General features: G+C 35.0%; 8 protein-coding genes across 11 annotated transcripts; 3 read left to right on the forward strand and 5 right to left on the reverse strand.

Annotated features, from left to right (window-relative positions):
- Positions 1–7,487: 7,487 nt before the first annotated feature.
- On the forward strand, positions 7,488–78,456 carry LOC101894228 (axin). 3 transcript variants are annotated; one of them, XM_005188286.4, is made up of 12 exons: positions 7,489–9,137; positions 16,755–17,008; positions 70,515–71,181; positions 71,266–71,498; positions 71,563–72,243; positions 74,164–74,298; positions 74,426–74,522; positions 74,593–74,727; positions 74,798–75,053; positions 77,465–77,609; positions 77,682–78,014; positions 78,088–78,456. In XM_005188286.4, the coding sequence occupies exons 3-12, from the start codon at positions 71,089–71,091 to the stop codon at positions 78,212–78,214; spliced, it is 2,235 nt and encodes a 744-aa protein (XP_005188343.1). In that variant the 5' UTR covers positions 7,489–9,137; positions 16,755–17,008; positions 70,515–71,088; the 3' UTR covers positions 78,215–78,456. The 3 variants fall into 3 exon arrangements, with proteins under 3 accessions (XP_058978645.1, XP_005188343.1, XP_005188344.1); XM_059122662.1 differs by lacking the exon at positions 74,164–74,298 and having other exon boundaries at positions 7,488–9,137; XM_005188287.4 differs by lacking the exon at positions 16,755–17,008.
- Positions 21,403–23,727, reverse strand: LOC131800444 (uncharacterized). The gene is made up of 3 exons (XM_059122663.1): positions 23,460–23,727; positions 23,322–23,397; positions 21,403–23,265 (listed from the first exon to the last, which is right to left on the reverse strand). The coding sequence occupies exons 1-3, from the start codon at positions 23,651–23,653 to the stop codon at positions 21,727–21,729; spliced, it is 1,809 nt and encodes a 602-aa protein (XP_058978646.1). The 5' UTR covers positions 23,654–23,727; the 3' UTR covers positions 21,403–21,726.
- An 8,213-nt stretch (positions 78,457–86,669) lies between the features above and the next one.
- On the reverse strand, positions 86,670–87,596 carry LOC101894827 (large ribosomal subunit protein eL32). The gene is made up of 3 exons (XM_020038490.2): positions 87,484–87,596; positions 87,125–87,224; positions 86,670–87,054 (listed from the first exon to the last, which is right to left on the reverse strand). Exons 2-3 carry the CDS (start codon positions 87,215–87,217, stop codon positions 86,743–86,745), a joined length of 405 nt encoding a protein of 134 aa, XP_019894049.1. The 5' UTR covers positions 87,218–87,224; positions 87,484–87,596; the 3' UTR covers positions 86,670–86,742.
- Positions 87,597–95,885: 8,289 nt separating this feature from the next.
- LOC101894993 (serendipity locus protein delta) lies at positions 95,886–97,318 on the reverse strand. Its single transcript, XM_005188292.4, has one exon. The coding sequence runs from the start codon at positions 97,200–97,202 to the stop codon at positions 95,970–95,972; it is 1,233 nt and encodes a 410-aa protein (XP_005188349.2). The 5' UTR covers positions 97,203–97,318; the 3' UTR covers positions 95,886–95,969.
- A 3,847-nt stretch (positions 97,319–101,165) lies between these two features.
- Positions 101,166–102,567, forward strand: LOC101898896 (serendipity locus protein beta). The gene has a single exon (XM_005188316.4). The coding sequence runs from the start codon at positions 101,317–101,319 to the stop codon at positions 102,472–102,474; it is 1,158 nt and encodes a 385-aa protein (XP_005188373.1). The 5' UTR covers positions 101,166–101,316; the 3' UTR covers positions 102,475–102,567.
- Positions 102,568–103,251: 684 nt separating this feature from the next.
- On the reverse strand, positions 103,252–104,088 carry LOC101895156 (sex-regulated protein janus-A). Its single transcript, XM_005188293.3, has 4 exons — positions 103,934–104,088; positions 103,706–103,876; positions 103,528–103,652; positions 103,252–103,470 (listed from the first exon to the last, which is right to left on the reverse strand). The coding sequence occupies exons 1-4, from the start codon at positions 104,001–104,003 to the stop codon at positions 103,378–103,380; spliced, it is 459 nt and encodes a 152-aa protein (XP_005188350.1). The 5' UTR covers positions 104,004–104,088; the 3' UTR covers positions 103,252–103,377.
- Positions 104,089–108,258: 4,170 nt separating this feature from the next.
- LOC101895326 (serendipity locus protein delta) lies at positions 108,259–109,814 on the forward strand. Its single transcript, XM_005188294.4, has one exon. It carries the CDS (start codon positions 108,326–108,328, stop codon positions 109,757–109,759), a length of 1,434 nt encoding a protein of 477 aa, XP_005188351.2. The 5' UTR covers positions 108,259–108,325; the 3' UTR covers positions 109,760–109,814.
- Positions 109,815–111,816: 2,002 nt separating this feature from the next.
- On the reverse strand, positions 111,817–116,073 carry LOC101895499 (mitochondrial nicotinamide adenine dinucleotide transporter SLC25A51). Of its 2 annotated transcripts, none has more exons than XM_005188296.4 (4): positions 115,854–116,073; positions 115,063–115,753; positions 114,870–114,999; positions 111,817–112,869 (listed from the first exon to the last, which is right to left on the reverse strand). In XM_005188296.4, the coding sequence occupies exons 2-4, from the start codon at positions 115,566–115,568 to the stop codon at positions 112,552–112,554; spliced, it is 954 nt and encodes a 317-aa protein (XP_005188353.1). In that variant the 5' UTR covers positions 115,569–115,753; positions 115,854–116,073; the 3' UTR covers positions 111,817–112,551. The 2 variants fall into 2 exon arrangements, with proteins under 2 accessions (XP_005188353.1, XP_005188352.1); XM_005188295.4 differs by having other exon boundaries at positions 115,815–116,073.
- Positions 116,074–134,572: the final 18,499 nt, after the last annotated feature.

Here is a 134,572-nt window from a genome sequence, read left to right on the forward strand (position 1 = left end):
CATATGATTTCAATTTTTTTATTTTCTTGGCTTAGGTTAGGTTAGGTTAAAGGACGCGCGATTGCCTTATGGCAACCGCTCCACTCGGAGACCTATAGGTCCATTGTGTTCATCCTAGAAAAGAGTTTGAGAGATAGAGGAAAAAGTGATTGATAGAGAAAGTGAAGATAAGGGATAGTGTAGTAGAGTGAGAATCTACGGCTGAAGAGTTTGCCGTGTCGTCTTAAGCCATTTGAATCTTCTGGCTAGTTGAAGTATTACTACTGGGTCAGTGTTAGAAAAAGATGACAAGTCATGTGACACTAATTCTCCCATTAGCCTATGCCTCACATTAATAAGTGCTGGGCAGTGGCAGAGTAAGTGTTCGATTGTCTCGATTTCTTCTTCATCTTGACAGATCCTACAGTAGTCAATGCCGTCGCTATCCCATTTCGATGTCATAGCTCTCACCTTACAGTGACCTGTGATGATGCCCACCACGAGTTTTAAGTCAGGTTTTGACAATGACATCAGCGACCTTGTTCTCTTCTCCGAGAGCGTGGGCCAGATTCGTTTGGGGATGTTACGACCAATTTCATCCAGCCATTTTTGTTGGATCTTCTCAGAGTAGTGTTTGTGAATAACCTGCAGGAAATGGCACAGTGGTGGTTTAACCGAGTTGTCTACTTGAATTGTAATTGATTCGGATCCTAATCTGGCCAGTTCGTCTGCAGTCTCGTTACCTGGGATGTTAAAGTGTCCAGGAACCCAACAGAGGTTGATCGATAACCCAATGTTTTCCAAGGCTTCCCTGCAGTTCAAAACAGCCCTAGACTTGATTGTAAAGGAACTCAAGGCCTTCAGTGCCGCTTGACTATCGACATATACAGTCACCGGACTGTTGACTTCAATGTTCCTCGTGACCAGCAGGTCAATGGCCTTTTTGACTGCAATGATTTCCGCCTGAAAAACGCTACAGTTGTTTCCAAGCTTGTAGGATTCACGAACGTTAAGAGTATCACAGAAGACACCAGCTCCCGTTCCACACTCCATCTTTGAACCGTCAATATAGACAGCTATGCCGCGGAAAGGTGGGTTGTTTTGAGCCCAGGTGTCCCTGTCAGGTATGTGTATGTCAGGTGGGTGGAAGCTTAGTCGTGGTGAAATATAGTCACTTGCAAAGTCTGTCTCTCCCACATTCCTTACACGCCTTAGAACATAGATGCCCAATGTAATAGTGTTGGTGAGAGCGACAAAATAACACTGGAAGAAAAGATTTTTCTATTCATTTTATTTAGTCGTCAACGAGATAGCGACGAAAGCATATGTGTGGCGGGTGTCGTCATTTTTTTTCTTTTTCTATGAAATGTAAAATTAATGAATATACATGTTTTAGTAATACTCTTGATAAATGCATTTATTTAAGTAGTTTCAAAATGTTTTTTTAAATTATATTTCTTATTTTTTTTAATATCTTATAACATATAAAACATTGCATATCATCAAAAGCATTTTGTATCATAAAATACTTTTCAAATGACATCATTGACATATCGCAATAATTTTCAGTTTATGTGTTCACTAACAGCATTCTCGATTACGATTAAATGTTAATATTACACAGAATTTCTGCCTGTGTAGCTTGTCTCTCCCACTCATATTTCTGCTTTCCTATTGGTTGATTGGCGATCAAACAAAAGAGCGTAAGAATACGTGTGAGTTGAAATTGCTGAAATCAGCCACTACTGGGCATCTATGCCTTAGAATCGCAGAATGTCCAAAGGGTTGGCTGCGCCATTCACCTAGTTCTTTGAGTCGAAGAGCACTCCTGGATGCCTGTTCCTCCACAAATAAATTCAGTGGGCCTAGACCCAGTAGAGTATCCAGTGCTGATTGAGGCGTGCTCCTGAAGGCACCCGTTATTAATAAGGATGCGGCTCGTTGAACTTTGTTAATATGTCGTAGATAAGTTAACTTCTTCAGAGAATGCCACCATACTAGAGCTCCATAGGTTAGAATGGGGCGAACGATTGACTCATACATCCATTTGATGATGTGTGGTTTGAGGCCCCAGCTTTTGCCTATAGAATTCTTGCAGGAATAGAGTGCAATTAAGCCTCTCTTAGCTCGTTCCTCGGTGTTCCTCTTCCAACTTAGTCGGTGGTCAAGGATAGTGCCAAGGTATTTGGCTTCTAGCGAAAGGTTTAATCTGACTCCATCTAGTTTCGGTGGTGTAAATGTAGGGTATTTACGTCTCTTAGTGAAAAGGACGAGCTCTGTCTTTGATGGGTTCACGCCTAGTCCATTGCGACGCGCCCACCGTGATAGGGTGACTAGAGCTCCTTGCATTAGATCCGAGATTGTTTGCACGAATTTATTTCTTGGCTTAATATGTCATCTTTATTTCTTTATGTTTATGTATGTGTTTTCCTTTCAATAACCAAAAAAATTGTTCAGAAAATATTCAAATTCGGGTGTTTTCAAAATGTTTATTTCAACGTGTGCATCGACAAAATCTAGAGTTTTTGTAGCGAAATAATCCTTTAGAGATATATAGTACATGATTTTGAAAAGAAGTGTTGATCTTTCATTCAGTTATCGCTTTTTCAATTATGTATTCAAAATAAATGCAACAAGTTAGATTTTTTTATCGTTTTGATACTAATTCTGACATTACAAGCCAAACAGGTTGACCTCTATACTTGCAATTTTTTCAAAGTTGACCTACCTTCTCTTCATTGTACCATGCATAGTCGTATATTTCATGTTTCCTAAAATTGCAAAATGTAGAATACTTTATGTATGTATGGAGTTTGGTTTAAATTTGAAAGTAATGTTGCTTTTCCCACGATTTTGTAGTGATTGCTTGTAGTGCTGAGAGATTAGGATCTACAGCTAAAAACCATGGTACAATGAAGAGAAGGTAGGTCAACTTTGAAAAAATAACATAGACAACATAGAAAAAATAATAGTATAGAGGTCTACCTGTTTGGCTTGTAATGTCAGAATTGCTATCAAAACAATAAAAAAGCAAACAACTTGTTGCATTGATTTTGAATAAATAATTTAAAACCGCGAAAACTGAATGATAGTTTAAAATTTATTTTCAAAATCATATTCTATATATCTCTTATGGTTTATTTCGCGACAAAAACTGTGGATTTTGTCGATGCATATGTTGTAATAAGCATTTTGAAAACACCCGAATTTGAATATTTTCTGAAAAATTTTTTATTATTGAAAAGAATACGCACACATAAACAAATGAAGTTGACATATTAAGCCAGAAAAATAAAAAAATTGAAATCATATGGTAGTTCTGCCCTACCTTGAATTCATTGTACCATGCTAAAAACTATACATTTCATATAACGATATGAAAGCATTCAAATTAAATAATTGAGGAACAATGCTTCTGCATTTTAAATTTAATAATCCAAATTCCAAAAATGTATATGTTTGAATTTAAAATAATTTATAGAAAATATATATATATATATATATATATATATATATATATATATATATATATATATATATATATATATATATATATATATATATATACATGGTACAATGATATCAAGGTAGGGCTATGATACCATATGATTTCAATTTTTTTTTATTTTTTTGGCTTAATATGTCATCTTTATTTGTTTATGTATGTGTTTTCTTTTCAATAACAAAAAAATTGTTCAGAAAACATTCAACTTCGGATGTTTTCAAAATGTTTATTTCATCGTATGCATCGACAAAATCTAGAGTTTTTGTAGCGAAATAATCCTTTAGAGATATATAGAACCTGGTTTTGAAAAGAAGTGTTGACCTTTCCTTCAGTTTTCGCGGTTTTCAATTATTTATTCAAAATAAATGCAACAAGTTGTTTGATTTTGTTATTGTTTTGATACTATTTCTGACATTACAAGCCAAACAGGTAGACCCCTATAGATGCAATTTTTCCAAAGTTGACCTACCTTCTCTTCATTGTACCATGTATATATATATATATATATATATATATATATATATATATATATATATATATATATATATATATATATACAATAATGACTACATTATAATGACTCCAATTTTGATTATAAGTAATGACTCCATGACTAAATATAAATTAATATTCATAGCAAAAATTATAATTACCGTCGGTTTTGAAAATTTTGAATAGCCTGATCTTATTTTTCAGCTATAGGCTTTAATTTGAATGTTAACTACCTATATGATAAAGAACATCTATAATAGCCTCATGTGAAAAACCAACGTTTAAAATCTCGTACTGCGTGGTATTTAGTTTTGTCCACCTCATACTTGAATGCAGAATGTTGTCAGAATAGCCAAAAAAATTACTCTTTTGCTCCGATTACCATAAGATGGGCATTAATTGTTTGTCATTTAAATTGTGCGGCGGAGAACCAATAAAGTTACTTTATAATTTCGTATTTGTTTCATGTTTCTGCCACAATTTCCGACTGAATTAGTCCCAGATTGATATTTCGGAGTTTATTTCATATAGACGTACATCCCAAATCTACGTTCACAACCAATATTCTCTTGGGGGTTACAAATTCAATAGAATACTAAATTTTCTTTTCTGATAACACATTGGTTGGGAAAGTGGACTTGGGGGTATACTAATGTGGTGACTATACTTAAATAAATGCCTATGTGGATAATTATCTGTAAGATGATTTTCTACACCAGGTAGCCTCAAGACTAAGATGCGCCCTTTTCAGAAAAATAAAAAATTTTATAAGAAGAGGTTTTCTTCCCCCTTAGAAACAAAGATGTCAAATAAGGGCAAAAAAATTAAAAAAAGTGACCAAGACCCCGAAAATAGCTTAAATCATATGATGGTGATACCAAAACGTAATCATTTTTTGCAAAGATGGTTTCTTCTTAAATTATCAAGATAGCTAAAATTAGAACGAAAAATATGGTTAGAATGTAGAATATACTTGAAATCGGGTTGTTCCGTTATCGGGGGTTATGACCCATATCATGACCTGCCAAAGCGATTAAAGGTATCTTGAATGTTTAGGAAGAATTTCAATTTTGCGTCCTTTATAGTCGGTATTTGACTGATTGCAGTCCCAATGTATTTTGCATTTTGTGTTCTCATTTGACAATTCATTGTCATATGAAAGAAGCAGGTCCACCTTTTTAAATGAACCCCCTAACGCTTTTTGGGTCATTTTTGTTTGTTTAAATGTATTCTCATCTTCCAGCTGAAGCACGATGTAGGGCCTGGAGTAGAAAGCATTTAACATCGTATTGCGCCCTCATTTCATTTTTATTGTTATTCATTCAGAATTCAAAACAATAAAAAATGTACACTTCAATATAGAAAAAAAGAAAAAGAATCTTCAACTGGTTCGCTGATTTTTTTGCGGCGAATTTTTAAAGGTCCTTACGAAGTTTGTCGGTAGAATGTACTATTATTTTGAAATTCGATTCCGTTGAAAATTGTCGTTTTTTCCCGATTTTAGAATTTTCATATAAAGCGACAACGGATAAAACTGTTATTTATAGATTTATCCATTGTGGCTTTATACTATCCAAAAAAAAACCTACACATCATATTAGAATTCCAAAAAAAAAACTCTACAAATATACATTCGAAAATAGTAAGTGAAAATGGAAAAGCAATATGTAATATAAAACATTACTATTGTACATTTTACAAAATCAAAATGTTCAAATTTCACATTTTTACGCATTTTTTTTTTTGGATTTTATTCTTTTCTGCCAAGAGGCAATTCCAAATTTGTCTGAATCGTTAAAATCAGACCGGCGGTCTTTATGTTATAAGAGTAGTGACTAACGCAACTTTCTTTTACATATAGAGAGATAGATTTAAAAGTAGGCGCGTTCCTCAGCCCCTACATAAGTACTTAGGGTTGGATGGAAAGCCAACAGCATCTCGTGTAATAATTCTCAAACCGATATCTTCATTATTTTGGCAAATATAAGGATTTTAGATAAATCAAAATAGTGGGCGTAAAAGTAGTCGTGGTCATACATACGGGGTATGGCGAACTGATTCCATTACCAACGAACAACAATTGATTTATATATATATATATATATATATATATATATATATATATATATATATATATATATATATATATATATATATATATATATATATATATTGAATTTGTGAATGAAATTTTTGACAATGAGATGTCAAACGAAATGAGCCATGAGTTTTACCTTCTTGACAAGCCATATTTAATTTAATTCTTATAATTTTTTTATTTTACATAATCAAAAACAAGTTAAAGGCAGTATGTTCGGGCGGGCCGAACTTTGAATACCCTTCACCATTTGGAAGGAGTTAGGAAATTTTCAAAAAAAATAAAATCCTTTAAAAAAATATTCTGTTAAAATTTTTAAAATACCAAATATAGCCATTATATAGGGTCTATACGATGTGAACCTACATATGCATTGTTTGTCATAAGCCATTACCATATTCAAATTCGAATCTTGAAATAAACGGTGAATAATGTTGCTAAAATCATCAAAATACCGTATATAGGGAGGTACCGTTATATCGGAGCTGTGCGAAGACCTGGACCAGCATAGACGATTTTTTGTCACAAGCTGTAGCATCCATTACGAACTTCAAATACCACATCTCAAACAATTTTGGTGGGTATTGTACCTAAAATCGTCAAAATACCGAATATAGGGAGGTACTGATATATGGGGCCTATACGAAGACCTGGACCTGCATAGACAATTTTCTGTCACAGACTGTAGTTCCCATAACGTAATTTGAAACAATTCTGGTGAATAATGACGCTAAAATCATTAAAATACCGAATATTGGGAGGTGCCGTGGGGGCTATCAAAGACGTGGACCTGAACAAACAGTTTTCTGTCTTAAGGTGCAGTATCCATTTCGAACTTCAAATACTAAATTTGAAACAATTCCTGTGAATAATGTCGCTAAAGTCATAAAAATACCGAACATCGGGAGGTACCGTTATATGGGGGCTACATGAAATCGTGGACTTACGTGGCCCATTTACGAACTTAACCTGTCTACTGGAAAAATAAACATGTGTGCAAAATTTTAGCCTTATATCTCAATTCATTCGAAAGATAGCGTGATTACAAAAGACAGACAGGCGGACATAACTTATATAACTTCATAATCGACTTAAAATTTTACGCTGATCAAGAATATACATACTTTGTTGGGTCCGACATGGGTATTTCGAGGAGTTACATACGGAATGACAAAGTTAATATACACTCCATAGTAGGGTGGAGGGTATAAAAACCAAGCCTTCTGAATGGTACACATTCAGCGAACAACGGTGTTCAAATCCTAATGAGAACATGACATTACGCTCACTTGATGGAAGGAAAAACGATTTATCTGTCCGATATATTTCTACCATCATCTGGAAAGTGTACGATATTCGATTGTTAAAACGACACACCAATCGATATTGAGGCAGGAAGGAAAGAATCGATACTATCGATAAACATAAATTCGTTTCTGTGCGTGTTGCGTGTTTTTTGATGAGAAATAAATCAAATTTAATTAAAATTGTTTTGTTAAAGTATCTTTAAGAACCTACCATCGTCGTTAAACAGTGATTCCGTTCATTTAAATTAAGTTCTTTCCGTAATTTGCAAAAATCCATATCAATTTCGAACGTCCAATTTAATTTAGCATTAGCAGCACACAACAACAACAAAAACCCAAAATACCTGCAAACTCGGAAAAATACAGTGAAAGAATAAGAAGAAGCAGCAGCAGAAACAGAAAAGAAACGAAATCGAAATGAAAAAACCAGAAGTCACAGTAAAAAGAAGAATGCCATAACAAAAGAGAGTACAAACAATTTCGTGGAAAACTCGAAAATAAAATGGACAGAACAGAAGAAAATCAAACGACGGAACCTTGTTAATTACCAATTAAACAAAACTATTAAATAGACTGACTGTGTGAATGAAACTGATCCGAAAATCAAAAAAGCAAAGTGTTAACCAAACCGAAATAACGCCCTCCCTCCGACTAATGGTGCTATGCTACAACGGCAACAACACAACCAAACCTAGACCGACCTGCTGAAGAAGACAAGACTACCTACCTGTCCGACTCCTACCCCCCTTCTCTGCGCCGAATGACGTTGCATTAGGTTTGGCTCAACAATTCGTGACCAAGGGAAGCAATAACTTAATTCAGCGCCAGTCGTGGGTGTCTTTTGGCAATTGTCAGGAAAATAACCATATTCGTTTGTGGTCACCTCCAAGGCTGAAGGATTGGGACGAGATCAATTGCCACAAACAGTTGCAAAAGGAGCCAGACGGACGTACGACGACACACAACCATCTTCACCATTGTCATCATTGTCCTTTTCCCCACAAATCCCCCACACTTGCTAGAGCAACACACTGCCCACTCTTCTTGGCTCCTTCTTGCCCTGCACCGCACACATTTGTACGACTGATATGATATTTGATGTGCGTGTGTGTAAGTGAAAGAATCCCAAAATTGTCATTTATTTTGGATGTGTTTCCTTTTGCCGTTTGTCACCAGTTATTTTATTGTTGTCTTTTTAATTTGTTGAAAAATCTATAAAGGAGAGCAGGCAGCAGCAGTACTTATTGTTGGCAGTGTAGGTGGCGTGGTATTCTTTCTATCTGCTACTGCTGCCACTTTATGACAGAGCCGAGCTGGTGCCTGCCTGTCCCACTGCACACTCATTGTGATGAAAATCTGATGAGCATCGAATCAAAATGAGAAACAAATTTCCTTGTGTTCCATCGGTGGTATCGTTACAGCAATTATCCGTTTCCTCTCTAGTAACAACAAATGAAAAGTTGTTTAACTGTATCAGAGCATTAAAAGCAATTTTCAACCCGTCCACACCCACTCAAAGTCAACAACAACAACAGCAGCAACAAGGAAAACGTCAACATCATCATCGTCAACAACTACAACAATCCTCTTATTGTTATTACTCCTGTATCCTAGCAAGCATTGTGAAAACAATTGTGTATTTACTTGGTTTTCCTGATTTATGTTGCCATCATCATTATCATCATCGCCAACAACAGCAGCAGCAGCAGAATCAGCACACCTACATTTAATTGTCCCCATCGCAGTGATTTTAAAGGTGAGTACAATTTCAAATGTCTGATTTCATTTGTTCGACTTAATACATACATACCAAAAATTAACACTTTCAAGGTATCATCATTGTCCATATATCGATCTATGCGTGCGTCTGTGTGTGTCGGCGTATATCCATTCAAAGGTTTATTGGTCGATGGATTGTTTATGTTGCTAATAATTGATTGTTGCATGGTTGGATACGAATTTTTTTCATTGAATATATTAGTGCACTATGAATAGCTTTAATGGACCGTTGCGAGAACAGTGAATCAGTGCATATGCAATCAGGATTAAAGCAATAAACGAGATATTCGATTATCTTATAATTTGTACTCGTCGGTAGGCATATTTAGGATAGGTTAGGTTTAGCGTATGCGATCCCCATAATTTTGTAAACACTTCACCCGTAGACCCTGAGGTTCATTATGTTTGTCTTTTTGTAGAAGATGGTAGCGGTGCAATATTGATGGATAAGTATGTTACGTTTGCTTTCCAAGTCATCGAAAATGTCTAGCAAATTTTTAGAAAAAAAAGGGCCTACCTTAATAATTTATGTAGAGTGAGGAATTTATTCTATTGTATGGCATCCTTTCCGAGATAGGGCACCTGAATTTTGCATATGTTATAACTTAACGGTAGATTGACAGATTTACCGACTGTTACTTTTTGGGTGAATTGATAGGTTTAAATGTAGCTATGACCATGTACACGATATATCTTCATGTACCCGGGAATATCAAATATGCCCTCAAGGATAACTTTAGAGTTGAGTGATTAAATTACCACCAATCTATCGGATCTTTAGCGCTTGGTACACTTATAAGCTACAATTGTCATGTTTAGCGAAAATATATGCTTTAAATGGTTTGATTTTTAAAAAAAAAACTCCGTATGTGTGCGAACTACATCTACATACACTAACAGGCCGTTAAGAGGTTAATTAAGGAGAGTGCGATGTAGTCATTTACAAAACCAGATTCTACCATCATGGTTACCCATCCCATTTGTGAACAATGTCATGCGCTTGATTCCTTAAAGCTCAATGTAATGTTTGTCACTTAAACCTCACCAGAAGATTCAGTGGTTATATATTAAAGATTAGGTGTATGTCTCACACTCTAAGTGTTCTTAGGCTAAATAACCGCAGACCGTCTGCACACTATCTAACTTATCACCATACCTGACATTATATGTTAAGTTAAGACGATATTATTGAATAATCAGTCCTTTCTTACGGTCCAAGTCTCTAGATTTTACCTATGTCATTCGGAAGAAGTGTGGAGCTAAATGCCTTTTATTTTCCTTCTTCGATGTTCCTCTTCTAGCTAAGTCGTTGATTAAGAGTTTTACAAAAATGTTTTAAAATAACTCCATCCAGTGTGTGTTGTCAGAAAATGTCAGGCCATTATCCTTACAATAGTTTTAATGCTCTATCTAACTTACGTTATTAAAAAGGCCACCAATGTAAAGCCGAACATGTCTATGTTTATCTTAACGCAGTCAATCATCCTTAAGTAAACCTTGTTGAAGTTTACTGATTTTGTCTGCATTCAGGGGTTGTCAAAATCTCGTAACTTTTCCATTGCTTTCAATAGAAAGAGAGACAAATTGTTCTGTATTCTTAGGATAACGCTTGATTCGCCCTTACCACTTCAGACTTGAAGACCATTTTTACTTCTGTCCACAGAGTAGATACCGTAGAAAACCATAAACAATACCATATGATTATCTGCGGCATTTTGCATAATGGTCGATGATATACAGAGAGGAGATCTAAATGCAATGATCCTTAGACTGACGAGGCGATGTTTTGAATCTAAAATAACCAAACCTCTGTGCTGATCCCCACATATGTTATCCATGCGTCTGATATCTCCTCTATCCTGAAATAATGGATTGGTAGAATGCAAAAAAGCAGGACAATCGATTCAAGCTAAGCAGAGAGTCCTTACCAAAACTATCAGCAGAAGTAAATCGCAGGGAGGAGTTCCCTCACCCTGCTTTGGTTAAAGGTTTCGATCAATTTCGAATAAAGGCAGTCTCATATGTATACAACGTATTGGGGCCTTCCAACTATTTCAGAACTAATGCAAAGTGCAATTTGTACCATTTACAAAAAAAAAAAAAACATAAAATTGAATTGGATGGACTTACACTGAATAATTCTTTGAGCGCTAAGTACCTCCAGTACGATACTGGATCAACGTTTAAGGTGGAGTAGGGACATCGAGCAGGATTTTATGCATTAAATGTAATGCTAAAATTTCTAGCCACTGGAAATTCAAACATCAAGAAGTGCGGTGAGACTGCGGGAAAATTTAGGTAGGTCGGTGTATCCTACTCGTGTACCTTGACGTAACGATACCTGATAGGGACGCCTGGTAATTTACACATACAGTTTCAAGATGGACGAAGGTAACTGTGCTGGCATATTCTGCCCTAACAAAATTTTTAAACTCTCATATGAGCTAAATGACAATTTTAAAAATTTTCAGGCGTAGATTCGGCAATCGGCAATCGGGAAGGCAGTCGATAGGTCTTTAAAACTAGCAAGCAAATAACTATTCTTGACTGCAAGAAATCTATCCTTGAGATACTTGAATTCATTACACTTTGTTGGGTTCCAGGTCATAGTAAAATAGTGTAGAATGAAGTAACTGATAAATTAGATCGAGTTAGTTCTTAGTCGATTGAAAAGACTGTTAAAAAACCGCGAAGCTTTTATGTCAGCTGCTTCAAAAAGTCTCTCGTCGAAGAAGCTGGTAGAAAATGACACTTGCAAACTGGTGTTTTAAAAAACTTATCTACCCTAATCCGAAGTTTAATTTTATCTCATTTACTGGTTTTCACCCGGGTTGTGTAACGGTGAGCCTTTAGATAGAGCTTTCGTAATCGGTTGTTGTTCTTTGCACTTCCATTACATTTAACGAAAAGGGTTCAAGTTAGGTCGACTGTCTGTGAATCAACGCATTAGTCGATGCCTTATCGGAAATTACACCCATGCGTCCACTTATATTGCCATGTTCACCATTTGCCACTATCTATAGTTGGAGATTCAAAGATGAAAAGTAAGTTAACATAGATAACCATCCTATAACGTCCAAACCAAACGCTACTCAGTCTAGAGCCTAGAAAATCAAGAAATATTGCCTCTTTTTATATTTGGAGATTCAAAGATGAAAAGTAAATTAACATGGTTAGCCATGCCCTACAACTTCTGGAGCAAGCCAATTAAACGCTACAGCCACATATAAATATCATTTAATACGGCCAAAACATGCCTAATCGAAATAATCAAGTCCGTGGACCAAATCCGTTGTAGGACATTTTGAGTAAACTAAGGGTGTCCATCCGTCTTTCTGTCTGGCTGGATGATGGGCACAATAATCTGATTAGATCCAAATTTAATACATCGTAATATTATTATCAAACTTAGATCGAACTCGAGGCCAATATAGGTCCACTACTTCTAGTACCTCCCCCATGAAGTGTCAACATATTAAACAAACATGAAGCTCATAAAAGATAAGAAAGAAAAGATAATAGATACCGGCCCGTCCCTTCTGGTATCTCTTCCACAAAAGGTCACACTTTTCAATATTTGTATCTCTCGTAACTTGCAAAACTAGTCGGCGATTCTTTTCAAACTTGATATATCTAACCATTTCTCCACCATTTCTGGTACTTCCGTCACAAAAGTTAAATTATTATTTTAATGCTATATATTCGATTTTCGTTAAGTTTTGCACATCCCAGTATAACGTAAAGTCGATATAGTCCAAATCTGGCATGTTGTAATATTTATATCAGACTTATCAAGGGTATGAAGTACAAATATTTTTTTCCTATAAGAACATATACTTATAGGATAGATATATATTTTTTGTATTATATACAACACATTACCAACTAAACTTATTTGAAACTTATACAACAAGCTTCAAGTCCAACTTCGTCATGGATATGAGTGACCTTGATCTCCTTTCGGAGTTCACCGGCCTAATCTTTTTGCAAACATTACATCCGCTTCCAGTTAGCCAGTTCTGTAGATAATATAAGATAATATTTATGAAGTAATTGGAAGAAGAAGTAACTGAGCTCTCAATCTCTAGATCTACTAACTCAGATCCGCATCTGGCCAATTCATCGGCCGATTCATTGCCAGATATGTTGCAGGGTCCAGGGACCCAACAGAGTTTGGCAAACAATTTAACCTTTTCCAGAGCATTCCTGCATTCCAGAACTGCCATAGATTTGATTGTAAATAAATTTAGAGGCTTCAGGGTCGCTTGGCTATCGACATATATAGTCACCAATCCGTCCAGTTCATTGATTCTATTTGCCAGCAGCTCTATGACCTTCCTGACAGCAAAGAGTTCTTCCTGAAAAACGCTACAGTCGTTGTTTAGATTGAAGGATCGTTGGATACATAGACTTTCACAGTAGACCCCGCTACCGTTCCACTTACCATCTTTGACCCATCAGTGTAGACAGCTATACCGTTAAAAGGTGGAGTGTCGCTGGTCCAGATGCCCCTGTTAGGTATAAGGATAACAAGTAGTTCAAAGCTGTGCCTAGGTGATATATAGTCGCTAGATATAGCCTGATTTCCAATCGTTTCCACATACTTGAGAATGACGGAGTGTCCAAAGGGCTGACTCCGCCATTGTCCCAGTTCATTAAGTCGCTGGACACACCTAGCACCTTGTTACTCTACAAATAAACCTAACGGTTTAAAATTGAGTAGCGTGTCTAGTGCGGATTGGGGTGTGCTCCTAAACGCGTCTGTAATTAGTAACGAAGCAACTCTTTGGACTTTATCAATGCTTTTACTGAAGGTGGTTTTCCCTAAGGAGTGCCACCAAACAAGCCCCCCATAGGTTAGAATTGGGCGGACGACTGACTCATGTAACCATTTCAAGATGTGAGGCTTGATTCCCCAGCTTTTTCCTATGGAATTTTTGCAGGAATAACGTGCAATTAAGCAATTTCTGGTCTAGGATGGTAACGAGATATTTGGCTTCCGAAGAAAGGCATAGCATACCCCATCAAGTATTGGTAGCGAAAAGTCTGAGATTTTCCAGGTTCCAGGTTTTTCAGTTGTTTAGGTTCCTCTCTACACAACCAACGACGTCGTGTTGTGCTGATTCACCAGATTTGCCTTTCATATTGGCATGTTGAGCTGGGCTCAACAAGGTCAGGGGTATCATAGATCTAATCCATTCTATTTTTGGCAAGAAAATCATAAAACTGATCAGCGCTTATCGATTATTTTACGTTTAGGATTTGTTGACCCTAGCTTAAAATTGACCAATGATAGAGTGTTTTTGAATAGCTCCAAAAGTTCTTCCGGGAGCGAAATCTTAAATTATCCCTTACATATAGAATGAGTTCTTCGATACCATTTTGAAAGGTGGGTGTTCATTCTCAGAATAATTATTTTGAAGACACGAGAGATATCTCGCCAGCAGGAATTGTCCATTCAGCAAAACGATTTGTTGTCTGACTATCAGCATCATGGTGTCCCAAAGTAGGTGGTTATTTGGATTAACCTTCAAACTTCTTTGGGTTAACGGAATAACAAATGGCCTTAGGTGTCACTTGACTACCAACGCTTGTTTTCTATCTACTCCACCATACAATGGAGGATATATTAACTTGTAGCTCTTCGCAATAATCACGTTAAACCCAACAACTTTACTTGATGAGATAAAAAACTGCAACATAGTCAAACGCCATAATTTTTACTTTTTTGTTTAAATTTTATTGAATGAAAGCAAAAAATGTCGGAAATAGCATTAACTTTTAGAATAAGTTTAGATTTATTCGAATTGGTCACCCTTGGCACGAATTATAGCCTTCAAACGGCCACGGTCGCACGCTCCCCGAATGTTGCTCTGCGGTATTTTGGTCCATACCCGGCGAAGCGCTTGCTTGAGCTGATCGACAATTTGGTATTTTTTAGTGTCAACCTTGCTTTCCAACGTATTGGTACCTGGATATTTTTTTGGTAGCCATTGTGTGCTGGAAGTGAAGCGAGGAACCTCATTTCGTAACCATTTTGGGGGGGGGGGGGGGCGCGTTGTGAGTGCGATGGTGCTGAGTCCTGTGTCCTGTTTGAATGTCCAAGGTCTGCGGATAAATGTTTGCGTGCTTAAGGCTTAAATGCACCCTCCAGAATATTTTTGCGATAACATTCGGCATTTATTCTGATGCCACGGTCGAATAATACGAGCGGAGAGCGACCATCGGCTGTTATGACGGCCCACACCATCACCATGGCTAGCGCTTGAGTTCTGGTGGCCAACCGAATGTGCACATTTTCAGCTGACCTCTTTGGCAAGTAAATACGATCATTTTGTTTGTTTGCAAACTGCTGGACAACGAATGTTTACTCATCGGAGAAAACCAAATTCGGAAGTTCACCACTTTCGGCTAAACCAATCAACTCTTTAGCTCTTTTAAGTATATTTTCTTTCTGTTGCGGTGTAAGTTCTTGCACTTTTTGGAATTTCAATGGCTTAACCCCGAGCTCATTTTTTAATATTTGCCGAATGGAATATTGCGATATGTTCAGCTCACGAGTCATTTTTCGGCCACTGCGACGCGGATTTCGATCAAGTCGCTTCTTTACTTTTCAAACCATTTCTGCTAAGTTGCTGTTTACTTCCGTTCACTTCCTTGACGTGGGGCTACGCTACCAGTATCACATTAACGAGCGATGGTACGAGACACAAAAGATTTTTTCACATTTAAATGCTAGAGTGCTCTAACGATAGTCACTTGTGATTTTCCAGCCAAATATAAAAAATCACACTATCAAGCAATGAAAAATTTTTTTTGTAGAAAATTCTCAAAAAGGCTTTTGTAGGTTTGTAAACAATATAATGAGCTGTCACTGGAATAATTTTAACAGCTGTCGGACGAGTGGCTTTGAAATTACAGCAGTCTGAAATTGGTTGCAGTTTTTTCATTTCACCCTGTATATATTCTTAATCAACGAAAGTTTGTTAAACGATATCACCGAGCAAATTGATATAGAAGGCATTCTCCAAAACAATGTCGATGTAGCTTAAAATGTAACTCGTTTGTTTAATAAATTCCGACATTTTTATTTTTAAAAGTTTTAGTTATCTTACAGTTACCTTACCTTACTACTAAGTGCCTTTTTTTGAATGTTTAATTTTTAACACTACTTTTGTCTTGGTATATCACTGGAAACTATGAACACAATGAACTTGAAGGACTCCGATCTACGCGGCTACTAACTTTGGTGGCCCCTCGACTAAGAACCTTATGTAAACATTTTTTATTTCTGTATACAGAAAAGAAATTTAAATTATATAAATAATTAGATCATTGTTCAAGTTGACATATTTTTCGCGTATGTATTAGTAAAAATATAATTGTGTCCATAATTTGAAACTCCACTTAGTTAAAAAGTCGTATTATTAGGAAATCATGATAATCATTGAGTTTTAGTTCAATGTGGGTAGTTATTATTGAAATCTAATTTAGATTCTGATTATACAATTAAAGACATATCTATGAAGAGCAAAACATTTTTATATTGCAAACACTTTTGTATTGTATACATTTCCTCCTATTTTCATTGCAGCTTTTTACGTATGGCTATGTAATCGAACCCGTAACCAGTGACTGAAAATTTAGCAAACGTTGGGTTTACATATAAATGCGGCGGTGTGCAATATTGAAGAATTTATGAAAAATACCACGACTCACACTGCTAATCTTGAACGAACATCGTGATAGATAGACAACAGAAGAAATTGAATTATTAACACCTCAAGAATTTTACAGAGATTTGTTTCTAAATTGTGTTTTCGGCATTTCCCCGTTTACTTTTTTATGGTAAGTGTTACAAGTTGAACAATTCTATTATATTGATAACAGTGTTTAATGAAATTGAACAAATATGCCATCTTAGTAGTTGTTGGTAATCTTTTCATTATAAGAGATTAATATTACAGTTAAATTATTTAATTTGCTAGTTATTAAAAATGTTACGGAAAAGGAGGAGCATAACTATTGTCGCTTAAAAATCGAGACTGGCACTTTTTTACAGTTTAGATTTTGAACGAAATGATATTAGTGCAATAATGATCAAAACCAAACCCTTTGAATAGACTAACGAGATTCTTAAATCAAATATAAGTAAAGCAAATTGAGGAAGAGACTTTGCAAATCCAATCATCTTAATTTATATGAGTGTCTTTTCGATTTCGAGCATAAATTACATACCCCATAATGTCGTCAAATGTAAACCAAATTAAACCAATTATATAAAACTACAACAGAGGGTGTATGTAGGAGTTTTCATTTACAGTTCCTTTTAAAAAATAATAAATTTGTATGTTCAAGTACATGAACGATTTGTGGCCCATTGATTAAAATTGCTGATAGTTGTATCCAGAGTCGATGCGGTCACTATTCTTTTATAAAAAAATATTTGAACTATCGTATATTTGGTATCTGCAAACACTATAATATTCCAAAAATCGCGAAAAAAAATAAAAATAAATGTTAAAGATTGAAGTTTGTAGAAATAATTCAAAATAAAAGCAAGTATTGGATTCCAAAGAAGATGACAAGAGAAGATGTTCAAAGTGAAAAACGAGTTTTTTTTGTTGAATTCTATTTAAAATAAACTTTTAGAATTGATTGATAAATTTTTAGGATTGGAATTAATTATTTTTTTCGAATGTATTCCGCGAGTAATTGGTTCAGGGCCTAGTTTTCTATTGTGAAAGGTTATTAGCACACTATAATGAGCGACAGAGTTCAGAAATAGTAAATGATTTTGAACATTGAAATGTAAAAAGCATTTGATCGTTGTATTAGAGTCAGAATCTTCAATATGCCCAATTTTAAACCAAATGCTAAAATTTTGTTGTAATGGCCTAGATATCGCACTAAGTTATTCTTTAAAATTAGGTTACTTTCCCTCACCTTAGAACAAAATCTTTTGGAATTCCATTGCATAAATCAGATAGGTTATCTGATGTATTCAATTATAGATGTATTGCAATTCCAAAGCTATTTGAAAAATAGTAATTTTATGTCCTTGCCAACATGGTTTTCTAACGGCGGTATCGACTATCATAAATCTTATCCAATTCACATCCGTTGTTGTGAAGGACTTCATCAAGTGTAAGCAAATTGATGTAATTTAAACAGATTTCAGTAAAGCGTTTGATCGTGTCAATCACCAAATTTAAAAGATGGGACTTTTTTAGTATTATTAAAGGTTGTCATTCTACCAATCATGTTGGACCGGTCCAGTTTGTGAACGATTTATCAACTTCAATAAAATATTCTATGTTATACAGGGTGAGGTAAAAAAACTGCAAATAAGTCAAACCACCATCATTTTTACATTTTGTTGTTTAGGATTCATAAAACGATAAGCTAAAGAATTCTCTGATCCGAATCAAACAATTATTTGTATCGCTTATATGGTCTAATCTAGAATGCGGTTCAGTGATTCTGAGAGAATTGAATCAGTGCAAAAACAATTTCTGCTTTATGTGCTGAAAGATTTTCAATGGAATAGTGACTTTGTTTTTCCACCCTGGGCCAGCAGTCTAAAATAATTCCCATGCCTATATTAAAAATAGGCGTACTATGTTCAATACCATAATGACATTTAAAATATTAAATGGTGATGTGCCTTTTTTAAGAATTAATATCCCATTTAGATTAAACAGGCATTTGTCAATTTCAATACTTACTAATTTTCAACCATGGTACGGATCATAGACCACTATCAATTCAAAAGATATAAAGAACGCGCACTTCATACAACGTTAAGTTTTGCAGTCCATCATTCATCGTATTAATCACATTCGTTATTAAATCACTAGAAAATAAAAAAGTATGTATTTTTAACTTTAAACTTGTATTTTATGCCTCTCATAATCATATTTTGTGCGTGCTTTGCGCAACACTTTTCGACAATATGAATGACATTTTGTGAAATTTGCCCAATATCAACACATGACCATGAAATCACTGAAGGTACCCAACATACCACAACACAATACAGCTAGAGAATAATATTATAAAAATAGTTTGTCATAGCAATTTTTAACAATGCTTGAGAAAAACTTATGTTGCACAAACTTTTCTCAAATCTGCTCATTGTCGACAAATTAGCTTTGATTTTTTTTTTTGCTAAAGCTAAAAAAAGCTAAATCACGCGAATTCAGGACCCATTTCTGGACGAAACTCTTAAGGTAATGGGGAATAATAAATCGGAATCTGTGGTATATATTATTTCAATCTCATTTCAGAATGAATGCGTCAGAGACAGAAATGAATGAAACGTGTAAAATAATTAAAAAATGAAAAATAAATATTTTATACTATTACAAATACAAGCTTTATATAATATCACTTTCGTAAGCTTATTCTACAATTACAAGTAAAAGCTCATTTTGGAATGTTGGGTACTTACAACGCTGTAGGTTCTTCCGCTTTTTAACCAACTAAATAATAATCATAACAAACAAAATAATTTACATAAATTGAAGACTTTTAAAAATGTTCTAACAGTTTTAGATCTAAATGATTAAAAACTGAATCACAAAATATAAATAATAAATCGGGTCTTGGCAGACTCATTTTTTAGAAAAATTGTTTGTATCCAACAAGGGTTAAACAGACATTTCTTTAATTTTTAGTATACTCCTAAAAATATGCTACAAATAAGGAGAGTTGTGTTACTGCACTCACCACAATTACTGTTGGATTTATATTTCGTCTGATAAGAATTTGTATGCAAAGAAGTAGAAATTTTCCAACAGATAAATATTTTTTGTAGGGATTACATTTGCTAGACGTATATCTCTATGGCATATAGTGGATAGCTTTAGCTCGTAATTATCTTAGAGTTTTCGTTATTTTTTTGCATTAGTCTATGCTTTTAACAGATAAGAAAGAAATATTCAGCAGATTAAATTAAAACTTGCGGCTTGGGTTTGATGAAACATTTTCCATATTTTTTATTCAAACGTTCCCTTTCCTCACTTTTCCACCCCTCCCGATCAAGTAGTGACCTTCCTTTTCGTAGGGACTGCGTACACATCATAATAGGAATTGGGTAGGGAATCGAACATCAGTTATGGAATCTACTATATCAAACAACAAGGAATGTAACGCAAAAATAATCTCACCCTACAAAATGGCAAACTAAAATCGTTGCTTTAGAAATTCCTTCACGTCTACAGTTTTGCACAACGCTGTAACACTGACGCAAACACTACCAATATCCTTTTTTCTGCTATTTGCCAATTCAATAAAGTATTTCCTTTGTGTATTCAAGTGTCAAAATATGCGTGCACACCGCAAACGAAAATATGAATCAATACAAAAATAAGTATGCTTGGAGAATGGAGAAATGGAGAATGCAGACTAACGTCGTCGGCAGTATGTAGTAAGAAAATTCGATTACCTTCACAGGCTTTAACCAAAGATCTTCTCACTCACCTGAGTGGGGGAGTCTTATTCACCATATGATGGCGTGGATGAATCCCACGAAAAAACCCAATGCCGTTATGCTAACGTACGGGAAAAACCTTCGCCTCCTCATGTAGATGGAGGCACCCTGTCGCAGCACTCAGTATTCTGCCAGGTCTTGATACTCTTCCACTGGCACTTGTATTCGCACACCACACTGGGGCCGCATAACTGACCATAGAGGTCAGCAAGGTCTTCTTGTTCGCGACACAAGTACTGCAATTTGTCGCAAATAGATTTGGCTTGCGGAAGAAGACTTTAACATGCGATTAAATGTGACCCCTAAGATCTTGGGTAGTTCGTGGTCGGAATTATGTGTCCCTAATCCTACACACAGGAATGCCAGCTGTTCCGACGTAAATATCACTAAAGATACGTTTTTTAAAAACCACCATAGATCGCTACTGACTAAGACTGAATAACACTATAAAAACCCACCACAAATCTAAACTGACTTAGACCAACACTATGAAAATTTGTAAAAACGGCAGAAATAATCTTTCGTTACACCGAAAGAAGGGAAAAAATTATACATATTTTCAGTTAATTTTAAATAATTCTTTCGAACGTTCCCACGCCTCACATTCCCACCCCTGCCGACCGAGAGGGGGCGACCTCCCTTTACGGAGGGATCGCGTACACATCATGATCCGCATCATAATGGGAATTCAGTAGGAAATTGAAAACCAGCTACCATAGATGGCCCGTCGGAAATTATGACGTATCTGACATACATTTCCGACGTATATTACATACGTCGGAAAAGTCGTAAACCTACCCGATAAAACAAGGTTTTTGACAAAAATAGGAACGAAATAAAAAACACATTTGTCTCTTAAAATCCAATTCAGTTTTTCTTTAAAATATTTGTTTTGTTAAACAGGAAATACAAAAACATAACAAACTTAAATAATTCATTTAAATTACATTTAAAATCAAAGGCCTCTAAGCAGGTACATACTGTTATTACAAATTATTTTGTAATTTGTTTCGTTTAATTTTCGTTTTCGCTGGAATCAGTATCCTCTATATACTGCGAGACGTCTTTTGTTTCATTTATTCTTAAAGAAAAATAAACTTCTAACAATTTCTGAGTCTAATCTGTTCCTCAAATCGGTATGAACATGTGTCCAATTTGAAAAAATACCCTCCAGCTGAGCTGTTGAAGCTGGTATCATGAGCAATTTTTGTGCAAATGTCGCTAATGATTTGTGTCTATTTGCAGCCAATTCCCAGAATAGCCCAGGTTTGGATGTTTTTTCCAAAAGTAAGGCAAAAAATCCTGCCGCATTTTTGTATTCTGAAAATGATTGTAATCCATGTTCATCAAGATTTTCCAGTAAAAAGTCTTCAACTTTTTGCATTTGCTCTGGGTTCAGCCTTCCACCCTTATATAGCGGATGCAAAACATTTGCTGCGAGGTTATATTTATTAAAGACTTTACTGATTCTACATCTTTCTGCCGCCACTTCATATAATTCTGGTTTTGCCGTAGTAAGCAATTTTATCCATTCTTCTGTTGCATCAGCTATAGAGTACTCAGACTTTTGACAGTTTTTTATAAGTAAAGCTACAGGATTCAAAAGATCAAATAGTTCCTTAACGGATTGAATAAAGTCCTCCTTATAGAGCAGCTCACTTATATAGGATTTGACCAAGGGTTTTCCATCAGTGTTAGTTTCTGCAGATATTTGCTTCATTTTGGAAATGTTGTTTATCAACCAAAAAAGTCCATCACGCTCACTGCACCATCTTGTTGCACATGGTAACTTCGCTTTGGTTCCTCCAAGCATTGACAACTTTCTTTCAATATGTACTTTTTTAAATTCATTAAGAATTTTATGTACTTTTCCAAGTATTGAAGAGTTTTCAGTAACTTCGTCCTCCAACATACCGAATACATCATCGTTTTGTTGAGACTGTAGCCGCGTAGATCGCCTCTGGCTATTCCCAGTCGCACAAAGATAATTTAACTCGAAACGAATACCAAAATTCTTGATGATATCTTTGGATAGCAAATTGCCGATGTGGGCATTACACGTTGTATGAATCAGCCCAACATTCCGGCCCATTGATACCATATTGGCAGCATTATCTGTGACTACAGCGAAAACTTCAACTTTGTATCGATCTTTGGCTAAACTGGCAGCTTTCTTCACCATTTCAGTGAGATTTTCTGAAGTTTCTCTCATGTATGAAAAGTCGTAAGATTCCAAAAAAATTCTGTGATCACAGTTGTGCAGTAATGCTGCGACATTTTTTGTGCTTGATGCTGAATTTTTCCATCCGTCAATAAGAAGTACGGAATATGTACCTTCTTTTAAAAATTTCGCATTCAAATCGATTTGCTCCTTATGCACTGCATCCAATAGTGGTCCAGCTATCCTTTTTCTGCTTGGTGGTTTGTACGATGGTTGCATTCCTTTGCAAAAATCTTTGAAGAATTGATTACCTGCTGCAACAAAAGGAATGTTACAAGCGAAAAAAAATCTGGCAGTACGAATGTCGAGTTGAGCTTTGTCTTTCTTGTTGATTTTACGAAAAAAATCCTTAATAGTAGTTTGAGTATTTGATGTCTGTGTACATGACAACTGAAAGTAATAGTGATATTTTAATACATGTAAATTGAAAACGAATTCATGCTTACATTTTTTTGGGATATACCCGCTTCAAGTAAATCACTTCCGTTGTCCTCGTCAATCTGTTCAACATTGCATTTTTTCCTAAAAATCCAAAAACGCATTTATAAATAATCGTTGTGTTAATATTAATATTGAGTACTTACCGATGTGACTGCATTCTGTTAATAGCCGTGTTGCGGATTAATTGTTTGCACCTATTGCACTGGGCAATAGCTTTTCCTCGTTCACTTATTTTTGTATATCCGTACCAATATGGATGAAGGGGCCTACCACCGGTTGCTCCAGAACTTTGTCCAAACCCCTCTGGTTGTTGTTCATCACTCGGACTTTTTAACATTTTAAAATATATAAAATTTTTGTAATTGTTGAAAAGTAGTTTTATCTCCCGCTCAAACTAATTTGTTTTTGGCGTTTTTTGGTTGACGTATGTCAGTTCAATTTGTCAACATGCACAAATGCAATGAAAAACACATCAAGCAGTATACGTGACATTTTGTAGATGGCGTGCTATGTATTTTGTATATTTTATGATTCATTTAATTAAATTTAAATGTTTTATTTAAAAAACATCAAGATCACAAAAAGTAGATTTTATAAAAGTCTAAATTTTGAGAATCTTACATGTGTTCATATTATATAAGTTGTGATTATATAGTATCGTGGGTACTATCAGCAATATACATTTGAAATTTGTTTCATACAAATTCAAAGTTTTCCAATTATTTAAAATAAATTATTTTTAACAAAGTAAATTATGTATAAAAACTTACTGAATCTTTTTAGTAACAAGAGCTTGAGAAATTGACCATAATAATGATTATAACACAGCATTTTTCAGGTTTATGCCGTTAAATACATTTCATACTTTTTATACAGCTTTATGACGTTTTCGACGTTTACAACTTTGTTACAGTCGAAAACCTAAAATTTTCCCATTCGGACCATCTCTGCCAGCTACAGAATCTAATTCATCAGCTAGTTTGTCAAATAATAAAGCATGTATGTTAATTGTTTAAAAATAAAATTATTCTAGATTTAATAACTTCTAAACTCATACAAAAATCTACATTACAATACACAGAATTAAAGTCAACACACATTTTATTAAGAGGTTCGCCCATTGAATAATTCGTGCGGTGAAAATCAGTATATAATAATTGGTAGTATCTACTAGATCTAAAAGGAACATTAATTCTAATAGATGAGATTAGGAAATCTGAAGGTATAAAACCATTTAATATTTTTAGTACAAACATGGAGTTCAACATAATACGTCTCCTTTTAAGTGTAGGCAATCTAATTAATTTTAGCCTGCTAGCATAAGAAGGCAAAACAAAATCACTATTCCAATGTAAACCTCGTAAGGCAAATAGCAGAAATTGTTTTTGCACGGATTCTATTTTATCTGAATATATTGCATATTGAGGATCCCATACAACAGAACCATATTCCAATATAGGTCTAACAAGAGACGTAAATAACTGTTTTGTTATATATGGATCAGAAAATTCTTTGGCCCACCGTTTAACAAAACCTAAAACACCATTGTTATTACATGGCTATTAAAATTTAATTTTGGATCAATCAAGAGGCCTAGATCGACAAATGAATCTACAGTGGATAATGAATGACCGTCAATATTATATTGTAATATCAGAGAAGAAGATCTGGAGAAGCACATATGCTTACATTTGCTTAAATTTAACTCCATACAATTTAACTTGCACCATTTAAAAAGGCTATCTAAATCGTTTTGAAGTAAACTGGCTCGTTTATCACAATTATGGGAAATGAATAATTTAACATCATCTTCGTACATTAACAATTTCGAGAAATTTATGGAATTAGGTAAATCGTTGATAAATAAAAGAAAGAGGACCGGTCCAAGGTGACTTCCTTGCGGAACACCCGATGGAACGTTAATCGTTTTGGATAGATACCCTTCAAACAAAACTAGTTGTGATCTATCTTTTAAGTACGATGATATCCATTTGACTAAGTTTGTGTTGAAACCCATATAATTTAATTTATATATTAGGAGTTCATGGTTGACCCTATCAAAAGCTTTACTAAAATCAGTATAAATTGTATCAGTTTGTTTACGCTGAACAAATCCTTTTGTTACTGTTGACGTAAATTGTATAAGATTTGTTGTAGTTGAAAGACCATTACGAAAACCATGCTGATATGGACTCAATATAGATTGAATTTTCAGTGAAATTACTGCAGTAATTAATTTTTCAAACAATTTTGGTATGGCACTTAATTTTGCAATTCCTCTATAATTTGACACATTAGTAAGACTACCAGACTTATGTAAAGGTATAATATAAGATTTTTTCCAGAAAGTAGGAAAGTGACCAAATTTCAGTGAATAATTAAACAATATAGTTAACGGAAGTGCTAATGTTTCTGAACAATATTTAAGAATTATATTAGGTATGCCATCTGGTCCTGGACATTTATTCGATTTTAAACTACGCCGACTATTGTACACATCCTGACGTTGTAGAAAAGGCATACAAATTTGATCAGCCTGTGATAACTTATAAGTATACGAATCTTTAATTTGGCAAGATGTACTGGAATAGGTTGTGGCAAAAAAATCTGCGAAACATTCAGCAATATCTGTGCCTGTGACAAATTCTTTATTGTTATATTTCAATACTGAGGGCTTTGAGGAAACTTTTCGTTTTAGATTAACAAAGTCATAAAAAGATTTAGGATTGGATTTAAAATTATTTTTAATCTTGTCTAGGTAAAGATTATACAATCTACGAGACTCTAAAGTATATTTAGATCTAGCAACAGAGTAATTAGGGTAGTCTATTGTTAAGCCTTAATTTTTATATTTACGAAAAAGCTTATTTTTAGAGTTTTTTAAACTTGATAAATCAGAGGTTATATCAATTAATTTATTTAAAAATAAATACATGTTTTTTTTTTTTTAATCTGACTTGAACATAAATCAAAACAAAAACTTAACTCTTAAACAGTGGTTTTATGCATCAAAAATCACCAGAAGTAGCGGGAAAACCATCAAATTGGCATCTCTGCCTACACATTCAGCTCTGTTCTCGTTTCCCCAGACCATGTAGTAAAGAGTGTAGTCGTTGATGTAGTGGCTGATATTTTATTACTCCGCGGGGTAGGTGTTTAACCTTACACATAGTCATTAACAACAGGGCCCGACGCCATGAAAGTTAAACAGTTCCGGAGAACTGGGAAGACTCCTTTCACTTCTTTTTCCGGAATTCCACGTACCCCAACTACCGTAGGGTATTTCTTATGTGGTTGACTGTATCAAACACTGCCAGATACGACAAATTTTACTTTTTGACGTAACCATCGAGGTGGAAATAGACCTAATCAGTCAAGATGATTTTTGCGAACTGTGTCCGCAAAATTTTAGACACTTTTGTAGCGACTTGTAATCATTTCACCACGGGCATCGTTCCAGATACGACAAATTTTATTTTTTGACGTAACCATCGAGGTGGAAATGGACCCAATCAGTCAAGATGATTTTTGGGAACTGTGTCTGCAAAATTTTAGCCACTTTTGTAGCGATTTGTAATAATTTTACCACGGGCATCGTTCCATTTTTAATATTACCCTTCAAAAGTGAGGAACTAAAAACAGCATCTTTTGCTGGAAACTCCATTCAGAGTACGTAATGCTGCGTTGTTTCATTTTTCATTATATAGTACACTTGATTTCGATATATATGCATAGTTTTTCTAGGTTATGTTAAAGGACTCGCGGTTACCATATGGCAACCGCTCCACTCGGAGACCTATAGGTCCATTGTGTTCATCCTAGAAGAATGTTAAGAAAAGTGGAAAATTGGTTGGTAGAAGAGGTCAAGATAAGAGATAGAGTTGTAGAGTATGATCTACGGCTGAGGAGTTTGCCGTGTCATCTTTAGCCACTTGAATCTTCTGGCTAATTGAAGGATTACTATAGGGTCAGTGTTAGAAAAAAAGACAGACCATGTGACACTAGTTCTCCCACTAGTCTGTGTCTCACATTAATGAGTGCTGGGCAGTGGCAGAGCAAGTGTTCGACTGTCTCGATTTCTTCTTCATATTGACAGATCCTACAGTAGTCAATGTCGTCGCTGTCCCATTTCGAGGTCATAGCCCTCACCTTACAATGACCTGTGATGATACCCACCACAAGTTTTAAACCAGGTTTGACAATGACATCAGCGACCTTGTTCTCTTGTTTGAGAGGGTGGGTCAGATTCTTTTGGAGATGGTGCATCCCATTTCGTCCAGCCATTTTTGTTGGATTCTCTCAGAGTAATGTCTGTGAATGACCTGTAGGGAATGGCACAGTGGTGGTTTAACCGAGTTGTCTACTTCAATTGTAGTTGATTCGGATCCTAGCCTGGCCAATTCGTCTGCAGTCTCGTTACCTGGGATGTTATAATGGCCAGGAACCCAACAGAGCTTGATGGACAACCCAGTATTTTCCAAGGCTTCCCTGCAGTTCAAAACAGCCCTAGACTTGATAGTAAAGGAATTTAAGGCCTTCAGTGCCTCTTGACTATCGACATATATAGTCACCGGACCGCTGACCTCAGTGCTCCTCGTGACCAGCAGGTCTGTTGCCTTTTTGACCGCAAAGATCTCCGCCTGAAATACGCTACAGTTGTTTCCAAGCTTGTAGGATTCACGAACATTAAGGGTATCACAGAAGACACCAGCTCCCGTACCACACTCAATCTTTGAACCGTCGGTATAAACGGCTATGCCGTGGAAAGGTGGGTTGTTATGGGCCCAGGCGTCTCTGTCAAGTGGGTAGAAGCTTAATCGTGGTGAAATATAGTCACTTGCATAGGCTATCTCTCCCACATTCCTTACACGTCTTAGGATCGCAGAATGTCCAAAGGGTTGACTGCGCCATTCGCTTAGGTCTCTGAGTCGAAGAGCACTCCTCGATGCCTGTTCCTCCACAAGTATGCTAAGCGGACTTAAGCCCAGTAGAGTATCCAGTGCTGCTTGAGGCGTGCTCCTGAAGGCACCCGATATTAGTAGGGATGCGGCTCTTTGAACTTTGTTAATGTGTCGTGTGTAGGTTGACTTCTTCAAAGAATGCCACCATACTAGAGAACCATAGGTTAGAACGGGGCGAACGATTGACTCATAGTTTTTCTCACATAGTTTTTCCTAGACCTAGTCTTGTTTTGTATAATATTTTAAAATGTTTTTGAAATCAATGCAACGTTTATGGGGAATACATTTTAGAGTTTTGGGAGGAAAAAACATTTTAATCATATAGGGAGATTGTGAGGGTAAAATAAATAGAAGTTGTTGCGTTAGTTATTAGATATTTTGAAGTAACAAAACTCTAGCTTTAGAGTTTTGTTTTTATACCCACTACCATACTATGGAGGGTATATAAAGTTTGATTTTGTAACTCATTTAGAATCCTTTGGTTAAGGATCCAATACTGTCCGTCAAATCATCTCTCCGCCTGTGGGATTGACCGTATAGCTCCCATAGAATGGTACCTATTGACAATCGGTATATTTATGATTTTAGCCACACTTTCTGAAAAAATTATTTCAAATTTGGTGCTTGAAACACGCAATGGATAATAACCCATGTATTTGTAGTTTATAATAGCTCTCGTAATAAATCCCAATACCTTTATTTTCAAAGTTTTTTTTTTTTACCTTACAGAAAGGGGTTTAAAAGTTGTTTTTTTTTTTTGTTTAAAATTTGGCCACTCCGCCTGACCATGTATATTGCTCTTGGTTACTACTCAACATGTGGAATGTGTTTTATGCGTACACGGTCCATATAACTGGTATTGACATTTTCGATTCTAGAATTACGGATAGGTAGTTGGCGATACTGTTTGGCCACAAAGATGTGGCAGATTCAATAGTCATATTGATAAGCAACAATAAAATTATCGAGAAATGAGAAAAACTTTAAAAAACAAATTTTAATGATTCGATAAAAGTTCAATTTTAAAACGTGATAATTCATATCTTGAATTGAGTCTAAATTGCCCAACGTGCAAGTCCAACGCATGATTGGAAATGTAATCCGCTCTAAACATCTTATCGTTATCTTTGTTCATGGCCGGATCTACAAGGGACTACGTAATGATTGAAATTTGAACCAGTATTGCAAAATGTCTCGTATATATTTCCATGCAAACCGGTTCTGAACCATAACAGGTTTTGAACCGAAATGGTTTGGAATCGAAACGGCTTGTTTGTTTGTCTAAAAAAAATTTGAACCAAACCAAAACCGTATTTCAATTAAAAAATGTTTCGTGTCGTAATGTAAAAAATGCTTTATTACACTGTGCAACACAAAAAAAAAATAATTACGGGGGAATTCCAGCAGATTATGAAAGTATAGCTAAAAAGGAAGGCACGCGTATTAAGGGGTGCAAGTTCCATCCTGTTCCACATTTTTGGAAATTTTAAGATAAGGTCTCTAGTCCATTTGGGGATTATAGTGGCAATATTGTAGATAAGCATATTTTTGTATCCATTTAAACGGAAACGTAGCGAATCAAAATATTCTATAAAAATATTTGTATAGGTCTTACCTAAAAATTGTAGTTTTAAAACCGAATTTGTGTCAGTTTGAGAAAAAAATCTTCAAAAATATTCTTCATCAAATGTTAATATAAGTCACTAATAAAATAATAATGCTAATAAATTAATAAATCCCTATTTCCTTTGTTTATCAAAAAATATTTGTATCAATGTTTCCAAAATACTGAAAATATATATATATATATATATATATATAGATATATATATATATATATATATATATATATATATATATATATATATATATATATATATATATATATTTTTTTTTTTTTTTTTTTTTTTTTTTTTTTTTCTTAATGTATATATAAATATTTTTGGACGTCTGAAAGTAACATAAAATAAATTGTATGTTACTTTCAGGCGTCAATTCAAAAAAAGTCCGAGGAAAAATGTATCAAGAAATTTATTGAAGCAAATGCTTTTGATATACAGTGGACGATTTTTATCTTTGGTGACTTATAGTAAAATTTGATTAATAATATTTTTGTCTTTGATGTTATTCTTCTGAAATGATGCTTTGTTGGAGATTTTTGCATAAACTTAAACTAACTAAAATGTGTTTTGGATATAAAGGGCGTTCCAACTAAAACGCAATTTTTAAAATTTAAAGAAAACACAGATACTTGAAAAATTGTCCAGATTTGGAGCAGATGTCCGCCGCGGTTTTGCTGGCCACACTCAATCTTTTAATGAAATGTTCAATATTCGCCGAAATGGAATGGATTTCGGCACATCCTATCGAATTTAGCCCAGAAGCAAGTATTTTAGTGAAAATCGGTTCAGATATAGCCATAGCTCCTATATATATGTTTCATCCGATTTTGGGTTTGAGTCCCCGAATTCTTAATATGTATTTCAAAACAGTTATATTTGGTGACAGATGTCAGATGCAGCTCAGTAATATCTCTGCCAAATTTTACCGAGATTGGTTCAGATTTGGATATAGCTATATACCTTTATCAGATTTGATGTTTATTTATTTATTTATTTTCCACTAAAAATAGAATGGTCAGCCAAGAAGAAAGTGTATCAAATTTGATAAAAATCGGTTCAGATATAGCTATAGGTCCCATATATATGTTTGATCCGATTTTAAGTGTGTTAAATTTCGGTTCAGATGTGGCTATAGCGCCCATACATATGTTTTGTCCGATTTTTTATATCTGTATCTCCCAAATCTGTATAATACACAAGGATTTCCGAAACAAGATATTTGGCACATCCTGAAAATAAAATTTCCAAGTTTTGTCGAGATCGGTTAAGATTTGGATATGTCTCCCATAAATATTTCCATCTAATTTGATCTACATATAAATAATACATCAAGGAAGCCGCTTTTGATTAAATAAAGTAGCTTTTTAGCCATTCTGAAAGTCATAACATGCGCGTTCATTTGAACAATATTTAGTTTGTGAGGTTACATACAACATAAATTTACCTCAGACAAATTTAGTGGAAATTGGTTAAGATATGGAATTGATTGAGCTTTTTTAATTTACCTATTTCAAGTTTTAACAGCTCTAAAGCCTTAATACGCAATTAACATCTAAATTCCTAATATGAACGTCTATTTGCTACACGCGACTCTACTAAATAGACATAGTGTTGTTGGGTATCATAAAGTCGGCACCGCCCGACTTTTGTCTTTCCTTACTTTCCTTTTCGTACCTTTATAGTACGAATATCTCAAAAATTCTACTAAATATCACACCTTTACACTTTTCAATACCCATAATTATAGATAACTACTTACGTTTTAAATAATTGTATGTAAACTCGTAAAAAACACTACTAAAGAACGGTCTTTATAAGCCATCATTTTTACCATTTGCCTGATGAACCGCGGTGAAACGCGTCGCGTATTGGTGAGTTTGCCAAAATGTTTCTCTGGTTTTTCTTTTCCTTAAAAATTTCAGAACATAAACTCGTCTCGGAAGATAAGTTGGGTGTGTTTCAAAAAGATTCAAATATAATATTTCCAAAATCAAGCTAAATAACGATTGTAGCGTCTTGACTTTTTCTATCAACATAATGTAAATCTTAATATAAAGGTGTTGAAAACAATGACATTACCTTGATATACAGATAGATTTATTTAAAAATTGTTCTTTTAAACCGAAATCTTATCACAAATGTTTGCACAATTTCATTATACTTTCTTTCGATTCAAGGATTGCCGAAAAAAGAAAGTTCCTTCCTTAAGGCTGATACATTCAAACTACTTCTAAAACCAGGAAGTGCCCTTAGGATCCGTATCGTATATTTTTGTAAGCCAAAAACATACCTAATGGAAACCCTCAGTATCAAGTACAATACCTAAATGTGAGTTACCCGATACTGTCCAAACTTGGCACGACATAATAATTTTATCACACATAAGTCATGTGAGAAAACCAAACCAAAAAAAGTTTTGCAAAAATTTAAATTAGTTTTCGATTTTCTATCAAAGTTATATGATAACGGGATGTATAGATTTACTACAACAAAAATACTGAATCTCACATAAAGCGAAAGAAGCCTCCATGTCATTGAAATCTCGAATATAATATTTAAAAAAAATTAAAGTTGTAGCAAGTGCCCGATTTGTTTTTTTTTTTTTTTGTTTTTTGCGGAACTTAGCAAAAAAGAAACAGAGATTAAAAACTTTTATGTTAATCAAAAAAATTCATTTACAAACTCTACTTTAACCATGGTGGATTTAGAACTATTTGGATATTTTGTACTTATAAGAATATTAATTAATCGCAATTATCAAAATATAAATTTGGATGAAGTAACAAAGGGCATTTAAGATTTCTAACAATAATAAATAGTATTTACAAAAAGTTAAAATTTATTTCTACCCACTTTCAGAAAGGCTGATCAATGTTATACCCATTAGTAATTCTCGTATCCTTAAAATATGATATCCGAAAAATCTAATTCTCTTGTCGATCGATCAATAATAATGTGTTACTACTATTTGCCATTCAGCATTTTTTTTACTCTTATAGTTGAAGCTTAGGAAAAACTCGCCTTTTTCTGCTTCCATACATACATTGCGACCCTCAGTTAGCGTTCTGTCAAAAAAAGTTTTACCATCTCAAAACATATTAACGCCAAAAGTACATATATTCTGTGAAAGTTATATTCTAACAGAACAATATTTAGCGCCTTTCAGTACTAAGTTCCAAAATCCTTTTCCCATGTTTTGCACCAATAGTGCAAAATATGAAGATTCTTATACTAATAGCATAGCATTCTGAAATTTCAGAATTCAATCTCTAAGAGTGCAATATGTATTAGTTTCCGTATAAATTGTTTTCATTCCATTTCATTTTTATAGCAAACAAAATGTGCAACAAATTTTGGCACATAGAGCCGAATTCAGCCTGGAAGCAAGTTTGGGAAGTTTTGTGAAGATCGTTCCAGACTCCAGTAACTTCCATACACATGTTTCATTCGTTTTGCTATTAAAGTCAGTAATATGCCCTCCATAACAGTGATATTTGTTATAAAATATCGGATGCAGCCTAGAAATCGTCTTGCGAAATGTCGAAAGCGATTGAGGTTTAGATATAGCTGTCATAATATTTTTCTCTAACTTGATGTAATTGATTCGTCAATAGTTCTACGGTTGCCTAATTACGTTGAATTTTAAATCGTACAATCAAATTTCGACTAGAACAAATTATGTCAAGTTTGGACCATATAGATTCGGATATTGTTTCAGGAATGACATTTTTACAAGAGGTCAGATACAGCAGCATAAGAATACCTTCGTCAAATTTAGTGGAAATTGACTCCAATTAAGATATAACTTTCATTTATTAGTTCTTCCATTCAATTTCAAGGTTCAATATCGCTCTTAATACGCAATACGGGTTCAATAACGTTCATGGTTGGTAAGATATACACCAAAGAAATTCCCAATATAAACGAACATTTGTCACAGGTACAACTGACCGACAAAAGTCGGGCAAACTTTTGTCCTTTCCTTACTAGTGTTTTTGGCTTAAATTTGAGAATTTAAAAGCACTCTCACCTTTTTTTAAATTCCAAACCATTTGCTATAATTTATGACGTTGGTTGTTGCTGTAAACCAGAAACAAATAAAATCAACAAATGGAAATTGCACAACGAGCAAAGGAATAAAACAAAAAACCTACCTACGTACAAATAATAATGAACTGCAGAAAAAAACATAAAACAATGGCAGCCAGTAATGAAGGTCAAAAGAACCTTTTCAGTTTTCTGTATTTGTCTAGACTGCGGATAGACACACTGAACTTTTCCGCATGTACTTGATTTAATTCAAAATCCACAAGAGTATCATTGCAACGCTTTTGCTTTGCTTTGCTTGCTGTCTTTTAACCTCATTACACGTATAAGCAAATATGCAGGGTGTAGGTGGCGACTGGTTGGTTGGTTTTACGACGGTAGATGTTGATCGGTAATTAGGAGACCTCCCATAAACTACACACACACACACACGGGCATGAATCATCCCATAAAGCAAAGCCAAGTCCTGGAAAGTCAGACTCTCACCTCACCATTCTCACCAGAGCGCTGGCGTTACGTCCGACGACAAAGGCAATAATTGCATCTTTGGCAAAACAGCCAGCCGCAACGGCGGCGGCGTCGTCTACCGCCTCAACAAAAGCAACAATCCCGGCATTTTTCGCAATGGAGAAGAAACAACAAAAGCACACAGAAAAACGAGTGGCACAAAAGCACAAGAGTAAAGTAATGCAACAACAATTGACTCAATGTCGGGAATACCCATTCAAGTTACAAGTACGAGTGAGTAGTACGAGGACGAACGAACGAGCCCCAACTTATGTACTTTCATACCAGGCCAGTTTACATCCTGACATCCATACATACACACATATTTACGTACATATTTACATATTTCAAGAGATGTATCTTGCAGAGTACAAACGCTTTTGACAATGTTGCCAAGATAACAAAATGTTTTTCCTCGAAGCTAGTTTTAGATTGCCATCACATGTTGTGTGTTCACCATACAACTGTTTGGAATTTCATCATAAAACATATTTTAATTTTTGTGCCACTGAACTCATATTGTGCGTATATTTCAATACAGATATTTTCTAAACTTTATACGCTCAGCCCAATGCGCTGGGTAGTGCCACATCGAAATAACCGTGACCAAAAGTCTCTTTGGACGAAATCCGTTACAGAGTATTTTAACCATTGCCAGCTCGTCCCTCTGTCTACACTTAAATCTCGAAGGGTGTATCCGATTTGGTCTAAATTTGTCACTTCGCAAATTTTTACTAAACTTAGATTGCTTAGGACTTAGGACAAGGTGCGAAATTCGCCAATATCGGCTTACTCTTTCTATTAAATTCTTCAGAAAGGGTCAATACTTCAAAAAATCGCAATCATTAATTGTTAAATTATTTCCTGATTATCGGCCCAAATCTTCTTCAAACGCAGCAATTTAAAAAAATCAAATATCTCATAGAAACCGAAGTAAGTATCCGATTTGGTTAACACATAACATTTATTTCTGGATTAGGTCAGTTGCGAAAAATCTGTACGACATATATCGGCACACTTCTTCCGGCCTGTCTTTCTTCAAAGTTAAAATTTTGAACTAAAACATTTCCCAAAAAAGCCTATCTCAACATTTCTCCCAAAAGTTCAATTAATGAGAGTACTTAGTGCGCGGGAGCCGAAAAAACTAGGGGTTTACATGTCACGAGATAATAGTGTTGTCTGTGTGAACTTTGAAGATAATCGGATGTTTATTTTTATTTTATAATCTTTTGATTATTTCAAATTGTTACCCGTTCTGGGGAAGGTACTAGAAAGTGGTCCGTTCTATTGGTTCGGTCAGGCAGACAGATCGACGGACGGACACCCCTAGATCGACTCCAAATATCCTGTCAACTTATTTATTATTAAAACGGTTTGGATTTTTTATTTAATTACCGTGCTTTCCAAAATACTCCAGACACAATAGTCCAACGGATTGGTATCCAGAGATTTTGTAACCATTCAAGGATGGGGCTTGTTGAGTGCGATGGTGAGGAGTCCTGTTGGAATGTCCAAGGTCTGCGGCCAAAATGTTTACGTGCCCAAGGCTTTAATAGACCTTCCAGGATATTTTCGCGATAATATTCAGAATTTCTTTTGATGCCACGGTCGATTAACACGTGCGAAGAGCGATCATCGGCTGTTATGACGGCCCAAACCATAACCATGGCCGGCGCTTGAGTTCTGGTGGCCAACTGAAGGTGCAAATTTTCAGCTGACTTCTATGGCAAGTAAACACGATTTACAAACTGTTGGACAACGAATATTTTCTCATCGGAGAAAACCAATTGCTTTAGCTCATTTGAGTCTATTTTCTTTCTGTTGCGGTGTAAGTTCTTGCACTTTTTTACGAGCTCATTTTTAAATATTTGCCGAATGGAATATTGCGATATGTTCAGCTCACGAGGCATTTTTCGGCCACTGCGACGCGGGTTTCGATCAAGTCGCTTTATACCCTACACCACAAAGTGGTCAGGGTATTATGTTTTTGTGCATTTGTTTGTAACAGGCAAAAGGAAACGAGATAGACACATAGTTCCTTTTGATGATCTGCATAGAATCACATTCTGAGTCGATTTATGCATGTCCGTCCGTCCGTTCGTCTGTCCATGTATTTTGGTGAACAAAGTACAGTTCGCATTTATTACGCGATCCAGATGAAATTTGGCACAAATCATTTGTTTGGCCCAAGGACGAACCCTATTGAAATTGGAGATAATCGGTAAAAAAATTAGATATAGCTCCCAAATATATCTTCGTACGATTAGCCTTTTATTGTACACCAAACGTGTAATATCAGTTCGAATAGTATGGCATTTTGCACATACAACCAAATTAGGCCTGAAAATAAGTATGCCATATTTGATCGAAATCGGTTCAGATATAGCTATAGCTCCAATATATTGTTCATCCGATTTGTTAATTTAGTCCTCCGCAGCAGTAATATGCACTCTGTAACAACAATATTTGGGGAAATATATCAAATACAGCTCAGAAATACCTTTGTTAAATTTTATCGAGATCGGTTCGGATTTTGATATATCTCCATATATAACTTCGTCCGATTTAACTTTATTGTGCACCAAACGTCTAATATTTGTCCAAATGGGATGAAATTTGGCACTTACGACCGAATTGAGTCTAGAAGGTAGTATGTCAAATTTGGTGAAGATCGGTTCAGATATAGCTATAGCTTCAATATATATTTGTTATTTTAGTCCTCCGCAGCCGTAATATGCACTCTGTAGCAACAATATTTGGGGAGATATATCAAATACAGCTCAGAAATATCTTTGTTAAATTTTATTGATATCGGTTCAGATTTGGATATATCTCCCATATATAACTTCGTTCGATTTACCTTTATAGTGCACCAAACGTCTAATATTTGTCCAAATGGGATGAAATTTGGCACCGAATTGAGTCTAGAAGGTAGTATGTCAAATTTGGCGAAGATCGGTTCAGATATAGCTATAGCTCCCATATATATTGTTCATACGATTTGTTATATTTGTTACCCAAAGCCGTAATATGCACTCCGTAACAACGATATTCAGGGAAATATATGAAATACAGCTCAGAAATATCTTTGCCCAATTTTATCAAGATCGGTTCAGATTTGGATATAACTCCCATATATATCAAATGGGCAATACAAGTCCGAATTTAAAAGATAAAAATGTTTCGACATATTTAATCTTTTGAACTTTAAATTATAATTATAATCATAGCGTGTATGATTGAATTCTCTCATAAAAACTTTTAATTTTTATGTGGAACTCTACTAAATTAGCAAAGTGGTGTAGGGTATAATAAAGTCGACCCCGCCCGATTTTAAGACTTTCTTTACTGGTTTATTTTTCGAACCATTTCTGCTGGTGTTGCTGTTTTCTTCCGTCCACTTCCTTGACGTCGGGCTACGTTACCAGTATCACGGCAACGAGCGATGGTACGAGACATAAAAGATTTTTTCACATTTAAATGCTAGAGTGCTCTAACAATAACCACTTGTTGTTTTCCAGCCAAGTATAAAGAAATCACACTATCACGCTAGAATTCCATCATGAATAACTTTTTTTCTGGAAAATTCTCACCAAAATGCTTTTGTACGCTTGTAAACAATATAATGAGCTGTCCTGGAATAATTTTAACAGCTGTCGGACGAGTGGCTTAGAAATGACAGCAGTCTGAAGTTGGTTGCAGTTTTTTCATATCACCCTGTCGATCTCGATTTAGCCATGTACGTCCGTCTAACTTCCGAACAAAATGAAGTAGTTTGCTAAAATTTTGTTGAAATGCATTTTAGGCATATACGGGCATATACGTCCACATGGTATTGAAAATGGGGCATATAAGTCTACATTTTGAACTCATCATATTTTACTATTGTTTCTTCGTTTGCCGACACTGAGTCTAAAAATCACGACCATCCTCCGTCGATGTTTATTATTTTTTAAGGAATAACCGATTTTGTAAAGGTATTTTGTTTTTATGATATTGAAATGGGTTATCCTTATGTGGCTCTCATATTAGTGCCCGGAACTTTACGGCTTCGGGTATTTAGAGAATTTCTACACTAATTTGCCTTTAGTTTAGACGCCTTAGTGTGTAAAAAGTTTTGAATTATTACAAAGCAGAGACTAAAAGATGTTGAATCCCAAACATTGAATTGTTAAATGGCAACTCTGTTCTTGTGGCAGTCAGTCAGTGAGTCAGACAAGTTAACCAGGCGGCTTTTGTACATATGTATGTATGTACGTCACCAACAACAGCTTCACATACGGAACTTGAACATTTGACCGATTGTTGTAGTTTGTCGCAAATGGGTAGGAAACAAACAAACCAACTCACATATGGACGGATGATGGCTGCCTGCCCGTTTGTCCCCTGCCTGCCTGTGTGTTCGAGTTTATTGCTTTTTCGGTACATAAGCTTTGAGCTTGCGCGTACATAGAAGACACACAAACAACTCTGCCACACATAATGGAGGGTTGTTTATAATGGCGTTTTTGCTTTGAAAATCATTTATTTATTTCCGTCTCTTTTGCGCTTGAAAGGAATTCCTAACAAAAGAGCATCCTTATGGATAGCTGCTGAATGAATGGATGGAGAATAGATGTTCCTCGAAACTATGTATGTATTGTGCTTGGTTGAGGAGGATGATGCACTCACTCGCTCAGTGTTCACTGTTCGCATTGTTTGCATTTGTGTTTTGTGTCAGCTGAAGCAGTAGCAGTAGCAGCGACAACAAAAATGGAAAGTAGGAAACAAAATGAAGCAAAACAACAACAGGGTGCTCCCTAGCATGTGGGAGCTCCGTAATTGAACTAATGAAACAAATTTACCTTTACACGAGAAATACCCCTCCTCGCGCCTCCCCTATCCACACGAATGGAAGTTTTGTTTTTGTTTTGCCGCTTCGACCTTGCCCAAAAATAACATAATAGAGACGCCATTTTGTAAGGACTACCCGTTAAATGGTTGTATTCCTTTTCCAAGTTTGGTCGGTCCCACCACTACCCTAGCCCAAACAAGTATGTGTCTATGTATGTTTGTGCGGACATCTTTGTTGTTGTGTGTAGCAAAGCTTTTTCATCGTTTTCATTATGAATTCCTTGTCGAAAAAATGTGCAGTAATAACTTCCTGCAGTACCCAAAGCTGCATGCAAATGGTGTGGGGGCGCAGGCTGGCTGGCTGGTGGTGGATGGCGGCGGCGGCTTTCATGCGAGGACTCTTTCATCGCAGTAATAGCATCCAAGTAAAAGTCGTTGCTTTGATGCTTTGTTGTTGTTGTTGTTGCCTTTGTTTTCTAGTGCAACCCCGGCCATTTGATCGCATCCTTGTTCACAGTTTCAGTTTAACTTTTCAGCTTTGTACTGCTTGTTGCTCATTCATTGGCAGCGTGTTACGTGCGGGAACGCCATACACATACCTTTCCGAGTCCCAATTGTTCAGCATTTAAATTAATTCGGAGCCGTGTTGTGCCGGGTCGTGTCACAGTGAAATACCTTCCGTAATCCAATTAAATATATCTCAAAAATCCATACCTGCCCGCCAATAGCTCAAGAATTGTCACCAGGTAAATAGTGTATGTAGCTGTGTGTGCGTGGACTTTATTCTGTCAACTGTTTAGTGTCATCATCTTTGTGATTATTGTCACATCATTTGTGGCGTTTTGTGCGTGGCATTTCCGCACCACTACTCAAGAGTATCCTTTTTGTTTGGCTGGCTATGCTGCCAAAACAATTGTCATCTGAAAAGTGTGTTCACAATAGAACATCCCCCCGGAAAGAAGGACCTAAGCCAATAGTTTTGTCTCTGAACTGTGAAAAGTTATTTGTGTTGACAAACAAAATCATTTGTTTGGTGTTGCTGTTGTTTGGTGACAAATCTCAACCAATTATCCCTCGAAGGGATGCCAAAAGTGCAGAGTGAGACAGACATAAAGAGAGGGGAAGAGAAAGAAGACCAAAACGCACACACCTAATTGTAATAATTTAATTGACAAAGTTTATCCGTTTATTGTGTGCGGATTATTTGATGGGTAGGTACATCATAATTATCATTAATAATGTTGTTGTTATTGTCTTATGTGAAAAAGGAATTCTATTTAATATTGTGTATTCATGTATTCTTTAAAGTGGGCGGACATTATTTGCAGAATATCCTGATTAGCATGGGCTTTCTTATGGGTATGCTTCAATTAGATGCAAATTAGTAAATATTTTGGGAACATTTGTCATCACAAGGTTTGTTATTTACTCACAATATTTCTACGGAACAGAAAGGAAAGGCCAAAATAAACAGAAAGGAAAGGGCAAAATAAGTCGAAATTCCTTTCCTGTATCTAATATTTTATACTCAACCATATCACATATGGTGTAAATCAGTACCGATTATTGTCCCTTTATGTGTTAAAAATAAACCAGTAAAGAAAGCCTTAAAATCGGGTGGGGCTGACTTTATGATACCCTACAACACTTTGCATATTTAGTAGATCTTCATATAAAAAATACAAGCTTTCATAACGATTTTGTGAGAATTAAAATATACCAACTATGATTGTAGCTATAATTTAAAGCCCAAAGGAACTAACATATGAAAGGGATATCCTTCTCTGAATCGTTTCGAAGCATTTGTTTTTTTTAATTTGGGCTTGACCAATTTCGTCCACAATAAACTTAAAATCGGATAAAGAGCTATATCCAAATCTGAACCGATCTCGACAACATTTGGCAAAGGAATTTCTGAGTTTTATTTGATTTATATCCCCAAATATCGTTGTTACAGAGTGCATATTACTGCTGTGGAGAACAAACATAACAAATCGGATAAACAATATATGGAAGATACAGCTATATCTGAGAAATAGCTATTAGATATTCCATACCATTTGGGCTAATTTTACATGTTTGGTGCACAATAAAAGGCAAACTGGACGGTGATTTATATGGGAGCTATATCCAAATCTGAACCGATCTCGATAAAAGTTTGCAAAGATATTTGTGAGCTAAATTTGATAGATTTCCCCAAATATCGTTGTTACAGAGTGCATATTACTGCTGTAGAGGACAGAAATAATAAATAGGATGAACAATATACAGGGTGAGAAAAAAAACTGCAACAAAGTCAAACGCCATTATTTTAATTTTTTTTTTTTAATTTTATTGTATGAAAGCAAAAAATGTGGGAAATAGCATCAAATTTAAGAATAAGTTTAGATTAGTTTAAATTGGTCACCTTTGGCATGAGTTATGGCCTTCAAACGGCCAATGAATCCGTCACACGCTGCCCGAATGTTGCTCTGCGGTATTTTTGGCGCTTGAGGTGATCGACACTTTGGTATTTTTTAGTGCCAACCTTGCTTTCCAAAATACTCCAGACACAATAGTCCAACGGATTGGTATCCGGAGATTTTGGTGGTCATTGTGCGCTGAAAATGAAGCGAGGAACCTCATTTTGCAACCATTCTTGAGTGGCGCGTGCTGAGCGCGATGGTGTTGAGTCCGGTTGGAATGTCCAAGGTCTGCGGCCAAAATGTTTGCGTGTGCGAGGCTTTATTCGGCATTTATTCTGATGCCACGGTCGATTAATACGAGCGGAGAGCAACCATCGGCTGTTATGGCAGCCCACTCAAATGCTGGAGTGTTCCAACGATAGCCACTTGTTGCTTTTTAGCCAAATATAAAGAAATCACACTATCACGCTTGAATTCCGTCACGAATAACTTTTTTTTCTGGGAAATTCACACTAAAATGCTTTTGTGCGCTTGTAAACAATATATGGCAGAAGTTTGAAGTTTGTTGCAGTTTTTTCATCTCTCCCCGTATATGGGAGCTTAAGCTATATCTGAATCGATTTCGGTCAAATTTGGCATACTTATTTTCAGGCCGTATGTGGAAAATTCCATACTATTTGGGCTACACGTTTGGTGCATAATAAAAAGCAAATCGGACGAAGATATATGTGGGAGCTATATCTAAATTTTTGACAAATAAGTGCGACGGGTTATCCATAAATCGACTTAGAATGTGATTCTATGGAGATCGCCAAAAAACTACGAGTCTAGGTAAGTGACAAACAAATGTACAATGACTTGCCAGCAAAAATACTCGTTACAAATCTGGTTACCAACTGATTACTTTTAACAAGGTTTTGTTGTACGACATAAGTAATTATTTTCTGACCACAGAAATTCGATAAATACGTACTTAAAGACATTTTTTAGCCAAAGTCATTAAACAAGCACTCATTTAATCTACTTTTAGTGGCTCAAAAACCATGGCATGCCCTTGTTAAAAAAATGTTTTGGCAACCAGATTTGTAAGGACCGCAGCGTAGGCACTTTCAAAAGTACAAAAAATAGGAAATATAAATCGCATGCTCAATTTTTTACCCCTTACCGTGGTATAGAGGGTATACAGGGTTGTTCATATTCGACGGACCCATCTGGCAACGCCATAACTTTTGATAGAGATGTCACATCGCTTAATGACATACCGCGTTTGAAGCGTCAGTCCAAGCAGATTTTTACCATGAACAAATACACGTCACGCGAAATAGTTGAAATTTACATTCAACAGAAGAAGTCAATTGTGAAAACTCAACGTGCTTTTAAAACATAAAAAAATGTGAGAAGTGCGCGTTCTAAGAACACCATTAAGCGTTTATACGAAAAATTTACGACTGGTAAGGCTCTTTCTAATCCGAAGAGGCCATATAAAAGTCGACCAAGGCGATCGGTCGAGAATATCGCTGCCGTACGAGCCAGTGTTGAGAGGTCCCCAAGAACATCCCAAAAACGCCGTTCTCAGCAGTTGTGCATGGCTCGGTCCACTTTACAACGGATTATTCGCATTGATTTGCATTTGTTCCCCGACAAAATTCAAAGAATGTTGCCTGCGGACAAGCCTCGTCGATTGGAATGGGCCCAAAGAGTCATGGGTCCGTCGAATATGGGCAACCCTGTATTAAGTTTGTCATTCCATTTTGTAACACCTCGAAATATACATTTTAGACCACACAATGTATATATATTCTTGATCAGCATAAAATTCTATGTCGATTTAGCGATGTCAGTCCATCTGTCCGTCTGTGGAAATCACTCTAGCTTCCGAACAAAATGAAGTAGGCTTATAAAATTTTACTCAAATGAGTATTATGTCTGCAGGACTTTTGGTATTGAAAATTAGTGATGTAGGTCCACGTTTTGGTAAAGCCCCCATATAATGGTACCCCCTTTTTTCGGTATTTTGGTGATTTAAGCGACATTATTCACGGGATTTCAAAATTGTTATTTAAAGTTCGTAATAGATACTACAGCATATGACAGAAAATTGTCTGTACAGGTCCACGTCTTAGTATAGCCCCCATATAACGGTAACTCCCGATATTCACCATTTTGATAATTTTAGCGACATTATTAACCAGAATTGTTTCTAGTATGGTATTTGAAGTTCAAAATGGATATTACAGCCTATGACAGAAAAATGTGTGTGCAGGTCCACGTCTTCGTATAGTTCTCATATAACGGTACCTCCCGATTTTCGGTATTGTAATGATTTTAGCGACATTATTCGCCAGAATTATTTCAAATTTGGTGTTTGAAGTTCATAATGAATACTACAGCCTAAGACAGAAAATGATCTGTGCAGGTCCACGTCTTCATATATCCCCCATATGACGGTACCTCCCGATATTCGTTATTTTGATGATTTTAGCGACATTATTCACCGGATTTTTTTTTAAATTTGGTGTATGAAGTTCGTAATGGATACTACAGCCTATGACAGAAAATTGTCTGTGCAGGTCCACGCCTTTGTATAGCCCCAATATAACGGTACCTCCCTATATTCGGAATTTTCATGATTTTAGCGCATTATGCACCGAATATTTTTATTCAAGTTTCGCATTTTAATATTGTAATGTTTTATGACAAAAGTTGCATATGCTGGTCCACGTCATCCATCATATAGACCCTAATATAACGGCTACATTCGGTATTTTTAAGATGTTAAAATAATTTTTTTAACGGATTTTATTTTTTAATTTTTTTTTTTTTTTTTTGAAGTTTGCCAAAATAATTCCAATTGGTGAAGGGTATTCAAAGATCGGCCCGGCCAAACTTACAGCTTTTTTACTTGTGTTGAACAGAGAGTTTTTAACCTAATAATCTCTGGATTCGATTCAGTCAAGCCTTTATCTGTTTTGCGTGCATTTGTTTATTTTTTATTTCGACAACTGCTCTTTTTTTAAAAAATGTTTTTTAATTATTTAAATAATTAATATTTTTATCATAATTTCTAATACTTCAAGAGCCTACATACCAATTGAGAACACGGAATATCAAACCTCTATAAAAAAGTCAGTTATCAGAAATCAGTAGACCAATAATGGGATCTTCCAGGAAATTTTGCTAACAATATTGTAAGGGGGGAAATCTCCAAATGGTCGAAATTCCTTTCCTTGGTAAGGTTATTATTATTTTTATAATTTGTATTAATTTATTCTGGGACAGAATAAGTCGAATCGAACAGTATTCGTCCTCAGGTTCGCTTGCTTATGTAGCCTTAAGGCTTCCAAAGTCTTAGCGAGTTGTAAATTTTATAATTATTTTATGTTTCCCAAAATAAAAGAGGGGTTTTTTCCGTTTACCAACTTTATTACTCTGTTGCTCGATCAGAATAGAAAGATGCAACGTCATTTCTATGACCACGTAAGCATAAGTTTAATCATAACATAAAATAGAACTTAACTACTAATTGAGTATTTATTACATTGCAATTATAGGTATTTTGCATATACATTGAGTTACTGAGAGAAAAAGAGTAGCATAATGGCCCTAACTATCGTTAAGTTAATGGGTACGTGAGAGCATTCATACACTAAACTTCGTTAAGCAAGAAGAAGCATAGCAAAAGAGTACAAGAGAATAATAGTTAAATTGCTCCTTTGAGTGTATGTGTTAACCTATCGCTGTTACAAAAGCTAATGCTACCGCCTAACATAACATGCGATGTAACTTGCATTAACATAATACTGATATTACATTCTCTCATGTTAGTTATTATGTTAAATTATGCTTTATAATATTATGATTATGTTAAACATATATATGCTACACATATGCTACAATATCTAATTTGGCATATTTATTTTTGTTCTAAATTACGTCATGCATTCCAAATTCGGAGACTGTTTCTTAATCTATCAATAGATATGTGCATATAACATCTGAATTTTTGGGAGGTATCTCCGATTTTGATGCCTATCTCCAGTTCTAAGTGGAATTTCAAAAATGTATACAGCCTATGTTACTTTCAGGCGATGTTGTAGTATACTTGGAAATTTTCAGGAAAATCTGTTCAGCGGGGTTCGAGTCCATAAATTACAAACAAATATACAAACATTTTCCTCTTTTATTGATATAAAGACGTTATGCATTCCAAATTTGGAGACTGTATCTTAATCTCTCTATAGATATGTGCATATAAAATCTAAATTTTTGGGAGGTATCTCCGATTCTGATGCCATATCTCCAGTTCTAAGTGGAATTTCAAAAATGTATATAGCCTATGTTACTTTCAGGCGATGTTGTAGTATACTTGGAAATTTTCAGGAAAATCTATTCAGCAAGGTTCGAGTCCATAAATTACAAACAAACAAATATACAAACATTTTCCTCTTTTATAGATATAAAGACCCCACACGAAGTGTTGTAGAGCATATAAAAGTTATAGCGATTTCATTTCAGCTTTTAAGTTTTTTCTTTCGATTGCTTAAGTCGAGTTCAAAACGAAACTGAAAAATTCTTTGCGGATCGCTGCCAATAGCATGATTTAATCCCGGTGAAAGGGATTGGCTTTTTTCAGATTTTTAAAAATTGCAATAAAATCATATATATTCGAGATAAAAATGAATAAAAATATCCTTTAGACTCAGAATATTTAAAAAGTCTAATGAAACCAAAAACACGGAAGGCGCAACAGTTTGTTTATTACAGTGGAAATGACTAATAGAAAAAGCAAATAAATCCGCGATAATTACAAAAATAATTTTTATCGATTTTCCTATTTTCCAGGCATTAGTTTCCGCTGTTACCATGGATAGATTTTCACGATCAAGGCTTCCTTTCATCTGTAATGTAAAAAAAAAACTAAATTGAAGCGAGTTACCCTAAAATCGAACGACAGATGAAAGTAATGTGCTCACAAATAGAACTTTTAGAAAATATTGTGCAATATTTTTTCTTTATCGACATCGGAAGCTTTTTATTGTGAATCTGATTAATGTTTAAGAGAAAACATTCTAAGAGAAATCATTACAAAAAGTCATTTGTCTGAACCTATTTTTATCCATTTTTTACATTGATACAAACAAAGCAAGTTATAGAGACAATATTTTATTATATATTGTCTCTATGACTTACATTATATAAATTTTTTGCAATATTCTCCATATATCTGTTGAAACGCCGAGTGAAACTTTCTAACTTGTCATTATTTATATGTGAGTTTACAGCAAAGTCTGGGCCTTTTTTTCTAGCTTGGTTTATTTTCAAAATACGGGGTCTACATGCGCTGAAAACGTCGAAAATATTGTTTTTGGTACTAAAAGGCTCCATTAACCGCCAACCAGTTGTACTAACTAACTGTTTTTGGAAGTTTAAAGAATATATGGGATCAAAATCTTGCATTCAATACCGAACAAATTTCGATTAAAATGGTTTTTAGATATTAAAATTAAATATTATTGATAGAAACGATATTAGGTTGTCACTGCAGATTTTCAATTGACCCAGGCCGACATATACATATTTAAATTCATTTGATTGAAGTTTATTTGATATCGAATAGAAGTATTTGAGTGCTGAATTCATTCTCCATAACATGTAGCGTGAAAATAATAAAAATAATAAATGTAATAATATAAATAACCTTTTATGATCGCATCAGTGATACAGTGTGTATTGTGTTCAATTACAAATCAAACGGTTCGAGTACAATTCGTCAAGAAAAAAAGTCCGTCGGAGTTAGCTACGTTGTGTTATGCGCTGGAAATGAAGCGAGAAACCTCATTTTGTAACCATTCTTGGTGACGCGTGCTGAGTACGATGGTGCTGAGTCCTTTTGGAATGACCAAGGTCTGCGGCCAAAATATTTGCGTGCCCAAGGCTTTAATACACCCTTCAGAATATATTCGCGATAATATTCGGCATTTATTCTGATGCCACGGTCGATTAATACGAGCGGAGAGCGACCAACGGCTGTTATGGCGGCCGACACCATCACCATGGCTGGCGCTTGAGTTCCGGTGACCAACCCAAGGTGGACATTTTCAGCTGACCTCTTTGCAAATAAACACGATCATTTTGTTTGTTTACAAACTGCTAGACAACTTTACTTTTCGAACCATTTCTGTTGATGTTGCTGTTTTCTTCCGTCCACTTCCTTGACGTCGGGCTACGTTACCAGTATCACGGCAACGAGCGATGGTACGAGACACATTTAAATGTTGGAGTGCTCTAACGATAGCCACTTGTGGTCTTCCATCACGAATAACTTTTTTTCTGGAAAACTCTCACCAAAATGCTTTTGTAGGTGTCTAAACAATGTAATGAACTGTCAGTGGAATAATTTCAACAGCTGTCGCACGAGTGGCTTGGAAATGACAGTAGTCTGACGTTGTTGCAGTTTTTTCATCTCATCCTTTATATGATTGTTACCCAAATACGTCGGGCGTACAAAATTTCAAAGTTGAAAGTTTTCAAAATGAAAATAGAAACAAATAATGCGGAAAATTTAAATGTTTGTAATTGGAAAATGTAACAACTGGGAGAATTTTGAAAACTACAAATTTTTACAACGTTATTTGTGGTAGATTCAAAGATATGGTCCTGGCGTATTTGGGTAATACGGACGTACAAAATGTTTTACCATTGTGGGGAAGTGGAATGTTTGTAACCGGTACGTCAAATTTTAGGTAACGTTGTAATATTTACTGGGAGTTAAATGTAAATGGCACGCGTTTTAGCAAATATTAGTACTCACGCCATCTTTGGTATGAAATGACAGTTTTTATCTTGCCTTTATCCTACAATCCCTCCAAGGTTTCAAATGCTTGTATATACTCGTAATATATAGATAATCCGGAAATATTGACGTTTTTTAGTAAATATTTATTTTATTTCTAGTCAACAATTTTTTTTAGAGACACTTAAAATTGGCACCTTAAAATTCAAAAATAAACAAATTTTGTGCGTTGAGAACCCACAACCATAAAAGGCATTGTATATATAAGTCCACGTTATACTATATGGCCCATATGACGGGACCTTCTGTAATTCGTTATTTTGGGTATGTTTTTTGTTATACCCTCCACCATTCTATGGGGGTATATTAGTTTTCTCATTCCGTGTGTAAATATTCTGGATAAGCGTAAAATTCTAAGATGATTTAGCGATGTCCGTCTGTCTTTCTGTCTCTTGTAATCACGCTATCTTTGGATCGAATTGATATAGAAGGCTAAAATTTCCCATACATGCATAGTTACCAGTAGGCAGGTTAAGTTCGTAAATGGGCCATGTCGGTCCACGTTTTCGTATAGGCCCCATATAACGGCAACTCCCGGTATTCGGTATTTTCATGATTTTAGCGACATTATTCACTGGAACCGTTTCAAATTTCGTATTGCAAGTACTGGGTATAGTCCCCATATAACGGTTTTCAATGAAGTGGTAGTTTTCAGTTTTTTTTTTTTTTTTTGAGTTCCTTCCAAATGGTGTAGGGTATTTTACTTGTTTTATGTTTCAAATACACTGTAGAAAATTTGTTAACATTAACATAGCTACGAGTCTTTTAAATTTGACGTCTCCACTTAAGAATCTTCATTGTCTAATTCATGCTAAAGGACCTGCACAGGTCCAAATGTAAATTTCAATAGAAGAAATAATATTTTTTTAGCGAAATACACAAAGATAGCTGACATTATATTCGAAGCTTTTTATTACACTTAGTTACAAAAATTCTTATTTATTTGAGTTTAAGTATAAAAAATGCCGACGCAGTAACCCTATTTAGAAGACACCTGTAAATGTACCAGTCATCATTTCACATGGCAAACGTTTGGAAACGTTCACAAACGATACAGCTCGACAACTCACAGCCTACTTCTAGGTTTGAAATAAATTGATTTAAATATTTGTAAATTCATACGAGCGGTATATTAATCGAAAATTGTACGCTGTTTAGAATAAAACAATATTCGAGGGATTAGGTATAGACCCATTTAACGATACCTCCAGATTTTCGATATTTTGGAGTTTTTTCCCCCAAATGTCCAAAGAAATCACCTGTTTAGGTTCTCTGTGGGAATATTCAACCCTTACAAAAAATAAGCAACTCAGGTTCCCCCTATGGTACCTCCAGATTTCAATGTACTTTGACATTTCGGGTTCCCAGTTTACCTCCTCTCAAAAAATGTTCAATGTAGGTCTACTTTTTGGTATAGCCCCTATATAACGATTCGTCCTCAAATTAGGTAATATCAACGTTTCGTCCCAGTAATTTGATGTTTCGGCTTTTAGGCAGATTAACTCTTTAATATACATATAACGAAATATGCAAATTTAAGACATTTTGAGGCTAGCCAAATCGTCAATACATGAAGTTTTCATATGATGGAGGGTATAACGAATTCGGCTCCTATTTATACCCTCCACCATAGTATGGAGCCTATATTAATTTTGTCATTTTTGTCTCGAAATATACATTTTAGATCATCCCACAAAGTATATATATTCTTGATCAGCATAAAATTTTATGTTGATTTAGCGTTGTCCGTCCCTCTGCCCGTCTGTGGAAATCACTCTAGCTTTCGAACGAAATGAAGTAGGTTGATAAAATTTTACTTAAATGTGTATTATGTCTGCAGGACTTTTGGTATTGAAAATGGGTCATATAGGTCCACGTTTTTGGTATAGACCCCATATAATGGTGCCTCCCTTTTTTCGGCATTTTGGTGATTTAAACGACACTATTCACCGGAAATGTTTAAAATTTAATATTTGAAGTTCATAATGGGTATTACAGCCTATTACAAAAAATTGTCTGCGCAGGTCCATGTCTTCTTATAGCCCCCATTTAACGGTACCTCCCTATATTTGGTATTTTGATGATTTTAGCGACATTATTCAACGGAATTTTTTCAAATTTGGTATTTGAAGTTCCTAATAGATACTGCAGCCTCAGGCAGCAAATTGTCTGTGCAGGGCCATATTTTGGTATAGCCCCCATATAATAGTGCCTCGCCTCCCTATTTTGATGATTTTAGCTACATTATTCACCGTTTTTTTTTTCAAGTTTTGCATTTAAATGTTGTAATGGCTTAAGACAAATGCTGCCTATGCAGGTTTACGTCGTCGTTTAGACCCTAATATGACGGCCAGATTTGGTATTTTAAAGATTTTAACAGAATTTTAAACGGATTTTATTTTTTGAAAATTTCCAAATTCGTTCAAATGGTTGTTGTTGTTGTTGTAGCAGCTCATACATCTGTGTTCGTTTGGTTTCCATTTTCTGACTCAGTTCAATCGGGTTCTGCCTCTAAGTCCAGTCTCAAAAAGGATGCAACCTGTATGGGTTGTGTCCATAACGAGACTGGAGTTAGGTGAGTAGGCTTGGCTGGGCAGCGAAATAAGTGCAGCGTGTCATGTGGGCCTGTGCCACATGCTGGGCAGATGTTCTGCACGTCGCCGTTGATCCGGGCCCAGTAGGAATTTAGGCGGCTGCACCATCCGGATCGTAATTGAGCCAAGACTACTCGGGTTTGTCGGGGCAGCTCTCGTTCTTCAGCTGCGACGGGAGGGGGATGGTCTCCTAGCACAGTATTCACTCTATATCCTTCAATGGCTTCTGAGACCGCATTAGAGTGAATACTATTCAGTCCCGCTTGATAGGCCTGTTGATCTAGAGGCTCTCTCTTATACCTCTGTACCTCTCTCTCTAGATCATGAAGGTCTTTCCTAACGTGCCTGGGCGGAGGTTGCCTATCCACAAGATGGTGGTTTGGATGGCTTTGTCTATAACACCCAAGCAGGTATTGCATTGACAGCATTTTGTTATGCTGTCGCACCGGTAAGACCTTCGCCTCCTCATGTAGGTGATCGAAAGGTGTCATGAGAAGACACCCTGTTGCGGTTCTAAGGGCGGCATTCTGGCAGGACTGAACATTTTTCCACTGCGTAGCACTGACGTTAGCGGACCACACCGGAGCCGCATAGTTTACCACAGACCGACCTATCGCGTTGTAAGAGGTCAACAAGGTTTCCTTATCTGCTCCCCAAGTACTGCCGGCCAGAGACTTGAGGACCTTGTTCCTACTTCTAATCTTGTCGCAGATAGCTGTGGTATGCGCGGACGACTTAAAGAGGCTATCGAATGTGACCCCTAGTACCTTGGGGTAGTTGGTGGTCGGAATAATAGCACCATCGACCTGCACATTCAAGGATAGCCCCATCTCCGCAGTCCATGTGGTGAAAAGTGTGGCCGTCGACTTAGTGGCGGATATCTTCATATTCCTCGCAGTGAAAAAGGCGGTAATATCAACAAGGTAAGCGTTCAACCGATCGCAAATGTCATCAATAATAGGTCCGGACGCCACGAGCGTACAATCATCTGCGTACGTAATAATCTCTATGCCGTCTGGAGGGCGTGGAATTTCAGAAAGGTAGAGGTTAAACAGTTCCGGAGATATCACCCCACCTTGGGGAACTCCCTGTTTAACTCTACGGATGCTCGACTTCTTGCTTCTGAATTCCACGTACGACTGGCGTCCACACATGTAGTTTACTATCCAACGTTTCAAACTTGGCCGGAGGGTGGTGCGTTCAATGTCCTCGAACAGTGTGGCATGATTGACTGTATCAAAGGCTTTTGATAAATCAAGTGCCACCATAACTGTTCTATCGCACGGCCTGTTCTGGTTGAGACCTCTACTGACATGTGTGGAAATGGCGTGTAAAGCTGTTGTTGTGCTATGCAATTTCCGGAATCCGTGTTGATGATCGGCTACTGGGAAACACTCTCTTATGCTGGGGAGGAGTAAAGCCTCAAGCGTCTTTGCTACTGGTGACAAAAGTGATATCGGCCTGTATGAATCACTTTTGCTGGCATCCTTGCCTGGCTTCAGTAGCGGGACCACCCTGCCCATTTTCCAGGCATCGGGAACTACTAGGGTGGCTAACGACAGATTGAGAAGCTTTGTCAGATACTCAACTCCTGGTTCATCCAGTTGCTTCAACATCATCATTGAGATTCCGTCAGGACCAAGCGCTTTGGATGACTTTGCGCTTCTGATGACTTGTGCAACATCTGCCAACGTAAATTGTGGTGGTACCTCCTCGGCTGGAAGGGATCGTACACGGCGTAGTATCCTTCTCTTCGCCCTGTCTCTCTCGGGGTGCTCTACAAACTGCCGGTTAAAATAACACGCGCACCTCTTCGGATCTGTCACTTCTACGCCGTTAAATGAGACAGATGTCCGATCGTCCTTTTTTCCAGGGTTCGAAAGCGACTTAACCGTTGCCCACAATTTACTCATTCCGGTACCAATGTTGCAATGCTTCAGATGTTCTAACCACTTTTTCCGCTTATGCTCACCTACTAACCTGTTTACCTCCAGAGTAAGTTCCCTGACTCTGGGGTTATTAGGGTTAGTACGGCGAAGCTCATCTCGCTCGTTTGCTAATCCCGCTGCCTCTGCTGGGAAATTTGGTCTTATTTCAGGTATTCGACCAGCAGGTATATAGCGAGCGGCTGCAGCTTTGATGATGTCCCGGAAACACCTATCTGCTACCTGAACATCAGATGGGTTGGGCAGTTCTCTGAAGCGGCGATTGGTATACTCTCTGAATTCTTTCAATTAGCTTTCCCGTGGTTAAGGAAAGTGCGGCGTTCAGAGTCGATGAAGTCGGGTGGTTTATTGATGGCGATAATAATGGGGAGGTGGTCTGAGCCTAGAGAAATGACTGATTGCCAAGTTACGTCATTCGTCAGACCTGGGGACACGATGGATATGTCCGGAGAACTGTGGCAGTCTCCCCTTATTCTGGTGGGCGCGTCCTCATTCACTGTGCAAAACGTGGAGCTATCGATTTGCTCAGCCAGCGCCATGCCTCTCTGGTCATTACCTAGGACGGAATGCCATAATTCATGATGGGCATTGAAATCCCCTAGCACCAGGCGGTTATTGCCTACCAGTAGTGAACTGATATTAGGCATATAACGTGGGGCACAGCTATTTAACGGCGGAATGTACACGTTGAGCACCTCTACCTCGACGGATCCACACTTGACCGCTACCCCCATACATTCCATGTACGGGTCACTAGAGTCAAGCTCAGGCGAGATAGGTCTGTACTGGACAGAGTGGTGCAATAGGAACGCTAATCCTCCACCTCCACCTCTAGAGCGATCCTTCCTCAGTACGTTGTATCCATCACAACTTTGAAGCGTGCAGGTGGTACTCAGCTTCGTCTCCTGGATCGCTGCGACCTTGATATTCTTCCGACTCATAAAGCTTACAATTTCGTTGATCTTACCTCTGAGACCATCACAATTAAATCGGAGAAATGATGCATTATCCGGAACCTGAACAGCAATGTGTGGCGTCAACTGCTGCGTAGATTGCTGTTGAGGAGATTGCGGGGGAGTCTCATATTGCGACGACGATGAGGACGCCGAAGATGAAGACTCACTGGGGTCTACATTGACGCAGCAGGAATCAATGTAGTCCCTATCGCTATACTCCTGTATCCGGTTTAGGCCGGAACGATTCCGGAAATGCACCCACTCCATGCATCCGTTGCATCTCACCGAAACCGATCTGTGGTGGATGCGATTACGACAAACGGAGCAGAACCATGGTCCGGGGTTGGTCTCGATCCCGGCTCGGACCAAGAGAATACGGAGCAAACATTCCGGGTAATGTTGCTCCCACATCAGAAAAATGGACGAACACGAACATGTATTTGCTGGGTTGGCGGCCCCTGGTCGGAGAAATGTGCCTCCGAGTCAATCCGGTACATAGAACCGGCCGCCGTGGGAAATGGTGTTCTTGTATGGTGTTCGTGTAATGGTATTCTTAAACTGCTGAAATCTAACAAATATTATCCTCTGCCCAAAATAATGAAATCTTCTAATCATCGTAATAATATTACGAACAACATAATAATAAGGGATAACAAATCAAAACTACTCTTCACATGTCATATTTACTTTAATCCGGAGAATTCAAAACAAGGCGAAAAAAAACAAAGCCAAATTACCAAAGCAAACTGAATGGCCGAGAACAATCGAACCAGCAGCCAACTCAAATAACCAAATTCATATTTTTTAAAAAATAAATCGTACAAACAAAAAAAGAAAAATTGAAAAAAGGTGTTCCAGAGGCTTAAACGGGAGAAATTCATTCGATACGTGAAAGGGGGTAATTCGCGCGTTGCGTTACAATTGAATTGAATTGTTTCTAGCAGCCAACAACAATGGGATGGGATCTGCCGCTGCTGCTGCAACTACTGCTGTTCGTCGAACATTCATTCGAACATCCCTCGATATGATTTTTTAATAACTTACAAATTAAATAACCTCTCATTTATGTTTTACACACGAAGCGTAAATTATTGAAATGAAAGAATGCGAAATCATAACAACAATGACGTAGAACAAATAACGTGTAATCCCCATTATATCATCCGCCGTCTTCTCATCTGTCAGTACGCATGAGTCTGTGTGTGTATGTGCGACTATTCGCCACTACTGGCTTCCAGGGCCAAGAACGCCGCCACCATGCCAGTTGGTTTGGTTGCTGGTTACCGCCAGCTTGTTTGTCTCTATGATTGTCAGTTAGCATGCCTGTCTGTCCGTCTGTTTGCTCGCCTGTCAGAAAGTAAACACAACATGGTGTACAATTTCATTAATAGTACCGAATTTCATAATTTTTTGAATTGTTTGTTTTTGTGTAAACAGCGGTAATGCAATGCACAGAGCGCAGCCATGGCATTGAGTGTTGCTGTTGTTGTTTTTTTTTTTTTTTGCTGAGGCCCAGAATGCTTTGCGAATTATTTTCCATTTTCCCATTCAATTTAAAATGAAGCGGGGAGTAACGGGGCAAGGACAAGGGCATTTTTTTAGTTCAATTTGTACCAATTCGTTTATTTTGTTTTGTTTTTAGGGCTTGGCTCGGCGCATTATCCCCTTTAGCCCGAATTCGTTTATCCCTTTTCATATTTTTGGGGGTTCGTATATTTTTTTCACTTTATTTTTTGCAAGAATTGCAATCTGACTTTAAGGGTTTGCTACTGCTGCTGCGTTGTCCTTGTCGAGGCCAACAAAATAATGTATCCTTAGCATTAGGGCATAGTTGTAATAGGCTGACAGCTTGGTCTAGACATGAATTCTGTTTCCAGCTCACGATTCATTATTCCGCACACACATTCATACGTACACAGGTACTTGTTTTTTTTATTGTACATTATCATTCAAAATTGGTTTAATTATTTAACTTTGTGGAAACGTTAATTTTTTTGTTGCAAAATAGTTAGGCTTTTATAAAAACATTATTGTTGTTCTATAGAAACATCATTTTATTTATTAGAGGAAAAAGATGGTAATGTTTACCAGGGGGTAAGGCAGGGAATACCAAGGTTTCGGAAATAGCCACCAATCCTCATCAGCCTTAGTTTTTGTCTGGGGATAATCTCCCAGAAATTTTTTGAAAATAATTGCTATGCCCAAAACGTTTTTTAGCCGAGTGACGAGATCGTAAAATCTATAGAAGAGAGGCCAAAGAATTTAATTTTATTTTATAAAAATAAAAATGTGAAACAAACTTTTTTTAATTACAAAAAAAAAAAAAAAAATAAGTAGATTGTAAAATTAGATCTTAAATTGGAAAATGATGTTCTGAAAGTATAAATCGCAAATCAACCAAACTTGACTGTATTAAGATTTCTGAAAGTCCCTGCATTTTAGGAACATAGTGTCTTCAGCAATTATTTCGCAACACGCAATTGGGAATTGTTTAAATTCATTCATAGGATTATAGTACTCGCAATTCTGGGTCTTTAGATATTAGGAGTGATTTTTTTTAGAAAGTTTTTCAAAAAAAAAAAAAAAAATAAAAAAATAAATAAATAAAAAACATGAATTTTAGAAAAATGCATTAAATCTTTATTAGAACTGTTAGTAAGGTCCAGACGGCAGACGAAGATGGCGATTGCCTACCTGTTTAGAAAAATTTCGCCACATTCTTTCCAACATTTCGGCCGTTATCTCAGGAATAAATGCTTCAATGTTGTCTTCCAATTCGTCAAACGAAGCAATGTCGTCTGCATGCCATCGGCATGACTTTTAACATAGCCTGGCAAAAAATCTAAAGGAACGAGAAATAAAATTTTATCGAACTCACCTCTCAGTAAGTCCTTTGTTGCGCATGCTGTGTGACATCGTCTGAATACATTGCTAGCGTTTGCAGTGCTTTTGGCTGATCTTCACTTCAAAATCGAAAAATTTAGAGCGAAAAATGAGCTTCGTCGGGGAACAATGGCTTCCTTCCGCAAATTTTCCAGGTTGAGTAACAATTGCTGCGAACGACTGATGGTCATCATTACCAATGGCTAGCTGCGAATTATCCTCAATTCGCATTGTACGTAAGCGTGTTGGTGGTTTAATGTCTAGCAATGTCAACTTGGTGCGAAATTTAATCACAATAGCCCGAATAACCACTTCAGTGGACAGAGCACGCATTTTTATAGTGATTACAAGTATTGTTCGTTTGTAAGACGATTCATGGTGAAAATTTTCTAATCAGTCTCTGAAGAGAGTGTCAGTAAAACAAGCCTTTTTATTAGAATATCTCTTTTGTGAATTCTTTTCGTTGCCCCCGGATTTTATGATTGGAATATCACAAAGTTTTAAATGTCAAACCTCTTCTGTGTTTTCGCACAAAACATGAGTAAGCTATCTAGTTTTTTGACAAGTAAGTTCTAAATGGTAACCGTCTCCTAAAAGACCAGTTTCAATTATATCTTCCAGCGCAAATTTAAACTTTTCGATAGCTATAGAATCTGCACTGGCGGACTCTCCTTTTAATGCCACATTATGTAAATTTGCCTGTTTTTAAAGCTGTTAAACCAACTATTGCTGGCTTCGAAATCATTACTATTTGTGTTATCATTAGACACACTGCTGGTACCTCCCCACACAAAAGTTCGAAATTTAAAAAAAATATATTTTCTGCACAGAAATAGAAACGATAATCCGATTTTGCTCCAACTTTGCAAATCCCAATACTTGCGTCAGTGCTAGGTCAGGTGCGAAAATGGAAAATGTCTGTCCACTCCATCAAGTAAAGGATGGTCTGGTGTTAAATTTGAATATATCGGACCATTCCTGCTGGTACCTGACCCATAAAACGCGAAATTAACATCCGATTCCACTTATAATTGGTATATCTGAGTATTTCCATCAACACAGAATTTGTTATATAAACGGCAGAGATCGGACCATTTCTTCTGGTAAACCCCCCCCCCCTAAAATAGGTCAACATTTTGAATATCCATGAAGGTCATAAAGCACCAAATAACCATCAGGTTCTCTTTATATTTCACACATACCATTTTTTCTACTAACACAAGATCTGTTGTGATGGTGGAATATATATTGTTCTACTCCTTCTGATACCTCCCCCACAAAGTTTCAACATTTTGAATACCCATGAAGCTCACAAAAAGCGAAATCAACATCCGATTCCGTTCAAGACTTGGTACATCTCAATATTTCCATCAACACAAGATCTGTTATAAAGATGGCAGAGATCGGTCCATTTCTCTTGCTACCTTCCCTACATACGGTTCAAGATTTTGAAAAACAAAACTCTCAAACAAAGCGAAATAAGCATCCATTTTCCTTAAATTTCACACATACAAACATTTTTGGTAATACAAGATCTGTTGTGAAGATAATATATATATGCGAACCCCTTCTGGCACCTCATCCACAATTTTCAATACTTTTATCTGTCATGACTTGCGAAAAAAGTCAGCGATTCTTTACAACTTGCTATGGAATTTATGTTTTCCCATAAATTAGATATAAATGTTCGATATTCTTGTAATTTTGCCTATACCAGTATTTTTATCTATATTGGATAAAGTATGTCGACTGTATATGGTACCTCACGCACTTTTTAACATTTTCTAAAAATGATCACATATCACATATAAAGTGAAGGAAGTAACCAATATATTCCAATCCTGGCACGTCACAATAAAGTCAAACACAATTTTACCTTTTTTTTTTAAATTTTATTGAATGAAAGCAAAAAATGTCGGAAATAGCATCAAATTTTGGAATAAGTTTATGGCAGCCCACACCATCACCATGACCGGCGCTTAAGTTCTGGTGGCCAACCAAAGTGCGCATTTTCAGCTGACATCTTCGTGAAGTAAACACGATCATTTTGTTTGTTTACTAACTGCTGGACACCGAATGTTTTCTCATCGAAGAAAACCAAGTTCGGCAGTTCACCACCTCCGGTCAAGCGAAGCAACTCTTTAGCTCTTTTGAGCCTATTTTCTCTCTGTTGCGGTGTAAGTTCTTGCACTTTTTGGAATTTCAAAGGCTTTACCCCGAGCCCTTTTTTCAATATTAGCCGAATGGAATATTGCGATATGTTCAGCTCACGAGCCATTTTCCGCCCACTGCGTCGGGCTACGCTACCAGTATCGCGGTAACGAGTGATGGAACGGGACACAAAAGATTTATTCACATTTAAATTCTGGAGTGCTCTAACGATAGCCACTTGTGGTTTTCCAGCCAAATATAAATAAATCCATAACGACTAACTTTTTTCTGGAAAATTCTCACCAAAATGCTTTTGTACGCTTGTAAACAATATAATGAGCTGTCACTGGAATAATTTTAACATCTGTCGGGCGATTGACTTAGAAATGACAGCAGTCGGAAGTTGGTTGCAGTTTTTTCATCTCAACCTGTAGTAGAATTCCTCTGTCAAAGTGGCCATTTATTAGTTCCATCAGATCTTAAACAAAAAGCTCTCTTTAGCCGTGATACACATTTAATAACGATCATAGTTGGTATGATTTAATTCACACATACATTAATGTATAAGTGCTACGCGCAGATATGTTAAACAATGTATAGTGGTGTGGGTACCACATATTCTCAGACTTATGGCTAAAAGAGGAGTACTGTAAAGAGGCTTTTCAAAAACCCCGCATTTATTGGGCGGAAACCCACTTTTGGGATTTTAGGTACGCTTCAAATCATATCATACAATTCGTTGTCAGTTTGGCACGCAAGGTGACTCTAAACAGAATTCAAATTCGATCCTTACATAAAATCATGCTCGAAATGGTCTAATTTTCTGAAAACTACAAATATCATGCTAAGGGTTTAGAGTTATATTTCTATGAAACTAAAAACAATTTCAAATCGCCCGACTTGTTCTGTTCTACTCCAAAGACTAAACCATTTTGTTCCAAAATAATATTCTTTGCACATTCGAAATTACTATTTCAGGTCAAAGGTGGGAATAACTTCCCTTTATCCTTTGACATCTATATTTGATTTCATGCAAAATTTGTTCGTAAGTACACATAAATACATATGTATTCAAATGTGTATATAACATAATTTACATATGTTGCATTATGTGAAAGTTAATTAATGAAGAAATCTTCCCTCTGCTTTTCATCAAAGGAGCCGCAACATACTTTGTGTTTGGCGTTTGTACTCCTACAAGAAATATGCAAATGGGGCATTTTACATAAGAGTACTTTAGAAGACTTTTGCGTTTTTAATTAGATGGCAGTTTTGTTTTCTTTTTCTTTTAAATTTAAAGGCACACAAATCAAACGAGTTGTAATTAAATTAAAATTTTAGTACAAAATTGCAGTCGATGTAATATTTCTATTCGATCTCATCCACAATGTACGAATTCACAAATGTGCAATATTTGACCGTCATTTTATACCCTCCGTCATTCTATTGCGGGTATATTAGTGTTGTCATTCCGTTTGTAACTCCTCGAAATACTCATGATAAACCCTACAAAGTTCATAAACAGGGTGAGATGAAAAAACTGCAACCAACTTCAGACTGCTGTCATTTCTAAGCCCCTCGTCCGAGAGCTGATAAAATTATTCCAGTGACAGCTCATTATTTTGTTTACAAGCGTACAAAAGCAATATAGTGATTATTTTCCAGAAAAAAAGTTATTCGTGATGGAATTCAAGCGTGATAGTGTGATTTCTTTATATTTGGCTGGAAAACCACAAGTGGCTATCGTTAGAGCACTCCAGCATTTAAATGTGAATAAATCTTTTGTGTCTCGTAGATCACTCGTTGCCGAGATACTGGTAGCGTAGCCCGACTTCAAGGAAGTGGATGGAAGAAAACAGCAACATCAACAGAAATGGTTCGAAAAGTAAAGAAGCGACTTGATCGAAACCCGCGTCGCAGTGGCCAAAAATGGCTCGTGAGCTGCACATGTCGTAATATTCCATTCGGCAAATATTTAAAAATGAGCTCGTGGTAAACCCACTGAAATGCCAAAAAGTGCAAGAACTTACACAGCAACAGAAAGAAAAAAGACTCAAAAGAGCTAAAGTGTTGCTTCGCTTGGTCGAAAGTGGTGAACTGCCGAATTTGATTTTCTCCGATGAGAAAACATTCGTTGTCCAGCAGTTTGTAAACAAACAAAATGATCGTGTTTACTTGCCAAAGAGGTCAGATGAAAATGTGCACCTTCAGTTGGTCACCAGAACTCAAGCGCCGGACATGGTTATGGTGTGGGCCGCCATAACAGCCGATGGTAGCTCTCCGCTTGCATTAATCGACCGTGGCATCAGAATAAATGCCGAATATTATCGCAAAAATTTTGGTCGCAGACCTCGGACATTCCAACGGGACTATGCACGCCCCACCTCATTTTCAGCGCACAATGGCCGCCAAAATCTCCTGGTATCTGTTGTACTATTGTGTTTGGAGTATTTTGGAAAGCAAGGTTGGCACTAAAAATACCAAAGTGTCGATCACCTCTAACAAGCTCTTCGCCGGGAAAGGGCCAAAATACCGCAGAGCAACATTCGGGCTGCGTCTGACACACAATTCGTGCCAAAGGTAACCAATTCTAACAAATCTAAACTTATTTCAAAATTTGATGCTATTCCCGACAGTTTTTGCTTTCATTCAATAAAATTTAAAAAAAAAATGTATAAATTACTAGCTGGTCCGGTCCGCGTTGCCGGCCCGTACTTTTAGTCTTTAATGCGTATTTTTTAAAGCATAATAAATCACAGATCTGACTTATGTAAGCGGCACAATTTTCATTATAAGTAATGACTCCATGACTAAATACAAATTAATTTTTGTGTTAAATACCTTTATGATAAAGAACATCTATAATAGCCCAATGTGAAAATTGAGGTCAATTTTTATTGTTGCAAAAAGCTTAACATTTTCATTAAAATGATCTATAATTTCGAATTTGTATTTCCAACGTTTAAAATCCCGTACTGCTTGGTATTTAGTTTTGTTCACCTCATACTTGAAGGCAGAATGTTGTCAGAATAGCCAAAAAAATACTCTTATGGGCATAAATTTTTTGTCATTTAAATTGTGCGATGGAGATCCAATAAAGACCACATTTTTCATCGTAGTGTAATTCAATGACGATTAAAGAAATGTTCGGTCTCGTGTTACTTTCTAACTTCGTATTTTTTCATGTTTCTGCCACAATTTCCGACTGAATGAGTCCCAGATAGACATTTCGGAGTTTACTTCATATAGACGTACATCCCAAATCTACGTTCCCAACCAATATTCTCTTGGGGATTACAAATTCAATAGAATACCAAATTTTCTTTTGTGACCACACATTGGTTGGGAAAGTGGACTTGGGGGTATACTAATGTGGGGACTATACTTAAATAAATTCATATGTGGATAATTATCTGTAAGATGGTTTTCTACCTCAGGGTTTTTTACCCAATGTAGCCTCAAGACTAAAATGGGCCCTTTTCCGAAAAATAAAAATTTTATGAGAAGAGGTTTTCTTCCCCCTTAGAAACAAAGATGTCAAATAAGGGCCAAAAAAATGGAAAAAGTGGCCAAGACCCCGAAAATGCCTTAAATCATATGATGGTGATACTAAAACGTGATCATTTCTTGCAAGGATGGTTTTTTTTTAAATTATCAACATAAGGTAAAATTAGTACGAAAAATATGGTTAAAATGTAGAATATACTTGTAATCGGGTTGTTCCATTATCGGGGGTTATGGCCCATATCATGACCTGACAAAGCGATTAAAGGTATCTTGAATGTTTGGAAAAATTTTCTGGAAGGAATTCGCTCTAATTTTTGGGGTCCTTTATAGTCGGTATTTCACGGATTGCAGTCCCAATGTATTTTGCATTTTGAGTTCTCATTGGACGAATTATTGTCATATGAAAGAAACAGGTCCACTTTTTGTCCATAACGCTTTTTTGGTCATTTTTGTTTGTATAAATGTGTTCGAATCTTCCAGCTGAAGGTCCTGGAGTTGAAAGCTAGATGCCAATTTTATACATGAAAGATCGCCATTTAACATCGTATTACACACTCATTTCATTTTTAATATTATTCATTCAGAATTGAAAACAATAAGAAATGTACACTTCAATATAGAAAAAAGAAAGGATTGAAAAAAGACAAATAATCTTCAACTGATTCGCTGATTTTTTTACGGCAAATTTTTAAAGGTCCTTATGAAGTGTGTCTGTAGAATGTACTATTATTTTGAAATTCGATTTCATTGAAAAATTTTCGATTTTTCCCGATTTTAGAATTTTCATATCTTATTCTCTTCTGAAATGATATTATTCGTATTACCCAATAAATACATAAAATCTATAAATAAAAGTTTTATCCGTTGTCACTTTATACTACCCAAAAAACTACACATCATATTAGAATTCCAAAAAAAAAAAAAAAAAAAAAAAAAAAACACTACAAATGTACATTCGAAAATAGTAAGTCAAAATGGGAAAAAATCATGCAAAATAAAACATTACTATTGTACATTTTAAAAGTCAAAATGAAAATGTTCAAAATTTCACATTTTTACGCGATTTTTTTTTTTTTTTTTTTGAATTTTATGGTTTTCTGCCAAGAGGCAATTCCGAATTTGTCTGAATCGTTAAAATCAGACCGGCGGTCTTTATGGTATAAGCGTAGTAACTAACATAACTATTTTGTACATATAAAGAGACAGATTTAAAAGTAGGCGCGTTCCTTAGCCCTTAAATAAATACTTAGGGTTGGATGGGAAGCCAACAGTATCTCATGTAATAATTCTCAAACAGATATCTTCATTAATTTGGCAAATATAAGGATTTTAGATAAATCGAAATAGTGGGCGTAAAAGTAGGCGTGGTCAATATTTTTTTCTTTTAAAACCTAACTCGGAGTATGACGAATGTTTGTACAAAAAATTATTCAAATCGGTGCACCCGTTCTCAACTGATTCCGTTACCAACGAACAACAATTGATTTTTATATATATAGATTGCGTTTTTTATCTAACCCCGTAGTTGGCCCAAACTTTGGCCATCGAATATTACTACCCAACAAAGATTCCTTATGATGACACCTCTCCATACGGTTGAAAAAAACTTTTAGATCTTACATCTTTCCAGCACCAATTTCCAATAAAGGGTTTCCTAATCAATTTTTTTTGCAATCGAAACTGCTAACAAATCAACATACCCAAAATAAGTATTTTTGCTTGGGCCACTAAAAATCGACAAACCAGTAGAACAAAACTTACAGCTATGATAATTTCAAAATGTAGTGTGTTTTTATTACGTTTTAATGGGTGGTTCAGATTAAAGGCCTGCACAAGACGAATTATTTGAATTATGCTTTTTTCGACACACTGACTTTGTCTACTCAATCATGCGCTATGTATTTGAAAAGCAATGACAACCAACAACATCCCCCATTTTGATTCATGTGTGCCATTGTCTAAGGTTCGATCGTGGCATGGCTGACTCGAATATTTGCATGGTGTTCTCGAAAAATGCAGGGTGTCAACGATGACATGGAACCGTGTCATCGTCAAATTGTGTGTCATTTGTGTGCGTGTGCTTAAATTGAGAGAGTGTGTGTGTGTTACTTTCGACGGTGAGGATGTGTTTTTGTGTGTGCTGTAATTTTGAAGTAACAAACACCGCGTAAATATAAAATTGAGTTCAATAACAAAATGTGCATAGACATAAGCAAATGAATAGAAAAAATGAAATATATACTGAACAATCCCAATTTATTGGTGATTATCATAAAATTTTGGTCATAAAAAAGAGGTAAATATTGTTTGCCTATTTCCTATCTACATAAAATGTTCTTTTAAAATTAAAGTTTGTGGACAGAGATTTGACTATCATTCAAAAACAGAATATGCACAGAATTGATCAATGGAAGTATATAGTGTTGTTACGTGAATTACAGTAGCACTCATTCTCAATTACACCTCACTACCTGAGGCAAACATAAGAAAATTTTTCAGGAGATTATTGTTTTTTATAAGAATTTACATTTTAGATTGTTTCGTCAATAACCACGAAATGTGAAAAATTTGTGTGGACCAATTAGAAGTACCTTTAATATTTTAGTATTCGCCAAGAAATTCTTTATTACAATTTTTTTCACATATCCGAAAAGCAGGTAGCGTTTGCGCTTTGCCTTCACCACGTGTATGTCTTTTTCGTTGGTAATTGTTGTTGTTTTTTTTTTGATAGAACATTTCTGATGACACACTATTCAACATTCCCTTTTATTGGTCATTACATGTTATGACGATGGGTTTGAGAGTGACCGACATGACGAGACATCGAGCATTTAGTTGGATGTCGCGTACTGTTATGCGTTTGATCAAACAGGGCACAACATGACGAGCGTTTTCTCTCCATGGCATAAACAGAGAAAATTGTCACATTTGCAGCCCTTTAGTTCAGATCATACATCTTCCAAGTTCAACTTTTCAACAAAAACAAAGTGGGTGAAGTCATTATATGGCAATTTATACTACAAGGATTGTCATCTATTGCGAGTCTTAAATACAAAATTTTGGTAAATATAAATAGGATCATCAAAATGCCGAATATCGGGAGGTACCATAATATGGGGACTATACGAAAACGTGGACCGATATAAACAATGCCCCGCCACCGTAGTTGAAACCCATTGCGAACTACATATGCCATTTTTTAGGTAAATCCGCGGAAAAATGTGGCAATAATCGTCAAAATACCGAATAACAGGAGGTGCCGTAATATGGCAAATATACCAAAATCTGGACCGATACATCTCATTTTCAATACCAACCATCCTAGACACAATATAAACTATTTTGCCAATACAATACAAACTATTATATTTTACCCATCCTTATATATTTTTTTTAAGCCATGTGCCCACCAAACGCTATCTCTACCCGCTCCATAGCTACTGCTATTGCTATATTCGTCTACTTACTTTGAAGGATGCTCCGCTTGTCTGTTCGTGACGGTTATTTTGTGCTGATGTTGAGTTTTCTTGTCACCATCTACAGTAGTGGAACATTGTTGATTATATATTTGCAATCATTATACATATATACCTATGTGTATATATGTATGTACTTGTGGATATTCCCAGATGTTGTTGTTTTTTGTGTTGCTCTGTTTGTGATGATAAATATCCTCTCTCTCACTCCGTGTATATGTGTTCTATTACTAACTTTGAGCTTCAGTGAATGGGAAAATCATATTTTTGTTGCTTTTGTTGTTGTTGTTGCTGCTGTTCAGCTTGCTTTGCCTTTGAGCTGAATGGCGGCTGTCGGCTGCTGTTACTGTCATCGTCGGATGGATGAAAGAGCCTTTTTTGGTTCAGTGCGTCAGCTAAACTTGGGAGTTGGCAAAGCAAAGCTCTCCAAGTGACATGTTACTACATTTCATTTTGCATGCCTACGAGTGATGTTTCTGATGTTGTTGTTGTTGCTGCTGTTGTTTTACACTGGCAAAGGATGGGGGAAGGGCAGTGGTATTGGTTTGTTCGGTACCAGGGTGGGTTTACTTTTATTTGTTGCTGTTCTGTGAGTCGAAATAGAGTTCAATGAATGTGTGTGTGTGTATGTTTGTGTGTGTGATGTTTTTTTCAAAATTTTATACATAATGGCTGAATAATTGTCCTTCTTTTCAGTCGTTGCCGCCACCACTACAGTCAGTCAGTATATGTCCCAAATTTATTGCATTGGTCGATTTCATCCACCAATCAAAAACGCTTTCAAAATGGCCGCATATTCCTTTGTTGTATATTTGAGTACTTGAACATGTTTTTTTCGTTGTTCGTTGCTTTTGCCTTTTTTGTTATTATCCTTTGTTTGCCTCCCATGTGCCCAAGTATCTTATTACTTTGTAATCGTTATCTCCATCTTCTTTGAACTTGCGTAATTATTTTCTTCCAAACGATTTCGTTTTCAAGATTTATTCAATGCAAGGCAACAACAAGAAAAGCGAACAACTTGTTGACTTAAATACCAAGCAATTTTGCTGTAATGATGGACGGGCATGTGGCTGCTTTTTATTCGCATTTATATTGAGTGGAACTTCCTTTCTATTATAAATAATGACATAACGAAATGATGATTTTTGGTTCGGATATGTACTTATATATATTTATAGGTACTTCAATGAAGTAATGATGCAACAATATTTCAAACATTTCTTAAATATACCCTTTTAAAAACCTCTAATTGAAATTGAAAAACCTCTAAACATGAATATTAAATAAATTGCAAAGGAAAGAAAATTTCCTTAAAACGTTCATTTTTAGATTTACGAAACAAATAGATTTGGGCATATAAAATACTAGGTGAACCCGGTCTGCTTTGCTACCCCTTTTGATTATATACGACTTGATCGAAAGCCGCATCGCAGTGCCTCGTGAGCTGAACATATCGCAATATTCCATTGGGCAAATATTGAAAAATGAGCTCGGGATAAAGCCATTGAAATTCCAAAGAGTGCAAGAACTTACTCCGCAACAGAAAGAAAATAGACTCGAAAGAGCTAAAGAGTTGCTTCGCTTGACCGAAAGTAGTGAACTGGCGAATTTGGTTTTTCTCCGATGAGAAAACATTCGTTGTCCAGCAGTTTGCAAACAAACAAAATGACCGTGTTTACTTGCCAAATAGGTCAGCGGAAAATGTGCACCTTGGGTTGGCCAACAGAACTCAAGCGCCGGCCATGGTGATGGTGTGGGCCGCCATAACAACCGATGGTCGCTCTCCGCTCGTATTAATCGACCGTGACATCAGAATAAATGCCGAATATTATGGCGAAAATATTCTGGAGGGTGTATTAAAGCCTTGATCATGCAAACATTTTGTCCTTGGACATTCCAACAGGACTCAGAACCATCGCAATCAGCACGCACCACCCAAGAATGGTTACAAAATGAGGTTCCTCAATTCATTTCCAGCGCACAATGGCCACCAAAAAAATGTAAAAAATTTATATACGAATATTTTGTGGTTTTTAAATAAAAACAAAACAATTTCAAGACCTTTAAAAAATTAGTTATTGTAATGCTTTAGAATATACAATATTTTTTCTGCTTCTCCTTCAGGAGCGTAAACAAACAAATCGCTCTGTCTATTAACGCTTGAAGATGCCAGGTACAGCTAACCATGAGGAAAACAGGAACATGTCAAATTTAGTCCGCATACACGAAGAGTTGGTCCTTGTGATTTACTAATTGTCATAGCAAATGCCAAGCGTACAGGAAACTGTATTCTTTAAAAGTTGAACTGCATTTCTATTGTTTTTAGAGGGATTTGAGGTAGCACTACAAATGAACCTCCTGCATACTTCCCTGTAACAATTGTAGTCTCAATTAAATTGTTGTGTAGTATTTTTACAGTTAGCCTAATACAATTATCAGGACGTGGTGGGTCTATGTTTTCTAATAAAATAATATCCAAATCTGAACCGATTTTAAAATAATTTGACAAAATATATTTTTAGGCCTTATTTTGTCACACTTTATAAACTTTGGCTTAAAATATATATGGAAACTATAACCAAACATCAATCCTATTTTATATAATTTGGAACATTCATTTTTGTACCAAATTCTGTTACTCATTCCAAATTTCTTTGGAGTCGGACATACATATCGAGATTGGTGCATCATATATGTGAAATCGACTGAAAATTTATCTGTGAACTTTATCTTAATCTGAAACAATTTCAACATAATTTGACAAATTTAATTGAAATTAGGGATATATAGCGTGTTTGGTGCATCAAATATATAATATCGACCGAAAATGTATATGTGAGCTAAAAGAGAAAACCTATGACTTCTTCGAAGTCCTAAATCCAATAGATGAAGAATACCTCGAACAACATATGATACAGGTCGATACACTCATTCCAAAAATGGCATACAAACTATTGTAGCGAATACAGACTTATTAGTCTTATGAGCCATGCTCTAAAAACTTTTATACGGATAGTTCTCTACAGAATATACTCAAAATGCAAATGGATTTCAGGAAGGTATGGGCATCCGAGAAGCACTTTAATACAAACATTGGTCCAGGAAAAACGTGTTTCTATGCTTCATTGATTACGATACCCCCATCACAAGTGGACTAGTCCGTAAAGAAATACAATGGATTAAAAGTCTATACTGGCACCAAAATGCACAAATATCAATAAACGGGAAAATTTAAGAAAGTGTTGATATATCTAAGGGAGTCGGACACCTTGTTCATTATTAAGTAAGAACAAATTTTCCATGAATCCATAAACCAAATCCCAATCGGCATTCTTATAAATGGAACATTTCTAAAAAAACATAAGTTATGCTGATGATACATGATGATGCACCGTAAAAACTGCTGATATAAAAAAAGCGTGTAGTTTTTGAAATATGGATGTATAGGAGAATATCCTAAATTCCTGGGACAGAACATGTTACAAATGTCGAAGCACTAAGACAGATACACTGCGAAAAAGAAATGATCTCAGTTATAAAAAGACGAAAGACTGCACCATATAATGCGATATCAAAAATATAAATTACTGCAGACTGTAATCCGAGCAAAGATAGAAGAAAGGAATGTTAGAGGTAGAAAAGAGGCAAAAGGCATCGAAAACATCACTGAATCGACTGGCATCCGAGACGTTACAACTATATTATTCAAGGCTAGAGACAGAGAGGCATAAGCGAATATTTTAAACAAATAATGTATACGTATGTCTTTATAAAATATATATATATATATATATATATATATATATATATATATAAAAAGAAAAAGATGTTTAGACTCACCCCTTGAATAAAATCTTTTATGCCTTGATAATATAATTTCGGTATAATACCATTATCCAATGTTAGTCAAAAACTATCGAAATTTTGTGCAATCTTTAAACCAGCTTTGTACACCCAATTTGCAACACATCCGATTTTATTTAAGATCATATTGTACCTGTTTTACCATACACCGCTGTGAGGGCTGCATCACACAACTTGGGTAGACTTAAAAGTAACACATCAGTCGATCTTGCTTTCGGTATCCGTCCATAAAGGAAGAAGTCTTTTACTTTTGGAGATAAAATAAAAACTCCAACACTTCAGACTTAAGCAATCTTTTGAAGTAATAACACAAATACAAATGATTGTCAATATGGGCATTTGGAACAAATTCAACTCCTTAGTCTGGTTTAAAAGTGGTTTATCCGGCAGTCAAGTTTCATAAATGTAATGGACGCTATCAATTCCATATTTATTAATCATTTCGTAGATTGCATCGGTATGAATACTTTTCAGATAGGCTAGTGATTTACTATTTAACCAATCTAACAAGTGGCATTCCCATTTTACATAGCTTTAGCATTTCCTTTGAATTAAAAACTAATATTCTTTCCCTATATATTTTCTCTTTACAGGCCTTGAATTATTGCCTTCCATTGCGAAAATCTTCCATGTTCCCCCGATATTTTTGGAAAATAAAAGGGCAATAGTGAATTGTATTTGTATCTGTTATATGTCATTTATGTTTTTCGATCATTTTTGCAACGGCAAACACAGACAAACCGTAAAGAACACGGAACTAATCTAACGTATTGACGACATCACAACAACTATTCAGACAAACAGATCGAATTGGAATTGGGATATCCTCCTGATACTGATGCACTCTCACTTACCTGTAAATAATAAATACATCATTGCATACGGAGAACATACATAACTACTTGCATACTAGAAATTGTAGAAGCACCCGACAGCCGCAGTAGAGGTTAAGTTACTATAACTAGAAGCAGCACTCCCATTAACCAATCCAATAATAATTACTTAGTGTAAGTGTAAACCGACCGGCAAAAACCACTAACGCCAAGTGAAAATAAAGAAGCAAAAGCAACAACAAAAATAGAAAAAATAAACACTCACACAAAAGGACAACGGAAGGCATACCACAAATACGGACATCTTGAGAAGTCTGTACAGATCGAGAGTGGCATGAGCCATACATCGGGTCATCGGAAATATGATGATAATGAGTGTTGTGGGCCAAGACCACCTGTACCCGGAGAAGAAAGTCGCGTTAGAAAGGTAAGTTTAGTAGTGGGAAAGCAAATGTCTGTGAAAAATAACAAAAATGAATTACTAAATGATTTTTTTTTTTCTGCATTCCAGATGACCGAAGGGGTAGGAGAACATTTACGTAATTCACCACCATCCTATTTGAATTGGGCCCGAACACTCAATCATCTGCTGGAAGATCGTGATGGTGTGGAATTGTTCAAGAAGTACGTGGAGGAGGAGGCTCCGGCCTACAATGATCATTTGAATTTCTATTTTGCCTGTGAGGGGTTAAAACAACAGACGGATCCTGAAAAGATAAAACAAATTATACAGGCCATATACAGGTGACTAGGGAAATACGAGAGAGATCCGCTTTGTTTTTAATTGTCTTTATCGTTTCTATTCAAGATTCCTACGCAAGAGCCAACTGTCTGTATCGGAAGACCTGAGACGCAACATTAAGGCGGGACTTAAAAATGAAATACCTCTCAGTCCAAACATATTCGATGGCATGCAGAAGCATGTCGAAAACACAATACGAGATAATATTTATCCATCATTTTTGTGTTCGGAAATGTACATACTTTACATTCAACAAATGTCTGCTGCGCATGAACGATTCAGCAGTAGCGGTGGTCCCACGGGGGCCGGGAGCTGTAGTACCGGTAGCAGCAGTAGTAGTGGTGCTAGTTGTGGCGGCGGTGGAGCCAGTGGTGGTGCCTGTGCGTTGCCACTTGTTGTTGCTTCCACAAGTACTGGGAAATCGAGCAGTACATTGGGTCAAATCATCAATTTGCCCGCGAGTACTAGTGCCGGCATTGGTGCTCCAACTGGTAGTTGCAGTGCTAGTGGCAGCGTATATGGCCCCTCGACTTCAGCAAGTTCTAGTGGTTCGGTCAGTGCCACAGATACCCTACCTCGCAGCTCAACCTTACCCACCCTACATGAAGATTCGGAACTGTCACTAAGTGATGACTTTGAAAAACTACGAGTAGAAGGAGGCCGCGGCTCAGCCGATATGCCAATGCGCTTAACACGGGATTTATTGTTAGCAACACAAAAAAGAAGACTGGAAATACGACCACCTGGGTGAGTTTCTTTTTGCCAAAAAAAAACCTTATATCTAACATTGCTCTAACAAATTGCATTCTGAACTGCAAATGTAACTAAGAAATTGTCCAAACCATAATTTTTCACGTAATTGGCTTAAATTGTATCCACACTTAAATAGCAACTTACTGCCCAGTCAACTGTCGTCCCTGGTATTGATAAATGTCCTATTTACAGTCCCATGTGATCAGGATTAATATCTCTTTAATTTGTTTAGAATTTTATGCAGCAAATTATATTTAGAAGCAAGTGACCTAAGCTTACATGTATTAAAAGTTTAATGAAAAACATTCAATTTTTTCCGAGTCTTATCATAACATATATGAGAGTTATGCCCACAATAAATACATGGCTATTACAATTATTCGTATTAGGGAAAACTCACTTTATGGACTTATAGAATTAGAGTTAGGCTGTATGATGTTTTTTAATGTTTTAGACAGTGAAAATGCTGTAAACTTCTAATACCTGTATAAAACGGCCACTTTAAGTTAATGATGAAAGGATGGAGCTGCCATGGAGCTCTCACAGTCACAGACCGCCGGTATTTTTAAGAATATAACGGACATGGCATAGTGATTCGATACAAAGCAACAATGCATGTTGTAATCAAACTTCTGTGTGACTCTATTTTGGCATCCATACATAAAGAAAATTTGACATTTTAACCGATTTTATGTTTTTATGACCATTAACGATGCAAAGGAATAGTCAATATTACTATCCAGAACCAATTTTTTGTGCGTTGTTCGTCGATTAAACTAGCAAAAAAAAAGTGTTTGGCTGATTTTAAGACAAAGTTTATTTTACCATAATTTAAGAGAGTATAATAATTAAACTAGAATTTGGACGTTTTTGACGAGATGCGTATTTTTCACAGTTCTATATAGAATATAGTTTAATACAACAAGATGTTTTCCATTTTAAAACTTGTTCATGCCTCAAAGAAGTGGAGAAATCCCCAAACTATTGTTGTTTATAATATCTTTAAGAGTTCAACAACAAATACAAACTTTATCTCTAGTGAGTTGCTTTTTGCGTGATCATCGCAAAAATGAAAGTGTACCTTTGCAACTTGCTGTAGTATTTTATAATATAGATGATTAATTTTGAAAACTAATTATAAATTAATTATGTCTACTCTCTTGTCAATTACAATATTTGATCTTTTGACGTCTCGTAATTTGAAATACAGAATCTGACATTTTTTTAAGAGAAACACTGATAATGTTGTCATGGCTAAAACCGGTTATGACCATTGTGCTACAGTAAATCTATTCATGATTTTATTTATTACAATATACTCCTGGTACTATATATTTAGAGACCCATACCAAATATAAATATTATCAATTTAATGTTATGTTTTTGCTTTTAGTTATTTATCTATATTTTTAGTATAGATATAATTCTCTTTATTCCCTAATTATTTTGTATTGCTTAATAAAATGATTTTTATAATTTATTTCGTTTTCTTTTTCTTTTATTTTCGTTTCATTTATGTATCTGCACACGTGTAAACAAAACCAAAAATCCATCCAACAACCATCATCCAATTACAAATGCAACATCTACCGTTAAAACTGCACAACCCACTCACTGACACACCAACACACTCATAAATAATATCAAATACCTCCACCTGACAAATGTCCTATTAAAATTAAATCAACGAATGATAAAATATATGTCGTGTGCTTTTTGTTGTTATTACTGTTGTTATTTTATTGTGTTATTATTTATTTATAAATATTAATTTTCTATGATTTTAATTTCTATAAAATGAATTAATTGCATGGACTGATGTACAACTATTTTACACCAAATCACCAACAACCTCGTTGCTCCATAAACAATTTATTGTTGTCCAATAATCTAAACTTGTGCATGTGAGTGTAGTGCTCATGGTTATGTTTATACGGGGAAGACAAATACCTCCTACGTACCGAATTCACGGGTAGACTCAGAAAGAGCAAGTGTCAGTTCGGGGGGTAGAACTGATTCTGATACCATGTCTCTTTCAAGCTGTTCGATGTAAGTAATAGAAGGTCATAATAAAAACGAACTACTTACGTATAAAATACAAACATCGTGACCCTCTACACATATGCAAGAGATTTCCTCAAATTTATAGCAATTATATGTTTGTCCTCCATTCTAGGGATGGACGCCCATACATACAACGAAGACATAGCTCGACAGAAACTAAAGCTATACGACAGAGTGCCATGGCCAATAAAGAAACCAATACCTTTCAAGTATGATCGCCTTAAAATGTTTCATCTTTTTAAGAAATTTTATTATTTGATATCAACACATATTTTTTAGGTTATACCACGTACTCAGCGTCTTCACTCAAACGAACATCGACCATTGAAAGAATCCGAATTGATAGCGTTACTAATACCCAAACTAGAAGAAGTCAAACGGAAACAAGACTTAGAAGATAGAGCCCGACTAGAGGTACGTTGTTCTGACTAACTGTGTCCATATAAAGAGAATTTTAATTGATTGATAAATTGTTGTTATATAGCATTTTCCTGATGAATCTATGCCGACCAATGAACGACTTGCCAGTGATCGTGCTTTTGCACAAGCCATTCGAGAGAAATTTGCCATTGACGAGGACAATGATCAGGACATACTCGATCAGCATGTTTCGCGTGTCTGGAAAGATCAAACGCCACACCGCTCACCTGGTACAATGTCACCCTGCCCACCTTTACCATCTAGAAGGCGTACAATAACCCATGACTCGGGCATGTTGAGTGATGGTGCCATGAGTATAAGTAAGTACCAGACAATTATATGGGGAAATTAGTTTACTAAGTAAGAATTTTGAAATCATTGTTCGCAACACATGACACATAATAGGAGGATTCTTTCTTCCATTATAATTGAATGCATTTCTCAAAAGCATAGAAAACTTGACTATATTTTTGAAAGAGCAAAGAACAAGAACTCGTCGTCTGGCATCCTAGTTGGTTTGGTAGCAAAAAATCCTCTTTAAATTCATCTGATTATTGATAAACCATATTTATATAAGAGAACTGCTACAGTGAAATTGTATGTATAAGCTTGATCACACTTGATTCAATCAAGCTGTCTTAAATAACTTGTGCATTCGGGCCACTCAAACGGAACGAAAAGCTCGCATGATTGTTTATTTTACGAATTTCTAATTGGTTGCTCACAATGAATAAATATGATTATTGTAGCTGATTTGAATAAAACATAGATGATCAAATAAGAGTGGAATCCGTTTTCAAAAACCGGTAACAACATTTAACTAAAAACCGCAAGTTGAACCCATCAGTTCGTTTTGCCGACAGATATATATCCTCAGTCTACGACCGTGTCTTTATACATTAATTCCATATTCCAAATTCGTTGCACAGATTTGAAGAAAATCGGTGACTGTGTATTTTATAAGAATTGTAATTATTGAAAATGTTGTTCCGTTATTGGGGAGGTACAAGAAGGCGTGGACCGATAAATTCCCTATTCACATTAGATCTAATTCCTACAAATATCTCGAAACGCAACATCTGAGAAAAACAGAGTTTTATAAAGCATTTTAGAAACTTTAAGTTTTTTTACTTTTATGGGGGAGATATATAGCATTTTTATATTAGATCTAAATAAAAATATGAGGAGTTTGAAGATGACTTATTTCTCATGCAACACGAGCATATCAAATTGGTTAAGAAAGGTGTGTGCAAAGTTTTGAATTCAGGCGGATAAAACACAGTTCTGTTCGTTCTATTTATAGAAATATTTGAATATGCGAAGATTGAAGTTAAGGGTGAGATAAAAAACTGCAAAAAAGTCAAACGCCATAATTTTTACATGTTTGTTTAAATATTATTGAATTAAAGCAAAAAATAACGGAAATAGCATCAACTTTGGAATATGTTTAGATTTGTTCAATTTGGTCACCTTTGGCGCTAATTATGGCCTTCAAACGGCCAATGAAACCGTAACACGCTGCCCGAATGTTGCTCTGCGGTATTTTGGCCCATTCCCGGCGAAGCACTTGCTTGAGGTGATCGACACTTTGGTATTTTTTAGTGCCAACCTTGCTTTCCAAAATACTCGAGACACATAGTCCAACGGATTTATATCCGGAGATTTTGGTTGTCATTGTGCGCTGAAAAAGAAGCGAGGAACCTCATTTTACAACCATTCTTGAGTGGCGCGTGCTGAGTGCGATGGTGTTGAGTCCGGTTGGAATGTCCAAGGTATGCGGCCAAAATGTTTGCGTGTGCGAGGCTTTAATACACCTTCCAGTTCTGGTGGCCAACCGAAGGTGCACATTTTCAGCTGACCTCTTTGACAAATAAACACGATAATTTTGTTTGTTTACAAACTGCTGTTTTATCATCGGAGAAAATCGAATTGGGCAGTTCACCACTTTCTAAGCCAATCGGAGCAACTCTTTAGCTCTTTTGAGTTCATTTTCTTTCACTTGCGTTGTAAGGTCTTGCACTTTTTGGAATTTCAATGGCTTTACCCCGAACTTATTTTTCAATATTTGCCGAATGGAATATTGCGATATGTTCAACTCACCAGCAATTTTTCGGCCACTGCGACGAGGCTTTCGATCAAGTCGCTTCTTTACTTTTCGAACCATTTCTGCTGATGTTGCTGTTTCCTTCTGTCCACTTCCTTGACGTCAGGCTACGCTACCAGTATCAACTAACTATCATATCAACTAACTAGCGATGGTACGAGACACAAAAGATTTATTCACATTTAAATGCTGGAGTGCTCTAAGTATAGCCACTTGTGATTTTCCAGCCAAATATAAAGAAATCACACTATCACACTTGGATTCCATCATAAATAATTTTTTCTGGGAGATCCTCACCAAAATGCTTTTGAACGCTAGTAAACAATATAATGAGCTATTACTGGAATAATTTTAACAACTGTCAGACGAGTGGCTTAGAAATGACAGCAGTGAATGATTGCATTCATATACACATACATTCATTTGTTCAGATCGAACAAAATTAATATATGCTTGAATACTAATTAATTGTATCCATAGTCGCATATAGCTACTATTTTAATATTGAGAACATATTATGGTAAAAATTAATTAGTTCGAGAAAAAAATATTATTGAAGGCTTTCCCATATTAAAGTAACGATATAGACAATTTCGTGCACCATCATTAATATCAAACCATCCTTAGGTGGTCATTCAATGAAACACTCAAAGTCAATGCCGGACCATAGTTCCTCTACAAGGAAGCTAACAAATAAATGGCCTTCCATGAATACCGACAGCGGCATAAGTTTATTCTCAGCTGATACTCTAATGAAGTACAAAGATAACAGGTAATTAATTGTTCATGCCCATACGTTTGAATTTAAAAGTTTTAAAACTATTCTCATTTTTTGTCAATTTAGTTCACGTTCTGGCACGAGTACAGCCTCTAAATTGGAAGAGGCCAAAAGAAGACTGGAAGATGAGACTAGACGGTCTCGTCGCTATACCCAACAGCAGCATATGTTGCCCCCCATGCAGCAGCAACAATCAGCCTCATTTAGTAATAGCAGCAGTGGCAGTAGTAGTTTACACCATCAATCACTCCCGCCTCCATTACCCGCAAAACCACAAGAGACCACAACAGTTGTGTTTTCATTTTGTGATGAAGAATATCCTTATAGAACTAAAATACCCGGTACACAACCCACACTAAAGCAATTTAAGGACTACTTACCCAAAAAGGGCAATTTTAGGTAAGAAATTGAAGAAGGCTTCATTCGATCGCGGGATCGCACTGACCACCATTTTTTACACTCTAATTTACAGATTTTTCTTTAAAACACATTGTGAAGATCCTGACAGTCCAGTGATTCAAGAAGAAATTGTCAATGACAACGATATCCTTCCCTTATTTGAGGGCAAAGTGATGGGTCTGGTAAAACCATCCGATTAATAGTAGTGTAAGTTTTAATTTTTATACATTTATATTATATAATGTAAACAGAACGATTACAAAAACAATAATGGAAAAAATATGGAAAACCACACAAAAATATATATAAAAACAAAAAAAATGTCAAAAAGAGACAAGCTAAAGAAAACTCAAACAAATTAACAACAAACTATACATATATCGAAAACAACAAACATACAAAAACGCTAAAATAACAAAACAGACAAACATAAAAGGATAAATTTATTTTATCATTTCACAAGGCAAAATACATATGCCTAAAATATTTTTGTATTAGTAGACTAAATTTCTGTTCAATCTACGTTGCGAGATAACAAAAAACATCAACAATATTTGCTATTTCATAGAAATAAGCCAATATTATTCTCAATTATAAATACAAATGTAAGTATGTGTATACATACGCATTTTACTTGTTTGCATCCAATTAAACATAAAACATAAATTGTAAATTTTTTATTTTATGTACAAAATACCACAAACACAATACACAACGTGTTTATTTAGTTGTATTATAATTTCACCAACAGATTGTCGCAAATGAGTAAAATGTGTCTCTATTGATGCACATCGATTTCCTCAATGGCAAAGGAATTCGAACCCATTTTGCTGCTTTCACTGCCTTATGAATTTATTATTGTAAAAAACATATTTTAATGTCGTTGATTTTTGAGTTGAGTTATTTTCTTTTTGATATATAACCAGGCCCATTTGTGTGAAAAACACGTCAACTTCTCTCACATTCGTTACATTATTTTTCAAAGTAATTTTCATGAGAACTTTAAAAATTGTAAACACACGCTCGCAACAATTTCATAAACCGAAATCGCACAACAGAAACGAACGATGACGAAATAACTCATTTGTTGATTTCGTTTCTTTGTTACCAATGACATCAGCTATTTTTCCCTTTTATAATAAGCCACTCCTTGACAATATTCTACAAGACATATATTTTATTTTTTCTTCTACGGCTTTATTCCGTCAATGTATAAGCACGAATCATATTTCCTATAATATATCTGAATCTCAATTATTTATTATGGTTAAGAACTGTAATACTGATTACTTAGAGGGAAAATCACAAAAGTGAAAAAAATTTTCAACAAGATATGTTCAGTGTACTCAGAACTACATGGTTTGGAGTAATAAAAAATAATTTCTGAAATGCCAAGAATATTTAAGAGAATTTTAATTGTTTGGCAAAGTTGTTTCTGCTTGTCTTTACATCTTTCTGAAAAGATTTAAACGATCAAAATTAAGGAGCAACCTTAAAAGCTAAAACTGTAAAATAAGAATTAACTTTGGAAGTTTTGTTGAATTTGATTTAAATTTTTTTTGTAGGGAAACGTGAATGTTATTGGAACACATTTAATTCTATTAATATTTTCTGTAACAAAGTTTTCTTAAGTCAAAAGTAGAGTGTTGTCAAAAATTGGTTTTAATTACCAGATTTTAAAGTACAAACGCTATATTCGCAATGAAATGAATGTGAACAAGAAAATGATATTGCACATTTTCAAATTAACATCTCCTACATTAAGGCAGTCGAAATTTAGCATTGTTAACAATTTAAATTTAATATTGAAACATATTTTGATTTTTTATTGTATGCAAGGGTATTATACACATATTGCCCATTATGAATATGCTTATCTAATGTACTATTGTTATAGGAAATGTACACGAAAAAGGCTACTTGGCTACTTGGGATATTTATACATGTATAGTAACGAAAACAACACCCTTGCGTTGACCAATTCAGAGCTGTATTTGTATTTACATATAATTTTAAACGAATCTATTTATTTTTATTTTGTATTTCATTTCCGTTTAAGGGCTACTTTGTGTATTTAATTAACATTAGACTTAACAATACATTTAAGTTCAAAAACTCTTGTGATGATGGTTTTCTCAAGAACGGACTGCCTGCAATAATACATACATATATCTTAATGCATATATGCATGTGTATTTTCACATAGTTTTTTGAGTGTGATTTATTTTTATTTCCTTTTGCAGTTTTGCAAATCAATTTCTGATTCCGTCTGCAAAATTCATTTAAAATCAAAAGAAAGATACCTTGTTTTTAATTCTTCTGTTTAGCTTTTAATCGATATTACTTTATCTTCATTTGCTGCCGCATAGAAACGTATTACGTTCCACCGTATCCCCTATTAACTTGTATTTTTATAGAAACAAATTTAATTTGTGATGTAATATTGACTAGTTGTCCCCCAAAAATAATCACAATAAATTAATGTTAACAATTCAGTTTTTTGCAATACTCATTCTCATAAACAACAACAACAATCCATCACAATGAAACAAAGAAAACAAAAATATATATTTTTAATAGGAAGTCACACCCAAATCGAAGCACACCAGGCGACAAAGTGTACATACTTGTGATGGGACTTAAAATTGGGTATGTCCCCACTATCTGCGACAAACAGGCCTGGTGTGATCGAACATAAATTAACTATTTCTGCTACTTATTAAAATTAAAGAATTAATATTTTATTGTATTATGATTATAATTATTATTTATAAATTTACACTTGCAACAACAACACAAACATATTTTTTACGTAATGATATTTTTTAAGAGAATTTGCCATCTTAACGTTTATAATAACATTACATTTACAACAAGTAATATGGAATAATTTGATTTCAAAATAAAAAATCAAAACAATTTCAAAAAAGAAAAAGAAAATAGACAAAACCATAACTCTGCTAGTTTTCAATATATTTAAAAAAAGGATCACAGTAGGTAAGTAAAATATTGTATTTAAAAAAAATTGAATCACATATAACATGGAGGTGTGTATTGCAGGCCGGTCCCATAATTTCATTTGCATAATCTTGAATTGTAAAGTTGTTAAAGTTAATGTGAAAAGATGTATATTTCCCAGATATTGTAATCCTTAGCTTGACAATGGCATATTTTCATCAATTTTGACTTACGCCTGACTTACGGTTATGGTGCGAAACCTTTTTCCACGGTTAAGGAACAGCGATATTAGGTAATAAGTCGTATATTTCAAGTTTCCTAAAATTGCGAAATGTAGAATGGTATATGTATATATGCAGTTTGGTTTCAATTTGAAAGGCACGGAGTATCATGGCACGGACCAAAAGAATTCGGAGCAGGCATTGCGAGATTGCTGCTCCCAAAGCAGCAAACACGAACATGTATACACAAATGTTGTGGTTTCGGGTCAATTCGGTATCGTAGAACCCGCTGCCGTGGAATTAAATAATTGTCGTTAATTATGTCGTTAAGTAGTTACAGAAACGCACTATAGACACAAATGTCTACAAACATTCCGTGGCGCATTCTCAAATAATTGAATCCATTGTTCAATATTATGGTAGGCCGATAATATAGTAAGACCCATTTTTGGTAAGAGAGTTTCATTAAATAAGAGTATGAACAAAATTATGCCACATATTGGTGGTATATGGTAACCGACGATGAGTGTTACCATGGTACAATAAGGAGGTACAACAGCTTCGTAAACCTACAGAAATACAGCCCTGAACCTATGCCAGCTTCCTGTCAGACTCATTCAAAATTATATACAAGTTTTCATTTTTTTTTTCATATTGTTCATATAATGAGTTAAATAGCGGGAAAAATGAATGAAATGCATGGATTTTCTCTCAAAAATATGATCCAAACTATTCAATCTTTCAATGTCATTGCTAAACTGGTGAATAGCTTTAATGCGAGCCACAATGTACGTGTCTTCCGATCATTAGTATTGAAAATATTCTGTTTTCATTTTTCAAAACAATAAATACATACACAAAATTGGCAGAAGTCGTGCACACTTAGAAAAAAATGTAATAAGCTGGTAGCTTTACCTTACCTTTTTATTGTACATTGAGTTTTCGATTTTGACTTAGAATCATAAAAGACAAAGTGTATTCCGAACTTGATTCAAACTTGGTTTGTTCTGGTATAAAATTTGTTTGGTGAAATACGTCGAATTTTACGTAACGCTGTAAGAATTAAGTTGTTGATCTATGAAATATGGAGGTGGTTTTGCAAAGCGTATGAACTGTACTAAATGGCACAATTTGGATGAATGGAAAATGTGGAATTTTAAAATTTAGTATAGATGCATGAAAAGTACTAAATGGTACTAAATTTTGCATAAGTTATATTATGAATTTTAGTATTGGGAAAATTGTGAGTGCGATTCATTTAGATAAGAAATCGACTTTGGAAATTAATTCGATAATAATGTTAATAATTAAATTAAATTAAATTAATAATGTACGAATTATTATTTAATGGTACAAAATTTAATATGGACTGTAGGGAAAGAACTGGAATTGTGAATATTGGTATGGAGATCTCTGTCACTGTGTAGCGTTCGTATAAGCAGGTGAATTTAGAAACCCGTAATATAACATGTACGAAGAGTACTAAATGATACTAAATTTGATATACATGTATACGAATAGAGCTGAACTTATGAATTCTGGTGTTAGGGTAACTGTAAGTTAGACAAAGGACATTTTACAAAAGCATTTTGGTGAGAATTTTCCAAAAAAAAAGTAATTCGTGATGGAATTCAAGCGTGATAGTGTGATTTCTTTATATTTGGCTGAAAACCACAAGTGGCTATCGTTAGAGCACTCCAGCATTTAAATGTGAATATATCTTTTGTGTCTCGTACCATCGCTCGTTACCAAGATACTGGTAGCGTAGCCCGACGTCAAGGAAGTGGACGGAAGAAAACAGAAACATCAGCAGAAATGGTTCGAAAAGTAAAGAAGCGACATGATCGAAACCTGCGTCGCTGTGGCCTAAAAATGGCTCGTGAGCTGAACATATCGCAATATTTCATTCGGCAAATATTGAAAAATGAGCTTACCCCGAGCAATTGAAATTCCAAAAAGTGCAAGAACTTACACCGCAGCCGAAAGAAAATAGACTCAAAAGAGCTAAAGAGATGCTTCGCTTGACCGAAAGTGGCGAGTGGTGCTGCCGAATTTGGTTCTCTCCATTGAGAAAACATTCCTTGTCCAGCAGTTTGTAAACAAACAAAATTCGTGATGTTTTTAGAATGGTTACAAAATGAGGTTCCTCGCTTCATTTCCAACGCACAATGGCCACCAAAATCTCCGGATACCAATCCGTTGGACTATTGTGTCTGGAGTATTTTGAAAAGCAAGGTTGGTACCATGGTACAATGAAGAGAAGATAGGTCAACTTTGAAAAAAATTGCAAGTATTGAGGTCTATCTGTTTGGCTTGTAATGTCAGAATTAGTATCAAAACAATAAAAAATCAAACAACTTGTTGCATTTATTTTGAATAAATAATTGAAAACCGCGATAACTGAATGGAAGGTCAACACTTCTTTTCAAAATCATGTACTATATATCTCTAAAGGATTATTTCGCTACAAAAACTCTAGATTTTGTCGATGCACACGTTGAAATAAACATTTTGAATAAACCCGAATTTGAATATTTTCTGGACAGTTTTTTTTTTGTTATTGAACAGAAAACACATACATAAACAAATAAGGATGGCATATTAAGCCAAGAAAATAAAAAAATTAAAATCTTATGGTATCATAGCCCTACCCATGGTACAATGAAGAGAAGGTAGGCCAACTTTGAAAAAATTGCAAGTATAGAGGTCTACCTATTTGGCTTGTAATGTCAAAATTAGTATCAAAACAATAAAAAATCAAACAACTTGTTGCATTTATTTTGAATAAATAATTGAAAACCGCGATAACTGAATGAAAGGTCAACAATTCTTTTCAAAATCTTGTACTATATACCTCTAAGGATTAATTCGCTACAAAAACTCTAAATTTTGTCGATGCATACGTTGAAATAAACATTTTGAAAACACCCGAATTTGAATGTTTTCTGAACAATTTTTTTGTTATTGAAAAGAAAACACATACATAAACAAATAAAGATGACATTTTAAGCCAAGAAAATAAAAAAATTGAAATCATATGGTATCATAGCCCTACCTTGATATCATTGTACCATGGCCCTACCTTGAAATCATTGTACCATGGGCAGAACTACCATATGATTTTAATATTTTTATTTTTCTGGCTTAATATGTCAACTTCGTTTGTTTATGTGTGTGTGTTCTTTTCAATAATAAAAAAAATTTCTCATTATTCCAAGTCAACGCAACAGAGGTTTGTTTTTTTATTTTGATTGAATTACTATCAATTCTGACATTACACGCCAAACAGGTAGACCTCAACACTTGCAATTTTTCAAAGTTAGCCTCCCTTGCCATGGAAAGCATGGCAGAAGAATACAGTTAGATGCATCAACGCTTAGGAGCATTGATATGTCAAAAAAATTCAAATGTTTTTTCAATTCCAAAATTGGTTTGACAGTTCATTGCCCCAGCAGCTATGTCGACGCGTCTACCTATATTCTTCTACCATGTGGAAAAGAGACAATGTCATTTATTCTTCATAAATATTTGGAACTTGAAAGATGCGTTGAAAAGACTATAGCAATACGAGTAACCCTCATACCATGGTAGAATAGGTAGACGCGTCGACACAGCTGCTGGGACAATGAACTGTCAAACCAATTTTGGAATTGAAAATGTTGAATGAAAAATTATTTAAATTTGTAAAAATTGTTGAAAACGCGAATTATAGTAGCCTCCAAATGACGTAGTATAAAAAAACATATAAAAATCTACTTATATTTGAAAAAATATTTAATTTTTTTTTTTTGACACATCAATGCTCCCAAGCGTTGATGCATCTACCTGAATTCTTTTGTCATGCCTCATACCAGGAAAACGTCAATAACCAATATTTTTTGGCAAAGTTTGAAATATAGTTGTGTATGTTCTGAAAAATATGCATTAAACAGCGCGGTAAGGGTCAGTCAATTTGTTATAAAACCTAATGTAAAAAATAATGACATTTATTAAATGCGCATTGTATCTGTATAAATCTACTATATAACGTCTATAGGAGCATGCCATGCCAACAGTTTAAAATCGGAAGAAAGACTCAAAGTCGGGCGGGTCGACTTTAAACACCCTACAAAAATTTGCATATTTAGTTGAGCTACCCATAACAATAAACGTTTTTATGCGTTATTTGTGATGGCCTTTGAACGCGTTTTATGACTTTAAAGCAGATATGTATATGCAGGCAGGTCACAGGAACGTATTCCGTACGAAAGTGATTAAAAATATTTTTTTTCTGTTTGAAACCACTTTGGAATTGTATTTTTGTGAGAACTCGTAACCTTAAAATATGTTAATGTATTAAAAATGTACTTTAAATATCAAATACAGAATTAAATTAAAAATTTTAATCTTTTTATTCAAAATAATTAGCAAGTTTTAATGGTTTCTGGTTGACGAAGCCAATTGTTAACAAAGTGTTGCCACATAATTTTCGATACCCTCCACCTTGTACATTAACTTTGTCATTCCGTTTGTAACATCCTTAAATATTCGTCGTAGACCCCATAAAGTACATATATTCATAATCAGCATAAAATTCTAAGTCGGTTTCCGATATCCGTCTGTTTGTCTGTCCGTCTGTTGAAAACACGATACAGCCCACATTATTTGACGTAGAGCGTCAAAATTTAGCAGAACAATTTATATTGTATCTAGGATGGTTAGTATTGAAAATGAGATATACACGGTCCACGTTTTGTGTATAGTCCCCATATAACGGTACCTCCCAATATTTGGTATTTTGATGATTTTTGTCACATTTTTTTCACAGGTTTGTCTAAAAATTGGTATTTGCGGGTCATAATGGATACTAATGTTTCTTTCACCCAAAGGTGGAGGGTATTAAAAGTTTCGCCCGGCCGAACTTAATGTTTTTTTACTTGATTGCACAGCAAACTTGAAATCGATTGAATATATAAGGGAGCTGACTCTGGGAAGATGCCACTATTTTACTAAATTTTGTAATATAGAAAATTTATATCGAAAGTAAACATTTATTTCATCTACACCTAATACACAATGTCGAAACGTCAACAAGAATTAATGCTAGGTTTGTCGACAAATTTAAAAAAGGCGATTCCCTAAAATGCAGACTACTGATGCACTTACCCTATAAAAAAGGACAGTTTCATATCCTTATCGTGTTGTTACATATGTATACACCAATTTAATATTCCTCCTCCTCCCAATCGAGAACATACAAATACAATTTGAATTGTCGGCTCCTGGAGATTTGAACTCATTTTAAAACTACTTATAAATATGATTCCCAATAAGTATGACTTATAAATTTGTTTCTAGTATTCAATAGAAATGTTCGTATCTTCATTTCGCCTTGTTGTCGTCATATAAACAAAAGAAAAAACAAAACATGTCCCAACTAAATTTCTTTGCATTTTTCTTGGCCTTCCTCATTTCGTATTATAAAAACACACAAGTATTATCATATCTAAATATCTATATTCAGATCCAGATTAAAAATTAGAAAAATTATTTGCAATAAACTTAAACGTTTATTCATTTTCTTGAGAGCGCACACGACCGTTGGGATTTGTCAAACGGATGGACAATTGCTTGGCACGTTCAACAATTTCCTTGCGCTTCTTGGAGGAAACACCATGAGCGATCTCGCCACAGTATACACGGTTTTGCATCATCAAAACTTCGAGTTCCTTGACGTTGTGGACGAGGAACTTCTTGAAACCGGTTGGGAGCATATGGCGGGTACGTTTGTTGGAACCGTAACCAATGTTGGGCATCAAGTATTGACCCTTGAAGCGACGACGTACTCTGTTGTCAATACCTTTTGGTTTGCGCCATTTGTGCTACAATAAAGAGACAGACAACAAACATAGGTCAATACAGACTCTCATCCACAGACGATTGTTTACTTACCGACAATTTGGCATAACGATCCGATTGATGACGGATGAAGTGCTTGGTGCGCTTCTTAACGATCTTGGGCCTGTATGCTGGACGAATGGTCATATTTGAGCTGAAATTGCACACAATACGTTTGATTAACACTCAGCAATAACACTGAAAATAACTTTTCGGCCATTGAGATTGGTGCACAAACTTCCGAATGTCAACAATAAAAACAGTTTACATATTCCTGTGTTTCACATGTTATTTTCACAAAATCATCGAATAGCATTTTATTCCAGATGTTTTTTTCATATATTTTGTGCACCATATATGGCTTCCTTGAATGATGTAAATAATTTTTCACGATTTTATAAATAAATACACACCACTTTTTCTAAAAGAGCACGTCAAAAAGAAAGAAAGCTGAAGTTAGCCGCAGACCAGCTGCCGAAATTTTTTGACAGATGTCACTTTTCAGTGCTGCCAACATTGTGGGCTGTCAGTTGCCGGTTTGTGTATTGACTAACCTTTTCGTCGAGCGAATATATTCGAGAATGCGAACTCAACGTACAATTTCCATTGATAAAATCTACTGTTGCTTTATTTTTATACCCTCCACCTTGGAAAGGAGGGTATATTAACTTTGTCATTCCGTTTGTAACATCCTTAAATATTCGTCGTAGACCCCATAAAGTATATATATTCATAATCAGCATAAAATTCTAGGTCGATTTAACGATGTCAGTCTGTCTGTCCGTCTGTCTGTTGAAATCACGATACAGTCCACATTATTTGACGTAGAGCGTCAAAATTTAGCAGAACAATTTATATTGTATTTATATCGTATGGTTGGTATTAAAAATGAGATATACACGGTCCATACGGTATACGGTTGGTATAGTCCTCATATAACGGTACCTCCCGATATTCGGCATTTTAATGGTTTTTGCCACATTTCTTCTAATGTTTCTTTTACCCTAAGGTGGAGGGTATTAAAAGTTTGGCCCGGCCGAACTTAATGTTTTTTTACTTGTTTAATTTGCTACATCAAACCGGGGTTTATTTAATAGTACGATATTAAACATTTTTCATTTGTGAATGAACTTTCATTTAAATGACCATTCTTTTGTTAAAAATTGTTATATTGGTTGGAATTGTTGGGAGCTGAATAGGCGTTGGCAACAGGTGTTGAAAGACAGGCATTTTTGGGACTGATTTGCAATATTTTCTAATTTAATATCCGCCAAAAGGCTATTTATAAGCATAGGCATTGACAAGCGATACAAAAATAATATCCAAGCATTAGACCCATTCGTCCACTTTCTCAGAAAAAGTTACTGAGTTGTAAATAGTAAACGAACATCATCTTGAAAAAATATTTGTAAGATAACAGTTTAGTTATTGAAACAACTTTGTGGTAATTTTAACAACAGAAATATTTTATGCAGTTTATTTGTTTACATTTTCATTAAAAAATGAATAATTAAAGTAATCTGACTTAGTGTGTTTACTCAGAAAACATAAAAGGAAAGTCGCAGTTAAGTTTTCAATTGAACATTTTATTTTTTTATGTTTATGTGTTTCAAATCCGGGGATATAAGTCTATTGTATCCTAAATGGTTGGCACGAAAGTGTACGTCGTAAAAAAGGACATATTATAAATATAAATAAAAATATGCCGAAATCATGGTAAAATTAAGACGGTAAAGTCATTTTCATTAATATGGTAGAAGAATATGAACTGTCAAATCAATTTTGAAATTGAAAATGTTGAATGAAAAATTATTCAAATTTGTAAAAATTGTTGAAAAACGCGAATTATAATAGCCTCCGAATGATGTAGTATAAGAAAACATATAAAAATCTACTTATATTTGAAAAAAACATTTACAGTTTTCTCACATATCAATGCTCCCGAGCGTTAATGCATCTACCTGTATTATTCTGCCATGGTAAAAAGGATTCATAAATATACATTAGGTGTGTCTGGTTACTTTTCCTGCAGGAATTGTCCAGCAACATCTTTCTGAGAGAGTAAGGTAGTTTTATTCTCTTTTGTAATGAAAATGCGAAAAGTAAACAGACGGTATTCTTGCAGAATACTGTTTTGTCAAAACAAACCAATTTGTCCCCCATTAAAAGGATTAAAAGAAAGGAAGCACCACGAAGTTTTAAAAGGAATTATCAATAAAATACAAATATGAGCAATAAAAGAAATATAGATTTTATGTGCATTGTGTATTACATGTTAATATGTACGTTTTTCACGTTTTGTAAAGTTGTTCTCCAAAAACGATTAGGGTGCAAGTACATAGAAAGCTTGAAGTCATGGCTAGGCATATTAATGTCAAATTATAATGGAAAACGACGACTGCATTTTAGTGCGGCTCTGTAATCCCTTTGTGAAATGTCACAAAATATGCCTAGCCATGATTTCAAGCTTCTTATGTACTTAGCCCTTTAGCCTTGCTAATTCCAAAAAATATTGGAAACACCAAAAGAAATAAACAAACAATAGAAAACATCTGATTGAATGTCGATGAATGAGAAGAAGAAGAGTTGCAAGTGATTGCAAGAAGAAATTTGTCCAGCAAGAATTTGCAAACTCTAACTGCAAGAACTGTCAAAATTTCTCTCTCCGACCGCTCTCTTTTGCAGAACTTTCGGGTTAACAGACGAGTTCCAATAACAATTTGTAAAAATTGTTACAAATTTTAGGGTAACCAGACACACCTATTTTGACAAGGAAACGTTGTGAAATGAATACTTTTGAAAAAACAATTTAAACATATGAGGGTATGACTTTACCTTCTTAATTCTATCATGGCCGAAATCTAGCGGGTGATCAGCGTTTAAGAGTTTGTTTTTGTTTCCTGCGAAAAGGGGCAGATAAATTATTATAAAATATATAGTTTACAATTTGCCAGACATGTCAAAGAAACGAATTCCTATCGAAGTGGTATTAATTCCGTATTTAACTTCTTCAGAAAACAAAAAAGATTTTTTTGCTTTTAAAACCATTTGATTTTTCAGGTGAAATTAAGTTGAATATTTGAATACTACTCTGAATTTTAGGTAACGCTGTAAAACAAAGTATATAAAGATTTAAAATTCAAAACGAGTCAAATCACAATATTGCAATGAGCGGTATGTTTGATAAGCTATCTCGACATTTTCTAATAATTTGAACGAAATGTTATTGAATATTATGGCAATACTAAATCGAATCCGGCAATCCTTTTCCAACGTACTCGACCTTGTCATTTGTTTAACTGACGACTTCATTTTTCAAATATATTCATTTTATTTCTCTTAGCAACCTTTGGTCTGTGCGGATGAAACATCTTAAAATAGACAAAAAAAAAGAATTTGTGAAAAAAAAAAACCAAAATCAACATGTGGAAATTACTACATTATTTCTGTGTGCTAAAAAAAAAACTTTCAAGATAGTATAAAAAATAATACCATCAAAGTGATAGTCAAAGCAAATACGTTACAAAACCTTGGTGGGATAATCACATTAAAGAACTCTATATTGATAGAACAAAACTCAGGAGAACTTACGAAAGAACTAAATACTAGAAAGACGCTTTAAATGTCACAAAAGCTGAACGAAAGCTGTACAAAGCAAATGATAAGATTAAGAAGAAAAATTTTAAGAATTTTACAGAAAAACTATCAGGCACCAAAAACATGAAAGAAGCATGGAGAACAATGAAAAATATTAAAAAATATAAAAAGGAAAAATCGCCCAACAGTGCTTGAAACGAAGAACAGAAAAGGGAATACTTAAATATGATAACAGATTACTTAGCCATCAATTAAGCGCCTACCCCAGTTTCTTTTACCAATATCACAGAACAGAGACCAGTTTTAAAACACAGAACATGGGAAAATGTTTAAATTCTAGAAGACTGAACATCAGGCACAGTCGGAATCTTCTATAAATTAAAGACTGCCTTAACGATACAGAAAAAAATAAAATTCTTCGCGGTACTTTCGGACACATGGATGAAGGGTGACTTTCCTGAAGAATGGAGGAACATTAAGTAGCTCCAGTTCTCAAGAGAAATAACAATTTATCAGATTAAAAAACGACGGGCCAGTAGCGTTAATCTGCACAGGTCGGAAAATCGTAGAATGTGCCCTCAAGCCAATCATTCAGCTCTTTGTGGATGAAACAACATAATACCAAAACGGTCTTACGCATTTATGCCGCCACTCATTGCATCAATGATATAGTAAATTCCACAGAAGTACTTAAGAAATCAGGATACAAAGTGGTTGGCGCAGTTATAGATGTCGAAAAAGCTTTTGGCAACATAGGCATTGGCAAACTATCCGTAAACTTTTTGAAATTGAGTTAAATACACATATCATAAAATGGCTTATTAAGGGAATGAAACGGTCACTAGGGGTACTCCACAAGGAGGCGTTTTGTCACCACTGCTTTGGCTTCTGGTGATAAACAGCATTTTACTCGATCTGGAATACGGCGGAACAAAGGTCGTGGCCTACGCCGACGATGTGGTCCTGCTGATTGCTGGGAAATTTCCGCAAACTGTTTCGGATCTTATGCAGGGAGCTCTAGTTAAACTATCCAGATGGGCACGCTGCAATGGATTAGACGTGAACCCATCTAAAACTGAGCTCATACTCCTTACAAGGAGGCGGAAAAACCTGTCTTCTCTCTGCCAATGCTGGACGGTGTAATTCTAAGCCTTTCTTCGGAAGCAAAATATCTCGGCACTATCCTAGACCAGAAACTAAGCTGGAAGAGGAATATCGAGGAGCGAGCGAAGAAGGGCTTAAATGCACTTTACACCTGCAAAAACTCCATAGGAATAAGTTTGGGGGCTTAAACGCCATATTATCCGATGGATATATGAGTCAGTCGTCCGACCAATCCTAACCTATGGGGGACTTGTTTGGTGGCATTCCTTAAGGAAAACCACCTTCAGCAAGAATATTGATAAAGTCCAAAGAGTCGCATCGCTACTAATTACAGCTGCGGTCAGGAGCACGCCACAATCCGCTCTAGATACCCTACTCAATTTAAAGCCGTTAGACTTATTTGTAGAGAAACTAGCTGCTAGGTGTGCCCTGCGACTCAATGAACTGGGACAATGGCGGAGTCAATCCTTCGGACACTCTGTCATTCTTAAGTATGTGGAGAAAGTAAGTAATCAGGCTATAGCTAGTGACTATATACTCCCTAGGCACAGCTTTGAATTTCTCGACATCCGCATACCAAACAGGCATATCTGGTCCCGTGGCACTCCACCTTTTAACGGTATGCTGTCTATACTGATGGTTCAAAGATGGAAAGTGGAACGGGTGCTGGAGTCTACTGTGAAAGTTAAAGAGATTGTAGCGTTTATCAGGCAGAAATATTTGCTGTCAGAATGGCTATAGAGCTGCTGGAAAACAGAATCAATGAAGGGGATGAACCGGTGACTATATATGTCGATAGTCAAGAGCCCTAAAAGCTCTAAATTCTTTTATAATCAAATCTATGGCTGTTCTGGAGTGCAAGAATGCCCTGGAAAAGGTTAAGTCGGTTGTCAAGCTCTGTTGAGTTCCTGGACACTACAACATATCCGGCACTGAATCTGCCGATGAATTGGCCAGACGCGGATCTGAGTCAGTAGATCTAGAGATTGAGAGCTCAGTGAAGCCACCTTAATGCCACTTCTTTCAAGTAGTGCATAATCACTATCTTGGAAGATTTCAACAGAATTGGCTATCTGGAAGGGGATCTAACATCTCCAAAAAGATTTGGCCGGTGAACTCTTAAAGGAGATCACGGTCACTCACATCCATGACGAAGTTGGACTTGAAGCTTGTGGTGGGTCTAATCACAGGTCATTGCAACATAAAGGCCATGACATCAAAAAAAAAAAAAGGGGGGGGGGGGGGGGTGACGACACTGAATATTGCAGGCTTTGCCAGGATGAGGAAGAAACAGAAACGGTGGAACACTTACTCTGTCACTGTCCTACCCTTATCGGAGTAAGACATAGGCTATTGGGTAAGCAAATTCTGCCCGACTTGGCATGCCTCTCCGAAACCGAGCCAGCAGATATTCTTCAGTTAGTCAGAAGACTAAAATGGCTAAGGACGACACGCTGACTACACCGTAAATGCAAACCCACTAACTATTCTATTCCCTATCTATATTCTACTCTAACCCCCTAACTTATTTCACATTCACTTTTTCTAAATTAGGATGATCACAATGGGTTAAAGGATGTGTGGCTGTGTAAAACGACCTATTTTACACAGCCACACATCCTTTAACCTAACCTAACCTAAAGGGAATGAAAAAGAGAATCTTGTACTTGGAAATGACAAAATAACCATAAGAAATGGCTTGCCACAAGGAAGTGGCCTAAGCACCATTTTATTCAACATTTACATCTCAAATTTTTTCTACTTTGCCATGACAAGAACATTTTGAAAGCCGAAGAAGTCCTAACAAACAAAATAAATGAGTTAAAATAAAATTCCCACAAATTAAACTAAATTTTAACATGGACAAGCACAAGCTCGTGTGGGGCAAGTTACATTTCGGAACTGGTTGGATCCATTTCCAACTAGAACCGCTGCATTAGGACGAGGGAAACAGCAACTACTTAGCATCTACAACATAGCAGCAAAACTACCACCTCGATACAGATTCGAATTATCCACGGCAAAGGAGTTGGCAAAATGTTTAGCTTTTGACCTACTTGGATCAAATCTAATGAAACTAAACGATCAAATTAACATAAGCTATGGACATGTCTGGAGGAAAGTCAAAAATATCCTACTGCACATAGGCCCAACCAACACAATTGGTTACCCTGTTCATGACGCAATTAATGAAATATCAAGGCAGCTATAGGTGGAAGGTCCCTGAAGTACGTAACCATTGCACAAAATTGTAATTCTCATTTTTATAAAAAAAATTCCAAAAACGTCCAGGAAACCCTCGTTTCATGAATACAATATGAGCGCACAAAATTACCAAAACACTAAATAGAATTTTAAGCGATCACTGTTCTTGTGAGTGCACTCTAGCTAAAACGAACATACTCCCCTCCAATAAATATGACGTATGCTTAACAGAGGACAATGTCTCACACATAATCTTTGACTGCACTATATACAAAAGCTCAAGGAGGTCTTTTACAATGTTAAATGAGTAAGCAAGTTACGGTCTGGGCAGTCTGAAAGTATTGGCGGACTTCTGCGAACATGCTGACATCGAACTCTAAATCACACGCTGACTAGACTAAGCCTATTAATTGGTTAAGGTGCATAACCCCTGTTTCCTTCAGGAGTGGACCAAAATTCCTACTGGAATATAACTTAATAAGAAAAAATATATTCATTTTTCAAATAAAAATTATATTCAAATATAAAATATTTACATATAACGAGTGGCATATATTACAAAAATAAGAAATTATCTATTATTTTCGGCGTTATATCTTCCATATCTTAGGAAAACAAATTGTATTAATCTTATCTTAATTTTTTGTCATAGGTACCCACTAGCAAATTTAAATACGAAATTTGAAACAATATAACAATGTCTCGAAAATCATAAAAATATCGAATATTGAAGGCACCTTTATATAGGGGCTATACGAATAATAATTTTTTTATCATATGTTGTGGAACGCATTAAGATCTTCCAGACGAAATTTGAAAAAAATCCGATACATAATGTTGCTAAAATCATAAAATTACAAAATATTGAGAGGTACCGTTATATGTGAGCTATTCGAAAACGTGGACCGACATGACCCATTTACGAACCTATCCTGCCTACTGGAAAAATACACAGCCTTCTATCTTACTTCGTTCAAAAGATAGAGTGTTTCAACAGATAGACGAATATTTCGAGATGTTACCAACGGAATGGTAAGTTTTATATACCCTCAATTTTATGTAATTGTGTCATGCTGAATAGCTTTTTTCTGTGTACCAAAAAGTCCAGTAAATAATTAAGAATAAATTGAGAAATGACCGAGTTAAAGAAATTCACTTAAGTTTTATAAGTCCCAACAGGATGTTTTTTGTCCGGCCGTAAAAGAACTTTGCTGAACTGATATTACTGGGAAATTCAATGTTTTTAAATTGATTTCTTAAATTTCAATGCTCAAATTAATATATAGATGTTTCAATGTCACATTAAATTATTGCCCCGTGTTTGCTTTTTTTCTAAATATGGAACTGCATAGGCTTAAACATGTCAATTATTAGACTCCACTGTTCCATGGTCTTGGTAATAAAGAAATATGAAAACCTTAAAATTGTCTTACCTAACCATGACTTAAGCAGTAGGTATAACACATGGTACAATGAAGAGAAGGTAGGTCAACTTTGAAAAAATTGCAAGTATAGAGGTCTACCTGTTTGGCTTGTAATGTCAGAATTACTATCAAAACAATAAAAAAGCATACAACTTGTTGCATTGATTTTGAATAAATAATTTAAAACCGCGAAAACTGAATGAATGGTCAAAATTTCTTTTCAATATCATGTTCTATATATCTTTTATGGTTTATTTCGCGACAAAAACTGTAAATTTGTCGATGCATTCGTTGCAATAAGCATTTTGAAAACACCCGAATTTGAATATTTTCTGAACAATTTTTTATTATTGAAAAGAAGACACACACATAAGCAAATGAAGTTGACATATTAAGCCAGAAAAATAAAAAATTTAAATCATATGGTAGTTCTGCGCTACCTTGAATTCATTGTACCATGGTATAACACATTTTTACAGCCAATATTTGACATTTTTCAGGAATTCGGTCTGTTTATTTTTTGGACTTTCGTAATAATGGAACTAGATAACCATCTTAGCAATATTTCATTATTTTAGTATAACATCAGCATCTTCATGCAAATGCTGCTCCAGAGCATTTTTCTCTTCGTATTTCTTATCGAAAGCTGCACAAGAGTTATCCACACTGTCAGCGGCAACCAATAAATTAATAGCTTCTTCTGTTTCCTCTTTCGAATCTTTCGTTGTTTGAGGCTGTTTTATTTCAACTGTGCTTGTAGGACTTTGCCGATCACTGTGGGTTTTGAGATGAACCTTCAGAGTGTAGCGTTCCGTAAAAGATTTTGGACAGAGAGTGCATTGATGTCGCGGCCGGTTTTCTTGGTGGATCATAACATGATGATTGTACGTTTTACGGGACTTGAATGACTGATTGCATATGCTACAAATTACTGGATTGTCTTCGGCTTCATGGCGCAATCTATGATTGTACAGCATATTATCCAGCGAAAAGCGTTCTCCACACTTTTCGCACTGGAATTTCTTCTTATCCCAATGAATTCTCATGTGTCGTAGTGTATTCACGGGTCTGGAGAATCTTTTAGGGCAGTAGCGACATTCATTCTCCGTTTTACCCTCGTGAATGTTCATATGAAGTTCAAGGTATTCTTCATCTTTCCTTGATACGCCACAAATTTTGCACATGTATTGTTTTCCACTGTGAGACTCGTTTATATGGCTTTGCAGCAGGTATTTAGATGTGAAGATCGCTCCACATGTAGGACAGTCCTGTTGGTTACGCTTGCGCTCTCCTCCGGTGCTTGCAATCTCGTCTAAGTCGAAATTCGTTTGGCTACTACCATTACTAAACTCACCAGTCGAATCGTCGACAATTTCCTCGATAACATCTTCTTCCTCAACCTCGATCAATTCCTCTTTCGTGTCGAGGTTTGGATTAAAGGCATCTTCCAAATTTGCGTCGCCCTTAAACTCTAGCTCAATTTGTATGGGTTCCTCATTCTCAAAATGTGGCTGACCGCTTTTCTCAGCTAGAGCGTAGTGCAACTGACATGTTAGACGTTTTTGAGAATTTAACAAATTTACCATTAAATTGTCGTAGCTGGCAAGTTCTCTGAAACAATCGCCACAAACATAGGTGCCATTTTGGAAAATCAACTTGTATTTTAAGCAATTTCCCAAATGCTGGAGTACAACATGTAGTGGCTTTTGAGAAAATGGAACAATTGCTGATAAGACGTCATAAAATTCGTCATTGCATTTGGCAGTGTTTTCTGTGCAAAGGAAACAAACAATGGATTCCATAAGAGAAATTCCAATAGTACTGACGTTACACTATTTATTACAATTAAATAAACAAAATCTAAAGATTAAATTGTGTCGTTCTGGGACGAACTAGTTCAAAGAAAATATTTAATGAATGGAACTATCGGAGCTGCGTTCAGTTCCTTCGTTCGTTAATAAGTCGCCCAGAATCTGCAAGAAGGTAATGCTATGTTCCCATTGCACTTTCAATCATATTGTTCGCTCTCAGAATTAGGTACACGAATTAAACCGTTTATACGGCGCGATTCGTAAGTCACAGTTAAATAATTCATTTTTTCAAAAATTTGTTGATTTGTTTGTCTGTTGATTAAAACGAGAATTTATACCAATATACATGAAATTCTCACTAATATGAATAGAACAAATTATTGTTTTTCTCCCAAAGATTTATTATACCATTAATTTTACAATTTTCATTCATTTTTTTTAACTTTTAACTTTTTGTGAAAATGTTGACATTTTGAACATATTTTTGTATTTTTCTATTTTAAAATTCAGCTAAAGAGACATTTATCAAATCTTTTTTCTGCCGATACAAAAATTTTGAAAATATTGCCCCTTTTGTTTTCAGTTTTCTGCATTTCTGTAACTGTTTTACCTCCTTATTGTACCATGGATATTACCATTTTAATTTCATCATGCAAACTTATTTGTATTTGAATAAAAGTGTATACATGTGGAATTATCGACAAGTAGTTGAAACGATCGAAAAAATATTTGGCGCAATGTTAATTGAAGGCGAAAAATATTAAAATTGATTTAAACAAACCTTAAATTAATTTGATAATAAAAAAGAAAAGCAATGATATTTAATAGTCATCTTCACGACTGGTATGCAAGAATGTAGAACTTTTTACTACTTATGAAATCGAAAAAAGATCGCAAAGGTAGTAGATTCTTACAGGTTCTGGAACAGACCAATAGATGAAGTTATAGAAAACATATGCTCTGTTCCAGAACCTGCAATTTACTATTTTTTTCAATTTTTTTATCATACCGGCAAAACCGTTATCATAGTAAAAAGTTTTACATTCTAGCAGCTCTGTAATATACAAAATACACTCACTCTTTCGAAAAACAAAAAAATATATATTTTCAGAATCAGTGATTGGAAGTCACATTGCGGCGCGCGCATAAGGGATCTTAACCACTTTTGTCATGGAATTGATAGATTATACAGTTTGGGTCATATTTTTGAAAATAAATTCAGGTCTTCCAAAAATCTTTCGCGCTATTTTTATAATTTTTAGAGTAACGAGAAAAATAAAAATATCCCATCTTCATTATTTTTCATTCTTGACCCTTGATTTTAATCGGAATTTGGTCAAAAATAGACGAAAAACACACTAATATAAATAGAAGAAAAACTTGTCTCTATTTCAAAGAGCAATTCTATTAATAATAATCATCAATTACTGTTGTATAGGAAATTAAGTAGTTTTTTAATAGTTTAGGATTGCGATAAGCATTTTTTAAACACCCAAATTTAAATTTTCCGAACAATTTTTTATTATTGAAAAGAATACATACAGATAAACAAATAAAGTTGACAAAATGAGTCAAGAAAATAAAAAATTAAAATCATTAGCCTTACCTCTATTTTATTGTACCATGGTAAGGTATAGCTAACAGCTGATTACATTTTTTTATATTGTCCGACTTCAGCCAATTTTATGTTTGCATTTATTGGTTTAAAAAACAAAAGCAATAATTGGAAGAAGCATGCATTGCAAGGCGCGTATTAAGATATTAGCCAGTTTTAACATGCAATTGGAAGATTGAACAGTTTGGATCATATATGTATTTGAAAATATTCGAGGCTTTTAATTCATTATTCGCGCTGTTTATCTCATTCTAAAAATGATGAATAATATAAAATAAATAAAAAAGTTGTTGCATATATTTTTGAATAATTCTGTTCTACCTCTTTGTTGCACCATGGATATTATTATGAATGAGTGTCATTATTATGATTAAGAATAGTGCCATGTAAATGAAGAATGGAAAAAATGTTTCAGTGGTAACGAAAACATGCTATAAGGAAAGATTTCTCATGGGTAACATAATACAGGTAACAGCAAGTGTTGTTATACAACAATCGTAACAACAACCACATACAAATTTGTTTTTGTACGTAACACAAGTGTCAGAGTTATGTGTTCAAAAATGTAAACAAAATAATTAATTTTCAATAAATTATGTTAATTTGGAAAATATATATTTTTGGAATTTGGATTGTTAAATTGAAAATACAGAAGAATAGTTCTTAAATTATTTAATTTTAATGCTTTCACATCATTCCCCTGAATGTATAGTTGTTAGCTGTTGGATCTAAACTCTCAACACTTTCAATTTAAAACCAAACAGCATACATACATAAAGTATTCTACACTTTCTAATGTTATGAAACATAAAATATAGGAATATATTATGTAACGTGCTGTCTGTGTTCCTTAACTGCAAAAAAAGTTTCCGAACCATCGCCTTGGAGTTTTGTTAAGTACAACGGCGATTTTTTCTATTATTCATGGTGGAAAAATACAGGTAGATGCATCAACGCTTGGGAATAACGCTTGATACGTCAAAAAATTTTAAAGTTTTTTTTCAAATATAAGTAGATTTTTATATGTTTTCTTATACGACGTCACTCGGAGGTTATTATAATTCCCGTTTATCAACAATTTTTACAAATTTAAATAATTTTTCATTCAACATTTTCAATTCCAAAATTGGTTTGACAGTTCATTGTCCCAGCAGCTGTGTCGATGCGTCCACCTATATTCTTCTACCATGCTATTATTAGGTAAAAATATGTTCACATTGCCCTGCAGTGAAATTTTATATTAAAAAAGGGTATACCTATAAAAAATCTTAAATAAAAAAACTATTTAATTCTTCACACTAAATTTCCTGAGCGAACACTCATAGTTGTACATAGTTCAAATCAAATTACTCTCAGAACAACGAAAAAATATGTTCCATCCATAACAAATGAGAGCATTAATCAAAAAAAATAAATTATGACATTTAAAAATTTTAAATAGAAAAATGTAATGAAATTTTCAAAATTTTTGGGAAGACTGAAAATTATGAATGAAAACTACAATGTTGAATGGCATAGTATGTACATTCAAACGAAAGAACATTTTGTTTTCTCTCTCATTCGAGGTACGCATTTTGTGAACGAGTTGAAATTTCCACAGAAAACTGCAAACAAAATAGGCAATATTTTCAAAATGTTTGTATTGACAGAAAAAATGTTTGACAAGTGTCTCTCCAGCAAAATTTAAAAAAAGAAAAATACAAAAATATGTTCAAAATGTCAATATCTACACAAAAAGTTGAAAACATGAATGAAAATTGTAAAATTAATGATATAATTACTCTTTGGAAGAAAAACAAAAATTTCTTCTATTCATATTAGTGAGAATTTCATGTATTTTTGTAAAAATTCCTATTCAAATCAACAAACAAAATTTGTGAAAAAAGGAATTATTTTACTATGAATTACGAACCGTGCCGTATGAACGGGTTAATTCGAGTACTTAATTCTGAGAGCGGACAACGTGATTGAAAGTGTAATGAGAACATACCATAAACGTACCAACAGGAAAGGAACCATACAATACAATCGAAACTGTACATGGTAGAAGAATATAGGTAGACGCATCGACACAGCTGCTGAGACAATGAACTGTCAAACCAATTTTGGAATTGAAAATGTTGAATGAAAAAATTATTTAAATTTGTAAAAATTGTTGAAAACGCGAATTATAATAACATCCGAATGACGTCTTATAAGAAAATATTTAAAAGTCTACTTATATTTAAATAAAAAAAACATTTAAATTATTATTTTGACATATCAATGCTCCCAATCGTTGATGCACCTACCTGTATTTTTCTGCCATGAAGCTGTAGAATGTAGTTCCGATAATTCTATTCACGCAATAATTCCTTTGAACTAGCTCCTACCACAACGACACATCTCTCTGTGTTTGTAAACAGAGAAAAATTATTTAAGTTATTTTTTCTTTAAATTCGTATAGTTTAAGGCTTTCCGCGGAAACCGAAAGGGAAGCCACTGGGGAAAATGAGCCGCCCAATGTGCTACATTTGCCAAGAATCCAACCAAAAGCTTCTGTACAATGAAGAAGTGTACAAAGCAAAAGCCCCCAAATCAAAGAAAACAATTCTCGATGTAATAAAACACATTTCAAGGGTCATAAAAGTAACATTCGATGTCCCAGCAAAGGCGCGGATTTGCATTTCATGCTATAAAGAACTAGTTCGCTATGACTGCTGCGTTGTGGAATTGCTACAAGTGCAGAAAATTATTACGGAAAAAATTAATAATAGAGCTAAAGTTGTCAAGGCGTCATACGCCTCGACATTAAAACCTGTTAAGCAACAAGCGCCGAATAATGTCACTGAAAACGAGGACCACATCATTAAGGATGATGATGGTAGTGATTTCGATGTAGAAGAACCGAAGGAAGAAAATACTTTTGATAGCGACGAAATTATTGACGAATCCGATTTTGTCGAAGACGAATTTGAAGATTCAGGAGCAGATGGATCAATTTCGAGTGGCGATTTTGCATGCCCTGTGTGTAACATGAAGTTTTTGAATCAGAAAGAAGTTGATTCGCACTTGGATACTGAGCATAAATCCAGAGTGACCTGCAGCGAGTGTGGCGTACAGGTTAGGAGCGAAGAATATTTGGTACTCCACATGAACATACATAATGGAAAGACAGAAACTGAGTGTAGTTTTTGCGACAAGAAATATGCCCGTCGTGCGAACGTTATTCGACATATGGAAATACATTTCGACCAAAAGAAACATCAATGCGAACGCTGTGGAATGTTTTTCTCACAATCTACAGTATTTTTTAACCATCGCCTGCAACATGAAGCCGAGGACAACCCACTTATTTGTCCTGTATGTAGCCAAAGTTTCAAAACAAAACGCACCTACAAACGGCATATGATTACTCATCAGGATGATAGACCACGCTACGGATGTGAGGTCTGCGGCAAAGTATTTGTTGACAAATATACACTTAAGATGCACATGCAGACTCATCACCAAGGGGACGAGAATGAAACTCCAAAGAAGAAAAAGAAGCAAAATGAAGAACAAGAGCAGGTTTTGTTCACATGCGTTATATGTCATGATATATTCCTAATGCGAGATTTATTCAATGAACACATGCAAAATGAGCACGACGTAGTAATGGATACATAAATCTTTATTTTATTCTTTAAAAAATATGTAACTAGGTTTAGTAAGAAAAATAAAATATTGTTTCAGCGTTCGAATCTGCTGCCAACAAAGCAATGGAAGCACTAACCATGGTAGAGGAATATAGGTAGCATCAACGCTTGGAAACATTGATTGATATGTCAAAATTTTTAAAATGTTTTATGAAAAATAAGTGAATTTTTATGTTTTTTTTTTACGACGCAAATCACAGGTGGTTATAATATGAATTTTTCAACAATTTTTACAAATTTTAATAATTTTTCATTCAACATTTTCAATTCCAAAATCGGTTTGGCAGTTCATTGTCCCAGCAGCTCTGTCGCTGCGACTACCTGCATTCTTCTACCATGGCACTAACATAAGCTACAACTGCACTGTTTGCTTGTTTATCGTGGCCATCTACCAATCACAATAATTTTTACATACCTACGTTTTCAATATTTAAAAATTTTGCGACCCGTAAATTATATCTGTTTTATTATTCTATGCAGTAAACGGCAGAATTGTGCAATCACTGTCACGCATCGTCAGCAGTGATATGGAATTGATCGCAAAATGGAAATAATTGTGCAGCAATTTTTCGTTTTTGACGACTATTTATTGTGCTGTGACGCTTCCAGTCTTCAACATAAGTATTTAAAAAAAAAAACTGGCAGCAACACTGGATTTATTACCTAATGAAGATCGGATCTAAAAGATAGAAACGGCTATTTCAATTCTAATGTCACAAGCTTTGTAAATACCCATAACAATATTAACTTTTATAAGTGTATAGAGTCCAATGAATATAAAACCTTTAATATTTGTGATGAAAAATCTCATATTCAAAAATAAACAAAATTTGTAGATATCAAAGCTCGACTTTCATTTAACAGTGGAAAAACGTTAATATCCTTCATCCGAAATTTCAATAGTATAATCAGAATAAGTTTTCAATAAAACTTTCCTAGACTCTGAATGATCGGCTTTTCCATAGCCCTGTAAAGAAAATAATATTAGCGACAATACAGAAATATTAACATGTGTTTATATTGCCTGTGAGTATCCGTAGACTTTTATTAGTTTCGCCGAAGGATTGTGTTCAATTCTACCACCTCCTAAACATTCGGTATCCAGACCCAAACCTTGACAAGAGGTGCTGGCACGTTCGTATATGTCAGCTAAATATATTAAAAATGTATTAACTTTCATTTCCCAAGGAAAAATAACTTACAGTGCCATTGACAATCAGCATAGCCCCTAACAATTAGTTTGCTGGGTTCCACGCCATCGGCTTGTTGTTTACCGTAGACTTTTATAAGAACGTATTTAAAAATGCCCTCTTCAATGTCCACATCTTTAACTGCTTCTAATTTAGGGTCGCTCATTTTACAAGCCCCGGTAGCTTAGAGTACAATATTAAAGTTGAATATACAAATAGAGTAAAGTAAATTATACTCACTGTATCCTGAACAGAATAGGGGACGGCAAAATACCAATCGCTGAACTGCAGTTCTCGCAGTTTTCAACATGTCTTTATGACACAACCAACAGCTGTTTGTGAAATTCAAACTGACGGACACATTAGGACTGTTTGTTTACCATTTGCTCTGTTATAGAACAGCAATAATGTAAACGTTTTTACGCCATGAAAAAATTACTAAGGTACCCGACTTCTGCCAATTTTGTGTATGTACTTATTTTTTTGAAAAATAAAAACAAAATATTTTCAAAACCAATGATTGGAAGACACGTAGATTGCGGCTCGTGCATTAAAGCTATTTACCAGTTTAGGCTGGATCATATTTTTGAGCGAAAATCAAGGCAGTTCATTCATTTTTCGGGCTGTTTAATTCAATTTAAAAATGAGGGAAAAAATTAAAGCAACTTCTTTCATATAATTTTGAATGTGTCTGACAGGAAGCGGACTTAGCGTCAGGGCTGTATTTCTACGAAACTGTTCTACCTTCTTATTGTACCATGGTATTAACCAAATACGCCTGGTGCATATCTTAAAATCTACCAACGGATACATAGACAAATGAAGATATAGACAACGAAATGCTCTCACCGTTTATCTTCGAAAAAAAATCGAATCAGCAGATGTCGTCTATATCGTTTTAGGGGTTTGAGTGGGAATATTGAAGTCACTCAATTCTAAAACGTTAAAAATATCAAAAACTGTAGGATATTTGTCAGTTGAAAATTATTTCATAAAAAAAGAAATTTGAAAAGTACGTGATGACATCGAAAAATATGGGAATATTCCAGTGAAATTCTTGAAAACGATAAAATGTGTTTTCGAAGTCGAGTGGCTTGAACGCGTAAATCAGCATGTTGACTATGCAAAACATGATGAGAGCCACCTGGAAAAAAAGACAAAACTAACTTTTCGTTGTCTATATCTTCATTTGTCTATGACGGATAACGTTGTAAAAATGGATCATTTTTATGCAAGCCACACACTATACAATTGGTTGTAAAACTTGGAGAGTTCTCAAATTGTGTGTTTTTGTCACAAACGATACAACTTAGTGTACAACTTCTTTGTGCAACTTCACTTTTCGTAGAGCTTATTTGAGTTAAAATGACACCGGAAAAAAATCATGCTCTATAATTGACTCAATAGCTTTTATTTATAATTAATTTTTGAAATCCCATTCAATAAATTGAAATTCCTTTTTTATAAATACATTAAAATCACATATTTGATTGGATTTCGTATAGTTTTGATGTGCGAATCAATGGTGTTGCCTCTTCAAAAATAAAAACAACATGCCAAATATCAAAAAATTTTGATTTTTCATACAACCGAGACACAACTTCGTACAACCGGGCCACAAACGATACAATCTTGAATACAACTTCTCCCAGTTGAACAACCAGTTGTAACGTGTGTGGCTTGCATTATAATTTACTGGACTGTTATATTTTCAAATTACAAACATTCACATTTTTCGTATTACTAATTTATTGGTCTGTTCCAGTACCTGCAAGAATCTACTAGTTTTGCCATTTTCTTCGATATCATAAGGGGAAAATCGGTTATCGTAGTAAAAACTTTTACATTCTTACAGTTCTGGAACAGTCCCTATATTTTTAACACACAAATTAAGAAATTATTCAATTGTTTATAATTATAAAAATGATCTGTTGGTAGATTTTAAGATATTTTTCAATTGTCAAAGGTTCAACTTTCCAAAATGCTCAAATTGTGCTAATACCTTTTTCGGGTCCAGAGATATGGGTCTTTCCATCCGCATAACCCGATTCTAACCAGTTCATTAAAATTATGTTTTCAGTAAAAAAGGTTTATTGGAATTACAAAAGTTTTCTAAATTTGACACTTTTTGTAAATAGCCTTCGGCCAGGACTTGAGATTTTCTCCTCTGGATATGTCCCACACCGGCTAACGCGAACCAAAGTTTTCTAAATGTGATGCTTTTGTAATCCAACGACGGTTCGCGTAGCTTTTTTTATTGAAAACATAGTTTTAATGAACTGGTTAGAATCGGGTTATGCGAGTGGAAAGACCCTTATCTATGGACTCAGTAAAGGTATGTTTTATAAAAAAATCCGGGTCCAAAAAATTCGGTAATTTGACTATAACTTCCGAACCACTTACAACTTTAACAAAACAATACAAAATGATATGATTCCTTTTTTTGTTTAGTGCAATCATAATAAAGATTAACAAATGAAATTAAACCAATAGATGATTGGCACCAATGGTTTACAAAGTGTCACAATGCTAGCTGTGGGGATAAATGATTACTTCTGATGTGATGATTAGTTGCTGTTGCTTCTCTTATTCCTTTTAAATACCTTTGTGTGAATACTTATGTGTTGGTGTTACCAAAAAAAAACTGGTGGTTGCTAGTTATTGCTTATCATCAGAAGATTTTGTTTATGGTGTAAATTTGGAATTTGTTTTGTAAGTTATTTGTTTTTGTTTTTCATTTTCTCTGCTACTAATTGTGTTTTTTTTGTAAAGAATAAAATGTTGTAAATTCCCTTATATTTAGTCTATAATTTCGACATAATTTGCCGGAAACAGTCTACAAGTGCCATCTGGTCCAAGACCTTGCCACCAACCCTCATCGATATCGGGTAATTGGATCCGGCTCTTTTCGGGGTTTTGAACCCGGACTTTGGCGTCAAAAATCTGGGTTCCCGTGTCCGTTCCGGTATCAGGGTAAAAATATCTACCACTGGAAAAAATTTTGAAAAAATTAAATTGTCTTTACTAAACTAGAGTTAAGCCACATTTTTTGTACGGAATAGTTTTTTTTTCAATAGTTTGTGAAGAACTAGCAAATGTAGTTGGAGCCATGGTACAATAAAAAGGTAAGGTAGAGCTACCAGCTGATTACAATTTGTTTCTAAGTGTGCCCGACTTCTGCCAATTTTGTGTATGTATTTGTTGTTTTGAAAAATAAAAATATAATATTTTCGAAATCAATGATTGGAAGAAACTTAAATTGCGGGGCACGCATTAATAATACTTACGAGATTTACCATGAAATTGAAAGATTGAACACTTGGGATCATATTTTTGAGAGAACATCCAGGCATTTCATTCATCTTTTGCGTTATTTGACTCATTTTAGAAATGAACAAATATATCAAATAAATTAAAACAACTTGTTGCCTATAATTTTGAATAACTCTGACAGGAAGCGGGAATAGCCTTAAGCTGCCCTCAGACACACCAACAGTTGGCCCAACTTGTCACTTTTAAGTTTTATGAAAAAGTTGGTCGGTCTCCTCGCACGTACCAACTTTTCATACAACTGTTGTACCATGGTACAATGAAGAGAAGGTAGGTCAACTTTGAAAAAATTGCAAGTATAGAGGTCTACCTGTTTGGCTTGTAATGTCAGAAATAGTATCAAAACAATAACAAAATCAAACAACTTGTTGCATTTATTTTGAGTAAATAATTGAAAACCGCGAAAACTGAATGAAAGGTCAACACTTCTTTTCAAAACCAGGTTCTATATATCTCTAAAAAATTATTTCGCTACAAAAACTCTAGATTTTGTCGATGCATACGATGAAATAAACATTTTGAAAACATCCGAATTTGAATGTTTTCTGAACAATTTGTTTGTTATTGAAAAAAAAAAACACATACATAAACAAAAAAAGATGACATATTAAGCCAAGAAAATAAAAAAAAATTGAAATCATATGGTATCGTAGCCCTACCTTGATATCATTGTACCATGTGTTGTACCAACTTTTCATTTACAAAGTATTTTAGAAGCGTCAACATGGACTCGGATGCTCATGCGCTACTTGGAATTGATATAATTTTAGAGGAAGAAGAAGAAAGACAACTTGCGCTCAGCGCTCAGCTTATGTATGTGCTGCTTCACCAAAGTCAAGACATAAATGAAGAAAACACTGAAGTTGGTACAACTTGCCCTCGCATGCACCAACAGTTGGCCCAACTTACGAAATTATCAAAAATTTTTGATATTTCCAACCAACTTCAACCAACTTCAACCAACTTTCGAAAAAGTTGTACAACTAGCCCTCAGACGCACCAATAGTTGTACTAACTTGTCACAAGTTGGGCCAACTGTTGGTGTGTCTGAGGCAGCTTTAGGGCTGTATTTCTGCAGTTTTACGAAGCTGTTCTACCTCCTTATTGTACCATGGTTGGAGTCTTTCAGTTCTGGAATACAACTATGTTTTGTAATCGTTACTGAACTTATCGTTTTTTACGATTGTACTGAACTATAAACAATTGAAAGTTTATCGGGTTTTGTATCATCTCTACTCAAAATCTATATAAACAAAAGTTCGTCTTGTTTTCTGGTTTTTAATAATAGAAATTTTTTTGAAAATGTCCCATACTATGGGGGAATTTGTTCGTTGCTTCCTTTGTCGTAAAAAACACACTTCGCCTCACAAAATAATTGAGGGCAGCATCTGTCCAGCATCCAGGAAGAGTGTCAAAACTGTCCTTTTGCACTTGGCTCGATGCGGAAAATTCCAGTTGCTGATAGCCAGGGGAGAATGGCTGTGTCGTCTTTGTTTTATTAAGATTGTGGATTACGACACCACATTTATAAACCTTACCCGGAAGCAAAAGGTTCTTACCACATTGGTTGAGAAAGCTGTTACAACGATTGATAGCGACATTGAAGCGGAGTGCCTCCAAGAAATGTCACACATGGAAGAAATTAATGACGAACATTTTTTCGATGACGCCAACGTATCTGATAGAGAAATAGCCGAAACAATTTTTGAAGTTATTGGAGGAAACAGTGAAAAAAAGCGAAAAGTCACTAACCATGGGAAGCCAAGACAGGAAAGAAACATTGAGTCTGCAGGATCTGACAGCGGCGAAGACGTTGAAGCCCTAGCAGAAGGTGAAACAATACAGTGCAATCTATGTGCAATGAGATTTAAAAATCGAACACACCATCAGAGGCATGTCGTTCAAGTCCACAAAAAGTTTAGTTGTAAAATGTGCTCATTCAGTCACAGAAACGAGGACTATGTGATGCTGCACATGAATATACATGAAGGAAAAAGTGAAAATCAGTGTCGTTTTTGCAATAAAGAATTTACGACCAAAATCAGTACAATACGTCACATGGAAGTACACATGGACACAAAGAAGTATCAATGCGATAAATGTGGTTTAGTTTTCTCCCAGACAACAGTGCTTTATAACCACAAATTACAGCACGAAGCCGAGGAGAAGCCGTTACGCTGTGAAATTTGTAATCAAATTTTTAAAACCAAACGAACGTTCCGACATCACATGGTCACACACCGTGCGGACAGGCCACGATACAGTTGTGAATATTGTGGAAAGACCTTTACGGAAAAATATACACTTAAGGTTCACAAACGTACCCATCCTGAGTCGGGTGGGGCGGCAGTTAATCAAAGCGATTCAGTTCCGAATCAGTACCAAAATAATCAGCCACAGGCTCTTCAATATGAAGAACATCAAGTACAAGCCTACAACAGCTCACAGGTCGGGTATACTCAGCCGCAGCCATCTTCCACTTCTTCCAACAATATTGGGACGAAATTCGGTTGCATAATATGTGACCAACATTTTAATGGCAAGGATAGCTTGAATAAACACATGGAGAAGGAGCACGATGTTATACTCAAATCTCTGAGTATTGCCAATTTTACGCAATATGAAGTTGTAACAAACGAATCGCGAAAAGCTTGTTATATATGTGGTCAAATATTCAGTACCCAACATAATTTAGATTATCATTTAGTAAATGTACACGAGGTTACATTAAAATAGTCAAAAAGGTAAAAAAGTAATAAAAAACACAACAAACCGAAATTATGATGCAGAATTTGGTATGTGTATTCTTAAACAGGACCTTTGTTGATAGTAAGACAATCAAAACTGATATTTGTTAGAAACGAAAAATTGAGTTACTACATGAAAATCTGTGTTTCTTTTATTCAAGTATTTTTGGTTTCCGAAAAACAACATACATCCAAACTTACTCATTTACAGAATATCAAATATAAGATTTTTATATATTTTTTATAATTTCTACCATGCTATGGAGGCTATATTTAATTTGCCATTCCATTTCCATCTTCACACCAGACCTTGGGTTAATAAATTTTGGCCCTTTGTGGTAAGATACTTCATGGAGTTGACCGATATTGTCCTTTTTAGCAAAGTAGGAGCAAAATCAGATTATCCTTTCTCTTTCTGTGCAGCAAATTATTTCCTTTGAAAATTTCGACATTTTGTGGGGGAAGGAGTGGACCGATATTGCCCATCTCCGAACTCGATCTAAGTTTGACAATAATATTACGATGTACCAAGTTTGGATCAAATTGGATACTCCCTTGGAGAGTTATCTTGTCCACCAGCCAGACAGACGGACGGACGGACATCGCTAGATCGACTCTTAATGTCCAGAAATGGATTTGGTCCAAAGAGACCTAGGGTCTAAAACCTTTATTTCGATTATGCACGTTTTGGACGTATCAAATGATATATACCCTCTCTAGCCATATGGCTGAGGGTATAAAAAATTAAATATTCAGTTTTATAATATTATGCTTTTATTTTCTATATTGACTGCGTTACCTAAATTTCAAATTAGCGTATACAAATATTAAAATTACCTTCACAATTATCAAATGTTTCGTACTTTCGTATTACACAAATGCGCCATATCTTAAAATCAACAAATAATGTTGCAAAAATCATTTTAAACATTTAACCAAATGTAATATTTTCCAATTACAAACATTCACATACACACAAAAAATTGTTCAAATGTCAATTTTGAAAATGTTCATCTTTAACATTTTGTACGTCCTACGCCATGTTGGATAACATTTATATAAATATATGTGTTTTACTTGTGTAGTCAAATACGTCGACTGAGTACTTCGAATTTTAGGCAACGGTAAAAAAAACTAACAGCGTTACCTAAAATTCGACGCACTCGGTCCACGTATTTCACCACAAAAGTGAAACACATGTATTTATGTGGTACCCTAATACGTCTGTTGCTATCACGGAAGAATGGGTCGTTCGGTTCATATTTTCAACCAAATCATCACAAGGTGGATCAGGTTGATTAAATTTGTAATTTAACACACAAATCAGATGTTAGTATCTTTAAACTTCATTTTTACTAAAAATAAATGCAGCAACTTTTGTTTATTTCACACTTTTTTCACAAAATTTTAATATAAGAGAAGCTGTAATTTTATGGAACTTTTTGGAGTCTTGTACATATGCTTTTCTGCACTTTCAATGCTATCGATTTCACTTGCATCTGCGGTTTGAAGAGAACTCAATTAAATGTTGATCGTAACTTAAGGTGTGATGATTTTTAAATTATTTTCTTGACATTGTCGTTGGACAGCACATCACTATTGGTCTATTGATTAATTGAAATTAATTTTAAAAGTATTATAATATATTGTTGTAGGTTTTTACATTACGCCAATCCTATTATGGTTTTGTCTTATCACTTCAAATTCGACAAGCCAACCGAAGAAAATTAAGTGTTTTGTCCTCATGGTGTTTTAAAAGAAAATTATGTATATTATAAAAGACACACACCAGATAAATTAAGGAAGCGATTCGACGAGTAAAATGACCGCATTTTTATTATTTCAGCATAATATATTTTTGAATATTTTCATGAACACATAGAACTTACCTACAGACAAGTATAAGTATGATGACAGATATTGGATTGGAAGCTTAGCATAACATACCAATATAAAAAAAATCAGAAATTAATAGAAGTATGTCATTCGCGGAAGCAATAAAATTAACTAAAATCTAAAATTCAAGAAATAAACCAAACTCAACCGTTGTTTTACGAACATAGACATATTAATTTAATAATTTATTAAATTTAAAATAACGTCAGGCCGTATTTAGCTATGCAAAACAAGTTTAGAACTTAAACAAATCACAACAAATACAATTTGTTTATACCGTAGAACTATAATGAATTGTTAAATGCGCATCACTGCCACTTCATAAAGACATTGTGTTTTAGTTGCATTTCTATTATTGCAAGTAAAACGGACATTATGAGATAGCAGAATTGTTCTCCAATAAACTGCGTATATTTAACTCGAATAAATAATACATGATCACGAATAATTAACTAGTGACGCCAAAATTGCATTAAACATACATAGCCATTGATTCTTTTTAAAGAATTGTTTATATAGTTATAATGTTATATCCAACATTTAATTTTACATAACTTACTATGGTATCTTATTCTGTAATATTTATGTTCTTGCATAGACTTTAAGGAAAATTAACGTCCATACTTATGTTTGTACTATAAAAACAAAACGGTCAGCTTATCTGTATGAGACGCCAGTCAGTCAGTCGTATTGTCGATTTCTTAAATGTATATATTATTATTTTACAAATTTAACTAAAACATAGTAACTATGAACGTTTTTAACAGTGACTATGACATTGGTTTTCTTTTTGTTTTGTTAGAGAAAAAACCTTCGAGATGTGCATACCTTTGGCCATTAGTATCAATAAATCGTTGGGTGTATTTTATATGCATTTTCGTTAATTTAGTTTTCAGTTTCAATTTCTAAATACATATTGGGTGTTATGACTTTTTTCATATTTTCGTAGGCCGCATTCATAACACCCCAACTTACGAACGATCGTGCCGTATTAAATCCACAGCCACGGTAAAAATGTGCGATGCTGTTGCCGCGTTCGCGATATATTTTTAAAAATGATTGTGTCATGCTTTCTGCAGCGTGTCCCATATCACTTTGCATTGCTACCTTGATGACATTTAATGGATAAAATAATGTACTTATACTGGCTCCAATAATGGCTCCGGAAATAAATTCTTGTGCAGCTTTTGTGGAGATCGAAGACTGGAATAATTAAAAAAAAAAAAATAAATAAATAAAAAAAGAATATTATATTTATTTTATTTCAAAATTTGATAAAAACAACATAACCTAGACTACAGTAGTTATTTGTGATTTACATTGGTCAATTATAAAGTCGCAAGTGTTATTTTTGGGTGAGAGTAGTGAGAATAATAATGTCTCCTCTACAGCCTCTCGTACCCAAAAACTGGTTAGGTCGAGTTTTCATGACAACTGTAGTATTTCTTGTCGAATTGATATTTGTCTGTATTTTGTAAAATGTATAAAGACAAATTTTTTGTACACTGTTCTTTATATCTACAGTAACAACAGAAACGTATCAATACTTATCTCGTGTTTTAACTCCATTCATTATGCCGATTTGCGTATATGACGAACCTTTTGAGATTGTCGTTTGTGAGAAAACATACTACGTTAGAAGATGTGTTAACTCTCTTGGACGTTTTCTAAATTTTCTTTTAAGAAGCATAAATCGTCTAAAAGATTAGGTTTAGGTGAATAATAAAAATGTCACTTTCAGGAAGTCATTCCCCATGGTAATTTTTAACAAACTTGCCAGATTCTTTAAAAAAAAATTATAATGGTGAAGACCAGTGCGATGCATTGTGTTACGAATTGTATTAAATATTACTACAATAATTTTACCTTTAGATATGTTTAAACGTATAATAAAAAGATCACAGTTTTGCGAGTTCCCGATTGTTACGTCGAAGCGTTGACAAATTTCGGTGTTCAATAGTCAATGTAACAGAAATAATTATACAGCAGAATGGGACTGAAGTAAAACATCCCGGGGATTAAGTTGAGTTTAGGGGCTATGGTCGGATTGACATGACCACGTGTAGATCTTTTTAATCTGATTACGGCAAGGTAATTTTTTTGTGGGGGAAATATCCGGTTACCCGTTTATTCGACCTGGAAGTTCGGATACAAAATCCGGGTTTTGTCCGGTTGTACAAAATGGGTATCATTTGAAAGCTTATGGAAATACCTTTCTAAAAAGTGGTTATATGATGGATTGGTTTCAATCGGTTCCGGAGTAATACAATAAATTGGTATTTTTGTACCGAAACTTTTTGAAAAACCCATAAAAAGTCGAAAATGGTCCTAGAAACTGAATACCACATTGTAGCTTACACTCTGGCCTTTCCAAAAATTTGAGATTTCCTCTACTAATATGTTTCTAACCTTTACAGCTTTGTAGTTCCGAAGATATTGACTTTAAAGTCGAATACCGGCTACTTACAAAAATAATAATGTAATAAATAAAAATAAGAAAACATAACAAAAATAAAAATAATAATAATATTTAGAAAAACTATGGATTGCGTAGCCGGTGTTGGACATACCTAGAGGAAAGAATCTCAAGTTCATAATATGCATCACATATATCTTTGGAACTGCAAAAAATATCAGCACATATGATACTATTTTGTAAAGGCAAGAATATAGGCTATAATGTAGCATGTAGATCTTAATACCGCTTAATGGGTCTATTTTCGAGTTTTTAGGTGCTTTTCAAAAAGTATTGGTATAAAAATACCAATTTTCTTGCATTACTCCGGAGCCGGTTCCAATAACCCTATAATATGACAACTTGCCATTTTTTAAAAAAAAAACTTATTTTGTATTCGATCTTTCGGGTCAAATAACCGGGTATTTCCCCCACGAAATAATCACTTTCCCTTAATCAGGTTTAAAATATCCACTTGCAGTAAAAAAATCAAAATGATCCGAGCATAGCCCCTAAACTCAACTTGCAGCCATACCGGCAACAATATCCAAAATTTGTAAACCCTTATTCTAAGCAACTCGTTTACTGTGAATTATTCACAGTGACATCATTAAATCTACCCGACATTTTATATTTATTTCTGGATTTCATGTAGGATATGTAAGCATTGCGGTTGGAGCAGAATAACGCATTTATAGCAAGGGCATATTATATACATTTTAAAACAAGTCGTTTTAAAATTACTTACTCTTTGAGGTAATCGTTCACTAGCTTCTTCACGTAAAATGAAGAATAGAGCATTTGATGGACCATTTCGCCATAGTACTGGTACTATACCTCGATAAAGTTCTTTAAATCCGTGATGCGTCAGGACATACCTGTAATTAAATATATTCATAGATAGAAATCCAATAATAAAAAAAAAACACAAAATGACTTACCTAAAGGCGAGATGTGTATTTGCGAAATGCTCGTGGTATTTTGAATGAGCCAATAGGGTTTGGACTCGCTCAAATGGTAATAAGACCGTTTCAACTGTTCCTGCTGCAATTCCGGCAATAATTTTAGCTTTATACGCGTTCATATCGTAATCGTCCACGAGATATCGCCTTGTTCCATCAAAGATACCAAACATTACCGACAATGAAATGGTCTTCTGAGCGAGAGGGGGGAATATACCTCGATACAGAAACATTAGTCCTTCATGGCGCAGCTGACTAAATGCAGATGTTATAGGAACATCATGCAAAATTTGCCGAAAAATCATCTTATATATGGGGTATGTGATACCAATATTGACAAAAGCTGCTCCACAACCACAAGCAAACTCCCTCCAGTCGAATGAACCAAAGAAACGTTCGACGAATATACTGCGTCCAGGCGGAATGTTTATATTGCCAGGCTTTTGCCTAGAAGGCTGGGTAATATGGTTCGGTTCGACAACCATTTTCGAATTTGTTTTTACTTAAATAAAGAATTTCTAATGTATGCAAAATTATGAAACTGGCCGATACTGCTAGCTTTTTAACATTGTTTTGTTGTTGTTCCGCAATATTTGTCAGCTGTTGATAGTTGTGCCCTCAACAACTAAATCACTTCCCACTGCCCACTTCACAAGTACACACCGTAGTTCTGAATATTGAAAACATGATTATTAATTATATAATTGATAAAATTGATTTTAAATAAATACACGCATATTTTTCACTTGAACCATTTTAGACAAACATACGGGGCACTTAATTCAATACTGTTATTTCTATGCGATCAGGAGTAACGTCATAGATTCAGATGTCAATGCTTTTTTGATAGGGGATGTACGAGACAGGTCACGATTTCGACTTCACATAAGAACTGCCGAATAAAGCGTCAATAAGGAAAAAGAGAATAATTATACAAAGCAGAAATGCGTGATAAATACAAAAACCAAAGCAAAAACCACGATTGCTTGTGGTTTCTAAAAGATCGCAAAATTCGTTTTAAGGGTTCTAGCAATACTATTTTCTCTTAAAAAAAACAGCTGTTTATTTACTGTAGTAATGACATGGTAGAAGAATACAGGTAGTCACATTGACTCAGCTGCTGGGACCATGAACTGTCAAACCAAATTTGAAAACTTTGAATGAAAAATTATTCAAATTTGTAAAAATTGTTGAAAAATGTATATCAAAACAACCCCCGATTGGTGTCGTATTAGAAAACCTTTAAAAACATTAAAATTTTGTTGAAATATTCATGTTTCCAAGCTTTGATGCAGCTATCTGTATTCTTCTACCATGGGAACTAGCTTGTACTAGAGCATGATACAATTGTTACAGGTAGAAGCAAACCTGGGGCTGGATTCTTGTTCTATGAAAATATGAAATGAAAAATATTTCCTTTATAAAATTGGGCATTTCTTTCCTTTATAAAAGTTTTCATAAAACAAGAATTGAGGCCCTGATATACAATAGGTATACAGCTTTTTGATATAGAATTTCACTGCAGGGCAATATTAACATATTTTTTACATTATAAAGGGAAAAACACTGTTATAATTTACAGATCGCTAACAGCGATGATGGTGAAATTTTTTGCGGTTAAAGAACATTGACCCCAAATTAGGTAATATAGTCATATATTTCAAGTTTCTTTAAATTGCAAAATGTAGAATACTTTATTTATATACAGTTTGGTTTCAGTTTGAAAGGGATGTTGCTCTTTTCACGATTTTCTAGCGATTGCTTGAAGTGTTAAGAGATTTGGACCTACAGCTAACAACAATACATTCAGGGGAATGATATGAAATCATTAATATTAATTTTTTTAAGACCGTTCTTCTGCATTTTAAATTTAATAATCTAAATTTCAAAAATTAACGTTTTTTTAATATAATAATTTGTTGAAAATTGTTTTGTTTACAGTTTTGTACATGACACTTGTCAAGGTAGATCTAACAGGTAACCGCATCGGCGAATTGCTACCCTCAAATGTCAAAATTGGCATCTAAGGCGGCAAATTTGCTTCAACCAATCAGAAACGAGGTGTTTGTCTACATTTTATTTTGTGTGCCTCTCGTCGTAAATGAACGTCGCAATAAAAGTTGCTATAGTAAAACAAATAAGATTAAAATAAGTATTAATTGTAGTATTGCGATATTTTTTAAACCAAGAAACTTATAATGACTATATTTTACTGGTTTAAGCCGAAAGTTTTCCGGAACTGCAAATGGCAAGAGTCGAATTCTTGCACTACTTCCCGTGATATGCTTTGGGAATCTTCGATGTTGAGGCTAATTTAATTCTTAAAGCTGCATTCCATTCTAACCTCCTTCCTTCATTTTCTTTTAATTTTTTACTGGTTTCACTCTAAACTTGTTTTTAAATTATTAAGGTACTTTTAGGGAAGACAACATAAACAAATTTGTTGTTGCATTCATTTAGGGCGAATTCTTCATTACAACAATTTGTTTTGACATTTAATGGTGCCGTTAGCTGGGCTGATGCGATTACCTAGTACATCTACCTTGACACTTGTATTACTTACAAAAACAAATTTGTATGTGGTTGTTGTTAGATTTGTTGTACAACAACACTTGCTGTTACCTGTATTTTTCTATCATGCACTAGAGAGACCCATGGTAGAGTCAAGAAGGTAAGGTCAAGCATGTTTACATATTTTTTCAAAATTATTCATTTGACAACATCTTATTGTCAAAATGTGTATTTATAAATTCAATCCATTGTACATACACAAATCAGAGACGAATCAAAGTGCGTGAAATTGCTAATATCATGGGCATCTCAAATGATGGAGTCCATATAATTTTGCATGAAAAACTACAGATGAATAAGTTTTCTGCAAGATAGGTGCAGCATTTATTTACAGTCGATCAAAAACGCATAAGAATGAACATTTCTCAAGCTTTTTTGGATTCCTTTAAGCGAAATAAAAAGGATTTCAAGCGTCGCTTCATAACTGTTTATGAGAGATGGATCCACCACTATGCTCTAGAAACGAAAGAACAACCCAAACAGTGAAGCTGGTGGAATCAATTCAAATTTTTTGGTACTTCAAAGATATTTTATTGATTGACTACGAGTATCTGCAATCGGGTAAAACAATAAAATCAGAATACAATTGCCACCTTTTTGATCATAAAAAAAATATATATATTCCTGATTTAGTTCCCATGGACTTATGATTGTTTCCAAATCTAAAAAAAATCCTTTCTGGCAAGCGTTTTACCTCAAATGAAGATGCAATTACAGTAGTAAACCACTATTTTGAAGACCTCATGGAAAAGCGTTGGAATATGTGTATTAAAGTTTCAGGAGATTATATTGAAAAATGAAAATATTTTTGAAAAAGTTTCCGAACCGCCCTCGTATCGACAAAATCTACAGTTTTTGGAGCGAAATAAAAATTTCGAGTTATATAAAACATGATTTTGAAAAGAAAGTTTGATCTTTCACTAAATTTTCGCGGTTTTAAATTATTTATTCAAAATGCATGCAACAATTTGTTTGGTTTTTTGTTTTGATAGTAATTCTGACATTACATGCCAAACAGTTAGACCCTCTATATAATTGCATTTTTTTCATTGTACCATGGCCGACTTATGTCAATTTAATTTTAACGCATGATCTGTTTCAGAACTGCAAGAATTTTAAAGTGTGGGCTTAAATTGAGTTTAGCTCCAGCTGGCGCAAATTTCTGAAATATTTAACGAAGATAGGTCTTGTTATGCTAATCACAACGACATATTTTTTTGCAATACTTCCCGAGATAAAAGGTTCCAAAGTTGCAAAATACCCATTTTTTCTTTATTATTTCTAAACCGATAAACGATGTAAAAACTACCGGTAGGTTTTAGTATCCTGATTACAACAAATAGACTTTTATGTCAAATAGACTTTTTCAAGGCGCAACAATTGTTTTTTATTGACCTTTTTTCCTCAAAAATCGTATTTTGCGGAAAACCCTAAAAATTAGATGGAATATTGGTGTTTCTCAACAAAATTGAATCCAAGATAGTAGAACAAGAATGTTTTATCCCAAAATTATACATTTTGATAACCGTTAACTTAGAAAATATGCATTTCTGTTGCCTCTAAATTTGAAATAAATTCGAATTGTTTTCTTTTTTATTCAAAACAATACACACATATATAAAGTGTGTATAAGTTTTGACGGAATAGGGGCAAAGAAAAAAATTGTATTTAGAGGGTAGCTTTGTTCTACCTTCTGTAAATATGCCATAATTTAGGGAGCTCCCAACAATATAGGGCTTAAAAGTAAAAGTGACAACAGATATGTAAAACGCATCCAGTCTTCAGGGACTTTCGAAGGATATGAATACGGCTCCGATGATGTTACATTTACAACCCATGCTGCATTTAAAGCCAAGTTAACCTTTTCAAATTTCACTGCATAGTAAACAGGTTCCCATCTCTGATTTGTGTATGTACAATGAATTCATAAATATACATTTTGAAAATGAGAATGTTTGACATGTGACAAGTTAAATTACAGAAAATACAGAGATGTGCTTTACCTTCTTAATTTTACCATGGGTGTGTCTAAACACACAAAATTAACCCACTGAATCTATTAAATTTAGTGGGTTAATCGTCAATAGTATGAGAGGATCTATTTTAATACCCTCCACCATAGTATGGAGGGTATATTAACTTTGTCATTCCGTTTGTAACTCCTCGAAATACTCATGTCAGACCCAACAAAGTATATATATTTTTGATCGGCATAAAATTCTAAGTCCGCCTGTCTATCTGTAGCAATCATCTTTCGAATAAATTGAGATAGAAGGCTAAAATTTTGCACACATGTTAATTTTGCCAGTAGGCAGGTTAAGATATTCGGTATTTTGATGATTTTAGCGACATTATTCACCGGAATTGTTTCAAATTTGGAATTTAAAGTTCGTAATGGATACTACGGTCTATGACAGAATATTGTCTATGCCGGCCCATGTCTTCGTATAGCTCCCATATAACGGTACCTCCTAATATTCGGTATTTTGATGATCTTAGCGTCATTATTCAACGGAGTAGTTTCAAATTACGTATTTAGAGTTCGTAATGGGAACTACAGTCTGTGACAGAAAATTGTCTATGCAGTTCCAGGTATACCTATAGGACCCATATATCAGTACCTCCCTATATTCCGTATTTTGAACGATTTTATGTACAATACTCACCGAAATTGTTTGAGATGTCGTATTTGAAATTCGTAATGGATGTCACAGGCTGTAACAGAAAATTGTCTATGCAAGTCCAGGTCTTCGTATAGCTCCGATGTAACGATACCTCCCTATGTACGATACTTTAATGATTTTAGCGGCATTAGTTTCGAATTTGAATATGGTAATGGCTTATGACAACAATGCCTATGCAGGTTTTAGTCGTACAGACCCCAATATAACGGCTATATTTGTATTTTTAAGATTTTAACAGAATTTTTAACGGACTTTATTCCTTAAAATTTCGAAATTCGTTCAAATGGTGGAGGGTATTCAAAGTTTGGCCCGTCCGAACTTACTGTTAAGATTCTAAAATAATTTTTAACGGATTTTATTTTTTGAAAATTTCCAAATTCGTTTCAAATGGTGGAGGGTATTCAAAGTTCGGCCCTGCCTTACCGAACTTACTGCTTTTTAATATGTTGTATGCTAAATCTGATAGAATAAATCCGGATTAAGCTATAAATCTTGTTAAAATCGTCAATATACCGAATATAGAGAGGTACTGATATATGGGGCCTATACGAAGGCCTGGACCTGCATAGACAATTTTCTGTCACAGATTGTAGTTCCCATTACAAACTCTAAATACGTAATTTGAAACTACTCCGGTGAATAATGAAGCTAAGATCATCAAAATACAGAATATTGAGAGGTATCGTTATATGGGGGCTATGCGAAGACATGGACCTGCATAGACAATTTTCTCTCTTAGGCTGTAGTATCCATTGCGAACATCAAATATCTAATTTGAAACAATTCCGGTGAATAATGTCGCTAAAACCATCAAAATACGGAATATCGGGAGGTACCCTTATATGGGGGCTATATGATAACGGGGCATGGCCCATTTACGAACTTAACCTGCCTACTTGCAAAATATACACGTGTGCAAAATTTTAGCCTTCTATCTCAATTCGATAGCGCGATTACAACAGACGGACATGTCTAAATCGTCTTAGAATTTTACGCTGAACAAGAATATATATACTTTGTTGGGTCCGACATGAGTATTTCGAGGAGTTACAAACGGAATGACAAAATTAATATACCCTCCATAGTATGGTAGAGGGTATAACAAAGAAAAACTGCTAAGCCCGATCGGGTAAAACTTTAAAACCCCTCCACCATTAAGAAGGAAAAGAAAAAAAAAAAAAATACCGCTTAAATGGGGCTATACGAACACGTGGACCTGTATGGGTATTTTTTCATTGGTTTTAGCCCATTGTGTTGTACCAATTAGGATCTTTGAACACGAAATTTGAAACAATTCAGGCAAATAATGTCGCTAAGATCATCAAAATACCGAATATAGCCAGGTACCGTTATATGGGACCGACATAACCTATTGGCAAAATACACATACGCCTTCTATCTCAATTCGTTCGAAAGATAGCGTCATTACAACAGATACGTACATTGCGGCTCGCGCATTAAAGCTATTAACCACTTTAGCGATAAAATTGAAAGATTGAACAGTTTGGATTGTATTTTTGACATTTCAATTATTTTTCACGATATTTAACTCATTTTAAAAATGAGGAAAATATGGAACAACGAAAACAACTTGTATATAATTTTGAATGAGTCTGACAGAAAGCGGACATAGCCTCAGGGCTGTATTTCTGTAGTTATTTATGATTGTGTTTGTATTGTTATTGTAAGTAAGTATAATAAACTAGTTTATGCCCAAAAAATAAAATAAATTGTCGTGACACGTGCATAAAGTGACTATGAATGCAACGTCCCCTGCGCCCGTAGTACAATTGTAATCCACTGATTGAGTAATAAATCTTATATGTGCAGACTTACAGTTTCTGAAATACTGAATGAATTGGATGCTATTGGCGATAATGAGTTGCACGACATTGAAATTTACGCGATCCCACCAATAGATGGTGCAGATACTGATGAAGATACTGATGAAAGCGATGATGAGCACGAGGGAAACATGAATCACCTTTGTCCAAAATTGTTATCTACTCAATGTGAAGAATAGTTGGCGCAAAGTTGAACCATCTTACGAAATAAATACAGAATGAACTATGATTCCAACAAGTGCTGAAGCTCAGTTATGTAAAACTCCGACTGATTTTTTTGAATTATTTTTCAACGAGGATATAATTAAAAATTTTGTGGAGCAAACAAACTTGTATGGGCTCCAAAAGAATGCTGATTTACAAGTAACATTGGAAGAGATCAAATACCGAATATCGGGGGTACCGTTATATGGGGGCTATACGAAGACGTGGATCTGCATGGTCCATTTCCTGTCTGAGGCTGTAGTATCCATTACGAACTTCAAATACCAATTTTGAAACAATTCCGGTAAATAAAGTCGGTAAAATCATCAAAATTACCGAATGTAGGGGGTACCCTTATGTGGGGGCTATACTAAGAAGTGGACCTATGTGTCTCATTTTTTGTCTGAGGCTGTAGAATCCATTTTCAATACCAAAAGTCCTGCAGACATAATACACATTTGTGATTTCCACAGACGCACATTGATAAATGGATATAGAATTTTATGCTGATCAAGAATATAAATACTTTGTGGGGTCTAAAATGTATATTTCGAGGTGTTACAAACGGAATGACAAACTTAATATACCCTCCATACTAAGGTGGATGGTATAAAAATCGGAGTAAAATGGTACGAGGTAAATAACAAAAAAAGAAAAAGCAAACATTGATATTCTTATTTGAAATAACTTTACCTTCTTAATTTTACTATGGAGACAATGATCACTTTTAAAAGCTCAGCCGATGTTAGTTTAATTATATATACATAAACAAAAGAAAATACAATAAAAGGCCAAAATTATGCAGGACAAAAGCTAATATGGAAACAATTGATATCGAAAGCACCTTGGTGGAGGTTTGCGTCTTCGTGAATAGTTACAAACATTGTAGAAGAATATAGATAGATGCATCAATGCTTGGGAACATTGATATGTCAACATTTTTTAAGAGTTTTGTAAAATATAAGTCAATTTTTATATGTTTTCTTATACGACGCAAATCGGAGGTTGTACTGATATGTATTTGTCAACAATTTTTACAAATTTCAATAATTTTTCATTCACGATTTTCAATATCAAAATCGGTTGCGACTACCTGTATTATTCTACCATGGTTACAACTTTATGTTTTTATGTAAAATGTAAACAACGTTTTTGCCGAAACATTTGCGACTCGGGAGTGTATCGAAGAATCATTGTAAAAACCATGGTAGAAGAACGTAGACGCATCGAGACAGTTGGTGGGACAATGAACTGTCAAACCAATTTTGGAATTAAAAATGTTGAATGAAAAATTATTTAAATTTGTAAAAATTGTTTAAAAAACTCAAATTATAATAACCTCCTAATGACGTCGTATAAGAAAACATTTAAAAATCTACTCATATTTGAAAAAACATTTAAAATTTTTTTAAATATCAATGCTCCCAAGCGTGCATCTACCTGTATTCTTCTGCTATGGTAAAACCCCAATAATGCTCTCCGTAGGTATGTAGATTCCGCGCTATAAGACTCTTACAAAAATTGTTGCGTTGCGTAGAAAATACCCACCTTCTCAACTCAATAAGGAATTTTGTACGGGTATATTACCCAAGGTCCAAGGCTTTCGTCTTGTTTTAGGAACAAATGATGTGAAAATTATTTTCTTTATAAATTTTTCATTTGAAATTAGATTCCTTCGAGTTTCCCCACTCATGTATTTTGTAACCTTTGTTAAAAAAATTGCTGGATTTCGGTATATTTACCCAAAAGTCAAATAATATTTTGAATGTTTTATACGTTCTTTAACCTTTTCAAATATTTATAAAAACATGCACCATGAATATATTTTATTGCTTTTTTAAGCTAAATTATGTGTGTCTTTTTACCCAAAAGTCAAATGCGCCTATTATTGACGTTAATATAATATTTCTTAATGTTGTTATACGTTCTTTAACCTTTTAGAATATTCATAAGAACAATGTTTTAAGAACTTACATCTTGAATGTATTGTCTTTAATTACTTTGTTAAGGTAAATTGCGTGTGTGTACCTTCAAAAAAAAAAAAAAAAAAAAAAAAAAAAACAAATAAGCTGATTGCATTTTTAAATTTCTTAAAATTCTTATGTTATTTGAGGATTTTACAAATGTTGCTTGTTAGCTGTATGCTGGTTACAATATACCAAAACGGAAACCTATTTAGACAATTTTATACTACAAAGATTTGTATCTATTGCGTGTCGTAATTACCAAATTTGAAGCAATTCCGTTGATAAATGTGACTAGGATTATCAAAATACCGAATATCGGTGGGCGCTGTTAAATGAAAATAGAGGACAAATGTGGACAATGATTGGAAACCGGTTGTAGAACCTATTACGAACTACAAATGACAATTTTTAACCAATACGTGAGAACATGGCTCAATGAGGACAAGGTAGGACAAATAGGTAGAGGACAAATGTGGTCAATGATTGGAAACCGGTTGTAGAACCTATTACGAACTACAAATGACAATTTTTAACCAATACGTGAGAACATGGCTCAATGAGGACAAGGTAGGCTAACACTGAAAAAATTACAAGTATAGAGGTCCACCTGTTTGACTTGTAATGCCAGAATTACTATCAAAACAATCCGAAAATCAAACAACTTGTTGCATTGATTTTGAAAAAAATAAAACCCACAAAAACTGAATGAGAAATCATGTTCTAAACTGTAGGTTTTGTCGATGCATACCTTGCAATAAGCATTTTGAAATAAACACCCGTATTTGAATATTTTCAGAACAATTTTTTTATTGAAAATAATACACAAGCCAAGAACATAAAAAAAGTAAAACCATATGGTATCATACCCCTACCATGCGTGGGAATATGTGGCTAAAACCATCGAAATACCGAGGACCTATACAGCCAAGGTTCTGCCACCGGAAGTAGAACCCGTTACTTACTATTAATATCAAATTTAGAGCAATTCCGTCGAAAAAGTTGCCAAACATCGTCAAAATACCGAAAATCGGTAAGTACCATTATATGGGATCTAAACGTGGTCCGATAAATCTCATTTTACTCCAGTTTCCTCACCACTATTTAAAGGGCAGTATTTATCAGAGAGAAATGTGAGTTTTGTGATATTGAAGGACGTTAATATCAATTAGAAAGAATAAGTTTTGCCAATATTTTTTTTTTAAATAAGTCGGCAGCTATGGCTACATTGTATTGTTTTACTATGCCTTTCTTCCTTGGCAATAATGATTTTACACATTGATCCACTGACAGGGTGTATTATATTTGATTTATCTATTAAAACTATTTTATTCGTTTTCAATATTTAAACTATTGCCAAATAATATGCTGCATAACATTTACCCTAGACAAAAACAAATATGTGGACGATAACAATAACATTTTATTAATTTACAATAGATGTCGCCAGACATAGATGAAACAAAAACAAAGTGGGACATTTCATTGTTGTTTTATTCAATAGATGTCGTTGGTAGTATAACAAAAATATTTTATGTCACCACATTGTGACATAGCCACAGGCCGGTTTTACATCTTGCCGATAGATAAAAATGTGATGTTGTCGAACACTTAAATCGTTTTTCGTTATTAGAAGTTTCACTAAAGTATGAACTGTCCGTAAAGGTGAAGGTCAGGCCATCTTCCTTTTATCTTTTAACGTAAAGTAAACTGAATTCATGTTGCCATATTTTATATAGATAATATGGCAATAACAACAAAATTTATTTAAAAAAACTGGATAACGCAAACCATTTATTTTATATTGAAGAACTAATTATAAATTTATTTACGAAATTAATTACGAATTCTTTTTGTTTTTAAACTAAACTAAAACGAAGATGCCATTGTGAAAAAAGTATGGTGGGTATATTAACCATAAATTCTGTATTTTATGAAATTGTAGATTCTTCTCAAAGGGTATTTTCATTAATTTAAGGTGTAATTGATTTTATACATAGACATAGATCTATATATATATATATATATATATATATATATATATATATATATATATATATATATATATATAATGCCTATGTAGGACCATGTCGTATTTAAACAGAATGTTTAACGGATTTCATGTTTTGAAAATTCGTTCCAAATGGTGGAGGGTTTTCAGCAGTCGAACTTATTGCTTTTTAACTTGTTAATAAGTCAGTTGTTTACATTTTATAGTTTCCTTTAAAAAGAGAAAAACTACCATAGTAAATTAAAGCTTGTGCTCCAGAACCTTCAAGAATCTACTATTTATGGAATATTTTCCGATATTTTTAAAATCATTGTAGAATTTTTAAATTCTTGCAAGTTTTGCAACCCGGAGTAATTTAAGGTAATCTCATTTCAAGAAATAACATCCATTTCTACTTTTTCTGATATTTACCATGTCAAATTTATCTTCATTGAAAATAGCTTACAATATCTGATTTATGTACATACAATGGATCTTTAAATATACATTATGGCAATGAGATGACAAATACATATGGCCCAGAAAGAAGTTTCTGTACTGTTTTTGTAGAAGTTTAAACCAGACAGACCTAATGTGTACATAGAATAATGTGTGTTTTCCAATTGGAGGGTCAAAAAGCAAAGTCATGCAAGTTGCTGCTCTGTCTTAAACTCTAACCGCATGCAAAATTCCGTGTCGATTAGAATTTAATTGTTACCTGTAGAGCAATTGCTAAAACAGGAAAATTGTAATTTTTTGGTCCATTTTAACCCCTAAATATACATCTTCCAACCCGCATGAAAAATTATGTAAGGATCGGTCGATAATTGCGACCTGGAATTAATATTCCTATCACATACAGGGTGATATAAAAAACTGCAACTAAATTCAGACTGCTGTCATTTCTAAGCCACTCGTCCGACAGCTGTTAAAATTATTCTAGTGACAGCTCATTATATTGTTTAGAAGCATACAAAAGCATTTTGGTGAGAATTTTCCAGAAAAAAGTTATTCGTGACGGAATTCAAGCGTGATAGTGTGATATCTTTATATTTGGCTGGAAAACCACAAGTGGCTCTCGTTAGAGCAATCCAGCATTTAAATGTGAATAAATCTTTTGTGTCTCGTGCCACCGCTCGTTACCTTGGTACTGGTGGCATAGGTCGACGTCAAGGAAGTGGACGGAAGGAAATAGCAATATCAGCAGAAATAGTTAGAAAGGTAAAGAAGCGACTTGATCGAAACCGTGTCGCAGTGGCCGGAAAATGGCTCGTGAGCTGAACATATCACAATATTCCATTCGGCAAAGAAAAATGAGCTCGCGGTAAAGTCATTTCAATTCCAAAAAGTCCAAGAACTTACACCGCAACAGAAAGAAAATAGACTCAAAAGAGCTAAAGAGTTGCTTCGCTTGGACGAAAGTGGTGAACTGCCGAATTTGGTTTTCTCCGATGAGAAAACATTCGTTGTCCAGCACTTTGTAAACAAACAAAATGATCGCGTTTTTAGTTGCCAAAGAGGTCAGCTCAAAATGTGCACACTCGGTTGACCACCATAACTCAAGCGCCGGCCATGGTGATGGTGTGGGCCGCCATAACAGCCGATGGTCGCTCTCCGCTCGTATAATTCGACTGTGGCATTAGAATATATGCCAAATATAATCGCGAAAATATTCTGGAGCGTGCAGCGTGTGACGCTTTCATCGGCCGTTTGAAGGCCATAATTTGTGCCATAAAAAACATATGTAAAAATTTGGCGTTTGACTTTGTTGCTGCCCTAAAGTCAAAATATGCATTCAAAAATCGATCATAGTTGGTATGATCTAATCCGCATAAATTCGTTTTATAAACGTTTATTTATATTGCGGATAGCTCTACTTTAAAGACATAGTGATGTAGGGTATCATAAAGCCGGCCGACTGTTGACCTTGCTTTACTGGTTTTATATTTGGAATGATGTAGTATCCTTTTCCGGAAAATGTCCATTTCGAATTGGGGAGAATTGTCAAAATCAGTCCAGCGGTTTTTGACTATTGAAGCGGAATAATTAATATTAATTTCTTTCACATATTTTACCTATTTTGATATATATATGCGATATTTTGGCTATTAGCATCACTGTAGTGGTCAGAAGTGATCTTGCAATGTAATTTGGTTTCTACGGGATTAAGAATATTCGTCGTTTTGTGAACATTTTTAAAGTTTTTTACATGAAAGTTATGGACTAATTTACCCGCTAAATATTGTCCGATGACCAAACAAAATAGTACGCCTATGTCAGCCCTAAACTCTAGCCCCAAGTCGATTCCGGATGCTTTTCTGCTTTTGGTACATTTCAACCCTCAAATATTTTGCTATCAACTCCAAAAACAATAGGCTTCTATTCTGACCCTAACCCCACCCGCATGCTAAATTTCTTAAGGATCGGGTCATAATTGCCACCTATACAATTTAACATGGATGGACGATCGACTCAGATCGGCGAGATATGAAGCTCCATATATAACATCCTATGAGCAGAACTAATATTCCAAGATGTTACATAATTCTTGACATCAATCAAACTTATAACACCGCCAATCCCACAATCGTATACTGTAGTATCGTCCCGAAAGAATATACTTTTAATGAGGGGTAAAAGGATTTCCCTTGTCCTGTCTTCCACCGAAACAATTAAACATTTAATGGAGCCTCTCTCCACTCCTCCAAAAATCCCATTGTCAACCCAATGGCCTATGTTGTACATTCTTCTTCTAATTTTACTCTCGTCAACTTCGAATATTTTTCATGTACCACCTAATCCAGTGTATTCGTGACGTCATCCAACAAATCAATATCCTCTACTACTGATTTTAGGAAAAATTGTAATTTTAATTAATATATACTACTCGAGGATAAAAAGAGTCAATTGGTTCCGGTCGCATTACTCATGTGCCAATTTGGTTCTAGTTCGGTTTACAACTAGTGCTGGGATTAACTAAATAGTGGGAAAATGAAATGATTGAAATGCGCGAAATTTGACACATAATTTTACACAAAGCCGCTCCCATATCTTTAGCAGGGTGAACAGACAGTCGATATATTTTTACGATAATTGGTTCATCATCATGAAGCTCTGAAATGAAAAAAACACTCTTTTGTAAAGGACAATACTGTTCTTGTTTACCTCAATGAAAGCAAAACGAAAAAAAACAGACTAATACCGGTTGTGTGCAAACCCGCACGCACAATGACACTAACGTATGCAGATCCACACTGAGGAGGACAACTAAACTTGGAAATATAAAAAAAATGGATGTTGATTATTTACATTGCGATAGTGAAAACCTGTTGTAAAGGTTGGCCTTGAGAATTTCCAGTATAATCAAGTCAAATGTAAAAACCAAATACTTGTCCTTTTGTTCAGTCTCTTTAGTTTAGTGGCTTTTGTTAAACCGGAATTTAGAGATTTCAATTAAATTGATAAACATTGTGTTCATCTTATTGGGACATGTATGTATGTTAAATATGTTGGTCATAAGATAGAGTCATTAATTTAATACATTGGGCTATGATATTGGCATTTCAGGTACTTCCAAAATCGGGCAAGAAGTTAGAGTTCTGTTATGTTCTAAATGGAATTGTTAAAAAATGGGTCTGTTCCAGAACTGGAAGAATGTAAAAGATTTTACTACGATAACTGATTTTTCCTTTATAATACCAAAAAAAAAAAAAAATTGCAAACCTAGTAGATTCTTGCAGGTTCTGGAATATAGTAAATATTACAAGAAAATCGATTAATTTTGTTGAATTACTAAAATTTAATAACACAAAACAAATGATTTTTACACATAATGTATTTATTTTAACTATCCTTTCTTAATTGATTAAGAAGATTTATATGCTTATATGTAGATATATTCTGGCTATTTCGATTTAAAAGAGATACAAGCATTCACAAAGATACAAATAATTTTTTGGGAGTAATGTACGGTTGTGAAATCTCTTTCATCTAATTTCTAGGTTTAAGTTCATTCTAATCATTATGACAGTTGAATATTTTCTTGTGTAATGAATTGTTACAAAGGTAGTATTTAGGTTGCTGGCATTAGAGCTGGCAAATAATCGATAACAAAAATTGAAAACCAGACATTACTTTTTTTTGGAAAGTTTTAATATTGAAAAAATCTCCAAAAATACAAAATAATCGTCAGTATAATTCAAATCAATACCGACAGAGTAAAAAGAGGACAAGTAAAAAAGCAATTAAGTTCGTCCGGGACCAATTTCTTTTACCCTCCACAATTAGGAAGGTAATTCATTTAAAAATATGTCTGTAAATGCTGAAATTCCAGTATTCGGGGGTATGCGTCACTTCTGTTATTAGGAACTTCGAATCCAAATTTCAAACAATTCTGTAAAAGTTGTGGATAGAAGTTGTGGAAAAACGTCGACTTATATAGAAATTGTTCTATGTGTGGCCATTTGAACTCTAACATGATTACAACAAACAGACGGACGTGGCTAAATCGACTTAGAATATTGCTCTGATCAGGAATATATATACTTTGCTGGGTCTTAAATGATTATTTCGATGAGTTACAAACCTAACATGCCCTTCAATATATGCAAGAGTGTTACCGACAAAAAATGAGTACCTTTCAATCGCAATATTTTCGCGTGAAAAGTTAAACAAAAACAAGTAAAAAAAAAGTAACAATCGTTTTTGCCGACAGATGTATACCCTCAATCAATGTTCGATTATTTAAATATATTTTGACTTCTGTTTTGATTATTCAAATTTTTGACCCTCTATGGAGTAGGTTCCGAAGGAATTGGCCAATATTGCATCGAACCTAAATAAATATGATAAAAATATTGCGACGTGCCAGGTTTGGACTATTTTGGTTACTTCCTTCACTTTATAAGAGATATGTGATAATCTTTCAGATATAGTCGACCGAAGTATTCCATTTTCATACTCCAACTAATACAGATAAAAAATATTGGTATGTACCAAATATATCAAATTTTATGCGAAATCATAAATTACATTTTCATCTCAGAATTCTGGTTGAGATAAATATTTAGATATAGCAAGTTGTAAAGAAATGCTTATTTCCCAAGTTGTGACAGATAAAAAAAAAATTGAAAATTTTGACCCTTTGTGGATGAGGTATCAGAAGGGGTTCGCAGATACATATCATCGTCACAATAGATCTAGTGTTAGTAAAAATGTTTGTATGTGTGAAATTTGAAGAGAGTTGAATGGAAATATTGAGATGTACTAAATCTGCATTTTTGAGTGTTATGAGTTTCATACTCAAAATGTTGACCCTTTGTGTGGAGGTACTAGAAGGAGTGGGCCGATATATTCCATCTTCATACCACACCTTATGTTAATAAAAATATTGTGATGTGTGTAATTTGAAGAGAACCGCACCGATATATGTCATCTTCACACCAGACCTTGGGTTGATAAAAATATTATGATGTGTGTTATTTAAGGATAATCGGAGACTTACATCACATTTTTCGCACCTGACCTAGCACTGATGTAAATATTAGACTTTTCAAAGTTGGAGCAAAATCGGATTATCTTTTCCCTTTATGTGCAGTAAATAATTTTCTTTGAATATATTGATATTTTGTGGGTTAAGTTCCAGAAGGGGTGGACCGATATTGCTCATCTCCGAACTCGATCTAAGTTTGACAATAATATAACGATTTAACAAGTTTGGATCGAATCGGATAATCCCTTCGAGAGAAATCGCGCGCACCAGCCAGACAGACGGACATCGCTGGATCGACTGCAAATGTCCTGAAACTGATTTGGTCCAAAGAGACCTACAGTCTAAAACCGTTATTTCGATAAGGCACGTTTGGCCGTATCAAATCATGCATACCATCTCTAGCCATATGGCTAATGGTAGAATTAACAATATTGATTCTGTCGGTAGGTCACAGTAAAAAGAGAGCGACAGGAAAAAAAACGATAAGAAATTGGCTGTTACAGAATTTTAAAAACACATGCATGGAGACAAACCTTTATTTAGTTAGTTTCAGTTGCAGCATTCAGTTCAAGAGTACATCTTAAGCTCAACAATTCGTGTCTTTAATTACACATCTGGAAGCCAAACTAATTTGTTATTTAATTTATAACCATTTAACACCTGTAAACAAAAATAAAAACTAATAGATGTATTGTATGTGTAATTGATTGTGGTTATTTTTATTACACAACAGAATTCTTATTAAAATCAGCTAACCGCAACGTTTACAAATTCAAGCACGCACCACCTACTCTGTGAAAAAAATTCCCCTAAACGAAAACTTTCCATAGATGTGTCAACTTGCAATAAGATGTAACTTTAATCTTATAAAATGGTAATTGGGTACTCAATAATATTTTTCAATACATACATATTTGCAAATGTAATTCTCTTATTAATTCCATAAACTCTGGTGGAAACTTGATTAATTCATTATTTTTCAATGTGGTTGGCTGCCTTTGCTATTTTTAGGGTATATTGTCAAAGTGCATAACGTTAACCTCGTCAAAGTGTTCTCCAGAGCAAAGCTTGATATTTTCTCGATGTTTTGCTGGAAGATCAAGTGATGAAGAAGAAATTGAATAATTGTCATGTGGCATTCTTCTAATGTAATGCAAAACAACAAAGGAATTCAGGGTGACATAATTCACATCCTGACCATTAATATGCATAAACCTTGAAAAAGACCCCGATTGCTTTAACAATCATAAATTCTATAGATATGTACAGGGTGAGATGCAAAAATTGCAACCACCTTCAGACTGTTGTCATTTGTAAGCCACTCGTCCGACAGTTGTTAAAATTATTTCAGTGACAGCTCATTATATTGTTTACAAGTGTACAAACGCATTTTGGTGAGAATTTTCCAGAAAAATAGTTATTCGTGATTGAATTCAAGTGTGATTTCTTTATATTTGGCTGGAAAACCACAAGTGGCTATCGTTAGAGCACTCCAGCATTTAAATGTAAATAAATCTTTTGTGCCTCGTACCATCGCTGGTTACCGTGATAGCGTAGCGTAGCGTAGCCCGACGTCAAGGAAGTGGACGGAAGAAAACAGCAACATCAGCAGAAATGGTTCGAGAAGTAAGTAAACGACTTGATCGAAACCCGCTTCGCAGTGGCCGAAAATTGGCTCGTGAGCTGAACATATCGCAATATTTCATTCGGCAAATATTAAAAAATGAGCTTACCCCGAGCCATTAAAATCCCAAAAAGTGCAAGAACTTATACCGCAACAAAAAGAAAATAGACTCAAAAGAGCTAAAGAGTTGCTTCGCTAGGCCGAAAGGGTGTACTGCCGAATTTGGGTTTCTCCGATGAGAAAACATTCGTTGTTAACAAAATGATCGTGTTTACTTGCCAAAGAGGTCAGCTGAAAATGTGCACATTCGGTTGGCCACCAGAACTCAAGCGCCGGCCATAGTCATGGTGTGGGCCGCCATAACAACCGATGGTCGCTCTCCGCTCGTATTAATCGACAGTGGCATCAGAATAAATGCCGAATATTATCGCGAAAATATTCTGGAGGGTGTATTAAAGCCTTGGGCACGCAAAAATTTTGGCTGCATACCTTGGACATTCCAACAGGACTCAGCACCATCGCACTCACCACGCGTCAACCAAGAATGGTTACAAAATGAGGTTCCTCACTTTATTTCCAGCGCACAATGGCCACCAAAATCTCCGGATACCAATCCGTTGGACTATTGTGTCCGGAGAATTTTGAAAAGCAAGGTTGGCACTAAAAAACACCAAAGTGTCGATCACCTCAAGCAAACGCTTCGCTAGGAATGGGCCAAAATACAGCAGAGCAATATTCGGGCACCGTGTGACGGTTTCATTGGCCGTTTAAAGGCCATAATTCGTGCCAAAGGTGACCAATTCGAACAAATCTAAACTTATTCTAAAATTTGATGATATTTCCGACATTTTTTGCTTTCATTGAATAACATTTAAAAAAAATGTAAAACTTATGACGATGGACTTTGTTGCAGTTTTTTTAAATCACCCTGCATATATCGGTATAAAAATTTTAAAAGTATTTATTCTATATATTCTCTATTTGTAAAAATTAGGTGTGTCTGGTTACTTTTCCAGCAGGAATTGTCCAGCAACTTCTTTCTGAGAGAAAAGGTAGTTTTATTCTCTTTTGCAAGGAAAATGCGAAAAGTAAACAGACGGTATTCCTGCAGAAGCTT

Source organism: Musca domestica, unplaced genomic scaffold, assembly GCF_030504385.1.
Source record: "Musca domestica strain aabys unplaced genomic scaffold, Musca_domestica.polishedcontigs.V.1.1 21, whole genome shotgun sequence".
Taxonomy (NCBI): domain Eukaryota; kingdom Metazoa; phylum Arthropoda; class Insecta; order Diptera; family Muscidae; genus Musca; species Musca domestica.

Bases quoted from the DNA above. Each gene is read 5' to 3' on its own strand.
- LOC131800444 (XM_059122663.1), bottom strand. From the start codon at position 23,653: ATGTTAAAAAGTCCGAGTGATGAACAACAACCAGAGGGGTTTGGACAA. The intron at 23,398-23,459 runs GTAAGTACTCAA...TTGGATTTTTAG, and splicing joins AACAGAATGCAGTCACATCG to GAAAAAATGCAATGTTGAAC. The intron at 23,266-23,321 runs GTAAGCATGAAT...TATTACTTTCAG, and splicing joins CGGGTATATCCCAAAAAAAT to TTGTCATGTACACAGACATC.
- LOC101894228 (XM_005188286.4), top strand. From the start codon at position 71,089: ATGAGCCATACATCGGGTCATCGGAAATATGATGATAATGAGTGTTGT. The intron at 74,523-74,592 runs GTATGATCGCCT...CATATTTTTTAG, and splicing joins AAGAAACCAATACCTTTCAA to GTTATACCACGTACTCAGCG. The intron at 75,054-77,464 runs GTAAGTACCAGA...AACCATCCTTAG, and splicing joins TGATGGTGCCATGAGTATAA to GTGGTCATTCAATGAAACAC.
- LOC101894827 (XM_020038490.2), bottom strand. From the start codon at position 87,217: ATGACCATTCGTCCAGCATACAGGCCCAAGATCGTTAAGAAGCGCACC. The intron at 87,055-87,124 runs GTAAGTAAACAA...TCTTTATTGTAG, and splicing joins ATCGTTATGCCAAATTGTCG to CACAAATGGCGCAAACCAAA.
- LOC101894993 (XM_005188292.4), bottom strand. From the start codon at position 97,202: ATGGAATCCATTGTTTGTTTCCTTTGCACAGAAAACACTGCCAAATGC.
- LOC101898896 (XM_005188316.4), top strand. From the start codon at position 101,317: ATGAGCCGCCCAATGTGCTACATTTGCCAAGAATCCAACCAAAAGCTT.
- LOC101895156 (XM_005188293.3), bottom strand. From the start codon at position 104,003: ATGTTGAAAACTGCGAGAACTGCAGTTCAGCGATTGGTATTTTGCCGT. The intron at 103,877-103,933 runs GTGAGTATAATT...TTGTACTCTAAG, and splicing joins CCTATTCTGTTCAGGATACA to CTACCGGGGCTTGTAAAATG. The intron at 103,653-103,705 runs GTAAGTTATTTT...TAATATATTTAG, and splicing joins TGCTGATTGTCAATGGCACT to CTGACATATACGAACGTGCC.
- LOC101895326 (XM_005188294.4), top strand. From the start codon at position 108,326: ATGTCCCATACTATGGGGGAATTTGTTCGTTGCTTCCTTTGTCGTAAA.
- LOC101895499 (XM_005188296.4), bottom strand. From the start codon at position 115,568: ATGGTTGTCGAACCGAACCATATTACCCAGCCTTCTAGGCAAAAGCCT. The intron at 115,000-115,062 runs GTAAGTCATTTT...ATTTAATTACAG, and splicing joins AATACACATCTCGCCTTTAG to GTATGTCCTGACGCATCACG. The intron at 112,870-114,869 runs GTAAGTAATTTT...TAATTATTCCAG, and splicing joins GTGAACGATTACCTCAAAGA to TCTTCGATCTCCACAAAAGC.